This window comes from Papilio machaon, chromosome 4 (assembly GCF_912999745.1).
Source record: "Papilio machaon chromosome 4, ilPapMach1.1, whole genome shotgun sequence".
Taxonomy (NCBI): domain Eukaryota; kingdom Metazoa; phylum Arthropoda; class Insecta; order Lepidoptera; family Papilionidae; genus Papilio; species Papilio machaon.
In genome coordinates, this window is record NC_059989.1 from 5753955 (window position 1) to 5898133 (window position 144179).

The 144179-nt window shown below is 36.7% G+C and overlaps 1 protein-coding gene across 5 annotated transcripts; it reads left to right on the top strand.

Annotated features, from left to right (window-relative positions):
* The first annotated feature begins 6074 nt into the window (after positions 1–6074).
* LOC106720319 (ecdysone-inducible protein E75) lies at positions 6075–107016 on the top strand. Of its 5 annotated transcripts, none has more exons than XM_014514942.2 (5): positions 6075–6512; positions 94325–94413; positions 101360–101504; positions 104910–105145; positions 105251–107016. In XM_014514942.2, exons 1-5 carry the CDS (start codon positions 6257–6259, stop codon positions 106673–106675), a joined length of 2151 nt encoding a protein of 716 aa, XP_014370428.1. In that variant the 5' UTR covers positions 6075–6256; the 3' UTR covers positions 106676–107016. The 5 variants fall into 5 exon arrangements, with proteins under 5 accessions (XP_014370428.1, XP_014370429.1, XP_045542844.1 ...); XM_014514943.2 differs by lacking the exon at positions 6075–6512 and adding an exon at positions 48319–48472; XM_045686888.1 differs by lacking the exon at positions 6075–6512 and adding an exon at positions 55127–55184.
* The last annotated feature ends 37163 nt before the right edge of the window (positions 107017–144179 follow it).

Consider the following 144179-nt stretch of genomic DNA (forward strand, 5'->3'; position numbering starts at 1 on the left):
ATCGCCATTTACTTTTTGTTTAAACATTTAGTCTTAAAGATCCTATGTTAGTGTTTAACTTATTGATAACGGAAAGTATTCTTAAGTCAATTCAATCAAAATAATTACTTATAAACCTCCCGCAGACAAACTCCCTCTGCGAGGAATTAAAAAAAACATAATAAGTAGGCTATGTTTTCTTGCACACTGTGATCTACATCTATGTTAAATTTCATCGAGATCCGTTGAGCCGTTCTGGAGTTACCTTCAAACAAACATCCATCCATCCAAACATTCGTATTAATAATATTAGTAAGAATGTATGTAAATGTATTATATAAATAATAAGATAATAAATGAATAAGAATTAGTAAGATAATACAAGGATTTTGTCGGACAGTCAAATATTTGATACGTATCGTTTATCCTTGGTTCAGGAGACACGTATTGTATCCAGGGGAAGAAAATAAATGTCTCGCCGGTGCATATCGATCGGCTGGAGTCGCGACGGGCGATGGCTGCACTCACACCGCAAGTTATGCAACTTTTTCCAAGATCATTCACTTATAATAAAGGATGTTGCAGCTTTATACTTAATTATATCCAGTTTATTTCAGCATCTTTATTTATTTTGTTAACTGGTTATCTTATAAATATATTGTAAACTTAATTTAAGTACATTAGAGGAATTAAATTCGCTTCCAACTAAGAATCGAATATAATACAGAAAACGTACCATAAGAGCTTTAATTAAAAGGATTTATATGTTGTTGCTATGACAAGTTTTGGATCTAAATGTATTGTGAAACTCCTACACAAGACAACGTAAATCTTAGATACTTATATTGTACGGTTTCGTCGTGAGAAACGCGTTAGGTGCTCTCCGTACACATTGTTGAATCGTCGATGCGAGTCGTCTATTTGGTCAGTAGAGGAATAGCGACTATATGTCAACTTGCTTGTCAATTTGCTCCACCATCTTGAAAATCGCAGCGACTTTTCTCACGATGATCTTGAAAAACATGTTGCGAGCGACTGTCTATAGGCGATGACAGATAGAAATATCGGCGACGCGCGCTGTACCTCTATGATATTGTATTGCGTAAGTCGCTTAACAACTTAGATCGCCGGGTTTCGAAGATTTACGTTGCCTTAGGCGCGAAGGCGTTTTGGCTTAATGTCGTACGATATTTCGCCGAAACGTAAGGAAATCTTATTTCTTACTTACATTATAAATGCGAATGTGTAGATGGATGGATGGATGGATGTTTGTTGGAAGGTATCTCCAAAACGGCTCAACGGATCTCGGTGTAATTTGGCATAGATGTAGAGTATAGTCTGGAAGAACACATAGGCTACTAATTACGTTTTTGTTTAGTCCACGCGGACAGAGTCGCGGTTGACAGCTAGTATACATATAGATCTAAAAGACCTAGTGTTGTGTAACAACATATTTACCATGCCGAAACACTTGTAAAAAACAATTTCTTTTGTAAAAAAAAAACAGATATTATCAATAAGTATGATTATGGAAAATTCTTCAGACACATCATAATAAAATCAATTAACACAATACAAAAGGTAAAAAAATATGAGTATTATGTTCAATTTATATGAAATACGAAATTATTAATAACAACGGTGTTACAAACAATTAAAATAAAAATAAATTTATAGCACCTGTCGAATGAATAGACTCCTTTGACCGATGAAATACCGTGACCTCACAATATTACAAGAAATAATTTTTTTTTATTTATCTATGTATACCTGTTAGTTACCAGCGACATACGAGTATCAGAATAGTTATCTAAATACACACATTCTCTTTGCGTTTAATGACATTCTCTGGTGTTACCGACAGTTCATATCATGACTTAGGTAACATTGTCTCAACAACACAAAGATGTTAATGATGGAATGTTTCATACAATATCAGGTGAACCACTTATTTTGTTGCTTCTATTTAATCTGAGAATAAAAATTATTAACGAATGCAGTTTTATTTGACGTTCGGTGTGAGTGAGTGCTGTGTCCTGCTGCATAAGCGTGCAGGCGCGCATGCGTTCTACCGCCTCCTTGCACCCTCACCGGCCGCCGGCGCCCGCCGTGCCCCGGTGCCCTCGGCGCGCCATCAGACTTTCACTGCCGAACCGAGCCTCTATAAACTAATATCAATGACTACGCAATGCGTTTTAGTTTTACGGGAACTCTTTGACTTTGCTGATAGTACATAAATTAGGTAAATAACGTTTATGTTGGAAATTTAAATGTTGGACAAAGATCATAAATTACAAATTCAGACTTAACATTCCTCTCGCTTCTTTACTAAACAGCATATATGGAAAAATGTCCACAAGCATACATAAATATTTTGTAGGTTACTGGTATATCTGGTAAATTTCTTGTCACTATACTGGTCGACAAGTATTGCAACTTACTACTTACGTTAAGTTACTTAAGTTTGCTACATAAAGTTATAATGTTTTTCTTCACTTCTAAGTTTGTAATGCCCGAATACTGAAACGTCACTTAAATATCTCGTTTCGTAAGCATTGCTTACAATTTAACAGACGTCAAAATTTAAGTGGAATACACAAACGCAAATCAAGACATGTAAGCGCGTGATTCCGTAAGTAGACGTATTATTTTTACGTCATGGCAACATCCTTTGTTTTCGGTCAAAGAGTGTATAAAAAATACTTGTTCTCGATTACGTTTTCTTAAAATTCACTTTACGTATCCGTTTCACGCAGCATGGCTTGGACAACCTATAGTTGTAAGACGTGTTCATTCCTAAATAGTAAAGAAATTTAAAATAAAAATACTAAATAATCAAAAATCAAAGAAGGTTGTTAAAAAATATCCTTTCTGTTTAAAGTATTTTTAAATAAAAAAAAATTAAAAAATTTGACCATACTTTTGTAGAATGGAAAGCATCTGGCGTTATGTTTTGACAAGTTTAAATTAATAAAATTTTAATAAATCATAATATCATCAAGACACTTTTTAAGCAGTTTAAGCGGGCGCAGACAGATGTCGCTACAAACCTATTTGCGATTTCGATATATTCTCGTTCAGTCGGCATTTTTATATAAGTACTAGCTGTCGCCCGCGACTCCGTTCGTGCGCAGTTAAAAAAAACTTTATAGGGGTATGAATAATAGATTTTGGCCGATTCTCAGACCTACTGAATATGCTCACAAAATTTCATGAGAATCGGTCAAGCCATTTCGGAGGAATACGGGAACGAACATCGTGACATGAGAATTTTATTTGTCCGAATGCGATGATTATGATGAAGCAGACATGTTAACACCTTAGATTTTCACTTTTAAGATAGCCCGCGACCACTCTTAAATTTTTGGCGTACTTAAGTCGACATGACAGTTCTTTTGACAGCAAAATGTCGTTGAGTGACGATCCAGTATAAGAAATGTGATATTGAGTGGCCTTTAAGCATGGTACGACTTGAGTGGCATCAAAGTTGAGATGCGTCTTTAACTGACTTACGAAAATTCCATATTGGAGTTTAAGCGTGGTCTTATAATTTAAGACGCTCTTACATATTTAAGTGACGTTTCAGTATTCGGGCATAAGAGTCTTGTATATTTTGTGCTTTGCCTTTCATAAATGAAAAAGGGACATAGGTGTAATAATGGGTGACAGGAGTTTAATATGCTCGGATCAGAAATGTGTTAAATGTTTTTTTTTTTTACGCAAAATAATTAATGAATTTCTCCTCTGAAACAACAGAACAATTATAATAAAATCGTCAGTGTTTAAGAGAGGTCATAATTTCGATGTCGATTTTAGCAACTGAACAAAACTTTGTAACTCATTACTGTAATTTCATACATATATAGACACATATATAAAAGTGCTCATACTATCTGTCGAATGAAATTGACTACAATTCTGTTTCCACAATTCTATAACGTTTATAAATGTTATGAATATCTATTTTCATGTTGCTTAAGTCTTTAGAAAATTATTAAGTAAGTGTTCTGTTTAACAAAGGGTGTCTTTTACATGGAAGCATTGTTTGAAATTCATCTGGGTTGAAGTTAGGAGTTCATAGTAGGGTTCATCGGTGTCTGTCGCCAAAATAGACAGTCGGCGGTCGGCGGTCGGCGGTCGGCCGTGAGCTGGCGGTGCGATGGCAGTGGCAGTGACCCCGGCGCACCCTGCCACTGCACCGCCCGCCCCGCACACCCCGCTCACACCGCGCGCCCCACACGCCGCCGCTACCCGTCCGCGACCCCCTCCTACTCGCACCCGCCAACTTAAAAACTACCACCCATGGCTTTTAATATGTTCGCATATTATTAATTTCCACGTTATTAAAAAAAAAAAAATTAATGAGTCAACTCATTCACTTACTCATTACAACTATTTTAACAAACGTTATACATACATACAACATATAACTGAATTTGACTTGTTAATTCTGTCATAAACAAAGGGTAAAGGCTAAGTTGATAATTTCCTTACTAAATACTGCTAGTTATAGAAGTCATAAATCTAAATACGTGTATTATTAATTCTTAATCATAATGGCGTTCGAATTCAGAGAATAAAAATAAAATCCGTGTCATGAGACGTATTGGTCGTGAACATTCCGTGCGCTATCAAGCTTAATCAAGTTGTTCACTTTAGCACAGAGCAGATAGGGTAGCAGTAGCTGTGCTATCTGAGAGATGGTTATCAGCGGGTATCGACGCGCGTGCCCTGACGCCGGCCGACGCCCGCGGACAATCGATTGCACGCCCTCTATCGATGTCTTACGGAAGTGATAAGCCCTTTTACAAGGTATTATCGACATTGACCGAGTTTGAGGGGGTTGTTTTGATATTGTTTTCTTAATTTATAAAAATGTATGTCCGAGTATTTAATAATCTTACTACTCTTACTTATATTTTAAATACGAATGTTTAGATGAATGGATGGATGTATGTTACTAGGTGATTTCAGAACAGCAAAACGAATCTCGATGATATTTGGTATGATATTGATGTTGAACACAGTCCGGAAGAACGCATAGGCTACTTATAATCATAAAAATGCATACGGTTTCCATGCAATACGTTTTTTAACATTTTTGCTCGATAACACTGAATTTGGCACACATCTCAAATATCACATATTACCTACTGATCTTCCTGTTTATTTCATCTTTCTGATTTTCTCATTTGTTTTACTATTACTTAATAAAACGTTGTTAGTTCTTTGTTATACTAGATTAGATTAGATGAAATTTTGATATAGTGTAATACTCATTTTGTGCAAAACTCAATCTGTTACTATGATGTTGCAATTATTGTAATGTAGGTACACGTCATGGATTTTGTCACTTATCACGTAAGTGCGTGCGATGCTTTTCGGAAGTTAGCGGAGTGCACGGAGTCCGTGATTTATTGCGCACTAACAGCGGAAGACCGAGAACTGTGTGAAGGTTACGCATTACTGCACAATCATGTTATTCTCACTATTACGTTTGCCCGGTCAACTGTTACAGAACAAATGTTTAAATTATTCAAGGTTAAGCGAAAGAACGTGGAAATTGTCGTAAACTTAAACACGAATATAAATTAACGCTACGAGTTAAGGTAATTGTTCTCTTCGTTCAGTGCTAAGATATGGTAATAATATTCAGTTACCTAGTAAATTTAGGTCACGCAATATAAATCCATTTCAAATTTTTAATAACGAGTAACTTAATCATCGATCAATTGGACAAAGTAAAAAATATTTTAACTTAACCCTTTGTCGGTAAAATAAAGTTTATGAAAAAAATCGCTTAGTTTTTGAAAAATAAAAAATATTGTGAATTACATAAATTCCGTGTGGTTTTATGTATGTATATGAAATAGCTAAAAAATTTATCCAGGTACTGTAGAATCATTGCACTCCAGAGGTCATAGGGTAAGGTTAATATTGAGGGTCGGGTGCAGGCAGCGGTGTCGTCTGGGCGGGCGGCGACGGTGCACTACCTGAGGGCGCGCGGGGCGGATGCGGGGGCGCGCGGCCGGGGGCGGGGGCGCTGCAGATTCACTTTCGTCCGCCCGCGGCCGCCGCCACGCCAGTGAGAGAAAGTTGGCCGCGGCGAGCGAACGGTCCGCGAGTGGAGCGGCGCGCGCCGCACTGAAACACGCGCTCCAAAGACGTCCCGCCACTCTTTGCCGCCGCGTTATACCGAAATGTACTTTTAATGCGCGATTTGCAAATTGACTCAAGTGTTTGAACATTAGTTAAGATTGAGACTTGGTATAGAACTATGCAGTGTTACCCGAAGCTGTCGCCGAAGCGTGAGGCGGGCGAGATGGCGTACGAGGCCGAGCTGGTGAGCGCGCGTCGGCTGGAGCGGCTAGAGCTGCCGGCGCCACCAGGCAAGGAGTTTCGGGCGCCGGTGCTGATACCGGCGCCGGCGCCGCACTCCGTCATCCAGTGCATGCGGCCGCCGCCGCCCCCCGCGCCGCGCTTGCACAAGCCGCCTCCTTTCGAAGAACCAACTAGCTCCATTCCAGATTTAGGTTAGTCCGATTTATTAATTGTTTAAAATATGCTTTAAAACCAATATTAATTACTTATTGGAATGCTTAACCTAAGCTATTTTTTTATGTTGACATAAGGAATGTTTCTAATAAATGAAAGGTGTTAAAGTCATTGTTTACAAAATTTAACAACACTTTAATTAGAAGGGCTTGATAAATAAATTTAAAAAATTATATTTTATGAAATTACCCACTTATAGAAATCCACGTCTATTATAATTTTGCATGGTTTGTTGTTGTGGTGCGATGACCTTCGTGATGCGTTTGTCATAATTATAGCGCGATGTGGTGATTGAATACAATTTTACTTCACCTTGGCCGTCGTGGATTTATACTTCCTGCTTCGGAAAATTGTAACAGCAGCGTTTACAGTTACATAGCAATTTCCGGGTGATGGCGACGACGCCTTATGAAGGTCGTATTTGTTAACTAACGATACAAATTACTACGATCTCAAGTCCATTATAAAAAATTTAATGTAAACAAATATAACCCACACTAAAGAATTTTTCTACAGTTTTATCATAAAAAAGATATACGTATTCGTTTGTATTCTAGTTTAGTCTCAATATATTAAAATCATACTAATATTATAAATGCGAATGTTTAGATGGATGAATGGATGTTTGTTTGAAGGTATCTCTAGAACGCCTCAACAGATCTCGTTGAAATTTGGCATAGATGTAGATCATAGACTGGAAGAAAATATTTTTTAAACCGCGCGGACGGAGTCGCGAGCGACATCTAGTGATGTATAAAGCTAAATACGATGGACGGGACGGTTATCGATATTAGGTCATTGATGTATACAAATGTAAACATAGTCTATATCAACGTAAATAATACCGCGCAAAAAAAAAAACATCATGCAATCTGTGTATATTACGTAAAACATTATCTATACGTATTCGAATTGTTAATTTATAAATATAAAAAAATAAAAGAAATTCCACATACAAATGTATGTGGAATTTCTTTTATTTTTTTCATCCTTATGAGCATTAGCTGATCCTCGGAGCGAGTAGAATATTAGAAGACCGGTATTATAAAACATAATATATTTTTTCAATCATGTATCGCTTCAACGTATTTCCATTCAACTTATTCATCACCTTAACATATTCTGTCTTCACGAGGTAGTGTTTTTCAACCCAACAGTCGCGACCCATTGAAGAATCGCAGACCATTTGCAGTAGTCGTCCTCTAAGCAACAATGCCGTGAAAAGTCTGAGTAATAGCAAATGTCAGTTTGGAAAATACTGATTTCATTTAAATCCTTGTTCCAAGCGCGTATAATTAAAAGATGAGAAGATAACGGAAAAATTATAAACTGCGTAATATGTCATCAATATAGTACCCTGTATTTAATGATTTTGTGCTTTGTTTAATCTTGAAACAAAAAGCAAGGGAACACCTCTTAACGATCGGGATCCAAAAGACAGAATTAATCTTCACCAAACACCACTCATGATGACCCATGTGACTCGTGAAACAAATTCATAACATCATTATTGTTAAAATAGTTAAAATGAAAAATACTGATTCTAAGTTTTTTATTAGAAGTGTGAATAACCATAAAGTTTTCCTTACATTACGACTTAAACCCAATATCGTTATACTCGTAAACACACGAAAATATAAACGTGCTAACAAATTTTTCGCGCATTGTAGATTAGATAAATATCACAAGGTCAGTACGACGAACGCTTATGACGGCGCGTCATTCGATGTCATTAAGGTCACTGTGACATTGGACCGACAACAGTGACAAAATAATAGCACTATCTTATCTGGCAATGTGAGCGGCGCGGGCGCAGGTGTTCGCGACCCCTTGCACCCCGATTGCAGAGTCCAGGTCACGTTCCTCGACGATCCATCAAGTGACTCACATGATAACTTTGTTTACATTGAAAGAACAACACCGGGTACGCTTATATTTTATACACGCTGTACCAAAACAATTTAAATAAACAGGTTGGCGCGCTACTAATTTCGGTTATATTTACAACAAATATTAGATTAATCTAAGAATTTATTCCTATTAGCGTCAACTAAAGTAAAATAAAATTATAAGGGACCGGACTGTATTAATTTGCATAGAACAAAACTACTTAAGATCTGTTCGATCATGTCTTCTTTTTTTTTTATATCATAATCATAAACAGTTAAGTCGACTTGCGTCTTAAAAATAAAAGACCTCTGCAACTCTATGATATTACTCTGTTTAGAGGTCGAATCGCGATTTAATCTTCTCCATGATAAGATGCCAAACTGGTAACTAAGTACTTGTTCTCGTATTTGAGGAGTTAGTGTAAGTTAATTTGCGAAATGTAGAAAAATTTTACAAGAATCTTAATGTTTTTTTTTTTAATTTAGTGACTATTGCTCTCTCTGTCACTGTACAGCTATATATTTTGTCATAAAAGCTTTTACTTATTTATTTAAGGCGTAACAATGTACAGTACCTATGTGAGTATAAATTAATCCGCTTATATACTAAGTCAACTGTTGACTACAACGTGTTATCACTTTAACCTTCTGTAAGAGCAAATTACTTCCTGCTGATATTCATATATTACCCGATAGATATCTATATTGTGATAATGCATCTATAATGGCTTCAGTACATTTTTACGCGTTAAAATTTTAATAAATTTTGGATGAACGTTTTAATTAAATGGATCCACGCGGAATTAAAAAAAAACTTAATAAGTAGCCTATGTAAGCCTATGTGTTCTTCCACACTATGTTCTACGTCAGGGTCAAATTTCATTATGATCCCTTGAGTCGTTCCGGGGATATTTTCAAACAAACATCCATTCATCCATCTAAACTTTCGCATTACTAAGATTTATCAAGTACAACTATAAATTGAGAGAATCATAAAAATAAACAAAATCTTGAATGATAAAATTAAGCAGTTTTTTATCAATAAATTCACAAACAAGTAATCCTTTTTTTTGTGTTGTCATTAACATATCAGCATTATCTTAGAATAAATCGCTCGATACTCGTAGGACATATTCAGTGATAAAGAAGCGGTCAAATAAAAAAATAAAAGTCACCTTTTATTTAATAATTACTGAGTGGACAAGTAATTTATGTTAAGAATATATTTATAGTTATACAACAATAAATTTATTACAAAATATCCTGCAGATAGATAGTGTGATTGCTATTATTAACAATTCAGAAGATTTTTTCCAATTTTACTTCAACGTAAATTGTAGCTGCACAACGATCATCTTTCAAAGAATTTTCGTTTAAGGAAATTCTGCAAAGTTTTAACAAAATAATGTCTTATGTTTAGTTCATCCAAAGTAAAACATAAATTTAACATTAAGTGTTAAAAGAATCAATAAATTTAATAAATGTTAAATTGTTCGTTCCTCAGAGGGGTTCGCACAGAGGTGAAGAAACCGTTCCCGATTTTTCCATATCTACGCATGCGCACTCTTCTCTATATCCACCCTTAAGATGTCCCTTCTTTAATACATCACAAATCTAGTAGGGACGCATCCTCTAGGGTGCATACCACTCATTTTAAATATACAAAAATCAACAAAAATATAACTAGAACAACTATAACCATGGCTTTTGAAGTATAAACGGAAATTTGCGAATACATTTCCGTATAGCTTCCGCATACGTATAGTGATGTGGTGTACTCGTAACATAAACAGTGCAAATATATCTCTAGCAAGCACATAGCCGCGCTATAAGCGATTGAATACACAGGGAAGTGTCTACAGCAACCTTGCCAGAGGTCGCGGCGCGTCATTCGCAACGTTTGCTATGCTTAAACTGTTTCATAACAAGCAATTAACTCCTTTTATGACTACACACTTTGCTTGTTCGCAACTCTTCGCAATGGTCTATGCAAAACTCTAATATAATCAATCAAAAAATTAACTAAAGAAAAAATCCAAAATCCCCAATCAATGCTGCTATTCGCTCATCGATTCACACACGTTATTTACTTATTTACATATGAATAAGTCATTAGAAGACAAGTGTTTAAATAAAACAAAAAGTAATTGGTAGTTGTCTTGCCAGACTATTTAACGTCATGGACATAAAAAGTCTAAAACCTATCTTGCTTGTTTTCCTTTTATTTAGAATCCTAAAAAAAAATAAAAAAAAAATAATAAAAGCAAAAGACATAATAAAATTCGAATGCATTTTATACTTACTGAATATTAAATTTCGTTGTAGGTATAGCAACAATATTGATGTTGGCCGCGACCCTCTCCCCCGACGCAGCCCCGAGCTACCCTCGACTGTGACCGCGTAGAGGTCACGGACATTCGTAATTCAAAGCCAGATTCAGAGCTTGATTAAACCTATAACAATAACACGACAATCTTCCTACTAAGCCTTACATTAACAACACTTACCGCATTAAATTAAAACTATGTATATATAGCAATTACTATGTAGACTAATTAAATACGAGTTCAAAAATCCATTTTACATAATCCCACTGAAATTGAAATGTAAATAATATAAAATATATTCAACTGATTAACAATTTGGTTACAATAAAGATTGTATGGATATATTATTAATACAAAATATTTATTGCCATTGACCTGATATACCGCCCTACAAATATCCAAGGCTTGTTGCGCAGAAACGTCTTATTTTCGTAAATTGGTACCACACGCGAAGGCCCGCTAGGAATTACGTTTATTGATCTCACGGTCACACCGCATCATGTCACCTATCAAACACAATTCTCTCTGGCTTATTTATAGTCCGTGAAATTTATCTGGCTCGTTGGGAAAAGAAAAAATGACGTACAAAATAGCTCACAGGGATGTCAAAAAGTGCCAGAAGATTCCTTGTCGGATGTAGCTGCCTTGTCATGTCTTAGCTTGTAATTTTTTATGCCTAAGCAGATTGTTCACATTTTTTATATAAATAGCCACGATAGCAACGCCTCTCAAATAGATTTTTTTTTAAAGTTAGGGGTTAAAATATTACTTTAAAAACAACCGATTGTATTTGCATATTCGCCGCTAGAGTATTTTCTGAAGGTCATTGATAAGAAACCGTTCACTCATATATGGTTACGACACATAACTACGATCGTTAAAATATAGGCAAAATAAAAAAAAGTCGCCTTTTAAAACACAAAAATTGGTATTCATATTCAAACTAAAACATACTAAAGTAAACGTTAGTTTCGTGAGATGGAAATATGTATGTTCAGATTGTGCCAGTGAAAACCCACGGTAACAAACAATTTCGCAATCGATCTTTAAACACGAGCAATTTTCAGTTCACTCCAGGAAGAACAAATTGATTACGTACTCCGCTTACGAACGAGTAATATAAGTAATATGCACAGCTGGGCGTTAACTCGTTAATCCGTTAATCGTTAATTAACGAAGTTAACATTTTGCTTAACGGATTAACTTTTAAGTTAACTTCAAAAAGTGTTAACGCTTTTGTTAACTTCCGTTAAACTCAACTTCCGTTAATAAAAGTCCGTTAATCGTTAAATTAGAAACTTGGAGACGTGCTGTCGTTTTGTTTAAATTACGTGCCACGCCACGCTGGTAGGTTCAGCTATGTTGGGCGACTGTCGGCGACTCGAATGGTGAACGAAAGAGTTTATAATTGACATATGTGAAGTTCGCGTGCAAGTGTGATGCATCAGAGCGTCCGGGAAAAACATGACCAACAGGACAAAATCAAAAGAAGGTTCGAAATAGTATATTTCATTACGAGTATATAAAAGCACGAGTATGTAATAGCCCACATTCCGAACGCTCTTCGTCCTTGCAATACGCCATTTTTTGAGCAACTGTATTAAAACACTTTTTACTCGTGCTTTTTCTTTAGCTTTTCTAAACTCGTGCGTTCTCTTTCCCAACTGTCAATAAATCAACAAAATAATGTCTGTTAAAAAGAAAAACCAACCACGAAGTTTTTACAAAAAAAATCATTGAAGTTTTTATGATTCATGCAAATATTTCTAAAAAGAAGCTCCTAATTTGTTACAATATCAGATTTAATGATTTGATTCAATGAATTAGGTTAGTTTTCTTTTCATTTCATCTCATTAAATTTCATTTTCATTTCATATCAATAAAAATAATCTACTGAAGACTTGATTGTTTGGGCATGGTTCCCTTTGCCTACCCAGAATGGGTGAAGAAAACAAAAAAAAATCTCTGTATTCTTTTACGGTTGGTGCCATTTTCCAAACATTTTACTTAGTTGAGTTTATTGTGTTTTTATTATTCTATTAAATTGCTTCATTTTTTCGCAACTGTATCAAAAATAGTTGTTTAGTACAATGCGAAAATGTCATTACAACTTGTTCCAACTGTCAACCCTCACCTTCGGCTGCGCCTCGGCTCGGGTAGACGTCAGGCTTTCCGCACTCGTAATGAAATATACTATAATGCATTCATACTTGTCTCTAATACTAATGTGTACATTCTATAAATATATATGGATAGTCAAATTACTATTTTAAACAAGTGTCGCCACAATAAGTGTGAAATTAGTATGTATAATTTTGGTATGGTTAACTGTTAACGATTAACTTTAACTTGCGTTAAATTTTCGAGAATTTAACGCTTTAACGATTAACGAAGTTAACTTTTCGATTAACTGTGCCCACCTGTGGTAATATGTATACGGATTCTTCAGATTTATTTTATTCTTTATATACTAGAATAATAAGAGACTCTTTAAAATTAGTAGTAGACGACAATAAAATACGGATATTAGCTACAGTAATTTTAAATACAGATTACAAAACTTTATATGTTGCTTGTACAAAATCTGATTTAATTAATCCAAAGTCAAACAAATATAATGTAAATTGTATTTAAACAAATATAGAGCAAGCAGTTATATAGTACTGACGTAGTTGTGTATATTGTTCGGTATCGAGTGGTGCTGCGCGGCTGATCTCGGCCCTGACCCACGCACGGTGCGCGCGTTGCCATGGTCACGGCCGATCGATGCCGTACGGCCGGGAGCACCCGGGATGCACCCGGAACTGTCACGGCCGCCGCTGTTAATCCCCCCTCCGCCTTCCAGCCTTCCGCACTTTAAATTTAAAACTAGGTTTGTACAGAGAGATTTTCATAGAAAATTGATGTCAGTGTTATAATCTTTACTAATATAAATGAACCTAAGGTATTTAAATAATTTAACATTTCACATATAAATAGATAGGTATTAGACATGAAAGTGTAGTTATACGAATGGGTCGCCACTAATGAGAAACGACCACGCCCCGGCCTGGCAGACTACTGAAATTATTATATCCAACACTGCAATAACTGGAGGAAGGTAAATAACTTAAAAGACGGTTTAAAAATGCTGTTTTTATTTCTAGTAATGATAATCAATGGATTGCCTCTCGTTCCCACCCCACATAGAGTGCAAACAGGAACATTATGATGATGAAAAAGGCAAAAGCAAAAATGAAAAAGAATATTTTCAAAACATCTTTCTGTTCGAAACTACGAAGGACAAATTATTACTTATTGAATAGCAGGTTCATGCGTTTCTTTACTTTTTTTTGTTTTAGGGTAACGGAACGCGATGTCAATATATTAGTAAAAGTACGAACCAATAAGTACGCTTACCTGTTTCTATAAAAGAACTATTTATTTTTGTAGGTTTGTGCACCGATTTTTAAACGTGACATTTAGAAAATAAATGTTAACCTACTTAAATTGCAATGAGTATCAGATTTAACACGACTTCCTTGTTAATTATTAAACAATTACTATATTCTTTGTTATTTGTACAATATTCGAACACAGTCTCAAATATATTATTATATTCAATTATTAAAACTATAACAACATAGAAAGAAAAAAAGGGCTTTTAAAAATAATACGTAATTAATTAAAACGTAGTTAATTTGCTAACAAGCTAGGAAAATTCTGGAACTATTAGATCGAGTCGACTGCGTTTGTACAGTGGTTGTGTTAAGGTAACAAAATGTCAAAACAGTTAAAAGTACTCCTTGAAAAACTACAATTTAAGGACCAGAAAAGGGTTGTATAAGAGCGAACCTTTAATACCAGAGCAACAGAAGCTGTGAAGTGGTCTTGGTACTGTGACGCCTCAACGAGCGAACTGCGTCACGCCACTCATTGCACCGGCCATCGGGTCGTTAGTCGTTACACAGGATTAATGTCAAGAGTAAACATCAAAATCATCTCCGGTATAACACATCTCTAATTCTATTCGCTAATTTAAAATGTACATGTATTGATAAATAATATTCATTTTAATTTTCTTAATTTCTCTTTATATTTTCCCCTTTAAGAATTTCTGTTCTGTGATCAAAACATTAGAAAAGGATTTTATGTTATCTTAAACCTAACAATTAAATTATAAAATAATTGTACGCCGTTTTTTTGAATTTATCATTTATCGTAACGAGTTCACTACCACAAAGTTCGTGACCAATGAATATGTCCTCACTATAAATACACATGCAACAGACGTCACAGTCACTCATACTAACACATACACAAGGAGCATGCCGTCCCTTTTTTACATGAGAGTAAATTGTATTTCTGTCTAACTGCATGTGAATGCCAAGCACATTTTCTTTCGTGCAATCTCCTCGTTGGTTCAGCTCGCCTGGTAGATTTGTAGTGATATTACACACAGTTGACTTGTTTGTTGATCAAAGTCAAACCAAACTAATTACTCTCTACATACTATTTGTATGAGCGCTAATTTTTTAAAATACAAAAAATTATAATGATGTTTTATTAAAAACAAAACAGCGTTAATTGATATTTTCAGCCACGTTTATTTAAATTGATATATTAAATTACTAATTTTTTATTAATTTCGGTTTAACCAACCGAATTGTGCAAAGAATTCCATCATGAAGAGCTAAAAACATTCGACTGCATAGAATGCACTATAGTGCAATGAGGTACCAGGGCAGTATGTTAGCGGAGGTGGTACGATACGCAAGCGCATTTTGCAGTGTGAATTATCAGTCAGGACGTCATATGACTCGCTTTTGATTACATTTCGGAAAGGTCATTCAATAACATTTAGTTCTTTGCACTTCCCACGTTCAGATAATGAATGCACGTTGGTGACAATACAATATTTTAGTATACATATATTAATTTCTTTTGTTCGTACTCCAACTGTGCTCCATATATGATCAGATCAACATTTACTTTTTTAAATGTGTGTAACCATTTTATTTTAACATTTCCATAACAGTGGGAAACAGTAAACGATCCTTTGTTTTTTTTTATTTGTGCATTATTCTGGTCATGTTATTTCGTTAAGTACCATCTTGAAATGTTACTTTCATTATGATAACAAAATTAGAATATATTATAGTAAAGAAAGAAGTTTTGTAAACCACCGATCACTCTGAACTGCTGCTACATTGTCGGCCGCAAACATGCCATCACGACCCGAATTCATTCAGTCACAGCCGAAGTCATAACATGGCCTATATAAAAAAATATTATTCTTTAAGACAATAATATACAGTAGTAAAGCTATCATCACATATAGTCTCGTTGACGAAATGTTCAGTTATAAATTCGACAAATACAATTGTAGAACATTCATAAAAGTACCGAGAACTCGACACTCAATACCTTGTGAGTACATACATACCCTTGTCACGTTTCGGGCATAGTTAAGTAATAGGTTACTCAAATTAAAACATTGTCAAATTAATTATTATTGTCTACAATTTGGTTTTCCATTTCTAACTCATTTGTCATACAAATGGAGTCAGGTGATTTAGAAACGTGCTATCGTTATGCTCGCATTAGCAATTATGAAACTGCACTGAAAGTAGATAATGCTCTCGCTTTTACTTAGCACTAGTGGAGGCGGTTACGTGGTGCGACGACATACGTCGCTCTCGACGCAATAGTTGTTGCTTTCTAAGCAGTGAAGGTGAGGTGTACGATGGTCGGTGCACGGCGCAGGCGCACGGCGTAGGCCTGCAGTTCAAGTTTAGTGTTGCGCGCGGGCGACGATAATTGCAGAGATCGTTGCACTTCTAACGCCCTGCGTCGGGGCAACGAACGCGCGCAGCTGCCCGGGAAATAGATCCCGTCCCGACTATTTCAGAGCGGCCGCTTAGATACCAGTCGCATGTGCATCACTCGACGCACTAACGATCTACCTGTAACGTGATAACACAAAAAATATTAATACGAACTTGTACCACTACCGATGGAAAAATACGCTTTATGGGACTCGATCGAATAAAACTTGCTCGACGTTGAACAATGTCACATAAACGATACATACATAAGTGGATAATTTTTTTTGTTGTTTATTTTTATCGGGCATCATGTTACTGTGGCGAGATGAACTTGAACTTAAAGGTGAATGTGTTCCGACATTAGAAGATTGTCGATGCAATCATTAGATTTATATACTCGTATTTACACAGCTTATATACAGATGTAGAGCATGTGGTAGACACAATTAGTAGCGTGAAGTTCAACAGGACGTTGCACTTTAGATGCAATTCAAATGCGCGTGCGCATTCGTTGCGAAAGTGAATCATGATTGGTTCTAGACGTTTTCAACACTTAATTTGATCTCTTAAAGTATGTATGATACATAACTCTTTCTCTGTCTGTCTGTCGGTCTCGCTTTCACGCCAAAACTACTGAATCGATTTAAATGAAATTTGGTACCCAGTACTCTAGAGCTCGAGAAAGGACAATTGGGCTAATTTTTAACGCGAAAAAACAGCTGTAACGGGTTGAAAGTGGGGTCGAATTTTGTATGGAAGTATCGTCATTTTTACAGTTAGAAGCTTTGTAAGTTTAATATGTTTTTTTGTAATATTTTATAAATTTAAGTAAAATAAGTAGCCTAAGTCATTAAAAATGCTACATCAAGACAGTATTTCATGTGGACGAAGTCGCGGGCACAGTTGGCCTGAATTAAAACAAAGATACTGAGTAACGTGACCACTATCACTTTTTGAAAAGTTTGTCCCCTTACAGCAAAAAGTATCTATTAAGAAACGAAAACCTGACTTATTATGCGGAAAGAATTAGAAAACTGAAAAGTCGTTAGAAAAAGTGGACCGAGAATCGAAAGTTGGACCGATTTATTGTTGATCATATGATGTGTTCGATAATGTTGAAGAATCAAAATTTCGAATATTACAAAAAATCCATATTTGAAGGAATGTAACAATAAAATAAGGTCAACTACCTCTTTAGCATTTCGAACAAAAAGTGAAAATTAACAACTAACAATTAATAAAAAAAAAACTATGACGATACTAATCCTAACATTAATTAAACTTTTTATTATGAAAAAAATAATAATTTTGCGTTATTTTAAACACAGTACAAATTTACTCAAGTTTCTATAAACGTGTTATTGTAAGTTAATACATGTAAGAGTCGTTTGAACTCGACTCGGTGGGAATGTTGGCAATATAAAAAAAAAACTGCAGCGTTAGAAGTATCTAAGCAAGGTGAGTGCAGTGGCCGCGCAGTGCCACTGACCCGCAAGAGAACGTTCGTAGCGCGCCGCTACGAGACCGCTACGAAAGCGCACGATTTGGTCATAGAAATAGCTCGTTCACATGTCACTCAATTTTATTATGAATGTACCTACGTGTTTACACTCACAAAGTTTTTTTTTTTATTTATCTCTTTTGATAGTTCTATTTTATGTAAAAACTTATAACGTGTTTTCATACCATGTTATAATTAATCTATGACCTAGGTTTTACAAAATTAGCTCGATTGAATGGTTTTTTTATATTTGTCTAAACCAAAAACTACCTCTTACACTAAATTTCAAACAATAGTATGTTGTTAATAATTTGAAGCAACGCTTTTCATATGTTGCACATGGCTAAAGTGGATTTCCCTGAATTAATCTATTCGTAGCCAAAGCCATGACGTGTTCAGATCAATAGTTTCCGGGAATTCCTTACCCATCTTCTAAATTGAATAGCGCGACCTACATATATACTGTGAGTCATACGGAGGCTTTACTATGCAAAATACGATATGTTGGAAAAATCAATATGAGTTATGATTAATAATCATCTCTGATTTGATCGTTGTTAAACATAAAGGTTGTTAAGATGCTGTTCATTTTTTTAACACAGTGGTTGAGAACTCCTATTACTGGGTAAGAAGGTTCATATAGCATACCAGGAACACAGAAGCGAAGTGCAAAGAAAGCTAAAACGTGAGTTTATGTCTAGCCAAGCAATTGGTAAATGCAGCTTTAAGCTAACAGTTCCTAGCCCGTGATCATGTTTTCCGGAAGGCGTACCACTATGTTATTAACCATAAAACGATAATAACACGCCCAGTAAAATTACGAAGCGCGATTAATATCATACATCTTTCACTTACTTCCCTCACTGCAAGACTATTACTTATAATACCGTTCTTAGAAAACTTTCGATTCGTGTAACAATATAATTGCAAATGTTCTTCAAACATCTCAGGATGTTTAGATTAGAATTTCATATAATCTACTTAACCCAAATGTTTCTTTACGTCGATTTACATGCTTTAATCGTCAGGCTATGCAGTCGATTGCTATAATATCAAGAGCTTTTAGTGTGAGGATCTTTAATTTTTTTTTTATTATAAATTAGCTTAATAATAGTCGCAGTGGGGCTTAAGTGGTCACTGATCTCTGAAATGGTCGTTTCTAGAGCAACCAACAAAGAGTAAGGGATAATGGAATTGTCGTTATATTAATTCAGATTCAGCTGGTGCGGGCTTGCAAGATTTTTGCCGTTTGCTGGCCCCGCATACAGATGCGGAGTGCAGTCGAGCCGGGCGACGACCCGCGCGCGGCGCTTGACCCCGCCCCGCCACGTCGCACCCCGCGCCTGCCATTCCCAGCACCTCGGCCTTTACTTTCCACCTCCAGCAATGTCAAATCTTTATTGAAGGTTATTGGAAATTCGTATAACATCTTGATAAGATGAACTGCACCGGGATGAGCTCTGATGTAAGATTACTTAATATTCCGAAACCGGAATCGAGTATGACGCTATTATGTTCTTTGCTTAAAGATCTCGCTATACAAATAGTCAAAAAAAAAGTATGACGATTAAGATTTAGGTATAATTTTCAAAGTTTTAATAATCCTCAGACATATTTAGATGTCCTTAAAAGGTCGTTTGATGTTAGTATAGTTGTAATAATAATACATTATATGTAAGCAAGCAAAGTTTTTGGGTTTTCAACTATGAATTCTGCTTTTTAACTTTAACTATATTCAAGAAAGTTATGACCGTAGTTTCATCTACATTATGTAGAAGACTATGAGTAATTCAATATAGGTTGCACGGCGTCTACCTACATATGTAGGTCGGAGCCTATTTATTAAAGGAGCCAGTGAGTCACAGGAGAAGGGGGTTCGATGTTACCATATTTCAGAGGACGCCTGTACAGAACACGAGCGCCGACGAAGTATGCAATTGTTGAATAGATCTGCATTCTTAAGCAAACTAAAGCTTTTCAACTTTTCAAGCACAATATTTTGAAATTACGAAATATATAATTATACTAAGTAATGGACAGAGAAATAGGAATAGCAATGTTTACTCTTAACCAAGTTTTCACGTTACGTGTAGCGATTTAACTGATAACGACGTTTTTAGACACTGTTAATTTTTCTGAAATTCGTGACAATTAAGTCGTTACTTTCGTTGTCACTATACTTTTGTGATAAACATTTTATTAACTTTTATTATTTACTGATTATGTTTATTGTTAAAGTTTAGTATAAACCATGGGTTTTCACTCCCGAAACATCTGAACGCAAACATATAGTTATCTCTACTTTTTTCAAAAAGAATGACAGAGATAACAAAAGTATCGACAGTGGAATCTGGCATTAAAATAGACGAAAGCGTAGTAGTATTAATACTCAACTCCACACTGTTATTTTGTGTGCACGTGGTGCATTTAAAGTGGATCTAGCCAATTTACGCAACAACTAAAGTTATCTAACCCCTATTATCTTATATATAAAATTATCGTGTCACAATGTTCGTTCCCGTACTCCTCCGAAACGGCTTGACTGATTCTCATGAAATTTTGTGAGCATATTGAGTAGGTCTGAGAATCGGCCAACATCTATTTTTAATACCCCTATTAAGTTTTTTTTAACTGCGCGCAGACGGAGTCGCGGTCGACGGCTAGTTATATTATAAATATTCTTTATTTTTATCGCAATATCTGATATTTTTCTATAATGTGTCTATCGGAAAGGAACTATGACCTCAAAGTTTATCAATATAATTTTGCGTAGTTATTCGTCTCGTATCGATTTAATAGCGGGATGTGTACATTTCCAAGCTAATATGTTATTTTAATGTAGTTAACGAGATGTACCAGGGCCGCAGAAGTGGCAGGAGTCGACGGCCGCGCCCAAGGCCCGCGCGGTCAGGGACACGCTATCTAACTCGATTACAAATACAATATTATAATGAAGTCATTCTGTTTACTTAATCACAAGTAAACTTATTTAATTCCTTAGCTTGCTCATGGACTGTATTTGTTTTTTGTGACGTTTATTCAAAAGAAAGAGGGTCTATTCAGTAAAATATTCAAGGGACGCGAAAATCCTCCAGCTTTTTGTGGCAAGTTATTATTATTACTTATCAATACTATGTCTGTATTTGGGCTTTGGTTCCACAAAATGTATTAAGTACAAAATTTTTATAAAGACAGTTCAACCTCAGTAATAAAATAGCTCTCATCTTTTGTTCAAGTCGAGGTTCGACGAGCCACGATTGCTTGATAACAGTAACGTTCTTTTTTTTACATAAATTATTATAAGAAGTGCATTATGCTAAGGTGGCGTGTATGATTTAAAATAATTCCTCTAAACTTGATACAGCAATCTCAACCACTCTGTATTTCGCCTTACTTTACCATCTTAAACTTAAATAGTGTCATAGGCATATTTCATAATGTCCTGAAGGTCGCATTCAAAGACACTTTTTGAGATCAGCAAAATCTCTGTCTTTCCTACTTGAATAATAATGCAAGAGACTTTTCAGACATGTCAAAAGTTGTTTCCCTGATGGTGTCTTTGAAATGCGGAATAAGCACGCGACCGAGCTAAAGTTACTATTACATACGGCATTGTAAATTGCAATCACACCCCGCATGTAATGCACGTTTGTATTTATGTCTATTAGGACGTTGGTGCGGAAACGAGGTGCGTCGGGCTTCTCCCGTCTGGCCCCATACCATCACCCACCCTGTCTGCAAGTCCCCCCCGCCCCGTGCAACTTCCCCCCTATCTTCCCCACCTCCCCCAGTGTAATTCACTCTCACTAACCCACTGCAGCACAGTCGATCATGCATATCGCAAAGTCTATCTAATTCAAGGCGACGACTGCCTTCAAATAAAGGCGTGGTCTATCTAGTTATTATTTTTCGACTTTCTATTTATTTATCTGCCGGTATTAATTATCTATTGATTATAGAACACTTTGAGTCGTTTAAATAAATCATAAACCGTCTCTATTACCCATGCACAAACGAACATATGGTAATCGTTAAAATCAGTGTAGAGCAGTGTGCTCTAACCCTTCACAATACGTAGTTGATTTATTACAAAAGATATTTTTGTTAGATCAAATGTGGTAAAATAAATAAACGAACCATAATTTTAATCAACTATGGCTCATACGCATGCTATAACTTGCAATATACTCGTACAGGAGGTAGAAGTCGATATTTATTTCTAAACAGTTTCTAAAAGTCACCTTCAGGAGGTTTGTAGTAACACTGCTAACTCGAAAGCGTCGATGCATTTTATTTTTACAATGTCTGCAAGTGTTCGGTGAAAGCGGCGCGCGGGCGGGGTACGGGTCGGCGGGTGACAGGGGGAGGAGTTTGGGAAGTGCCCCCACGTCTAGACTGGGTCGGTAGTTTTCCGGGATTCAGTCGGCTTTGACTGCAGTACTCACCCACTCATTGCACTACATGTAGCTATATACATGAAAACGTCTGAGGACCCTCATCGTCCTCGTCGCATTAGACGCAGTTTTTGTATTACTTTTTTTTTTCTTTATGCATGCAGCTGTTACACTCACGTCAGAGGAATGAATACTCATATCTGAAAAGAATCTTTTAGGACCAAAGGAAAAATGAAGCGATCTCCAGCGAGTTGTAATGCTGTCATCCTTTTTTAACTAAGGAATATCGCCATTGTTAAACTTTAAGAGTAGGAAAGTTTAAGTTTTTCTTTAATCAATCCCTGATTCAACAAGACTTATTCAACTTCATTTACCTTAGTTACATTATATCTGTTTTACGATTACATCTGCTATTTTGTCAAGGTCTATTTTTGCTCATCTCTATCCTTCAACTCCAATACATTTACAAGATCCAAATAATTAAGCCTAATTTAATTTCTCTTGCATTTAACATAAAACTTAAACTTTTATACCCATGCAGCGGTTTCTATGAAATGTCTATCAGTTGGTGTTACACCTGACACCATTATACGGTAATACAGTTTCTTGTTCCGATCTAAACAATTCTATCGTAGTTCGCAAATAGGAACGTCCAGTGAACTACTAACAATAGGTGATTTCCTTGTAATAAGTCTTTGTTATGTTAGCTGTCTATCTATAAGGAAGTCTATGGATCGTAGTATACAAGTGCTAGAAAAAACCTATGTTTATAAAGTTTTTTTTGTGTAGATATCAATTATGTTTATGTTTATTTTTATAATGGATGAGTATAATTTGTTATATGATTATCTTAAATGAAAAAAAAACTTCCATCATTTCTGGTACTAATTGTTAATAAGCAGATGATTTACAAAAGGTGTCTCGTAAGCTCTTCGTTTTTCATTAATTATATTTGGATAATAATCCTAAAATGCGACACCATAAATAATTTATCTATCGATAAGGCTTTACTTGATATACACATATTTCAATTTGTATTACATCAAACATTTTAGAAATAACCGCACAGTAGATCAGTAAATAAAATTATGCAATTACGTAGTCGACAGTGTAGAGGAAATGCTTACAGTCTTAAAATAGTAGAGCTAATTGTGTTTCATAAGAGCGGACTGAAGGGTCGTGATGAAGGTATATTTATCTGGGCGATTACGGGGCGCGACGTGCAGGGAGGGGGGCTCACGCGGAAACGTAGGGCGGGCGGGAGAGCGGAGGGCGTTGACCGTGAACGTGGGGCGGCATCGATCCGGCCATACCCTCGCGCAACGGGAAAGTGTACGCCGCAGACTACGCCGACCGTACCGTACCGTGCGCGCCCGTGTACGGTGCATTCTGCCCCTGAGAGTGTCAGCTCACGTCATTGTTGACTATTGCGACTTAAACCAACGTTACTTTAAACGTTGATACTGCTAAATGTCTGGACATGTTATTAAACGAACAACTGTCATTAAAAATAAACAAATATAAATGCAACCGAATTTCTATAGCCTATACATTTCTGTTTTTTTTAGGATAATAAGAATTGTAATTAAGGATTTGACAATAAAAACTGATGTCATTATTATTCTTAGCAATTTATGTAAGGTATTATCAAAAGACTTTACTTGTAATGATGAGTACACACGTAAGAACTTGCTTGATAAACTAACTCATTTGGTACACTTAGAGCATTTGTTTTAAGACTTGCATGGTACACACATTCGTACTCGAGGTTGAGCAATTTTTATCGAGCATTTTCATATGTGTGTACTCACCATAAGAATCTATTGCAATTTTTAAGAATTTACAGATACGTTTTATAAATTATGTGACCATACATAAGTATTTATCCTATAAGTATGTACATGTAACCCTAAGAAGAAGATAACAAATGCATTTACTACATTTAGCAACGTTATTTGAATGAATAGTTATATACGGACAAAAATAGTCTCGGTTGTAAGTTCGAAAAAAACTAGTCAAAATTCCTATAAGACTGAGCATTTCCTTGCATTAAACATGAGACGCGTTGTACCAAATTCGAACCCTCTTGGCGTCCCTCGCCTCTAATAACGGAATTAAAGTTAGTAGGGTGGGAGATCCGAGGGTCGGCTGCACTGTAGATACGTGTTTACTCAATTATATCTTATACATTGCAAGGTTACGTTATTTGAATCTTTATATGCATAGAAATACTATAATTATATCAAAGTCTTGTATTATTATAAATATTTTATTTTTTTTATTAGAAAATTTAATTTATTCTGTACAGCAGTTTTCGATTATTGAATTAATAGTTGAAACCGTTTCTTTTTTATTTATTTATTGCAAACAAATGATTTCGCATTAGAATATGTAAATCAAAGCTAAGAATGTCCGATTCGATCTCAGTTTATTTCAAATGTAAACTCTAATTTCTTAAAAATAAAACCTATCTATCTATATATATATATATATATATAAAAGAAAGTCGTGTTAGTTACACTATTTATAACTCAAGATCGGTCGAACTGATTTGACAGAAAATTGGTGGGCAGGTAGCTTAGAACCAGGAAACGGACATAGGATAATTTTTACCCCATTTTCTATTTTTTATTCCGCGCGGACGGAGTCGCGGGTAAAAGCTAGTATGTTATATTTATGTTTGGAACGTAACATCAAACTTATTATTCATATTGCCTTGTACAGTTTTTTTAATATTAATAGTTACATAAAAAATTATACGTCGTTTTCAATTGCATCTCGTTTCAACTAAGGTAAAAATAAATATTTTGTCGTATCAAGTCAAAATCCGACAAAACACTTACCTTATTAAAGAAATATACATAAGTAACAGCAATATTAAAGTTTGTATTACCATAAAATGATATTGCATATTCTGCCTTCGCTTTCCCGTCGCGTCGTTCGGCGTCCCGTCTGTTCACGGGATAGGTTGCGTTGTGCAGCCGGGCGGGAGCACGGGGTGGGGGCCCGGGATGGGGGCACGGGGGGCGGTTGAATGTCGGGCAAGGGCGGCGTGAGTCACGGCCGCCTGGTCGATACTGCACTGTGGCTACGTGCCCCCCGACAGGACTGCGTGCTGCAGCCGCTTCCACACCGAGCCCGAATGTCGTTCGAAGGTTACACCCAGTCTACTTCTACGCAGTTACTGCGACTTCAGTTTCATAATGCACTGAAATTTCAGTTTAAATTACCATGAATTGTACTTATTTTTGTTAATTACAATTGTCTCGGGTGCACTAAAATGGTAAAATATAATGTGTTTGCTTGCACAACGACATCATTTGATACTCTTTTACAATCTTTGGCAAGGCAAAGCATTTAGTTTTCTAATCATAAAAGTAATTGTAGTCGGAGAAAAATATCTGGCCCGGTGAGAGAGAATATGTTAAACCGACATAGACACAGACAATGACATAAAAAGAAAAAAAATACAAGACGTTACGATATTGTGCCAATTTTTGACAATGGCAAGGGACGCTAGTGAGTTAAACTAAACAATGTAATGCTAGTAAAATAGACAAAATGTGTCGATACAAATATATGACATGCATGTGACATATCGAAAGTTATTGTCATTTCCATACATTTTTGACTTTTAGATTAGCGACTTCGCTTATCAAATGTTACTTTCTCTAGCCCCCCAGGTCAGATAAGTTTATCGGTCTATTAAAAAGTTTATTTATATGGACCAGTATCTCTGTACGTGTTCAATGCTGATACACCTATACGAATATAATTTAACATATATTCTATAGGGATAACAATATTACAAAAGTAAATATGTTTCGTAAAAGGGATCTCAATGTCATCTTTAACAACAGGGGGCCTATCACGAATATTTGCGATATAGTTTTCTTCGTCAACGACAAAATATGTCAAAATTTCATGCATTTTCAGATTTTTTGTTGTACTGTACGGTTGATGTGGATGCTGGAAAAACAAAATTTGTCGATGAATTTATGAATACTTTCTCGCAATTGTTCATGGCATTATCGTTTACCTAAGGTAATGTTTAATTTCAGATGGCTTTATATCGAAGTAAATTATTAATTAACTTTAATTCTGGTTAACAGACAAAAAATCAACATCTTATACAATTATTAAAAATTAAATAACTCTTTACCTGGTCTTTCTAAGTTAACACAAAACTCTACCATCCTAAACTACTGGCAGGTCAGTGTTTATTTTATAAAATTTCCACTACTACCTTTTGACTACATTACTTTATAATACCTTAAAGATTTAAATTCTCGAACAACAAAAACTATAAATCCAAAAGGTAGAATTGAAGTTTTTTTCCTATATCGTATTATATTAGCGAGGTAATGTAAATATCTTAGAGTACGGATATATTATGCCCACGTATCGTGCTACTATATTTGCGTGTATATAGTGGCATTGAGTACTAATAATAATAGGTGAACTTGACATTGAGAGCAGAGGCTCGTCAACGTAACGAGACTTGCTATCTCTATCGCACGACGCTACCTCGTTGAGGTAGGAAGGGGATAGATAATATATGTTTCTGTGTACGCGACTGTTTGTGGGTCAGTCGTGTATTTGTTCCGGACGATAGTCAGAAAGTCGACTGGAGGTTAGAAATACGCAGTTTATTATGTTCGGATTTGCTTTAATTTGACGAAGGTCTTCATACACCTGCATTTTTACAACTAACCTATGATAATTCCAGATTTGTCAGCATAATGTTATTTAATCTTATAAATAATAAGATATGATTGATTGGTTCAGTGTTTATATACAAAAATGTATGAAAATATCTCAGTGTTGACTATTACGTCAAACTTATCTACTAGATAAATTATAACATTATATTGGTTTGTTTAAATTCAATCTTATTTCTTGTTTATGGCTCCCATTAGCGGATTGTATGTCAAGAAATGACTACAAGCTTTTTATTTTATACTGTCAAAAATTTTTACGCTTTTTCTAGTAGTCACTTTTGTTTTGTCTAAACAAAGGTATAAAAAAGGTTAAATAACACTTAGGATATTAATTAACCATGCATACTATTGTTATTTGCAGATATTTACTTTTACATTTATCAAAATAAAAAATAAAAAGTTACGTCGTATTTTTAGAAAATTTAAAATGTCTTTTAAATTGAACATGCTAAATAATGGAATTCCCCCTTTGCATAAATAGCTTAATTCATTCATTGTCAATTTTCATATTTACGAAATTTATACAGCGGTATCTAGTTATTATTCGATGAAATTCCATATAACGTTCGTGCGCTGAAGCCTTCGTAGTTCAGGAAAATTCCGCTAGATGGCAGTAGTTACATTGATGCTTGATCACTTTCACGGTTCACTTGCAAGATGGAGCTACTTGCGGCTTAAGTGAAATAAGTTCTTTCTTGATTTTTTCATTGGAAGGAATTTTCTTTTGTAAATAATATGATCATTAATTATAAATCAGTTATAAATTTTCTTCCGGAAATCTTTCTTTACACCTTGAGATAACAAAATTATTTTCAGTTTTTAGCTTGCTTGTATATTTTTTTCATAATATGGATAAAAGAAAAAACTTAATTAAAAATGAACGGGATAGATTTTAAGAATTCTTAGGTACATTTTCTTCAATTTCGTTTATAAAGATTATTTTCCGTGGATAAAGTACATTTAGAATTTCCCACTAAGAAATCAGAAATTTTAAAATATTTACTTTATGTTTAAATAGTAGATTAGTTTAAATTTGGTTAATTTGTTTAATTTTAAAATTTACATTTATTAATTCTGAGTAGTGTGATATCATAACGCGTACTCATGAGTTAAGGAATTAGGTCGATTAACTTATTTTAATTCATTGATAGGTATGTACATTACTTTGTAATGGACTAAGCGAGCGTAAAATTGTTTTTACGTGAAACATTACGCAGGTGAGGTGCGGAGCCGAGAGCTCCGGCTGGCTGCAGCGAGGTGAGTGACGCACGCAATGCACACCGCACGGTCATCGCTCCCGTTACAGAAAAAAAATACGTTCTTGACTCAGTTTGTTTATTGCATACTTACCCACGCTTACGTCAGTCGGTATTTATGTTGCCGTGTGTAACTTTTTTCATTTTACCGTTTCACTTTAGTAAGTATTTTCATACATTTCACGGTTATTAAAGAGATTTTATTGGCAAATAATTTTTACTTGTCTTTTCTGAATTGGCTTGAAACCATTTTAAACTGCACCAAAAATGAAAGTCTCATCTTTTGGTTTTCCTACTCACCAACAGATGGCGCTATGCGTATTATTTTAAGAAAAAATAAAACCAAGTAACTTGTAATTTAAAACATTTGTATTTCATCTGATAAAAATAAGCAGATATAATGACGATCGACTGAAGTAAATAGGTAGTGAAACCTAAACTGTTGTTGACCATAGCAGCTACGAAAACCTATTATTCCTCGAATGCAACTTTTTAGAAGTACAGTTAGTTAATGGGGTACTTTTTATATTTACTTATTACATATTTTGTATTTCGATTCTTTCAAATCTTATGAATTTTATCTTTAGAACTTTACTAATAGATGCATACAGTTTTCCTTACGACTAATTGTCATGGAAAATTAATTTAAATGGATTTTTGTGGTTTCTTTGTTCTATTTGTTATAAAAAAAATATCCCGTCATTGCGACATTGCAAAATTATTCAAATAACTTTTAATGTTTGGTACAATATGAAATGAATATCCGTATCAGTAATAGTAACAACAACAATTGCCGGGACCTTCAACAGTAATATCGATGTGATAGCAACATAATAAAATAAAACAGTTTGTCGGAGAAGGGCGGGCGATATCGTAACTGTAGTTAACGATAGCGCAGCCGAGGCGCAACCTTGCAGAGTTTGTTGCTCCGCGCCCGGGGCCGCCCAGCCAGCCCGCGCTGACCCGCGCCCGCCACTACACGCCGCGTACACCGCCTCGCCTCGCTCCGATACTACGATAATTAATTGATCAAACAAAACTATACAAACATCATAAAATACAACTTGTCTTATAACCTTCTAATACCACAAATAAACTCTGAAAACATAACACATTTATTCCAGGAAAAATAAAGTAAGCCGTGACGCGTTTCTTGAAACACTTCAATGTAGATAAACAGAGCTAACAGTCAGCAGTTAAATAACTAACTTTATGATATAGTTATTTATCTCTTATCCACGCAGTTAGAACCCAATACTAACTTATTCGAAAATAAAACAGAAATTATTTTTTTAATTCCATAAAATTTATTACGGTTAAAATGTAATTAAAATCAGGTTTAATTACTAACACCAGGACATCTAATCTAAACTTGACTTATCAAAACTCATCGAGAAAACATTGACACATAGCTTCAACTTCGCCTGTTAGCAACGTACATATACTTTTATATGTTAAAAAGATATGCACTTTTATCATCAGTACGGGTCCTATGATAAGTGTGCTATCGAGAATTGGATGTTCTTGATGTAGTTTCTTGTGCCAGTTGCAGGTTGTTTACATCGTTGGAGTGCGACCGATGAGTCCTGCAAATACGATTCAACAATGATCAATGTAAATCGATGCTAGTTTTTACCAAGTACTTAACTATGTATGTCATTTAACTTCCGACTAAATTACCCACTTAACATACCTAGAATGTTATCCTCAATCATTAATTTTAAACTCTTACCAGCGTCACAACGTTATTACACACCCATTAATATGACAAAATCCAATAGATTCAATTAAATTTTGATATTTCAAAGTTGTAAAAAAAAAGTTGAATAGGATATGTCGATGACGTGAGATTAGGGTTGCCACCTCTACAGGTTTGATATTAATGTCTTCGGGTCAGAAGTATGTTCGTGTCGATTTTATGTTAAACAATAAGAACCAAAGAGTTGACAGATCCTAGATATTTTGTTTCGCCGCAAGTGTATATTTATTGAAATTTGGCAGCCCTATCCATAGAGTCAACGCAAGCGCTTTACTTTGTTCCCGTATTTGAATCTGATGTGACCTATATACTTATGTACCATTTCAACGGGATTATTTACGTGCCATCATATCTCCTTGTTATTGACATGAGTTGAAGAATGAGATATGAAAGTAGACTACGATTCTGTGAAATGTTTAAAAAAAAATACGTCGTGCTCTAAGAATTGGAATTATATTTTAATATTTAGAAAAAAAAAACACATTTTTATCTGTGAAATTTCAAACCTAATAAATTAAAACCGATTAAAATCACTATCTCTTTCATAAGTGAATCAGTAACACGATTATAATTTTCATATTTGTTCCTACCTCTAGTCTTGTCGATACTGGAGATATACAAAGTCTTTGTTTGCAAAAGGATGTGCATATAGCAAACGATTCATTTATATACAGGGATGATATAATGACATATTTGATGTAGATAAGTTGTAACGACAATATACATAGTTGGATCTCACGAGAGCGATAATTGCGAAGGTCGCGCCGCAGCTGGATCTAGGCGTCACACATCCAACTCCTCCGTTTCATATCAATACATAGTTAGCTTATGACGATATACTGGTCAATTACATAACATGCGAATATGAAATTAAAACACATGTAAATAAGGTACATTTCGGTGTAAACACTAGCGCGGTCGGTGGCCTTACCTCGTTAGAGTTCATGCACCCGCGCGAAACTGGGCCACGTACCTCGTGTTGCTCCCCCCACCTGCACTCCCCCCTCCGGCCCCTCGCCGCTCACCGCTCACCGGCCCGTTACCTACCACTACAATTTCAATGAAATGTTACTACAACTAGATTTAAAAATATAGTATTGCAATTTTTAACGCGAAAATAATATCGCATTTCAATGATAAACTACCTACGAGAATTTATCGCAACGTATGACGTTATCATGTTTTTTGTCGACTTGCGAATCAATAGAATTAGGGCACCAAGGGCAATTACGAAATAAATGTTACCTCTAAATGAGTTTACATACATTCTCATTCATTTGTCAATAAATAAATGAGTAAAAATAGATGATGGTTGACACGACAACCAATTTATAATATTATCTAGCAAATGACGTAACAGAATTGTCGACGAGTCGAAGAGAAATGCTGTCACCGAGCTCCGGGGACCTGAACCAGTATTGCGCTGCGCTGTTGCGCAAGCGCCGAGAAAGTGCGAGTAAAAGTTGACGCAACCCGCGTCACACACCCACACACCCACATCGTCGCGTCATACACACACATACACTGTATTCTAATGTATCTCGTATCAATGCAACATTGTAGATACTCATTAGATTTCAGCTCGTCGGAAAATTTATTTCCTAATCAACTTGCTAATTTCATGTTTATATGGATAACTGGAGTTTGCGTTCATTTGAATAAATACATATCGTTTAGTGGTGACTTTTTGTAAAAAAACAAAATCTGATTTTCCTCTTTTTGAACGTTGTTTACGTTCAACGATGTTTTTAATTTAATAGGAAAACATTGGGAAAGATTAATCTTTATCCATCACTGATAAAGTTGTAGCCCTGACGCACGCGGTGATATTATATTGACTTAAAGCGGAACTTTCAAGGCTGATTGCAAGCCTTTTACTAATAAATATAATTGGAACGATTTGAAATTGTTGCGCGGCGCACAGCATCCGTTAAAATAGTACCTTGATGCTTCTCACCTTCGAGCGCCACGACTCACACATAGGTCGCCAAACCCATCTGCGAGCAAACGGCGAACTGCAATAGCGCAGTTGTTTGTTTCTTGCTGATTACTAAGAAGACATCGACGGAGATTTGCGTGCGAGGTCAGCACTCGCCACAGACTAGGAATGTGTTTCAGCAACGCAATCAAATGCCACCTTCATTTTGTTGAAACAAAACGCAATCTGCATTCTTTCGCTGATTTACATTTGACTCATTTGACAAACGTTTTACTCCCTGCTTATAGATATCCCATTTCACACAATCCTCTCCTCCTTAGCTCAAAAGCTTACCATTGAAAAAGGTACCATAATACTATTGATTTTGTAAATTTTTAAGTTGATAAATTAAATGTACTTAATAATATAGAAGTATAATCCAAATTCGGTTTTATTTTGTTAAAGTAATTTCTGGAGTTAGTAAATTTCTAAGTAGTGGGTTATGGCGGGGGTTACGGTGAACGGCAGGGGAGGGGAGGGCGCTCTGTGGCGACAGAAATAGGGCGCAGAGGACAGAGCAAGGCTGCCCCGGTTGCCGTGCGTCGACCCGCACCCGTACCTAAGATACGTACCTACGTAGCCGAATAGCGGCCTGCGCTTGTGTGCGTAGAGACCCGCTACGGATCTACGCGTTGCGCCGCAAGCACAGTATGCACTCCGCTTACTAACTTTATTCACTCAATGAAAAAAATTATAAAACAAGAAAAGTATAAAAATGTTCTCTTGATTTATTGATATTTTTTTTTTATTTAATTAAATTTGTGAAATGAAATATACTTAAAAATAAAACATGAAAATTCATAGCGCCATCTGGCGCAGAGTAGTGTATACACGAGCGCTTACCGAGTCGCTTAGCTGGCAGCCACCTCCCGTCTCTCTACGCGATAAGGGCACGAGTTCGTTGCCCCGATAGAGGCTGACCTCAAAAACGAGGACACTGCAAAATTAGGACGCTGACAACGTAACGACTCGAGCGCCCGCGCGCTACAATACACTTTCAACTTTAACATTATACAATACGATCTAAATTTGCATATTAAATTAGATTGAACTACATATATTTGATCAATTAGGCAAATACGCTGACTCCGACAGCAGTGAGCTAGGTTGAAGTGTTTCACTTTATGATAATAATAGGTTCCAGTTTATTCTAGGAATACAAACGGCGGAGAAGACATGTATGGGCACCGTGGCTAATGCGAACGTAACAAAATATGTATTAGTTAATATTTGATCAAACTTTAACCTTTGTTGATTAACATTAATATACCTCTATGTTAAGATGACGCATCATCCTTTATTAACGTTCATTGTAACCTTCAGTAACTGTGGCGGACATTTAAATAAGCTTTAGTTAACTTTTAAAACAATATTCTATATTATTATTGAATGATTGTAAATTATTATTGATGAAAAATGATTGTTTCTGTCTAATTTATTTCAAGCAACAGGACCATTTTTACTGTTTATTGGAGACTTGTGTCTAAAAAGATTTGATTTTGTTGTTGTTGAATGAAGATGTTTAAAAACACTGGAATTTAAAGTTTAAAAAAATTTTTTTTTTTTTTGAAAATGAACTATTGTTAACTTTTTTTAATCTTGTGTGAGTTTTGTCCAGTGTTGGATAAAAAAAAATAATTTATTAAAAAGTAATTTTTTGCCGTATCATTTGAGTCCATTTACTTATATGCATGTCTTAATTTTTCACAAAAAAAATCATATACAAGTTTTGTCAGGACATTTATTTTACAACTTTATTATTAATAATTTTTCATCTTTTGTTTCAGGTAAATATTGCATCGTCACGACTAATTTATGTGAGATATATTACAATTGTTATTTTTAACTTTTATTATAAAATATTGAATTGAAAGGATTTGATGAACAAAATTACACAATTAAACGTATGTTTCCACTGCAGTTTTCAGATTCCACACTCAAATAGAAGATATTGTCTGTATGTTTTTTAAAGTGGAATGCTTCGTTTACATAGAATACACAAAGTTTAATGTTTTACAATACATTCATAGAGTTGTATAGGTACTACATTTGGTTTGCGTATTTTAATTTTCCTCTCCTAAAAGTTATTTATGACCAAACGAAAATATAGGTAGTGGAAAAATACTGAGACGTGTATATTTTTGCTCATTATCATTACGTCAAATGTCTTTTAAAATAATCTGTTTATATGTACGAGTATATATGTATGTAAATATTCAGATAAAGGTAATTATTTACATAATACGGTGATAACTTTCATTTTAATATAATATATTTATGAACATAGATATTAAGTTTATGTTATAATTGAAGCATAACCTATACCAACATAGTATACTTTATTCAAGATCAAATATGACGGTGACTAATGTTTTCTTTTTATATTGTGCTTGTTGCCTGACAGGTGGGTAATATTTTTTCGCATATATTTACGTTCTATTGTTACCCCTATACGGATAGTCTGTACCAGAGATTCTCAGCTCGTTTTTTTATATAATATTTAATTTACAAATATTGAAGCATAACCTACACCAACATACCATTACGTTATTCAACGTCTACTACATATACACTAAGGACAACAATTAATGATCATTTATCGAGTATGAGTGCTGCCGATGAATGTTTTCCTGCCTTAGTTGCCGTTTAAGATTTCCTTTTGATTAGTTGGATTATTGTGTTATGTGGATGCATCCAGATAACGAATGCAGTGCAATAAGTGCAGGATGCAGTTCGGTCGCCGGGTGCCGGGTGAGGACGGGGGTCGGGGGGCGCCGGGCTAAATATACCGCGGTCGACGAACTGCAACTGGGTCGCTCCCTGTTCGGCACCGCCACCCCCGTCCCAACTGCGTCCTCCACAATAAATATTAGGTCCTTACATATGAAATTGGCGTTTTGTATGGGAGGAACAAAAAGTCGAATATTTTTTAATATAATATATTTAATTAATCAAAATATGAACCATTATTTTCTATACACTTTTGCCATCTCATAGGTAGTTCATTGATCCCTTTACTAAAAAAACCAGTCGGACGGGAATCAATAAAATCTTTGAAAGCGATTTGGACTGCCCCATCGGAGTTGAATTTTTTCCCTTGCAAGAAGTTATCCAAATTTCGAAAAAAATGGTAATCTGTTGGAGCAAGGTCCGGGGAGTACGGAGGATGTCTTAAACTTTCCAATTGAAGCTCTTCTAATTTAGTAGCCGTCTGTTGCGCAGTGTGTGGTCTAGCGTTGTCGTGAAGCAGCAGTGGCGTGGAGCGATTGACCAGCCTAGGTTGCTTAGCCGCTAGCTTTTCCATCATGGTTTGCAATTGCTGACAATAGACATCAGCCGTAATAGTCTGGCCATATTTGAGAAAACTGTACTGAACAATACCGGCACTAGTCCACCAAACGCTTACAAGTAACTTTTTTGGGGTTAATTTTCGCTTGGGGCAGGATTTGGCTGGTTGGCCAGGATCCAACCATTGCGCTGAGCGCTTCCGATTATCGTAAAGAACCCATTTTTCATCACAGGTAATGATTCGGTTTAAAATACCTTCATTATTGTGCCGGTTTAGTAATGTAACGCAACAGTCGACGCGCGTTTGCCGGTTTGCTTCAGTCAATTCGTGAGGTACCCACCTTTCAAGCTTTTTAATCTTCCCAATTTGCTTCAAATGAATTAAAACAGTTTTATCACTAACATCGCAGCCTGCAGCTAACCCGGACGTGGTTTGCGATGGATTCGCTTCCACAATAGCCTTCAACTCTTCATTATCAACTTGAGTCTCAGGCCATCCATGGGGCTTGTTCTGCAGATCGAAATTTCCAGAACGAAAACGTTGGAACCAAAAACGAACTGTGTTTTCTTTTGCAACACGACCGCCATACACATCATTCACCCTTCGAGTCGTTTCCGCAGCACTAGTGCCACGGCGGAACTCGTACTCGTAAATAATGCGATATTTTAAGTTTTCCATTTTGTAAAATGAGTGACGCAAACAGAAAAAAACAGAAGAAAAAAAACAAATGAATGACGGTCATCGAACCACAAATACATGAGTCTATAGCTGTACAAATTTGAATTTGGTATTCTTTACCAAAGGGGAGAAATTCGTGATTAAAGTGGCCAGTACGAAAAACGCCAATTTCATATGTAAGGACCTAATATATATGTTTTAAACCCAATGCTCTATTTATAGAGAATATTTTGGGTATTTCCAGAAGCGTTTGAATGCAGTTGTTATGTAGTTATGTTATGTATTGTTTTTTATGCACAAAAATACATTTTAAATACAAAGATAGTTAAATTTTTTGGTGGACCTATACCTACTTACGACTCACTTTCGGTTTAGACCCCTATAATTCTTGTGGAATTAAATATCTTGTCAATTAAAAATACGATTAGGACAAATTACTTTTTAACAAACCCATTCGGTATTACTATAGAAATGTAAGACTATATATATAATGTCATGTACACTTCTAAAAACAAATAAAGGTAAAGCTCACCCAAGTTTGTAATTGTATTCACGTTAAGTAGCCAATTTAAGGTGAATACAGGGGTAGGCTTTATAACAAGTGCTCAGGTATCAATGCACAATATTAAACATTTATCTTAAATTGAATAGGTAACAAACAGTTTTGTACACATTTATAGTATAACTAATCTTACAAATCTATAACCGCGATTCGACAAGATAACGGCAAGGTGGCGACCTCATTGCGTTAAAAAATTGGGTCATTTAGCGAGGAGCGAAGAGCTCTCCCTATGTCGCACTGATTGGTCGTTAAGAAACGTCGCGGAAGAATTCAGTTACAACACGAATTGTGTGCGTTCCCGTTTTAAATTAGTTTCATGTTTATAAAAGGCTTGTTGTTGGGACACGTCATGTGCGTGGGTGTTGTTGTTTTCCCTATGGTAGGCGCGGGGAGGTGAGGTGCGGCGCGGGGCAGAGAGGGGGAGGTGAGCGCGGCGAGGGCGCGGGGCGGTGCGGGACGGGCGGGTGTCGCAAGGCGGGTGCACGGCCGGCCGTCGGCACCGCGCCGACCCTGACTGACTTATCTCGCGAACGTGAGTCGCGCGCAAATTCGCATTCTAATGCCGCTGAATTTAACGAACCTCGCGATTATTTGCACGGCCGCCTTTAGCGCGCCATCGGCTGCGACACGCTGATACGTTCACTTTACTAGGCTAACTCGTGAGCTCTAATCACCTGTAAATGGCTGAACAGTAGTGAGCGGTAGCTTTAACTGCCATTAGAACCATTCATTTGTTATTTTGTATTAAAGTTCAATCGTTACTCATATTTCTTGCTCTTGTTTACTTAAATAATATGTATAAGATTATAACGAATATAGTTAAACCAACACCATAATTGTAATCTTGTAAATCGCTGTACGCTAACTATCTTGTACCTATTATTGTTATTATATTATTGTTATTTTTTAGCTGTAAGTCCATGTTAAAAATAAATAAACAAGTGCTTCTGAATGCTTGAGCCTAGCTGGTTACTGGTAGTTATGGCGATGCCAAGGGTCAAATTTCAGGAGAAGCAAAAAATCTTTTTCTTTTACATTTTCCCTTGTTTTTTGAAACAATTATTCCTATGTATTGACGCAATTTCTCAGCAAAATATATCGCTAGAAAAATTTACAACTTGCCTTTTTTATAATAATTACAAAATGGAAGTTGTATAATTTCGATGCGAATTTTTAATATTTAAAGGATCGGCAAATAGAGTATTGCGTCGTCATGTAAATAGGTCGCAGCATCTCAAAGACTAAACGTTTCCACCGGTCCCCGCTGACCCCGATTTCTCGACTACAGGATTTCCACAGTATGACGGAGAAAATCATTATCGTGATGGCCGCTCTCTGTAAATACTGGGCCGAAATTAAAATAACTTTGCTTCGATTGACGTAGCTTTGTATTATCCCGAAATAGATTCTTAAGAAATCAATGGAATTCTTGAAAATTAAAACGAGCATTTAACGTGAAGTATTTTAAAATAATTCGTGATTGATATATAAAAATAAAAAACTACAGTACCAGGCTCAAAGGGTTTTGGCAATCCTTACAGATCTGGCACGATGTGTAAGCTTTCTTTAAGCCAATACCTACTACAGAATGGTTCTAGAGTTATTATGAAAATTCAATTTATGTAATTCATAAATATATTAATGTTAATTCAACCCATGGTATACGATATCATGACTTGAATTTACAGCGATTGCGAGTTTTTACGGAACGGTTGTTCAAAATAACGAATTTCGTAATAAGTATTCTCAATTAAATATTTAAAATGAACATTTGAATGTTTGGTATTTTGTGCTTCAAGTACTTTACACTTAATTAAGTACATTTTAAAGTATAATATTACTAAGTTTACTTTTATTTTCTTAGTACATATCGAGACAAATATAAAACTTGAACTAGCGTTGACAAAGCCCGTAAAGATGGCTGCAGAATAAATGTTTCTCGCGCTCAAACTGTTTGCAGGTCATAAATAAGTTGTAGGCTTATTCACCTTGATGTAATAAGTTACAGACAGGCTGTAGGTATGGTGAGGTAAGAGGCTAGGCTGGATCTCGACAACAAGAGTGGTAGGGAGCGGCCGCGGCCGAGTCGGACTTTGTAATACATTCGGCCTAGTCAGCGTTCGTTGCCCCGCGCGCTCGAGGCCGCGCGCCGACCGACCAATGCGCCCGAACCACCACAAAACGTTCGCTAGCACCGCTTTTTTATAATTTGACTCTTTTAAAAACAAGGTAATATAACGACAAAGATTATATGTATGTGCAAATCATGCTTTGACTCAAAATTTAAAATATGTTTTAATATGTTTTATTCTAAATAAAGAAAGTTACTTGCTAAAGTGTGCATCTGCATAGTTTTATTTGTCTATAATCAATATGGTACCGTTAAACTGAAAAGTTATTTGATCCATTTTTAGTTTAGAAAGCTAATACATAAAAGCTTGATCGTATCAATTAACTGTAATAATCAGGGTGTTAATAATAACGAAATAGGAAATGTAGGCATGAAGTGACCTTACAAACATTATATGAAGAAGAAGCCTTGAAACCATATGTTTTTAAATACATATTTACAATCTCATTGCCTTTAAAACAATTAAGTTTTCATCGAGACCTTACAGCTCACAAGGCTGCCTTATATAAACAAACGGATCATGTAGATTGTGCAGGTACATACGCGTTCCCGCTATATCCACTTATATACAACATCTGTTATTTATATAGACTGACGCATTATCTAGCAGATCAAACTTTAAGTGCAACCTAAATCTATTCTTTAATATGAATCACAGAAAAAACATGCTGTATCATCATTGAATAAGTAAGTGATTCTAAAATAAATATATGGCAAGTATATAAACACTTTTCACATCAAAAGCAAAAGTGAAAGGTTGCGTAAGAGCCGTAAGAGAGAGCCCGCGAGTCCGTTTGAAGCAATGCTGTGAATTCCACCGACCGACTTGCCGCGTCGCACTCATTAGTATGAGGACAGGTCGCATTACTTTCTCTCTCGGTGAGCGTTGCGCAACACTCGCCGAGCCACTCTCTACTCGCTCCTCACTCCTCGCTGTCTCCGCGGCATCCCGACCGATCCGGGTCTCCTACTCTCTCACAACACTAGCACGACAACTCACCGACACGCTAAATACATCCTCGATCCTAATCACGGACTCGTAAGAAATGAAAGTGTTTCGGTAAGTAGTAGGTCAGCGGAGTAGGGCAGCCGGGGTCGACGCCCGCGCAGCCTCGCTAGGTGAAAGTGTACCCCCTCTCGCCCCGCCGAGCCAGTCGGCAAGTTACCTGCGCACGCGCCTGGTTTTTTTTTGCAACACGGCCATGGGTCCTATTACGATAACTGCGAATCGACGCTCCAGCTGCGAATTTAAACGTATGGCCTCAACTGTCAATCACTCGGCACCGTGCTGAATTGTAAAGCAAGTAAATCGACAAAGATTTAACATCTTCTGAGATATGTAATTTATTTAAAGAACACTCTGTCTTTACTAGAATATTTGTTGATCAATTTTTATTTTTATCATTATATTTATTGATTAATAGGTGTCGCACGCGACTCTAATCTGTTCTCTGTTCGTTATTTGTTCTTCCAGACTATGCTCTACATCAGGGATCCCCAAACTTTTGGAAACGTGACCCCCTTTTCCAAAATGAACCGTTACTACAGACCCCCGTGGCCAAATTACCTACTTTTAAGATCAATTGTTTTTATTATTACTCATTCTCACTTAGGTCAATAGAAGCAGACAGAGTGAGAATTAGCAATGCTTTAAGTGCGACATCGACCCCAAGGGGTCGATATTGACCCCTTTGGGAATCCCTGCTCTACATCTATGTCAAATTTCAGCAAGATCCGTAGAGCAGTTCAGGAGACCTCCAAACATCCAATCATCCATCTAAACACTCGCATTTATAATATTACTAAGATAACGGTTGTAATAAATAACTTAAAATTTTGCAGAATGTACAACATAACAAACAGTTTAAGAAATTTGTACTTCTGAAGTTTTTCGTTTGAAAAAATGTTGTAGAATAATCGATTGCGATTCAATATGTGTAATTCAATACTCTCTTTTGTATACGTGTCTAGAGTAGGTTAGATATAGACAGACAGAACAGCCGAGCTCTGCCTTTCATAACATTATATTAGCCACGGTTTTCCACTGCCAACGCATTCATATATGTATCTAAACGTATCCTTCTCTGAAAAATCTGAACAAACAATTTTGCATAAATATTAACATTGTATGCAGTAGTGGAGTCACACGATGAAAAAGTGAAAAAGAATAGTTCGCGCGTTCGTGTTTGGCTTACGCAATCAGCAAACGACAGCGATTCAATAGACTCATCTTACGTAAATATAACGTAGGTACTAGTCCACATAATTGTTTGCGTTATATAAACCTAAGCTATGGACATTCTGATGCTTTTACAAATTGAACGCACGATCTACTAAGCTCTGTTTACATTACCATCTTGAAAGACATAAAGCAATACTTACATTATTTGCACATCGCAAAAAATATGTATTCATAGTTATAGTATTTATTATAATAGGTATTGATCTTTTTCTAAACATGCGGTGCGGATACTGAAATGTAAAAAAGGTACAACCACGATTTTTATTACTCTAGTTTCCGACGAGTTAGGATTTTTTTTGTAATCGGTCATATCAAAGCTTGAAAAATTAATCATTGTAACATGGTGTACTCACTCGAATGATGATCGAAGGCATGAAACTGTATAATAAGGCAAAATAGTTTATTTTGGTCTGGACACATTTACACGTTTTGGACCGCTACTGTAAAATTATTACAAACTAGCTGTCGCCCGCGACTCCGAATTAAAAAAGAAAACATAATAAGTAGCCCGTGTGTTCTTCCACACTATCATCTACATCTGTGCCAAATTTCATCATGATCTGTTGAGCCATTCTGGAGATATCTTCATACAAACATCCATCCATCCAAACATTCGCATTTATAATATATTTTAACTATGTTATTATTTTAGTTGACATTAAATTCATTATGAGAAATTAAAAGCTATTTAAGGATGTGTGTATTCATAATTATTATATTTTATTCTTAATTTTAACATACCATATAAATATTTCATTACCTTATATTGAGGTCTGTCAGCAACTTGCCAAAATTCATGAACACTACCTTACCTTCTGGGTCATGGGCGTAATGCTTTTATTTATGTACCTTCGTAAAAATGAGTGTACATGTAAAAATATTTTAGTTATTGATGCAATATAAATAAGTATAAAATTTAATTGTAACTATGGTTCCCGTAATTTTTTTCTAAATCTAATCTTACTAACAATTACAAATGCTAAGTTTAGATGGATGGATGTTTGTTTGAAGGTATCTCCGAAACGGATCTTGATGTAATATAGAACATCGTCTGGAAGAACACATAGGCTACTTATTATTTTTTTATAACTCCGCGCAGACGGAGTCGCGGGCGACAGCTAGTTTGATAATATATCAAAGCTCTTTTTATGTTAAGCTAAGTAGATACATAGGGATTTGCTATTCTTTTTTATCTTAGCCTTTTCCCAGAATTTTGTACTACATATTAAATATTTAATTATAGGTAATTATCTTTATATACGTGCGTCATTGTATATAATTTTGATTTGTAATAATTATATCTATTCGGGTAAAGAAACGGTAAATTAAATTAGTTGCGTGATAATGTCGTGTAGTCGTATAGTTTAGGTATGGCATTTTATATGAGTTGCGAGTTAGATGGGTGAACGCTTGATAAAGCGATTCGAGGTTGAATTGGGAGGCGGGTTGCGAGTTGCGACAGGCGAACAAAGAAAGCGGCAGCGGCCTGGCCTTGGGGAGTTCGTCGACCGACTTTTGCACGTCGCAAGGTTTCGCCAATCGGACTTCTCGCGGCTCCAGGATATTGCCAATTTTATTCAGCGATCTCAAGGCTACGCCGTCCGGGCTATGTAGGCCGTTACTTTTCCCTCAACGATGTCGGGAAAACTATGAGCATTATTTTAGACACAACATGCGCAATTTAATTAGTCAGCATTATCTCTACAATGTATAATATGCACTTGGAATAACAAAATATTCATAGGACATCCCAGCGAGTTACGTGTAATAAGAATTAATGGTGTATTACAAACAATATTATTTGCATATTGCATATTATTCACATGTTCGCTTGATTGTTTTACAGCAATATATTTGTAGGCAATCGCTTACATTAATTTTAATTCAGTTCAGTTCACTATTACAATAGACATGTTTAAAAGTCATTCCTAGTCTATTCTAAAAATGTAATCTTCATAAAGGCGTTTCAAGTTTTCGAATACGAACCGACGAACATAGTTGAAATGAAATTGCCAAATACTTAACCAATGGTATATGATAGGCAAAATAAAATGGTAACAAGCGGCGTGCTCGTGCCCTCGTTACATTTTGACATACTTTTCTACTTACATTTTATGCATAACTACAAAATTACGCACTCGAAACCTAGATCCCGACACGACGACGACACACTTACGTTTTATCTGATACGATTGCTTCGAGGGGTGGCTCGAACTGGGACGTTCAACTCACATACATCGCTAACACGGTTTAACAAACTTTTAACTTATTCGACATTTTATTATAAATTCAATTTCTTTTAATCACAAGGTCACACGGGTCAAGATACGACCGCAAGCGATTGTTTCACGCACGCACTGAAACTTGAAAAAAAATAATTACATAAAATTACGGTTTTTAATTAAATGAAATTATTTTTTTTATTCCAGTCCTTTTAAAATAATATATTTGTGGTCGTTATTAAGTTCAACACAAAACATTTCGTGATATAGGTACTTGACATTTACACGAAGAAAAAATAATCTAAAAAGTTCAAAGTCAGTATAGTAGAGTGGTTAGCCAGTTCGCCTCGAAATGTATTGACCCTGGATCGAATCCCAGGCGATGCTATTTGACGGTCGTTGAGTCAATCAATTGACATCGACAAGTTATGTTCCGTGTTTCAGTAAAAGTAAACAGTAATTTATATTCACTGTTTTTTACTACTATCTTTTTGACACAAAATTAAATTTTAAATGTAAGACAAAATATGTAATCGTTAAAGTTGTGGCAATAATAAACCAAAAAAAAAAAGTGAATTGTTGTGTATCTTAAAACTTTTAAATTAACATAGAATAATCCGTAATTATGTTCTCTCGTAGAACTTAATATTAATTGTAAATTAACTTTAAATTACACTCAATAATTACGATAAATATTTAAAAAAAAAACATATGTGAAATATATCGATGTACGTTAAAACACTATAAACAAACGCATTGCACGCGAACGTAAGTCGTAAATTACACAAATCGAGGCTCACAAACTATTAAAATTTTATGATGGACTATCCGACTTGACCCTGAAGCCTGAACAAATGCGTCCCGTTACCAAACAACGGCCCTGGTACAATTATACAAGACGTAAAATTACATTCCGGTTCCCACTGACTAAAAACATTTACAAAAACATCGCTATTAAACTTTTTTCAAACTGAATGAAAAGGATCACACTACGTAAAGTTACACGAGACGCATTTTCTACATTTATATTTGATTTTTACGTTAGACTAGACTATAAGAAATTCTCATTTACATTGAATGGCTAATAGTAATTGATCTGCAATTACGTGAATATTTTGTTCAATTTAAATAACAGAGTATATCATTATTTCTAACTTAAATTTATACCCACTTATTCAAGTTTGAAATCAGCCTAAATAGATTACAATCTTTTAGCATCTTCATCTACATGTGTAGTAAAAAATTATTTCTGTTATAATGGGTCATGAAACATTTTTTTTACAATTAATTCAACAAAAAGTCCAATCCATCAAAGTGAGTGCTACAAACGTCATCAAAGCTTCTGTCATGGGAGTGATGTTTAAGGTATATTAAGAAATAAAAACGTTGACTTTACAAAGTAATACTTAGTAAATAAACGTAGCTTTTCCAATTGGCCTGTGTTTTTGTATGTTTTGTACAATGTTTTGTTTGATCCAAAAATGATTACAGTAATCTTTTTACCGTTAAATCCTGATCCAAAACTCTTGTATTAAAACATATTACTGTCTCCCTTTTCATAGATAATGAAAAGAACATTGAAAATTGTAAGAACTAAAAAATTTAATAAGTATAAGATTTCTACGCACTAAGATTCTAGTGCGCGTCACCTTGAGACCTATATTGGTACATGGTACGAGTATATTGGTACTACGTCACACACTAAAAACCAGAATATAGTTACGTTTATTAGCAATGGATTAGCAATTAAAACAGTAGTTGATTCATTTCACGTTCAGAAAATTTTACGATGCAAACTTGACGCTTGAATTTAAAGCTATAATTTAGTATAAATAGCTCATTCGAATAATAATAACATAGTGTGTTCTTTACGGCAATAGTAAAATAGAGGCTTCGACCATACAATGGTTATTTGTTAAATAATTTATCTTAATTCGTATAATAATTGAAATGTATAATTGTCTTTCTACCAAGTTAGAATTCTGCAATAGAAATCTGGCGAGGCATCAATTTAAAATCAGTCGTGGCAATTTAAAATACACGTGCAGTGTTCGTCATATGTTTTTTAATTAAAATTGCTATTTATTCCTATCTTCACAGCCTTAATAACTTTATAACAGCAGCATATTTACACCGATTTAACTTTTAGCACGTTCAGAAAAAAAATACTCACGAGCCCAGAATTAAACGCAAAGCATATTTATATGTACAGCTTTATATAAAGTTTAAGTGTATCTAGCAAATGTAACTAAAATTTGAAAAAAATATGAAAATGGTTCAGTGATTCAAATTCCACTGGAGTTTTACTTATAGTTTTTCTAGGGCTTTATTAAGGCAATTCAAATTACAGATGTCCTTATAAAGACGATACTCGTAGATCGTATATGAATTAGCGAGACGTTCACTGATTGACATGTCGCCGATCTCATTAGCTGCCTCTGAATAGAACAACGAGCGGTCTCGAAAGTGGAGCGAGTAGGTGTTTGACAGGCATTACTTGGTCTCTCGCCTATTACAATGCAATTAGAAAGCGAATTGCACAAGTGGTACTTGAGCGGCGTCGCTATCGAAAGAAAGCGCGTCCAATAGCGCAGGAAAGTCTTGACTGGAGGGGGCAGTGGAGGGGCGGCTGCGCGCACGCACCACCATAAGTGGTACACTTTCGATCTTGGCTCGCGTTAGTGAGAGTTGCGCGAAAATGAAAGTGGTGTGCCATTATGGTCCACTTTCCATTACGAGGTCAAGAACCTCGTGGAGTTGTGTTCTAAACGACTACAACTTAATTTATCATTCAACGAGCTTCGAGCGTCAGCTTTATGTTACGCGGCAAGTAAACAATGTTGAAAACAGACGTAAGAGATTGTTGAACCGGCCGCACGAGCCCGCCTGCCTCACGACGTTGCAGCGGTCGTCATAACATTTGTAAGACGTATCGTAAACATTACATGTAACTACTTTTACCGTTACGTTGATTCCGTTATTTAGATTCTTTATTTTTAGCTTGAATGTTCGAGAAAGTAAGCATTACTCTTTTTCTAAATATGTACTTTAAATTAGTTGTTTAGGTATTAAGTGGAAGGGATTTTTAACGTTTTAATTTATGTTAAACGTACAGGGATATAATTACAAAATACATAATGCTTTCCGATATTTCTGTAAAGGTCTAGCATTTATAGAATAACGTCTAATTATGTTCAACATTGGATAGTCATGGACATAAATAAAGGCAAATATAATCATTGTTAGAATGGAACAAAAATGAAAGAGAACATTTCATAGAACATTCTGATTGAAAACTGTTATATTTTATATCTATACTATATTACATATTTTGCTCTTTTCTATTCAAAGTCGAAACAAATGGAGCCTTTGTCGATGCATAGTTTAAAATCATTGGTGCATGAATATGGAACAAGGGTTGCGGAGGCAGCTGGGACGGGGGTGCAGCGGGTGCGAGGTGAACGACCTGCGATGACGTCAGCACGACCTGATGCTGCCCGGCTTCAGCTTAACCCGAACTATGACCTCCGCAGACCCGTATTGTTCATATACAGAGCAAGTATCATTGTCCATGAGATGTGTTTTTCTATGCGAGATATAGAAATAAAGCTTGTAGAATTGTACCTCAATAAAGTAGAATTAAAACAATTTGTCATTTTGTTATTATTTCAGCCAATGAGCTGGTTGTAAACTGAACGTCATTTCGATAGATGGCTGCGTGTATATTTTTTTCAACATTCAATTCGGGAGAGTTTGTCAGTGATTGGTAGTTTGTAAAAGTGAGTATAACCTACTGATGATTTTTAATAACTATGTAGGTAATAGATACTTAGTAATGTTATATGGAATCCGAAAGGGTACGCTACAAATAATTCCTTATAAATCGTTCACACAGCTAACTTTTTTTTATATTTCACTCAACTCAATAAAACCTTTTCGCTCCTCGGTATTGTTGCGCCTATTTTTTAATAATAAATATTTTAATAGATGGTAATTAATCAAGTAATACCAAAGTATCATAACATCACGGTAGTATATAGGCGGTTAGCAACAGCTATTTGCAAAATTATGTCGATAAATAATCCGTTACATTTACGGCATTGGTACGGCCAAACTCTTCGCGGCAAATTAGTCGCCTTGGCCTATAATCTCGGCTAACCGCTCACTGATTCGCCAATTCTAGATTTAGGTTTTCAGTTCAGTGGGTTGAGCTGGACGCTTCCGATCTGCGCTCGTGATACTTTCGACACCCGACATTATTATTAAATGATTCAACAAAAAAGATAACATTAAGTCGAGGACAGTTGCGTGCCTAGAAATGCCTTGATGACGTACATATGAGAATATTTTTATTTGTACACGATGTTCTAGATTAAGTAATGATTCATAAACATATTATGTACGAAAGTACCTAAAGATTACAAAACTTTTCTTAAGAGTTAAAAGTTTTTGGTTTGACTTTTAAATAATAAATGACAAATGAGTAATTTTTCCTCCTTTCTAATTAATTACAAAGAATAAACGCAAAGCGAATAACTATAATTATTGCTTCGATACTTTAAGTATATTTAAAAATGAAAATGGTTTAAAAAAAATAGAAAAATGTCTAAAACTATTTTTGTTTCTTTTGCCATAGATTTATAAATTATTAGAAAATAGTTGTGTGAATTACCTAATATGAATATTTCTCATTAAAACTACAAGATTTTCTTTAAAGATGAGACACAAATAAAATAATTTACATATAGTATCAAAGACTCGTAATATTTCTCCAAAGTCTCGTCTCAAAGCTTTTGACAAAAAGCTAACTTGGTAGACACACAGCTAACTGAGTTATCCAATCACGCCAATTCTCATCATAATTAGGGCCGGAACATCCCCGTAGCGATTCCGTAGCTCGAAGCCCGTTGTTATCCCGCGGTGCAAGGGTGCCAGTAGGGGCGGGCGGCGCGTAGCGTCTGCTACGGCGCGTAGTATGGCGTAGCGGGTGTAGAGCGCGGCGGGCGCCATTCGTGTCGTTGCCGCCGCCGCCGCCGCCGGTCGCACGCGCCTCTCGAGCGGCTCATGCGCCTCCCCAACATGACGGTGACCGAGTGCCCGCACCGCCCTCAGCCCCCGCACGCCCCACGCACCGATGCTGCGGACGCCGACGCCGATGTCCTGCTTGGCAGAGTCCTAGCAGGTGAGCATGATACTGTCATCTGTCAACGCTTTGTTTACGCGACTATTGTTTTTTTTCAGTGCACATGTTACTTCTGAAATGTCATGTTTTGTATCGTCGATGTTTTGATAAACCGTACACTTCAAGTCAGTGATGTAACCAGTCATTCTTAGATGTTATACAACGATTAAATATTACTGAAGTAGTACATACAATTAGGTCCTTTTCACTTTCCTGCGAGGCGGGTAAGGCGCGCGGTGCGGGCGGCGGAGGGACTCGCGGATCTAGGTCGAGCGGAGTTCGTTGCCCTCGGCCTTCCCGGCTATATTCGACGTCGCTCGCTAATCACCGCTCCTCCCCCCCGCCTCGTGCCCCTCGAGCCCCTGCATCACTCGCAACATAGGCACGATCGCACAACATCATTATTAAATATTTTTCCTTTTAACATCATATTTCATAGCTACTCTCATATTAGTAAGAATTGTAAATCTCTTAAATTTTACAACATTCAATCAAGATATAAGTAGCATTTATCAAAAAATTTTGTATTTTAAATCATTTAGGCAATTTTCAATTTGAATGAAAAATTTTTTTAATCGATAAAATATGTAAATTATTGTAAAAGAGCTCAATTTATTCAATGTAAAAATTCTTTAAATATACATGAAGTTACATCTATAATTGACAAATCTATTTATAGATCGTATAAAATTTGAACAGAAATATAAAGATATATTAACAGCAATAACGAGATCAGTATTGTTGGTTGCATTGCACTATTTGCGAAGAGAGTGAGTTTGCAACTCGCCGCGCCGCGCCGTTTCGCAAGTGGATCCATCGCCGAATGCCATTTAGTTTGGAGGCCGCGCAGTCGAGGGCCCGCGGTCATCGGCCCCGCGGTATCTGGGTCGCCTCAGAATAACCTAGCGCCGATACTCTAATAATATCCACACGAAGCCTTGCTCCATACTGTCGTCCCACTCTCACTCGCGACGCTACCGCTGCGACATTCGTTTCGCAATGCACTTACTACGATTGACTATCTCTTTCCCGCTTAAGAACGTCACTTAGCAATAAGTACGGTTAAATATTAATTACTAGTAGTACTAAGCTTACTACAATTTTAGAGAAGTCAGATTTATTTTATTTTAAGAGGAATTATAGTTAAGTTTTCATAAATTAATCCTCATCTTTTCTTAATGCAAACAAATATAAGAAATAAATTTAATTTACGTTTGCATTGCAGTTGCTAATAATTAAAATATTGTTTATTTTCTAAAAAAGATCACACATACATTCTTTTGTTTAAAAATGAGGTAATTATAAATTTGATTTGAAAAGGAAAAATATTTACAATATTTTAATCTTTATGTCACATAATAAATGATTATATTAATAGAAATATTAATATTAATGTGATAAAAATAGTTACTTTCATAAATTAAATCCTTTTCAATAAGAATTTTAAGACAAAATTCAATTGAATAATTCAAATAAACAAAAATATTAAAAAAAAATTATACAAGAGATAGAAACAATGAGTAGTGTGACGTGAGCGGGGCCTGCCGGGGGAGGTGGTGGCGGCGGGCGGCGGGGCGCGAGCGGCGAGGCTCAGAATTGCGATCAAGGCCCCGGGTTCGTTCACCCGCTCACAATTGGGTCACGCTCGCCCCGCGCAACACACACAAATAACTGTTCCAACTCGCACCGACTCACTAAATCCGTCCCTGTAGTGTCACAACGCAAACCAATGTTCACAATTATTGTGTTAATTACACAGATTTTGAAACGAGTTACAAGGTTCGATATAACCGTTTACGTCGAACGCGGAATTTTGTAAATTGTTTTAGTAAATCGTTCAAAGTTGTTTTGTATTGAAAACAATTACATCAATTTATTTAAAGCGCACCTTATTAGTCTGTGTTAAGCCAAATTGACAATAAAATGAGTTAATTACGTTCATTAATTAAATTTATCATGTTTATGAGTTAACTGTTAATTAAAATGAATGTAAAACTTTAGATAAATATGAAATTTTTTACTATTATCATTATTTACTTATTATAACTTGACCCTTAAACATGCAATAAAATATTTGTTTAAATGTCTTGAAAGCTAAGAAAGCGCAGATTTAAAACAATATACAACAATGTTAGGGGATGCTTATTTAAACTGCGTACTGGGGTGACTATAGTGGTCACAAATTTTGTACCGAAAATGGGACAAGCACACATTTTTTCTATGTTGGTTTGTATTCTGATAGGATATAGTCTATTAAAATAGGATATATTTAGTATTGTTATTAGTCATGCATGACATTTAGTCCTTTCGTATTCAAGGAAACATAAGTCGAAACTAACATAGTATACTTACGTCGTGAGTATCGCGTAGCGCGCGCTCCGTTCACGCAACGTTGAATCGTCGACGCGAGTCTCTATCCGGTCAGTACAGGCTGACATGAATTCACGAAATGTTCACTGAATAGATTTATTCTGCCATCTTGAAAATCGCGGCAACTTTTGTAGCTACGATCTTCACAAACATCTAGGACTTTGTATTGCTTAAGTCGCTTAGAGATTAAAATCGCTGGGTATCGATCGATATTGGAAGAAAATTAAATATTACTGTAAATTACATTTCCGGGTTGAAATTTGAATTAGTAAATATCAAATATTAAACTTGAAACAATTCTTTATAGCCACACATTATTATTGTGTTCCGTAAAATTAATAAAGTACAATTTTCGTTAAATTTAATTCGAATTAATTTTCACTATAAAAACGTATCTATAAAAGTAAACCTTTGAATAGGTTTTGAGAATTACTATAGGCAAATCCTGGACAGTCCTCCGATATGCAAAGTGATGGTGTCAGTATTGTCGAGTGTGTGATGTTGGGGCGAGGTAGTGCGGGGCGGGGCGGGAGCGAGAGGCTGCGGGTCGACGGCCGCGCCGCCCTGACCCCAATCCGCGGCCGGCGGCCCACTGCGCGGACCTCACCACCACACACAGCGGAAAAAACCCATTCAACGCTTCTTTCTGCATTCAAAAATAAACTACAAAAGCCTTTGCAATAATTACCAATATTAAAATATTTACTTTAACCAATAACTCTATAAATAAAAATAAAAAAACTTTACAAATATTTAAAACATTTCCTAATTTTCATTTCTCAAAAAATACGATAAAATTTTATAAATAACAATCGTAATGAATAAGTTAATTTTATAAAAATCAAATACATGATCATCAATTATAGTGGAGCTTATTTCAGAATTCGTTTGTTCTTTACTTATTTCTATGTAATTGGTTAAAATTCAACAAATTACGAAATGGAAAAGTAGAGCATGGGGTTGCAGCAACTTATTCATCATCAGAGACACCACAAAAGTGTTACGATGACGTCACGCGGTGAATAATAGCCGCCATCTTTATTTTTTCATTCCGCGTAATATTTTCCTCTTAACCCGCTAACCTGACCACGTTCCTCTACACGAAATATCTGGCAACAATTTGAGAGCGGCTTACAAATGTTGCCTCATTTTTTATACGTTGAGGATCAATTTATGTTCAAACAGTGTCGAGATATTGCAGCGTTCTTGGAATTATTTCGTATAGACCACTTTCGCATAGATAACACGTAAAAGTGGGTTGCCAAGTGCAATACAAAGACTGAGTATTTTTAGTACACAATATCTTTTAAAATAACAGACTGAGGTTATTTTTATTATGTATTATTTTAGCTTATAGCTTATAAACTAAATATCTATAAGAAAAGTAGTTGTATTTTAGTTTATTTGTTAAACTGATTTGCGCATAGGATACGCAACAAAACGTCACAGAGTGCAAGCTACGTTACATAACGCGACTCGTGCAGTCGTCGCTCATATTTTGCTCGCTCTGGCCACAATTAATCATTATCCTGTGTATTAACAAACCGTTTCTTTATTGATTGAGCGCAACGAACTTTAATTAGGTCATTAGTAACGAGTTAAATTAGTTGTTAACTGTTGAGGATTAACCACAATGATGACGTGACATAATCTATGAATATATGTCAGGAAAATATGTTTTTTGCCGGTAAAATCCCATACTATAGGTATTTTTAACATAATACAAATGAACAAAAAGTATATGTTGTTGACTGTTTTTTTAAAATGAACAAAACAACTTTCTAACACAAACAAAAAAAGTAAAACATATAAAAAGGATTAAGCTAATTCTCTTCTTCGTTTAAAAATCCGTTTCTTAAAATTTTGATTCATTTTATACATTTAATTCAGAACGAGATTTTCAAATTGATTTATTCCAAATAAGTACATCATCTTGTACAAACAGCTCAGAAACGAAAGTAAAAGTTACGCGTTGTAAATATTCATATGTTACTGCTACAGAAACTTACAAATATATCCTTTAAATTATATGTAAAAATACTTGGACTAACGCTGAGCCTGTGTAATTCTGAAAACAAAATAAAGCATACTTTTTAAATCTTACCTAAAGTACGTAATTAAATACGTATATGGTTTAAATACGATTTTATTTAAATCGTTATGAAAAATTAAGGGTAGGAAAAATCAAAATAAAAAGTATTAACATGAAAAATATGAAGAGGGCACGCAATTATGGGGTTGAAGTTGATGATTATGGTAGGCGATGCAACACTGCCAGCGCAAGCCTACTTGCTCTAAATATTGCTGGAGTGGGCTAGGGAGCGAGGTCGACGACCCCGCTCGCCCTACCCTCAACTAAGTTTCCGGGCCATTTGAATGTCACTTATACACTTCCTCAGGAAATCGGATTACATGTCCTCTTTTTATTTTTTACTTTTTTTCTTCTAATTCTTTAACAAATACAGGGGTCTCGGCTCCGAATATGAATTTGTCCCATTCGGTGTCGAGACCCTTGGTCCGTGGGGTCCTAGCGCTAAAAGTCTTTTTAAGGAAACATCAAAAAGGTTAGTCGACATCACAGGAGACCGAAGAGCTGGCAGCTACCTCGGACAAAGAATAAGTCTTGCCATTCAAAGGGGGAACGCTGCCAGTATCTTCGGAACCTTGCCTAAAGGGACACCTTTTAATGATATATTTTAGTTTTTATGTATTATATTTAATCTAATATTTTAATTTATTGTATATAAATTTTTGATTCAAATAATAAAACAACACAATGTAATTCTGATGTCTCTTTCTATAATGCTCTGTCTTAAGATTTCGTTAAATTTAAAACTCCATGTACATTTTGTTTATGAATTTGTCTTTGATCTTTTATTGGTTGCTTGATTACTTCTTATCCATTTACAAAAAATATTTTCTTTTGCCCTTCAGTAGAAAAGAATATTTTTATCCATATCTAGCCGATGCGATTGAAATGCAACAAATTATTTAAAAATAATTGTAATATCACTAAACAATATAACAATCGAATAAAAATATGTTATCAGTGACAAAATTTTAAATGAAGAGTAGAATGGCAAACAGCGCCATCTGGTGCTGAGTAGATTGTTACTGATAATTTCGATAGATGTCGCTCGAAGACCAAACACGTGCCTGCTTTGTAACACAGTGTCCAAGAAACACGTAAATAATCGTGAATAGAAATAAATTAAATAGTAAAACTTCTCATTTATGTTAGTTTTCTAATTAAATAATAAAAGACACAATCTTTAAATTTTACAATGGAATGAACTATGAACTCATTATTATAGATATAACTTCAGTATGAAATAAGGAATTCTTTTCTTCAAAATTTCCCTAAAAATATTTAACTTTAAATCTACGTAATTTTAAAATGTTACAAAAAATAACAGCCCTCTTGCTTCCATCAAAAGTGTTAAGATTCAAACAAGGACTATGAGTCCTACGACAAAAGATATCATAATAGTATAAAAGTCATTATATTTTCCGCTAGACATTGATGTCACATTAACGCACTGTTTTTTAAGTTAATATTATTGTTTTATACTAATTTATCAGAATGGTAGTTATAGTTAATTACGGAAATTCTGATATTAAAACGCCAACAACTAAAAATAGCTTCCCGGTTTAGCTGAGCGGGCGGCTGCAGGGGTGAGCAGAGGGCGGCGACCGTGAACTCGGCCGACCCCTGCCTCCCTGCAACCCCACACTTACACCTACACAAATAACTCGTGAGGGTGCTTGCCACCCCGCGCTCGCAGTCTACCCGCTCTTTCCAGATGCCGTTTGAACAAATACCAAATTGTTAACCATTCACTGTCCGAAAGGACCGAAAAAAATCTGTCTTTATCACTAATTGGACCCTTTCCTTTGAGATATCTACTTTGTTACACATATCTACAGTCGAACCTGGATAAGCGAGAGTCCAAGGGACCGCGATATTTTTCTCGGTTATAGCTGTTTTTCTCTTACCCGAGTTTCTCCCTTATGGAGGTCGTTAGTACCGAACAATGACTTTCGCTAATGCATGTTTCTTGATTATCCACTTCTCGTTTATCCAGGTTCGACTGTATTGTACTTTCTTGCTATTTCATCTGTTCATGAATATTTCATGTTAAAAAGTCGTTATTGTGGTGCTAATTATAAATTAAGATTGGATATGGTATGGGGTGAGTTAGGACGCATGCGCGTGACTCGCCCACGCTGCCAGCACGCCGACCTCGGCTTTCGCGCCAAACCGCCCCCGAACGCGCTCGTGCCCGAACTTACTCCGATATGGAACTTACTCGTGACAGTTTACAGCCGCCAAAAGAAACAGGTAAGTAACTAAATCATAACATTTAAATGATATGACGTCATATCTCAGAGTTCATTGACCTCGCACTGGTAATAATCGATAAGTTTTGTAGGTGTTATTTCATAATGATATCTTGGTACACGTGAATTTTAATTTATATTAGTTTTTTTAATTTTTGGTACAATGCAAAACAATAAAAACTTTTATTAGAACATAATTATATGTTATTACTCGTAGTAATAATTTCAATTTACGATTTAGCGATCTTTAGTTTGATTCACAATACATTTTTTGTTAATTTATTCATTATTTTATTTTTTAGTGGCGCGAAAGAGAACTACTAACGCATCGATGTATTCAAATTCTGACTTAATAGTTAGTGAAACTTTCAATTTATTTTTTTTAAGCTAACGTTTTTGAGAAAATTTCATTGTTGAATAGTGAATAGGTATATATCGCAAAAAGGTTTTAAGTGATTCAATGAATGAAATAACTTCATATTTTTAAACAAATGAAGTTCATTTCAAATTGACAATTCATGCATTTATCCCTTACTGTCTACTTAATTTATAATAACTACGTCACGAGTCACTTCTTATGACGTGATAGTGGCTGCATCTAGACCGGAACAGCTCGGCCAGGAGCGAGCGTCGGCCGTCGGTCACATCGCTCTATTGCACTCCATGCATATTCCATTGTAGTGCAACATCCGTTCCACTTTCACACGTATCCGCCAACACGATCAATCAAACTACGTCTATGACAATCCTCAATCACACCGTAACGTCGGGACTCACCGCCCCTCACTCCACCAAGCGTATCTTGTTGCTTTCGTTCGATGTTTCAAAGTTTTTTTTCTTTCTTTACGGCTCTTACTTTCATTCACTATCACTTTGTTTCTTAGTGGATTTTTATATGCTGTGAGCAATTTTAAGTTAATTTAATTATGGAAGAAGTTTTGAGGATTCGAAAAATACGCATCTGTTTTACATTGGCATGCTTTTGTTCTCTTTTGTATGTTTTGGGTATTATATTTGATTTAATACATACGTAATCGAACACATCGGATGTATTGCAATTCTATTAATGTCTGGTTTACATTAGTATCTGATGTTTTATATTCTGTTCACAACAAAACATAGATATAGTTGATGTTCGCGCTGCGTAAACAAAGTATTGAAACTGTTTTCTTTTTTTAATAAATAAAAGTTTATTTATTAAGGCTATTTTCTTATGATACGCTGCCTCACATTATATTCAAACATGCTGTACGATCGAAGGATTACACATTGCAGGCCCGCCGCCGCCAATACTAAGTAAATATTAAAGCCACGCTGGATTCATTCAATCCAGACGGGGATTTTTTTTCTCAGTCGAATGCTTGTTTTTTCAAACCTGAAAGAGCCGGCATGTTTTATTGTACAGGACGGTATTTCAATCTCCTTCAGCGTTGAAAGTCCTTTCAAGAAATTGTAAAGCGAGACTCGACGACGCCCTACACAGCTGCATAAGGAAAAAAATAGGTGTGTGGCTGAGTGTGCGTCTAGTGCGCGACGTCTATGTACTTAGAGTGCATCGCTCCCGGCGCCGTGTCGTCGCACTGCATATAGGCCAGTGCACGCGAATGCCCGAGCCCCCCGCGCCCGTCGCCTGCGCCCACCGCCCCCCGCCCGCGCCCTGCACCCGGCGCACGGCCCTGCTGCACCTCGCGATTTTCCATTTCCACCGCGATGCTCGCTCGCTAATTCCAGCACTTCACAGATGGCGTAATGCGGAGAAATTTCTCTGGCTTTTCTCCGACCGCGAGGCCGCCTTCCGGTAAAGGGCTATTACATGACGGCTTCATTGAACTCCAATGAACTGAGAAAGTGATGTTTCATTTTATAACATCGTTACGACACTAACATTGTCTAATAACTTCGAGCTATGAAATTTGTAAACAATAATTAAATCGATTCATGTAGAATTGAGAATCGATAATTACAAATTAAATGATACATTTGGTTCATTAAGTCTACGTGATAAAGCAGACTTACGATGCGGGCCATAAAATCACTGATGTTCTATTTTAAAATGAACTCATTAATTATATGTAAGGTTTATCGGTGGAGCGAAGAGCGCGTGTGTGCCGGGCTCGGGTTCAATCGGTCGGCGAGGTGACGGCGGGCGCGTTTGCGGGCGGTTGCGACTTGCGACGTTGTGGAGCTCGTACCGCGGATGTAGTTACAAGTTCCCGCGGTCGTTGCCCGCCCGATGCGAGCTGCGAGCGGCAACCGGCGAGAGGCGAGCGACGACTCCCCTATATCGGCTGGCTAACTGTGGCGCGGAAACTAATTCTCACTCGAGTCGTGCCCGAGCCGCCCGCGCCCCTTAACCATTAACCTCTACGAAATGGCGCGCACATAAAAAAACCATCCAACTTTATAAGAAAAAAAAAATTAAACGGTAAAAGAGTTTTCCAGAGAACCAACGATTTCATAAAAAAACAAAATATCCTTAAATCCAAGGTGCATATTTGTATGTAATTGTTAACAAAAAGTGTAGCTAGTTTGTTTTGTGTATACAATATACATGTAGAGCATACTAGAAAAACTTCATTCGTAAAGTGTCCGTACTTTCTCCAGACAGTTGTGCGAAGCTCATTAGGGGCGCCGGAGTCAAACTCGGTTATTACGAAGTCATCAAAAATTAATAAGTAATAACAATGCGGAGCGAATGTGTGAACGAGGAAATGGTTGCGTGCCGTTAGATAACTGTACAAGTCTAGTCTAGAACAATCCTGTGCGGCCTTACCGATAGGATCGCCGACTCGTCCTGAATTGATGAGCATTCTTATACCATAGATTCTAGCAATCCGTTGGTTATTTTTAATTTAATCCATAAACAATAGATATCTTAATGTCCATATTGATTCCCTAAATAGGTAACTACATGAAAAGTTTCGCACCAGAACTTTGAAATGTCCCTATTGATTTAGCTCCGCTATTAAAATAGGGACAGTGGTGGGATAAAATTTGCTAAGTTATTTTCGTAGTACATAACTTAGCAAATTTTCGTCGTCGTCGTGAGCATATCTATGAGGGGGTGGGTCTTGTGAGACCGGTGGGGTGCGGGTGGGGTGGCGGCGCGTCGTGGCGAGTAGCGCGGAGTGAACGACCTCGCTCATTGCATTGTCATTTGTCGTGCAAGTGCACGCTCGCTTCACGAGTGACACTTCTCTTCAGCGTCACCGTGCGTTGTCACTACGTCATTTGTGTTCAGCTTTCCCCATTCAAATCATATTATATAAATCTTGTACTAAAGGATCATTTTTGTTTGCATTACCTTATTAGATCATCCGGTATCATCGACCTGTAAATCGGCAGCCAGTCATTCCATCTTTCGTTACTTACGCACACAACGAGTAAAGACGTTCTTTGTGTAATATTGAATTATGAACTCTCGGTGTACTGTATAAGGGCAAGATTGCCTTAATTGAGTATTTCCACTCGTCTATTACCCCCGGTGACGTAAATGCCGTCCTTGAAGCGAATCTACAAACACAATTGTGCAAATAACAGCACGGAGGTTCGTTCACCCGAGCTATCGCTCTAATCTGGATAAGATAAATAGAAAGCTGAGATATATTATTAGAACATTATATTTTTATAGTTACATAGAACAATACACGATTAATTAAAATGACAGAATCAGTTTTAGAACTAAGCTTTTCTGTAAAAGCACTTGCTACAACTTGATACAACTTTACAAAACTTATGGGAAAGTCTTCTGATAGCGTAAGCTATAACTTAACTAGAGTAACGAAGTTCAAGTAGATATTCCAAATGACGTTATTCTTCGTTTGATAATTCTTAAACTAAGTGCATTTAATTTTGGATTGTGGAAACCAAGAAACATAGATGTAATTCTAACTTAAAACCTTGAATGAAATATTCCGATAAATAATTTATTTATATTAATAGGGTGGTATACCTACCAGTTGATGTCGGGTCGGTAGTGTCCGATGCCGCTATTCGCGGGTAATAATAATAATAATAATAATAATAATTCATTTATTTGCCATAAATAGGGTACAGTTATTAAGGTGTTACAGAATCTTTGAGTGCGGCCTATTTGTTAATATAATATTAACATGCAAAAATTTATAATAATATTAGGTACAGAAAAAATAGTGAATACATAATTATAGGATTTCATAATCATTTAAAGTAATCAATGTCGCTTAATTTATTATTAGTAAAGGTCAAAATTTATTTATTGAATAAAATTGTTTACTAGTCAAATATATAGAAACAAAAAAGAAAACATAGATATAAACTCCATGAGAAAACAATTTCCAAAAATGATCAGAGAAATGCATAAAATTTAGTCAAGGACTTGTATTAGACATTGCTAGTATTTGTATTTAAGAATTCGTCAATTGAATAAAATAAATTTTCCATTAGCCAAGTTCTCAGGGTGGCGCTGAACTTATTTTCAGATACATTTTTTATGGAGTCTGGCAGCTTGTTATAAATTGTTCTACACATTGCATAGCAATTTTTTTGAAAACGAGCGCTTTTAGGCACTACCTCAAGTAGGAGTTTATCAGGGTATCTAAGAGTTCTGTCTCTAAAGTCTTTTGCCTGTTTAAATAAATTGATATTGAATTTCACAAATTTGCAAACCTCAAATATGTAAAGGCAAGGTAGTGGCAGTATATGTAAAGTCTTAAAATGTGGGCGACATGACTCATGCGGCGCTATACCTATAATAGAGCGTATACATCTTTTCTGTGCAACAAATGCTTTATCTTTGTCAGTACTATTGCCCCATAAGAGTAAGCCATATCTTAGTACCGAATCAACATAGGCGAAGTATGCAGTGATAGCAGTTTTTTTATTTGCAACTTTTCTTAATTTATACAAGGCATAAGAAAATCTATTTACTTTATCGCATACTTTTTTAATTTGTTCTTTCCAAGAAAATTGAGAATCCACTATTAAGCCTAAGAAAGTAGTACTTGAAATATCGTTTATAATTTGGTCATCAAAATGAATAGAAATTTTTTCATTGGGTAAGTTATTGAAGTTTATAATGTGAGTCTTGTCTAAGTTTATTTTAAGATTGTTTTCGTTTAGCCATTTTGTTACCATTGTTAATGTTGTAGTTATATCTAATAGATGATTATTTCTTGTACTTTTTTTGTCAGTAGTGACTATTACAGATACATCATCAGCAAACATTATGGTTCTGAATTTCACTTTGTCTGGTAGATCATTAATGTATATTAGAAACAGTAGTGGGCCCAGGACACTACCCTGCGGAACGCCAGATGTATTTATTATATTCTCGGAATAGTAGGTTTGTGTCTCAAATTGTGAGTTAAGTTGGTTTATTTCTACACTTTGATTCCTATTTGAAAGATATGAGTTTACCCAGTTTAATGCTGGGCCTCGGATTCCGTAGGCCTCTAGTTTACTTAAAAGAAGTTTATGTGAGACGAAATCGAAAGCCTTGGACATATCAAGAAATATTACTGAAGTGTAAAGGTTCTCATTGACATTGTGTAGTATATCTTTGACTAGGTGAAATGATGCGTGCGTGGTCGATTTCTTTTTTTGGAAACCAAATTGGCATGATTTTAAGATATGATATTTTTTGAAAAATGACATGAATTTTTCATGGATGACCTTTTCAAATATTTTAGATATAATTGGAATTAAGGTAATGGGCCTGTAGTTACCTATATCTAATTTATTCCCTTTTTTATGGAGAGGCTTAATGATTGATTGTTTTAATTTTTCGGGAAATGTTCCGGTTTCTAAAGATAAGTTTATTAAGTAAGTCAATATAGGGCTTAAAATTTCTTTACACTCATTTATAACTTTAGTTGTTATTGAATCATAACCTTCTGTGTTTGTCTTTTTCAAATTTTTGATAATATTTTCTATATATTTTTCATTTACTGGTGTCAGGAAGATAGAATTATAGTTAGTATTTTGTATGTCAGGTGTATTTTTAGTTGTTTGGTTTATATTATTAGTTAAATTTATGAAGTACTTATTGATTATATTCGCTATGTCCAAGGGGTCTGTTATTTCTCTTTGATCAGATACTATTTTATTTATTAGGTTATTTCTGTTTATTCCCCCTGTTTCATTTTTTATCACTGTCCAAGTGGCTTTAGTAATATTTTTACTACCACTCACAAATTTTGCATTCATGTTTTTCTTTGCTAGGGCAATACATTTTTTAAGGCGTTTATTATAGTTCCTATATTTACATCGATTTGTGTTTGATTTATTTGTGTAGTATTTATAACGTAGTGTTCTATTTGTTAAGCAACTCTTTTTCAGGCCTTTTGTTATCCAATTAAACTTGTTGTGTACACCATTAGTAATTTTGATTCTAATAACTGGAAAGCATAGTTTGTAAAGCAAGCAAAAGTCATCATAGAATTTGTTAAATACTGTGTTAAGATCCGATTGTAAAAAATATTTTTTTGTTGTACAGAAGGTGGAAAGATATTTTTTGAATATACCTAAGTTTTTTTTACTGTAGTCTCTTTTAAAAATGTAATAAAAATCATTTGATTTAGATTTTTTTTCCTGGATGTTGAATTTAAGTACTTGTGCTGTGTCATGGTCTGAAAGCCAGAGTTGTAATACAGATCCAACAGCATCTGCAATGCTACTTATGATTAGATCTAAACAATTGTTTCCCCTTGTTGGTTGTCTTATATGTGCGTGGAGGTTATATTTCTTTATAATATCTTCAAGTTGTATTGTTACTTGATTAGATTCTAAAATATTAATATTCATGTCACCAGCAATAATAATTTTACATTTTTGATATTTTATTAAACATTTATGTAAAAATAAGTCTAATTTATTTAAGAAAATGTCAATATTTAATTTTGATTTGGAGGGAATCCTGTATATGCAAGCAATTATTACTCTATAATCAGTCAGATTTATTGTGCAGCATTCAAAATGATGTAATGTAGCCAGATCATCTAAATAGGATAGTTTTGTATATTTTAAACCTTTTTTTACCAGGATACAAGTTCCCCCTCTTTTTATTGACCTAGAATAATTTGTGGCCAGTTCATAATTTTCAAGATTAATATTTTTTTCCTGACCAGATTTAACGAAGGTTTCCGTGAGGCAGAGGATGTCTGGGTCGATACTATCTTTTATCTCATCTAGGGTTATTTCTAGTATTTCTTTCTTAGATAATATGCCGTGTATATTTTGATGTAGGAGCGTGACTGGTTTACTCATATTAGGAACGAAAAAGATCTTTTTTGGGAACGATAGTAGGCGAGGTATCAGTGGATGTCTGTTTATCCATTACGATTAGATCTGTTTGTGTGGCTTGTAATTGATTTGCTGTTAATACTTTTTTTAGTTGCTGCAGTATATTTATTAGTCCCATTCTGTTTAATTTTCCGGTCCTAGGCGCGAACATGTCTAGTGTCAGTGTTTCATTGGAGTCAAGTACATAAGCGTAATTATATGTTTTAGCGTCTAGATATAATAGCGTGTTGAAAAATTCTACTCGGCAATTAAAAATCTCTGTACCGCATGTATATGTTGGTAATAATATTAGGATATTTGTGTTTTTTATACTTTTAAGTACGTCGCGAGTGTAATAGACTAGATCTAGATAGTTTATAGATGTTTCAAAATCAGAGTCACCTATAACAACTACACAATAATCACTAAGAGTGAGCTTTTCAGTTCTCTTGGAAAAATCATGAAGAAGTTGTTTCAGTCCTACATTTGGTGTAACAAAATGACAATAATCATATTTGAGATCAAAGTCGAGTCTTTTTAAATTTTCAATCATAGAATTATGGTTATTTGTACTCAATATATGTAGTTTCGGTTTTTCAATCTTAGGCTTAGGTTTGGGTTTGGGAGGTTCTTCTTGACGCCGGAAAACCGTACGTTGACTTTTTGCAGGACCATTGCTACAAGACTTTTCTCTTCGTTCTTCAATCCGTCGTGTATGGCTAATTGGGGTTGTTTGTAGGCGTTGACTTCTGTTTATTGGTGTCTCGTTATTGTTTCCGGGTTTTATTTTATTTAAATTTTTCCGTTTAGGTGTTTTACATATGGATGTAAGAGTCGATATTTTCTTGTTTAGTTTCTCAATTTCCTTTTTTAGGGTAAAGTTTTCAGATAGTAGTTTGTCAACTTCTTTCTCTGATTTGAGTAAATTTATCTGTAAATTTTTATTAACTTCTAGTAACTCAATGTAATTTTGCTCTGTATTTTTTAGGTCTGGACAACTCTTATTTAGATTTAGAATTTCTGTTTCAGATACAGTAGATTCCTCATATTCCGTACACAATGATTCAAATGAGTTATGGGTCGAAACATTAACTACAGCTTTTTTACGTTTTGTAATGTTATTTTCTTCTGATCCTAGCGTAATTGGCAGGACCGGACGCGTTGATAATGGTGTGCTGTGGATATTTAATGGTGTAAGGTTGCACTGGCATAGGTAGCATTTCCATTTGACTTTCGTTTCAGTAGTCATAAGATAGAATCTTTTTTCAGAGACGCTTGTACATTTAAGATGAAAAGTTTTCGTACATTCACTGCATATCAGCAGTTGTCTGTTGGTGATTAAATCATTACACTTGCAACAGATTTTATCCATTTCCTTAGTTTATTATTACCTTTTTTTTTTGTTTGAGATATACAACAAGTCGAGAAAAACGTAGCGGAAAGCGTTGTCAAATATCAGCAAGTAACGATTGTTAATCTATGTTAAATTTCCGAACGTACTTAATTTGTTAATCTGTGCTTGTCAATGTCATAGTTAAATAGAATCAGCTGTTCTATGAGTGGTCAAAAATTACACATTCATATACATTTTTCAAATTTGTTTGACCAATAGTTTCAAAAGTTTTTATGTGTGTGATATATTTTCAAAATAACAGTGATCTTGCAAATTGCTTTCAATGTATTAATATAATTATTAGTAATGTTACCTTCAAGTTCTGTAGCAGATTCATGATTTAGAGGTTATGCCAGTCTTTTTTACATTACCAGTAACATCGCTGAGCCGGTGAGTCAGGCGCCGGAGGTACATTGACACAGGCATATGGGGTCTGAAAGGCCACGCACGCACGTGGTCAACATAATCCAATCAACCGGTGACTATTAGTCAACGTGCCACGCACATTATTATTTGATAATCTATTTGTTACATCGTTGTCTATGATTACTTACAAAATTATCAGTTATTATCTAGATATGTAAAATAAAATCCCGCACATTGATGATGGACAATAGAATTAGAAAAAAACAAAGTAAATTATGCTATTTTATATTTCAACTTATTTATAATTTACACAAAATATTATTCAACTCAGTATAGTAATGAATTAAACGTCGAATAAATTTTTTGTAAGGTTTAATCGAGTTTACAATGCGATAAACGAGATAACTATCGCATTGTAATACCAAATAAATTCTCTGTATCTATTGCATTATCATTGAATCGAGAAGAACATTATTTCGACATCATCTCGAGGCATTGCCCGCTTAAGTAAACATCTCCGCTCGATCGACGATAAAAGTGTGTACATGTTAAAATTCTCTCACCTATTTCCATGTTAACGCGGGTCCCACTTTCTTGGGGACGCTCGCTTTGTTTCATACAAACATCGTGTTGGAGACGGCTGCATTATCAGTGACATACAAAGCCTGCTCGATAACTGCGTGCCGATAAGCTGAACATAACACCGCCTCGGTACATTGACCCACTGTTATATAAAAACTTCTCGATTGTGATAACGTTATGACAATGACATTTCGTGTTGACCACGCTCCGAGCGGGTGGCGGAATGTTGCGAGGAGCGATCGATCCTTAATGCTGATATAATGCTATTCAAGTTCGATAAATTTTGCGCCATTATTCATGATAGATGTATGATGAGGTAGTGGTATAAATCTAATCTATCTGAAGTAAGATTGCTTTGATATTTCCAATAGTATAAGTGCAGTTTGTATCTCTTCACCAGATTTTGTAGAAGAGTATGGAATCATAAAAATACTAAAAGTGTTCACGACAATATCTAGGTGACTTGGCCACATGCTAAGACACCTTCGCCTTTTATTCCGATTTATGTCAATGTGTCTACGCATCACTCGTGACTAGCTTCAGGGATCATATACGGACATCCTATTCGCTGGCGCGCAACGATGTTGATGCATTAAGACCACTACGGGGCGCCACTACATCTAATACTTAACTACCATTCTTAACACTTAACGTTTTTTGGTCATTACAAAAATTTGTTAAAATTTTAATTACACGCAAATAAGCTATCCGAAGAAGTTTCATTTCAAATCCAAACATAAATTTGGTCCTTCGAGCCGGATGCATCAAAAGGAATCGTCGCGACCAGCATAAATCGGACGCTCGATACCAGCAGCATCATCATCATCACCAGGCCTTGCATCAAACGGTCAGGTCAGTCATTCTTTCTAATCCTTCATATTTCCTAGTATTCAGTGCTTCATTTGTGTTAATAATATGTGTGTGATCATTAAATCGTAAAGCAATTTAGATAATAACAAGTCGCATTATTATCGGTTACCCTCAATATATGTTAAAGTACGTTGTAAGTATTTGCCTCTGTCTTCCATAAACTCATAATGGCTAAGAATAGCGATGATATCGTTAGGGAATTAAACAAAAAAAGGGGAATTGTTCGGGGTAAATTAACACTATTCATAAAATATGTAGATTCTGTAGAAAGGTCGTTCAGTGAATTAGTTGCGATGGAATTAGAAACTCGTTTGCAAAAGGCCGAGTCCTTGTTGCAGCAATATTCAGACATTCAGGATGAAATCGACTTAAAAACTCCAGAAAGTCTGATGGAAAAAGAGTCACTTGAGAGGGAATCTTTTGAAAGCCAGTATTACGCTTACGTTGCTAAATCTAAATGCCTTATAAACTCAAATAGTGTTCAAAATGTGCCCAAAGTTTCTACTAATGTAAAATTACCCATTATCTCATTACCTTCCTTTGACGGGTCATATGATCAGTGGTTGGAGTACCGCGATACTTATCTTTCTCTTATCCACAATTCTACAGAAATAGACAACGTACAAAAATTCCACTATCTACGGTCATCTCTCTCTGGTAGTGCATTATTGGTAATTAAATCATTGGCACTCTCGTCTGTGAACTACAACGTAGCATGGGAGTTATTAGAAAATAGATATAATAACAATCGTTTGCTCGTGCAAAACCACGTAAAGGCTTTGTTTTCTATTACGTCACTCAATAAAGAATCATCTGCTCACATTAGAAAATTAATAGATAACGTACTTAAAAATATGCGTTCCCTTAAAAACCTCGGTGAACCAACCGAGTATTGGGACACTTTAATAATTTATTTAATGACATCTAAACTTGATCCATCAACCGAGAGAGAATGGGAGACACATAAGAGTACAATTATTCATAGCCAAACCCCACCTACCAATCGATTATCGCTCGATGATTTGATTACTTTTCTTAAATATAGGGCTGACGTATTGGAAACTATTAATTTAGCACACAGTAAATCGATAAATACATCTGACGGTAGTGCGAAAAAATCACACAGCTTAGTATCGACACAAAATAAACAACATAATTATAATAATAGTGTTAAGTCTAAACGTTCTCGTAATTGCATTATGTGTCACGCTAATCACCCGTTATATTCGTGTGATTCATTTTTGAATTTATCTATAAAGGATAGAATAAAATTCATTGATGAAAATAAATTGTGTCGTAATTGTTTACGCGCGAACCATTCACTTAATGAATGTTGGTTCGGTCCTTGTAGGTTATGCAATAAGAAACATAACAGTTTAATTCACGACTCAAATGACGGTGCGCAAACATCGGCAACTGTTGTGTATGATTCGCGAGCAACGCCACAGGACGCAACTAGTTATAAATCCACAAACACAACAACATTACATTCTGCTTCACACACAACGCATCAAAGTACAACTCATTCATTATTAGAGACTGTACTGCTATCCACAGCTTTAGTGGAGGTTGCAGATAAGAATAATCGATTCCACACTACACGCGCTTTATTAGATAATGGTAGTCAACATTGCTTTATTGCAGAGCCTTTATGTAAAAAACTTAATCTTAATTTAATACAGTCCTCTGTTCAAGTGTCCGGAGTAGGTAACTCTGTCACTAATTCCACACAGTCATGTGAAATCAACTTGAGATCTAAGACTTCCCAATATAATACGCGCCTTAATTGTCTAGTTTTGTCTCAGATCACAGCTCAATTGCCATGTTTAGGTTCAAAATCACTCATAAATATCCCTGACAATATACAGTTAGCGGATCCCGATTTTTATTCGCCGTCAGAAATTGAAATACTAATCGGAGCGGATAAATTCTGGGAATTATTAAACGACGGCTTAATTAGACTAAGTAGTGGTCCATATTTGCAGAACACTAAGTTGGGTTGGCTAATTTCTGGTTCTTTGTTACACGTAAAAACTTCACGCATTAATCGAGTTCAATGTAATTATTCGCAGGGACTAGAAAAACAACTTAGGCAATTCTGGGAATTGGAAGAAATAGTTCCACAACAAAAATACACAAAAGACGAATCCTTATGCGAAACACTGTTCGTGCAAAGTACATATCGCGACAGTACGGGACGGTTTTTTGTGCGCATTCCATTAGCGGAGCCTAGTGACACACTGGGTGATACTTATGCACTCGCATTAAATAGATTTCTCGCATTAGAACGAAAATTAGATAGGTGCTCGCCTGAATACAAAACATTATATTGTGATTTTATGAATGAATATTTAAGTTTAGGACACATGAGTCGAGTCTCTCAGTATTCGTCGCCATATTATTTCCTACCGCATCACGGTGTTTTACGAGAGCACAGTAGTACCACTAAACTTAGGGTGGTTTTCGATGGAAGCGCAAAATCCACATCTGGAAAATCTCTTAATGACATCCAGTTTATCGGTCCTAGTTTACACAATGACGTTTTCTCAATATTATTACGTTTTCGTCAATTTAGATTTGTTGCATGCGCTGATGTCGAAAAAATGTATCGACAAATTAATATTCAACCCGATCAAAGAAATCTACAATTAATTCTGTGGCGTGAAAATAAATCGGACGATCTCGGTGTATACCAACTTAATACCGTGACGTACGGTACCGCGTCCGCTCCTTATCTAAGCATTCGATGCATAAAACAGATGGCGTCCGAGTGCAACGATGACGTAATAAAGCAGATAATAGATGAAGATTTTTTTGTAGACGATTTGATAACAGGACATGATAACAAACAAGTTTTATTAGACATTTGTACCAAAGTTAGTGACGTTTTAAAATCAGGTTGCTTTAATTTGAGAAAATGGATGTTTAATTCGGAAAATTCAGACACAGCTCAAACAAAAGAACTATTGTTAGGTGAGAATTGTTTAACTAAAACTTTAGGTATTGGTTGGCAAAATAACTTAGATTTATTATATTTCACTACAAAGATCGAGCATAACGTGACTCATGTCACTAAGCGCGTTATTTTATCTGTTATTTCTCAGGTTTACGATCCTTTAGGATTGTTAGCACCTTCAATTATAATCGCAAAAATACTATTACAAAAATTGTGGCTTTGTAAATTAAGTTGGGATGAGCCGGTACCTAACAATATTCTGTTAATATGGCAACGTTTTATTCATACGCTTCAATATTTACAAAATATAAAAATTCCTCGCCATGTAAGAGGATTAGATGTAACATACACAGATTTACATATATTCACGGATGCGTCACAAGATGCATACGGTGCATGCGCATACATTAGCACGTATAGCGACAATATACCGGTGACAGTAAGACTGCTTTGTGCGAAGAGTAAGGTAGCACCAATTAAACCAGTTACTATCCCGCGACTTGAGTTATGCGGCGCTTTAGTTGGCGCCAAATTATACCAAAAAATAAGTAAGTCATTAAGATTAACATTTGACAATGTATACTTTTGGTCTGACTCAACTATTGTCATAAATTGGATTAAAATTTCACCTAATTTATTAAAACCGTTCGTTCAAAACAGAGTAGTACAGATTAATGAGTTGACTGGTGAATTGCCGTGGTTACATGTTGCTGGTAAAGACAACCCGGCTGACCTTTTATCACGTGGAGTCACGCTTGATATACTCCAGCATTCGGATATTTGGTGGCACGGGCCAGCATTTTTAACTGATAATAAATCAAATTTTACTTGCAATAACAACGAAATTATTGATTTACAAAATTTACCAGAAATAAAATCAAACATTAATTCATTATTTACACAATCAAGTGAGACTAGTATTTTTAATTTTGAACGTTTTTCTAATTTTAGTCGAATGAGACGTGCCGCAGCTTATTTGTTACGATTCATTCATAATTCGCGCCTTAGTGATGAGTCACAGCGTAACTTCGGCCCGCTCACGTCTGATGAATTAAATAAAGCAACTTTAGTTTTGGTTCGCATAACACAACAGATGTCGTTTCCGGATATTATCAATGCGTTAGATAAAAACTTAGAAATTAAGTCTATGAGAAACATATCTAGTCTTAATCCATTTCTAGATTCCGATCGCATTATTAGAGTAGGAGGTAGATTAGTGAACTCGGAAACATTTTCTTATAATAAAAAACATCCGATATTGTTATGTTCTAAACACACATTTACCCGCCTGTTATTTGAATTTGAACATAAACGTCTACTCCATGCTGGTCCTCAGTTGCTTTTGGCTACAGTAAGGGATAATTGGTGGCCACTCAAGGGTCGTGACTTAGCCAAGCAGACAGTGCATAAGTGCGTTACATGTACTCGTCAGAGAGGAAAGCCCTTATCAATAAAAATGGGTAACTTACCAATCGAAAGATTAGAGCCGGGGTATCCATTTATACGTTGCGGTGTGGATTACGCAGGACCTATGGTCATATTGAATCGTAAGGGAAGAGGTTCGAAACTCGAAAAATGCTATATTTGTCTATTTATATGTTTCACAACTCGGGCAGTGCACTTAGAGTTAGTTACGAGTCTTAGCTCTGAGGCGTACTTAATGGCTTTAAAAAGGTTCTTATCTCGTCGTGGTAAACCTGCGCAGATCTTCTCAGATAACGGAAAAACATTTGTAGGCGCATCAAACGAATTTTCAAATTTTTTAACTACATGTGAAAAAGATATTTTAAATTTCGCTTCAAATGAAAACATTAAGTTTAGTTTTATTCCTCCATATTCACCACACTTTGGTGGTTTATGGGAGGCAGGGGTCAAGTCGGTCAAATACCATCTTCGACGTGTAGGGAATGTAAACCTTATTTATGAGGAATTTTCTACATTATTAACACAAATTGAAGCCATCCTAAACTCCAGACCCATGTATCCCATGTCTTCTGACCCAAACGACCTACTTCCTCTCACACCAGCCCATTTCCTGATTGGCCGACCGCTCGTTGCACCTGCAAGCGAAGATCTCACAGCTGCAAACACTTCACGCCTGGTCCGATACGAGCGCATCGAGCAACTACGTCAGAACTTCTGGAAACGCTGGTCGCAGGAGTACATTGCTGAGCTCCAGACTAGGACTAAATGGCAGAACAACACCGACACCATAGTACCCAACACTTTGGTACTCATCAAAGATGAAAATGCGCCACCACTCAAATGGCGCCTTGGACGAGTCATACGCACTTTCCCTGGAAAGGATGGACTGGCACGCATAGCTGACATTCGAACAGCTAACGGAGTGATACAAAGATCGTACCCCAGGATATGTCCACTTTTTAAGGAGGAGTATGAATCATAACTTCTCATTCTTCTTCTTTCATCATCGTTGGAGGCATTTGCTCCAAGGCGGGGGGCATGTCTACGCATCACTCGTGACTAGCTTCAGGGATCATATACGGACATCCTATTCGCTGGCGCGCAACGATGTTGATGCATTAAGACCACTACGGGGCGCCACTACATCTAATACTTAACTACCATTCTTAACACTTAACGTTTTTTGGTCATTACAAAAATTTGTTAAAATTTTAATTACACGCAAATAAGCTATCCGAAGAAGTTTCATTTCAAATCCAAACACAATGTATTAACCATTTTCAGATTGTAACCTGAATATTTTTTATCATATACAGAACATGAATGTTGTTATTTGATATTTGTTGTTATCGACAACAAAATTGTTGTCTTATTATTTCCAAGTTGTTGTTTTAGTATTTTGTGTATATTTTTACTGTTTTATTTCTTCCTAACGGTCGTTTTGAAACGATTACTAATGACATTGGTAAACTTCAGCGCATTCCACGACTGTCACCATGCAATCCACATCGTATTTGTTTCCTCGTATGACTAACATTGGCAACGCGTGGCGTTTTAGTCTGAATATACATCGCTGTAAGTAAAATCCCCGTTCAGTTGATGCGCCGATACAGACGTCGAGGGCATTGACTCGTCTGAAATCTTAACACCACCGCGTCGTCGGTGATGAAAATAAATTTGTATTAGAGTGATTTAATGGTTTCTGTGGTGCATCGTACGTAGATACGGCACGAAAGCACCGGCGCAACAGCACGGCTTATGTCAACTTTCACGCGGTTACGTAACACCGCGCCCGCGCTCAGAGATGTACTAGAACGTTCGGAGTCATCGACCACGCCGCTTACGACACCCGCTAGAGTACACCCGGACGTTATTTCGAGAATTTACATATCGAATGTTATCTTAATTCCGCTCAATTTCTTTTTTCTTTCATTCGTTGCACTAGCTTTGTTTTGCTTACAAAGATTAATCGAACTTCCAACTGGAAGTAGTTGTTTACATTTTTATCAACTATTATGTACTTTTCTTTTACTGACAACATTGAAATTAAAATAAACACAGATACAGAACCCACTCAGTCAATTCACGATCAGGTAGGTACGGATCAGAGACTCACAGAGACTTTCAAAAAGATAAATCTTTTTTACATTAGACTCGACCACGCTCACACAATTTCCTTCACCACATGTTTTCGTGATATTTGGTCATTAGTCTATGGTCTATAGTCTGAGGACAATAATAATTTTAATTATATTATACTAAGTATATATATTTTTTTGTTAAACCTTGAATAATATTAGCAGTTGAGTTGTTCTTTGTTAGTCTGTTAGTATGGATTTTTGAGGTGACGTCTTCAGTCCTAGGCTTACGAGTGCGAGTCGATCATTTGGAATCCGCGAGGGGCGCTGGCGCTGGCGCTGGGTCGTCGTTCGCGCGCGAGGTCATCGCCGCGACTCCACTCTACAGCTCGACAGCTCGACACGCACTCGACTTTTCAAATTTCATGCCTCACTACCACCGTTTTTGAACTTCATTGCACAGATTTTATCTCATGTACACATTGTATTGATTAACTTAATACTAACATTAGTTGATTTTGCTAATGCATTTTCGTATGCCAGCACATGCATTACAATTAGTAAGTAAACTTATTTTAAACAGTTATGTTAGTTTCTAACAGTTCCTATTTTATGTTAATTTCCAGTGCACACTACGTGCAGTCAATCGTGTGACTTTGGCCCTGATGTATTCGCAATATTTGTTTGGTATTCTACAAGATCTTTATCAATAGATCTTTATTTTTTAGAAACATGTCTTATATTCTATTACTCTACTTATCGTCTAAGATAAAACTTTGGTTCCGAAATATTAAAATATTAAAAGAAATGTTTAAACCATTATTTGGTACATTAGTTTAAACAGATATTTAAAATAATGTAGAGTGAAAACGTCTCATCGACTACGACGAAGTAACTCAAAACACTGGCTGAAAAGTTATAGAAATTCAACTGGTTGACTTTAATAAGCCGCTGTATATTTGATGAGTTATTATTGTAAAGAGGTCAATATCAAAACAATTTTAGTATTTATTTTGTATATGAATTATTTATCGAGCGCTACTGTTTACTTTCATCGCTATCGGCTTTGTAGGTTAGTAGACGAGTAAATATTTGGGCGTCGCCTGCCCTTTCTTAACTATCATTGTATTGTCTTCGAGCCCAATAATTGGAACTTTTCCTTCGCATTGTGTGTTGCGGTGACGTGGTGCAGCTAATAGTCGCTTGGTATTAATTATCGTGGAATGCTTAGACGCGAGTCGACTAATGACTTAGAGTTACGCACCGGATACGTGATGGGAATCGTCAAGATCAGCGCGGAGTCGGCGAGTGAAGGGGCGTAGGTACGATCGTGACACACCGCCAATTATAAGTATGGAGGCGTCATTGAACCCGTGTTATTGCGAAACAACGGAAACCAGTCCACAGCCGCTCCTCCTCCCCGCCGCCGCCTCGCGCCTCCCCCGCACCTGCTGCGAATTTGTAAAATCCTAGATTATAGTTGACATGCGGTCAGCTCGCAGCCAACGTGACTGGAATCTCAAGACAATCGGTTACATCATTATGCTATGTAGTTCGCAAAAACAACGCGCAAAAAACTTTGTTAACCAAACATTTTTCTTCTTTTTAAAAAATATATCCATAGTAATGTACTTGTTTTCGACGGCAAGTTTTTTATTACGGAGTAACAGTTCAGAATTAGTTGTTGTTATAAAATTGTAACACATATTGGATATAACGTAACTGATATGTTAGCATAACAATATTGCGCTGACAACATAAATTATATGAATGAAAAAATTATTAACAACTAGCGTTATTTGTTGACGGTACTGCGAGTGCGACCTAAAAAGTGACGTGTCCGATAGTGGTACAGTCAGGGACAACGGCCACGTCGCCTCATTCGCAGGAATTGCAGGTAGGCTAAGGGGTTAAAGAACTCCAGTGCACTATATCAAATACCATTGAACTGCGTGCGTCCCGCTCGCTCGCCTCGCCGCCGCCGCCGCCGCCGCCCGACGCCGCCGCACGGTGCATCGCCTGCACTCATCCTCGTGCGAATCCTGTACGATTACGCGACGCGCATGCGTATCGCATTATCTTTGCGATCTATGGCACACGTAACACCGTACGCGACTGTTGCTATACTGACAACTGCCAACACTGCACTATTTATAAGCTTCTTTGCAAATTCTTAGAGGATACAGGTAAATTTGTATGTTTATTTTATACATTGGTAGTTGAGTTGATGATGACAGAGATAAATAAAGAAGGCACACATATTTTGGATTATTGACTGATCAAGCCGAATAAATTAAGAAAGTTGAAGTGAACTTGTCCAGCTACACGTTTTCTCTTTAAAGCAAGCATTCCTTAATTTATATTAATAACTTGAATGAAAAATAGTTTTCACAATATTCAATAATTTTTTCCTTATGTCTATGGTATGGTAGTTGCATAGTTTAACATTGAAGGTAGTGCGAGGGCCGATGCGAGCGCGGTGCATTCCACTCGTTTAGAAACCCCGGCGGCTGGTTACGTAACATTGTTTACCCAAGCCGGCGAGCAGCAGCCATGTATCAATAATCAAGTTTAACAAGTGGAAAGTTCAGCGAGGGCGTCGACACCGCGCCGCTGGCTCTGCACTTTGCCGGCGGCGCACCGCTAGCTACTAAAACCCCATTAATTTGCGACACCCGATCTCTTCAGGTATGACATCTCGGTGAACCAGGAAGACCTGGCCTAGGTATTAAGTTACCCTACCCTCACGGTCTTGATCAACTTTCCTAGCAAGAGGTTCATCGGCCAATTATTTCCAATTAAATCGGCCAGGTGCACACATGCCACGCCATAATCTATGACGTCATCCTCTTGAAAGTGCCTTTTGTTTTAATCCTTACTAATATTATAAATGTGAAAGTAACTCTGTCTGTCTGTCTGTCTGTCTGTCTGTCTGTCTCGCTTTCACGCCAAAACTACTGAACCGATCTAAATGAAATTTGGTACACAGATAGTCTAGAGCCTGAGGATGAACATAGGCTACTTTTTAACGTGAAAACAGGGTTGTAAGGGGTTAAAAGTGGGGGTGGTAATTTGTATGGAAGTATTGTCATTTTAACAGTTAGAAGCTTGAAATTTCTTTCTAAGGCTGCTAATTTGATAGAAATAAGTATGAAAGAAAATTTTTGTAAAAATGTTACCCTCAAGGGTGCTAAATAACTATAGGGGATGAAATTTTGTTTGGGAATATTTTAGACTTTGGTGAATGTTTTGTTTAGTATGTTTTGCTGTTACCCTTACCAATATGTAGTCTAGGGCCTCAGAAAGAACATAGTCTATTTTTTAACGCGAAAAAAGGGTTGTAAGGGGTTGAAAGTAGGGGTGGTAATTTGTATGGAACTATCGTCATTTTTACAGTTAGAAGCATGAAACTTCTGTCTAAGGCTGCTAATTTGATATAAATAAATATGAAATTCAATTTCTGTAAAAATTTTACCCTGAAGGGTGCTAAATAACAATAGGGGATGAAAATTTGTTTGGGAATATGTGAGGTTTAGGTGAATGTTTTATTTAATATGTTTTGCTGTTACCCTTACTGATATTTAGTTTAGAGCCCGAGAAAGAACAAAGACTACTTTTTAACGCGAAAAAAGAGTTGTAAGGGGTTGAATGTGGGGGTGGTAATTTATATGGAAGTATCGTAATTTTAACAGTAAGAAGCTTGAAACTTCTATCTAATGCTGCTAATTTGATATAAATAAGTAAGAATTTCGATTTTTGTAAAAATTTTACCCGTAAGGGTGCTAAATAACAATAAGGGATGAAAATTTGTTTCACAATATGTGAGGTTTTAATGAATGTTTTGTTTAATATGTTTTACTATTATACATACTGATATTTAGCTTAGAGCCTGAGAAAGGACAAAGATTAATTTTTAACGTGAAAGAGGGTTTGTAAGGGGGTAAAAGTAGGGGTGGAAATTTGTATGGACGTATCGTCATTTTTACAGTTAGAATAAGCTTCTAACTTCTAACTTTTTTTAGGCTGCTAATTTGATATTAATAAATATGTCATTTATATTTTGTAAAAGTTTTACCCTTAATGTTGCAATATAATAAGGGAATAGGGGATGAAAATTTGCATAGGAGTAAATGAATATTTTGTAAGTTCCATTTGTTTTGTTGTAATTTTTTATAAGTTTAAATAAAATACCTCAACAATAACAACTTAATTCACGCCCATAACCCAGAGGGATAGGTAGAGACCAAACACCTATATTTGGTGCGGTCGTGGCACACCTATCTCTATGTCTACATCCATACATCAAGCATAGCACGTCGGTTAAGTAAAATAATAATCCTTAAAAAAAATGCTTAACGAAAACAGTATTTCACGCGGACGAAGTCGCGGGCACAGCTAGTAATATACCTAAAACGCAGCTAACATCGCGAAAATTTCGGCAGACAACGTGATAACTTCAAGGTAAAACGATAAAGTGTCAATGAACTTGATAATAATAAATTTGTTTGCATGTAAAGTAGCAGCGCATTTACAAAATGTTCCACATTATTGAACAAACAGATTTGATTATTTAAAAACACTTATTATACTAAATGTCTATCTTATTTGACTAAATATGTTATTGTAAACAATGACGATAATAACGAAATAGAACATTTAATACAGACAACATAAATTAAATTAAAAAGTAGAATTAATTTCCTTCGTCCCAAATAACACAATGTTTCTGTGACCTCGTAACTCGTTGGTCTCCTTCCCCGAATTGCCATGATCGCTCGCATTGCCCACAGACCTCGTAACAGTAGAGCCTCCCCAATCCTCCTCCCCTCTCCCACTACACGCCTGCCACGTAGCAGTTACACAAGCTGCTACGTTGCTGCGTAGCCCTTTTAATAATGTTCCAAGGATTCGTACAAGTTTATTAACTCAGTCATATTTGATTGCAAATTTACATTTATATAATTTCCCCTTAGTTTTCGTTTCTATATGTTATCTTGGTAATATGTATTATGGATACAGATAATAAAATCTATACAAACATATAAAAAACAACTGAAAAATAAACAAATGAGTATTTTAGAGAGATAATTAAAACCATGTAAATTTTTTGCTTTTTTGTCCGACGTGTATCGAATAAAAACTATACATAACTGTTAGATAACCAATGAAGAAAGTAAATGGCCTTAATATATCTATATGCTGGTGAAAGTTAATGTAACAAGTATATACCTACTTGTGGATAGGAAGCGTTGCGGAAATTGCCAAATATAATATTCAACCAGCGTACAATTGATCATGGCTGTTTTTCAAACTGCCTGCGTATTAGCAACGGCTCATTTACATAAGATATCGAACTTTTGACGGCCCGTGCTGATTCTCATTCAAGGTTCCACGCTCCTTATTGCGTCTTTTATATACACCAGCGATTGGAATATAAAAATATTTACAGGGCCTTGAATTATACTCGTTTTTTTTGCTTTACCCTTTTCCTAAAAATTTTTATTCATTCGTGTGCCACATAAAATTTGACAATTCTGTTTTGATTTTTTTGATTTTATCGGACTTTTTATTTATTATTATTATTATTTTTATCTTCATATGCACTTACATTTATGAAATACTGAGCAAATTATAGATCTAAAAAGCCTTTTTTTGGCACACTCTGCCAAATGAGGTTTTATAGTTACGTTTTTCATAAACATATTCAAATAGAATCAAATATTTCAACAATTAGATAAAAGTGACAGAAACAGCAAACAAATTCGCCATCGCATGCGAACATTGTTCAATTCACACGTAGTCGGTTCGCGTTGAATTTCGGCAGCGTGGCGTCACATGTTTACCGCGAGCGCGCGAGCAGACCTTGAGATTCGGCAGCGGTCAGTGGCCGAGGCCCGCGGCTCCGACACTTTTAATATTGTACATTTGTTCATTTTATTACTATCGACCTCGATGCTTGCTTAGCTGGCAAACGCATTTTTATTAAAATACGTTTTGCCATTTATGACACAATCAAGTCACGTACTTTTAATTTTGACCACCTATCTGGATAAACTATTTTTTTTTTGAAGGAATGAGAGAATAGAATAAAATTATAACCGTGTAACCTAGTGATTTATTACCACGCATGGTAAAAATAAAAATACCACATTTTAAAAATTAAATCGGATGATAATTCTATCTAATTTTGGTAAGATTAAATGCCCCTATTATTGTACAAGTGAGTTGAGGAACTATTTTGTTAACGATTTGCTCTTACACTGTCGACGTTTGTGTGTAATTTTGAAGTAACTGAAGGCGGTTTTTCGCACGTTTGTGTGCTGTGTTAATACGGCTGAGCGCTTTCTCGCTTGTGTCGGTGATTGGCAATTTTGGTGGCGGTTTCAAGGACAACCGGCTCGAGTTCAGAAGCCAATTCGACAGTGAACAGTGAACGACACCATTTCGTGCGTTGACCCTATACATTTCCTGTGCCACGACGAAACAGTCTTATACACTCGACACGTTGCATGTTAAAAAAATTATCAACTTAGCAACATACTTACAAGGTTCAAAATTTATTAAATTGCGATTTTTTTGTTCCTTACAATGTGTTGACAGTTAAAACAATTCGACTTAAAAATTTAACCATTTTTTAATTTAGCGTTAAATATATTTATTTTCAATGCCTGTTATAATGTGTATCAGACGGTAATGATTTTAATTACCTATCCGTATTTGCAGACATTTGTCTTACAATATTCTTTTGTTTGTTCCAGGTAAGTGATTGGATTCGAGCATCTTTTCCTGTTGGTATCGGTAAATTCGAGGCGAAGAATTATGATCGTACGTAATGCGTTCTCGTTAGAGCACAATGCACCAGGCTGCAGTGGTGGAGTCAGTCACCCCGTCCTAACGGGGCTCGCCCTACGCCGCCGTCACCATCATTGTCGTGCAATCGCGCAATGCAACGCGTCTAGTGCATACGTAACATCACTACGCAAATTACACGCCTCTATTGTTGTCGATTACAAACACAAATAATATTTAAGAAAAATTTATGTCTAAAATCTAACGATTAACAATTGTAAAGAGATCCAAATTGAATATCCCGTCGAGCTACCCAAATCGACCGCAAAAACTTGTTGATTGTGGTCATTGTTATCGTACTATTTAATTGAGTGTGGCTATCCCTGCATTCAAAATACACAATGATGTAATAAAAACTGGACTAAGGCTCTTTTATGTACCTACAATAAAAAATATCGGTCATTAACATTAAGTATAAGATTATTGTCTCAATTTTAACTTTGGCCTTTACGTTTTTTATTTAACTTTAAAAGGAAATCGTGCCTATGACCGGCGGTACTAGGGTTGTGAAAATAAAAAAAAACTTAAAATCAGTCAAATATTATACCAAGAACTATTTTATGCCAAAGTCGTAAATGAACAAAAAGATAGTTCTATTAATGTCCATTCATCAAACGTGTAATTTTACGTTTTATGTCAACCTCCAAATAAATAAGTAAATTATGTGAATACTATATTGTGAAAATATTGCGTGGCATCCCGCTGCCATTTTATCATTAGATTTCTAAGAGCAGAGCCGGGGCGATATCGTTTAGTGCAGATACAATGCGTCGACGATCTGGGAACGTCGGTTATAAACCCGCCAACAAAAGGATGTTAAAAAACTCATATTTGAAAAGTTCAATTTTATTTTTTTGGCTCCGAAAAGGTCTCCGATCAGACGATTATTTAGTTTTTTGTCGGCAGAAGAGTTGGATATCGCGAAACTTGCACAAAGATGCAACTCGCGACGGGCAAAAAGTTAAAGTTTACCTGTTCGTGAAATCCGAGATGAAAAGAAAGGGTAGCGTTTTTAGAATTTCGATTTTTTAACAATAGTTCGACCTTACCTGCAATTTTTTTACAAAAAAAAACTGAAATTTGGAATCTTAAAAACTTTGAAATTGAAAGGAAGTCGGATCAAGGGTTAGTTGCATTTTCTAAAGTTCCTTTGTTCATTTGCACATGGCATCGAATTCATTCGTCGGTTTCTGATTCGATGACAATATAGGTCACAATCAAAAAAGTATACCGATGAATCACAAGCCACCAAATTCATATTACAATAGTCGTGTCCATATTTTAAATAGTATTGTTTACCATTATTGATACAAAGCACGTGGTAAACAAATTACATCTAATTTTTTATATAGATTCTTTGCAAAGAATGCCACATTATATCCATATTGAACTTCTTCGAACTCAGTCTAAAAACGCTGAGTCATGTCGATTCCCTTAATAATGTTCACAACACTATTTTCTTTTAAATACGATTAGTGACAGTTGTGGTAAGGATCGCACCATAACTAAAACAATACTTTTAAGACCTTTTTGGTTTTTTTTGTTGATTCTATAATAGTGTTCGCTTAGCGTCAGATCATCGCTCAAAATAATTAACATTCTAATTTGTTATAAATAGAGATAGTTATGAAGAATAGTATTAAAGACGATGGCATATTTATCAAAGTAATTGCAAAGTGGTTCAAGAGTAGGCACCGTTACGAGTGGTCGCGAGTTGAGTGCACGAGCAGTGCGGTCGCCGACACCGCCGACACCGCGCCGGCTCATTCTATCCAATCCCCTCGACAAATATCGATGTTACTAATCAGCTAATCAGTCATCGAAATGTCTTTTGTAACGCTTTCAAAAATAGTAGCATGTCTTCTTAATTTGAAAAACATTTACAAATAAGAACAACAAAGCTGCCTTTATTTTTATATCGAGGAAATTGGTTCCGTATGTAGTAGAGAAAGTTAAAGTACATTATAGTTGACGTGAATGAAAGTAAACAGAAGGTTGCGCTATAGGATTACGGAGATCGGATATATAATTAAAGGTCTGATGCAACCACGAGGAGCACGCGTCGCTGCGTGAAGCGGGTACGCGTGCGCCCTCTTCCTCCTTAAAAAATACACCACAAAAGAACCGAAAAAACTAAATGACGTCTGCCTATGCACATTTAATACGAGATGCCGTCTGTCGCGTTTCACCGCCAGCTGTGGCAGCAGCATAAGGAAGTGCACACTCCGCCAACCGACACCTATAATTATCGATTGCCAAAAAATCCAAACCGCCTCGATAACACTCATCGTTATATTATATTCGTTTAATCTGAAGTTGAACGACTGCTTTATTGTTAATACTTTTTCGTCGTTTTCATTTATATTTTTGACTATAATAGGTCTTAACTGGTGCAATTAAAGTCTTATTTTGTATGCATCTACTTTTACATCTGATTATTACGGCCTTATTATACTTTAATACCAAAAATGGTAACCAAGTCTGATATAACGTTAAAAGTGATATTATCAGTTATAAATTTCATATTGACTAAAATTTGCATCACAATTTTTTTTAGGAATTCAGTTAATCAATCATCAATATACATGATAAGAGATTTTTCATGTTTTACAACAAACATAGCGCTGTATTTAATACTAACTGTCGTACGCGACTCCGTCCGCGCGGGGTAAAAAAACCTAATAAGCAGCCTATGTGATCTTCCGGACTATGTTCTACATCTGTGCCAAATTTCATCCAGATCCGTTAAGTCGTTCCGGAGATACCTTCTAATAAACATCCACCTGTCCATTCGTTTAAACTTTCGCATTTACAATATTAGTAAGATTATTGAAGTATGTAATCTTCAACTTTAAATTGAAACTTTCTCTTTAACTAAACAAATCTGTTAGTATTTTATAAGATTATTGAGAGTTATCCTCTACATTAGTTGGGTATGTCTTTTATTTTAAATTGATTAAATAATCTGTTATTTTTAATGACATATTACATGATCGCTTATAACTATGCAATGGAAATATATGATCAGAACCTGTTTGTGATGAAATGAAAGTTGGCTATGGTTAATAAATTACTTTCTCCGTCTGCAAATGGCGGCCGAACCTTGGTCTAATATATATTTCAATGCATTCTCTCACTTCGATAAAAAGTAAAGAAGAACGTTGTGACAATTTTTGGACAATGTTAGGGGGAGGTGATCATTATCTGTTATAATTTAGTGTCATGTATGTCCACCGGATCAAATAAGTTTGTCGGGCACATTGTCAAAAAAATTCAGACAAATTCAGTTAATAATCACTCTATCAAATCACAAAACTTTAAACTCAACATAAGTATTGAAATAAGTACTTTGATCAGATGTTTTTATTAGCCTGTGTTGTTTACGATGTTCTCCCAAAATTACGATACATTTGAAACACAAAGAGCTCATAGACTTTCAACACATAGAAATATGTTTATTTAAATGGTAAGCCAAAGAAGATGATTTAAATAAAGTCAAGGATCATTTGCGTCGCAAACAACGACCACGGGGTCAGTAGACTCGCAACCGCCGAAATTATCGGCGCGGCGTACACGCGCCGCGCGGTTAACGCACCCGCCAAGGCCATGCGTGCCCCCCTAGCCCCCTGGCCGCCCAGCCGCCTAGCCGCCTAGCCGCCTAGCCTACCCACCTAACCACATAGCTCAACTGACAAACAGCATTGTGTATTTACTTTTTAACAAAACCTTTCAAACCTTATAGAAGTCAATTAACAGAAACAAAATCTTTAGAAAACAATAGAAAAAAGATTTGAATACCTATCTATTAAAATTTTTTGTCAGAGGTTATTTAACACAAATAACATTTATTTTGGTTATAACAGGATTTCAAGATTTTGATTTACTTTCCGAGATCTTCACCGTTTCTTTCGTTTGTTATGATTTCATCTATTCAAGTCAATTAGTTTGAACTACAACAGATATGTAGTTAAATTACAACAGCGTTAACCGTTTTTACCCTGTAAAATAGGGTAGATAAAATGTCAAAGTTGGACACATTACAACGTACTTAAAACTAGCTGGACCCGTGATGGAGGTTATACAGAGTTGGCAATAAATGTCGGATGGGGCTTATCAGTGTGGGCGCGAGAGCGCGGCTGGCGGGGCAGGGGGCTGCGCGGGCTCCGGGGCGGCAGGTGGTGGCGTCAATGTGCGGCCGTGAACTTTCTTCCGACACGTTTTCAGGAGCGAATGCTGCGCAATATTCCGCCGAAGCCCCGCCGCCCGCGGCCTGTACAGTCCCCTCTCCCGCGATCGCAATCGCTACATTACCACAATTATGACCAGTGATCTCACACCTGTAATATCAAGACCGCCCGAACGACACCAATATAATTACCTATTTTTTTTGTTTATACGGAAACTTCTCCTTGTCACTTGTCGATGCGCTAATCAAAATGTATTCAGTTCGAGTTCAAGTCGATCTGTGATTTTCGCGCGAACGGGCTTCGACGGGTGTCGCATGAAATGGGGGCGCATCTGTATAATGTGACGTTAGCTAGAAATTCGACATATTGGGGACATGATTCGGGAAACACTGTATTGTCGTCAATACTTAATATTCAATTAGGTTAATGAAATTGATAAGAAATTATGGAAAAAGTGATCACACCTCGTTATCGGTGGTTAATGAGGCCGAGTAAATGTAACACTAGGAAATCAATACGGAGTTCTTTCTTGTATCGACGTGCGAGTGCGACGTGTGTGTGCGGCGTGCGTCAACGTGCAGGGTGTTTGTTTGCTTGGCGGGTGTCGACACGTAACGTAGGCACGCACACACGGCCGCGCAACAGATTATACAACGAGGTGCATCATCAGCGGGGATTCGTTCGCGCCGCTCTGATTAGCGCACGCCGTACTCCTCGCCTGCTGCCTCACTACAACACGCTTATATTCACACCTCTGGATCTTTGCGCCAATACCGGATTTCAATGCTCCAGTTGGCTTGTTCGCGTTCAATTTTGTTTCGGTTCGTAGATAGTAGACTGTAATCCGTTTATACTCTTACTAATCTAAATCGTATTTTTCACGACTCCGCGTGTCTTCGTAAATGGTGAGCTGTCTAGAGCGTCGACGTCGGTGTAGATAGTTCGCGGTCGTCCTTTGTCGGGAGCAGGAAGTCTCCTTATAGTATAAATATCAAGGCGAGTTGGAGTGCTAACCGATTGGCACTTCGATTGTGAAAGACATTTGTAACGGATATATATTCGCCATTGCACGATATCGCATTTGATTATTATGATAGAGGTGATGATTTGTCGATATTCTTAAATAACGAGTTGCAAAATTAATGTTATTCTGATTGTGTTCAAATTAGATTTAATGTTTAGAATAAATCTAATATTTTAATAAATAAAGACTTAGGTTTCCCCGCGTCGTAGTTAGTTGCCTTGACGGCTGTGACATTGCGGTTAATTCGGTACCATTTGGCATTGACACGTACCGACACAAACGAGGAAATGCTCCTACACTGGCTGCTGATGGGGCCGCTCGTTCGTCAGCTCAACGTTTATTCAAATTCGTGATATATATAGCTTCATTTAGAATTCACTTCCGGGCAGACGTTAACTTGTTCTTGTAAATTGTACATCGTAGGTCGTGTACTAATTAATAAATTATATATTTCTGCTTTAACAGGAAACAGTGCCATAAATTTTGGGTCAACAAAAAATAGAATATTTTGAATTGTTGTCAACTTGTTCTGCAAATAAATTCATTGGTATCTTTAAAGTATTGTCTTATTCTAACCTAGTGGGAATAGAAGAGAATATTTTTCTCTTTTAATAAATATTATTGTGCGCAATCTTTTACCGATTTTATGAATCAATCCTTTGTCACTTATACAAAGCATCTTCTTATATTCTCTTGAATTTCGCACTTCAATAGAAAAATACGGAAATGGTATATCGATCGAGGAGTAATATCTGTTTGTGGCAACCCTAGCCGTGGAGCTATTAATTGAGCGCACCCGTCCAATTGGCCTTGGCCTTGGCACGGGTTGCCGAATCAGACGAGGTCGGGGCGATTCAGCGCGTCCGGATCACACGGCCCCAGTGACTCGGTCGCTTATTCACTAATAGACCATAGGCACAAGCTGACACACGGCCTAGGCACAAATACATACATTACTATAGGCACCAACAAGCAACAACCGGCTAAGTGTCCTAATTCTGTGTCGTATTACGTAATTAATTAAACCGTGGCTGAGAGAAGAAGTCCTGAAAGACTGGTTTGCTAGAGCAACGTTGTAGGTACCTATTTCGTATAAATTTTTCGGCAGTCACCATTATATTTTAGAAACATAACAACAACAGATTAAACGTTAATTGATCCAATTAAACGTCTTAAATTAAATATGTAAATATTTTATAATCTGGAAAACCTTCATTGACGTAATGATTACACGTCTTTGTTATTATGTATAGTGCGCAATAACATGAAACCTAAGCACAATGATGTCATCACGGTGAGGTTTTCGTACAGAGTACAAAAAGTTTATTGATTATTTTATAATATTTGTCATTGTGTTTTTATATATTTGCCTCACAAGTAAAGTCATAAGATAGCATAAACAATTTCTATATTTTAGTGTTCCTTATTCAAATTTCGGTCAGGTAAGATGGATTTTTGTAAGTGACCAGTATGTGTTCACTGAATTATAGTTTTAAAAAAAAACAAAGCCAAATTTTGTTGTTCGTGGCATGTGTTCGAGCAACGTGCTTGTCGGAGGCGAGGCGGTGTCGCAGCCCGCGGGGTAATTGACTCGAGCTGACCTCACTCCGATGCGAATCTTGCCGCTCTTCGCTCCCCTGTCATCGGATTTAGTTGAAAAACCGCCTGAAATATCATCAACAATTTGTTATTTGTCAAGCCATTCGGTACACATTTCGTATTCTTTTCAATGCTTCGTACTTTACAATATTTAAATTTTTTATCTTGCAATCATCAAATTCGTCTTCACCAATCGTCGTCGTATTAAAGATAGATTGTTGACAGCATTTCCTACGGAACCAGAGATATCTATATATATAAAAGAAAGTCGTGTTAGTTACACTATTTATAACTCAAGAACGGCTGAATCGATTTGACTGAAAATTGGTGGGCAGGTAGCTTAGAACCAGGAAACGGACATAGAATAATTTTTACCCCGTTTACTATTTTTTATTCCGCGCGGACGGAGTCGCGGGTAAAAGCTAGTCGACAATATTGTTGTTACCTTCATTCTATTATTTAAATATACGTACCCTAACCATGGTGTTTAATGTTTATTCAATATCTTAAAACATTTTCGTATTTAACACATTTGTATAGAAAATAAATACAAAATAAAAAGATTTTTATGTAGAGTATTAGCCACCTTTTAGCCAATATAACATATTAGGTAAATATCACATATATAAGGTAAATAGGCGCCTAATACCTAATAGTAAATACTCCTACCATGCTTCGGTATCAAAGTAAAATAATTTATATAAGATAAACTTGGTTTTAATAAAGCGTCATAAAATCACATGTAGTAATTGTATGTAAGTAACTACACACAATTACAACAGTGTATTGTAAGGCTCGGGTATTATGTTTTGCGCATCACAACCGGCTCCGAGCGGGACCTTGACCGCGCCGCGAACATTCGGCGTCCGACTGAATTGCCCGCTGCCCACTGCCCACGGCGACGCGAGCCACTTCTGCGAAATTGCCAACTCTGTTATTGCGGATTTTTTTGTTCCAACTTTGATAATCATCGCTAACCGTGTACTCGCACTGTCTTAAATAATAATATTATGTATCTCGCTTTTTCGGTTTTGTAAATGTTTCGGCGATGCGAATAATTTAAATGGAAATCAACGGTTATTCACGTTTTTGCGGTGCCTCAAACGCAATATAGGTATTACTATTTTCACATATCTTGGCAGCTCTTAATTTCGCGTAGAACACAATTTTAGGTGTGGCCAATAGCCTTAGGCCGCCAAGATATTTGAAAAGAGTTATACACTTAATTTAACGTAACTACATAATGGTTATCAATTTATGTTATATGTTAATGTAATATTTATATACAACAATTATAAGTATCACAATCACAAATGTAGGTGTAAATTTAATTTTGCAAGTTTGTTGTAAAATTCTTTTAGGTTAGAATTACTTGGACAGGTAATTTACAAACGTAACAATATCCAGTTTCGTCAACAACCTCGACCTACATTCCAGGTTTTTACCTACAAACGTTGGACGTACAAAGTGTGACCTAATTCCTTTTTTTTTTCAATGTGTTAACTTCCTTGCGGTTGGCAGTCGTAAAAACGTGCCTTGACCACATTCTGTGAATGGTGGTGTTGTAAAATTAATTTATGGTATGGATAATGGATAGTTCGAAGTACAGTGTTACATCGCTTGTAGAATTGGGTACGGGTACACTCGCCCCCATTGTCCTTCGATTGGGAAGGACGTCGGGCCCCTTCATTATTTTTGTTATATTGTTACAAAAGTCGTTTTGAGCGGTTGTTAACGACTATACAATATTTTAGAGGTCATAATCGTAGTTATTCATATAAACGTTTGTATTAAGTTATTTCAATGTAATACGATCTGTCATGAAGTAAACGGTCAGTTAGTGGTTATTGTTGGATAGAAAAAAAAGAAAAAAAAATGATTTAGAATACTGTGGTATGGTTTAGATACTTATAAATTAAGAAGTATATCAACTAATCACTCGCTTGGAAAGAATTTTTGACAGAAAAGTATAGGGTTTATAAAGCGGAAAGGAAAAAAATAAAAGTCTGACGCAATTTGGCATAACATAAAAGCGATAGTTTAATCCGGACGTGGAAAAAACGAAGCCTCCTAAATTGCAAACAGTATGGCCTTAAGTGTACACTTTTTGATACGGACAAAAAAACTAGGTGCTATCGATCGAGATCATCAACAGTGAGGCGATCCCTTTAGTTGTGGTCACAGGGAACAATACGAAAATACATGTGGCCACCGGCTGACGACTTTCGCTACGTTTCGAAATATACGCAAGCAAATATCAACCTTATACCGATAGCTTAGATTCGTTTATCGCATGACATTTGAAACAAACAACCGTGTAATTTGATATTCGCACAGTTTAAAAAAGATAGAGCAGCGGAAGGAAGTAAAAAAAAATTGAGTTCATACTTTTACCTAACATTCAGTTAAAACATATGCCAACGTAATTTATTATTGTTCAATTTTTGCGAAATTAATACGTGAACATAATGATTCATGAATCATTTTGAACAAAATTTTATAAATTCTCCAATTTTGTGTAAAGATAATAATTTTTTTAAGTCTTCTTACAAAAGTGTAAAAAAGTAATTTACGACATTTTTAAACACATACTATTTTTGTTATGCTCTTATAAAATAATATTTAGAAGTATTCAATTAAAATACTAGTGATATAGATTAATAACATATATCTAATACGGAGTACAAGTAAGACAATAAAACTTTTATTTTATAAATAGGTTTTATATTTACCTACCATTCCTACCATAGGTTTCATATCTATGGCTAGGAATGTGTCTTATCCACACATAACAGCTCTTGTAGCTTATTTTATAATAATAATAAAAAAACAGTTATATAAATAAATCTACGTATTAACAACATGGTTGTCTAGATAATCAATCAAATAAATCAAAAACATCATTTATTACTATTATAAGGAAATAATAGAAAAAAGTGACAATAACGTAATGGTTTCGGATACGAAAGGTCGAAGTTCAATATACCATTATGCCGCTGTGAATTACTCTTTTACGATAAAAGATTTATAATCAGTAGCTTTTTAAGTTTGGTTTTTTTTCTCGAACGTAAATGTTTTTAATAAGACTGAATGCAAAAGTTTACTCATTCTTGTAAAAACAAGCATAAGAAGTAGGAAGGACTTTGACTTTTTTCTTAATTTTGCTGACACTTGGAGGATATTTGCGAAGCCCTTTTAAAAACTTCCTTTAACAATAAAAAGGGAAAGCGTTGGAATTTAAGCAAAAAAAGAAGGAAACTAAAAACCAATGAACACCTTTCAACTGTCAACAAATGTCGAAGCCTTCTGGATGTTTTTTAAACATCAGTAAAAGGGTTACAGGCAATTAAATATTATTATCCGTGTAAAAAATTGGTAAGTGTACAAAACATATGTAGGTTTCTTTTTAAAAATCCTTCTTACTCTTTGTACATACATACTTACATACCTACTTTATTTACAAATGTAGGGTTTTTATTAATTATTAATCATGTATTCAAAATATAATTTTAAATTAACTGATGAAAATACATTCCAACTATCTCGAAGTTGTACTTATTGATAATATTTTTAACACTTTACTCAATTTCATGCATACCTAATACTGTGCTAATAAAAGGCATTCTTTGACACAACTTTTGATATTATGTAAAATAATAAATCAAAATTAGTGGAATATATTAAGAGTAGAGTGGAGTGGAGTGGCGCAGAACGGCCGGTGGCCTTGACCGTCCTGCGCCAAAATTTCCAGGTCATTCACCCGCTTCGACGCCCACCGCCCGCCCGGCTTTATCTCGTATAAATAACTCTCGCTGCAAACGAACTTCGACTCTACTGTATAAAGTTTTAGATAAAAATTTCAATGATATATTAAGCTGGGATGTTATATAAAATTAAATCATTTGTGTTTATAGCTATCCACCTATAAGTATAAAGACCTTGTTTATCAATAAGTCTATACACGTAGAGAGAGGATGTGGGGTGCTATTATTGCATCATCATAAGTATAGTAATTGGGTCGCCTGAATTTTTATTAGGTAATGGTATATAGCTCTAAACGTAATTAAATATACATGATATAAGAGCTATAGGTGTAAATAAGTACTATAAAATAAATTGCTATTAATAGGACTGATTTATTTATTGGCTTCTACCAAATTAACAGTTACATGCCATTGTAATGAAGCAATAATGTTGCAACTGTTTTAGAAGTTTAGAGGAAATTGTGTGTAAACATTTTGTGTGTGATATCCCGGAAGTGTACGGCAGCGGCGACGGCAGGAGGGAATCGGGCAAGCGGGCAAGCGGGCTGCGGGTCACTCCGTAACGCAGCGACGACCTACACAGCGCTCGCCATCCATTAGCTCAATTTCGTGTTCAAGTTCACTCGCGTTCCATCACCAAAAATATTTTGGTGGTGTGACGCAACGCGCGCACGGCTGCGTCCTGCTCGGGCGCGCGGCGGGCTCTCGCTCGGCGCCGCTCTCTCACGACCTTGGCCGCGAGCGCTCGCAAGGTTCGGGTCTTCGAACTCGAGCGAGCGGTGTGGAGCGGGCGCGGGACGCGGGTCGCCGATTCTCCAATGGCTCGCCGCGCTCGTCCGCGCGCCTCTCTCATTGGTCCCTCGCGGGCGCGGCAATGACCTCGGGGACCGGAGTTCGAAGCGCGCCGAGGCTCGCGCTCAAGCTCAGACCGTCGGGCTTCGCGAGCGCATAAAGGCGATATTCGCTCGAAGTCTGCCGCGTCGTTGCCGAAGCGATCGTATCGCGCGGAGCTGTGATCTTTTTGCAGACTTTCACTCTTAAGGGGAGGCTCGCGTTGCCGCGATCGCGAGTGCGCGCGGCAAGAGCTCAGTTCGTCGATCGAGCTCGAACGAAGTGCACGCGGCGCGTGCGGCGATAAACGCTACACGAGCGACCTTCATCCTCGGCGAGTTGCGGGCGCGCGCCTCCTCAGCCCATGCACTCCTGTCCTATATTCGGTAGAAGATCGCGCAGGACGCCCGTGTCTCCGAGCCCACCGGCTCGAATGTGGCTTACGTGTTGTGAAGTGGATAAGAGGATTGTTTAGTTTTAGATTATTTTGACTCAAGTGATGTCTCCGGACAGCAATTACGGGCGTTACGAAACGCCAACACCTACGGACAATATGATGGGTCCGGTACACACCGAGAGGGAACCAGAACTTCATATAGGTATGCTCCTTTTCCCTCCCTCGCTCTAGCCCACCAGTGCAACAAGCCAATGTAAACAAACAGTTTTATAGATATGAATTTTTAAAGTATACTACGCTACGACTCGCGACACACATTTGGTTAGGAAAGATAAACAATAAACAATATTTTGTTTACAATTTTTAGTTATCATATCTATGGTGAATTGATTGCGCTTAAATTAGACTTTCATTTGAAACTATGTAACTTTTAGCTTTTACTGTCGGTATTGTTATATGTATGGTTTTTAACTTATTTTCATAAAGAATTTATATTTTTTTTTCATTTTTTTTTGATCAACCGTCGATGTTTTTGAAATATTTTCAAGAATTTTATATCATGTTTGTTAAATAACGGTAGTTTTTGTGCAATGTTAAAATAGACTAAGTAAATTATATAATTTTTTATTACTTTTATTTGAGATTTCTTATCGTTGATTACGTAGGTTAAAATAACCTACGTTATAAAAGTGATAAGAATTAATTAAATATCCAGTAATTTTTCTAAGATTTATAATTAATAATTTAAAATTAAATACACAATTAAAAATCGTAACTTCGTGATTGATTATTTTGAAACTTTGTGTTGAATTTAACTATCAATATTACTAAAAAAGAGCAAAGAAAGTTTTCATTTATTGTTCAAGCTTGTATGGTGTTCAACAATCATTAATATTGTACGACAAATGATTCTGTTAAGCGATACCATTGAAGGGTTTAGTTAATTGTTACAGTCGAATTGAATTCGTCTGCAGAACAAATCGGTGATGTATGTGTGGAAGGGTTTGGCGGAAAACAATTAAAAACGCTTTGTACGAAATTCGTTGTACAATTAATGATGTAAGTAACGTACGGTGAGAATGGGGTGACTTCTGTCCATGGGGAACTTATTGATTTCACTAATGATCTTATCGTATTATTGATTATTTTCACTCGGAATTCTTACCTTTTTTTATTGATAACAACAAAAGAGTTGACGGTTATGCTTTACGTATTTGTTTGAGCGTGTTATTGTTGATGTTTGTTGGTGTCGTTGGGGCTGGGGGGAGGTGGGGGGGCGTGCGGGGGCTAGTGACGCGTAACCAGCTGTCTCGCCGCAACCACTTTTACTTTTCTCTCGTGGCTCGTTTCACCAGTTCGCTCACGACACTTCGTGTTTAGACAATACTCATTTTCTTTTCTCAATATACACGAACCATTTATAAAGTTATTTACTTTGTAATATGTACTATACTATTTAACTTGATATTCAAATCAGTCTACATACACATCCTCTCGTATTCAAGATTTTATAATGCTAGGCTTCTAAATGAAAGAGATTCAAGGGCAAGAGATCAAGGCGTTTTATGCAGTTCAATAGGACCCATTTATTGACATCATTTTTGCAAATTTTCCAAATGTTGTGATATTCTGTTTGTAAACACCCGTTATTAATTATTTTTTTCGTTTTGTAAATTATAAATAACAATCATGTTTAATGATTTTATATTTATAACAAGGCAGAGTAATTTCTTGACTACTACGTCACAATGTGCAAAAGAAAGGTTGCCAATAACGTAAAACGAGGCTGCGACTTGGCAGAGAAACTTGTTATGTTATTATTATAGAAATAAGCACGAGCGGACGTGCTCGTTGACTAGGAAACAATATTAGAACGTGATTACGTATATTTTAAATATGTGAATAGTAGCTAATAACTTATTATTTACAAACTTGGTTCACCGTGACACAGTTCGGGCGGGCGAAGCGACGTGCCGTGTCGTGTTGTTACGTGGATACTTTCTCGCGCACTTTCCTCGCCTCTTAATTGACGTAACTAACGAGCGGCTCTCGCACGCTTCGATCAGAGAAAAAATAAGTCGTGTTGCATCACACGAGGAGAAATGGCTGCACGCCACCGATTCTTTGCAATTGCACTAGTTACGTCTCGCAACGCTTTCCCTGCTTCATTGTGTGCCCCGCCAACGCCTGCTCGTCCCCCGCCGGCCGTCCTGTGCGCACGCGCAGCGAGCTATCGAGATGAGCCCCCGGCCATATGATGCATCTGAAAAAAGAAAGTAACACCATAGAAAGCGACCGCGGCGGCGAGCGTCGACCCGCCGCCAGTGGTGCGCGCCAGAAATAGAAAGTACTATCCGAAAGGCCGCGCTCGATCCCTTAACAAATAAACAAACGCAAGGGGAAAGTGAGAGCGGCCGGGGAGCGCACGAACCCGTTTCCTGGTCGACTTCTCCTCCCCCGCTCTCACCCGTCCGCGTCCCGCGCGCTCCCAGACCCGGACCATTACATGGCCAGACGTGACACCTGTGGTGACCGAGGCCCTATCTATCACTGACCTACTAACCAAATCGCTTTAACACTTAAATATTCTTTTTTTAAGCTGAAACACTCATTAATGACTCCATTAATGTAGCCGATGCGCTGCGTTAATTTATTATTCTATTATGAATGCGATAGGCAACACATTTATCTCGGTATGCTCGCGTCAACTCTCGTTGCGAACTAGAATTTTCATGACTTATATAATCGTATGTGTAAAAGTTCATCGACATCGTATAAGTGGAATGAAGACGCGCTTTCTAAAATCTCTATCTAGTGTCACTTCAGCAACGAAATGCGATTACGTCACGATCGCGACTCGAGTGCACCCGATGCGTTAGCAATGAACGGGACTCGAGCACTTTGCAGGTTTATAATGTGTTTTATAAACAAACCATAAGTGATTGTGTAACACTTAACTTGACTGTAAACTTGCTGTATCGCGAAAGTGTTAATCAGTTTGAAACTGAGCGATAAATCACGAAACCGAGGAGTCTGCGACGACGGCACGTGCAACTGCAATAAATGCGTGATCGAAGTCGCCTGCCATTTCTTAGGAACGATATAAACTAAGATAATAAATATATATTTCACTTATTAAAATTTTCGCAATAGGAGACTTCAATAACAAACGGTCACTTGGACATTGACGCACAAAAGTTATTAAGGTTTTTAGAGTATATCAGTTGAATGTACGACGGTGACGTAAGGTCAGGGTGTTATCGGCGCGGTCACGTGCACCGCAGCTCGTTTGTTATACATACCTGGCTCCTAACTGAGGATGTTTGGACGCGCCAAGGGCAGCCGCAATGTGTGCAGAATTGTGCAAACATTCGTCACCATCGTACACCTGTAACTAATCTCTTGTTCGATACGCTAACACAGACTATAAAACGTACATACTTTTACTCTAATTACAATAACTTGGTACTGAATTTTTTTCTCTCTAGTTATAGCAAACATTTGACAATTTTTTGGCACAAGTATACATATTAATAAGCCGTTGTTTTGTTTTGTTTCAGAATTTGATGGCACCACAGTGCTGTGCCGCGTGTGTGGTGATAAGGCCAGTGGTTTCCACTACGGAGTCCACTCCTGTGAGGGCTGCAAGGTGAATATACAAACTTATACTAATATTTTATTATTTAATTGTTTCCGTTGCATCCAGCAAGCTCACCAGCACTAGAGGTAGAAAGCCATAAATCGATTCTAAGCGACGAAAAGAGTTACATCTCTTAAGGATTCCTTAAGAGATGTAACTCTTACTATCACATGGGTCGAAATGTTCGCTGCACTAACCGACTGCGTCGTAAAGCATATCATACTTATGACTCAAACCGTTTTGAGATAATTATTTATAGAGCATGAATAGGAATATTATACGTCAAACGTATCGCGATTATTCCATTAGGTATTATAAAGTGGGAAGTTCAGAGTTTTGGTGACCGCTCACCTTTCTCTGTCTCTGTTGCATACTGCCATCAACTCATGCCAATTGGACCCGGTAAACACACCCACATCCTGATTCCAACCTACGCGCGACTCGCATCCCTACAACGTATACAATACAGCACAAAACTGTGTGCACGATTTCGGCGAACATTGTAATTGGAAGTGTTCTGGGTGTCCTAGAGTATCAGCAAGGCCGCGATACACGGAAGACAATCTCTGTAATAACGACCGGCGAACGGGACACTTAAATTTAAAAATAACTATTTACAGACGTTATCACCTTGTATGTTTTACTAGCGACCTACCTCAGTTTCGCAGGTCTTAATTTTGTATTTAATTACTTTTTTTAGTGTAGTAATCTCGTAACAATGTATTACCATTTCTACACCAAACATCGCCATATTTCAGTAAACTATTCTTATATAAAATATGGCAACTAAAAACGACTTAAATCGTTTAAAACTGTAAGCAAATTCATACAGTAATTTGTTTTCAGCGTTCGTTAGTTTACGTCGTTTTATGTATATAATATGTTCGAAGCGGTCGTGTGAACGACTGGGGCCGGTACCTGTCGACCTCGGCCGGTCAGTCCCTTGCCCCGATTTCGATAAACTTATGTTATTTTTTTCGTAGATACCTGTTGAGGAACAATCACACGGGAAACGGTCGCCGATCTCGTTTTATAAAGCATTAAGGAAATATCCATTGTTCATGTGTAGGGTCAGTGTGAATGGTATAAGGTTAAAAGGTATACATTATGAGAAATATTTTGTAAATTAATGGGAATGTAATATGCATGGGAAAATATTTGATTCCATTTAACGTTTTAGCTTGAAATTCATACTTTTTCATACTTACGCAACTCGAATCCGGACGTGCCCATGTCAATGTCAGCACCTAAGTCTTATTAAAATTGTTTCATCATTTTGTTTAATAATCTAATTGGGATGAAATCAAAATTTTATATAGTATACATATATATTGATCAAAACATATTATATTTCGTCTCTCAATAGTCTAGCCAGTGTGACCAAATATGGGGAAAAAGAATACACAAAACTAAAAACAGGTCGGCCATGGTGATCCCAAATAAAAAATAAGGAGCGAAGGTCGTCCACAAGTTGGAGAGCGGGGAGCTACGTCTGGCCGCAGCGTTGCCAACCACATTGTTACAACGTTATTTTTATTGCTATTCGTTGATTTGTATTTTGTATACACAATGTTGCTAACACGACATTTATGTAATCATCGTAACTGAAAGTTGATAACTGCTGTTTACATTATGTACGACTTTAATAGACGAGTCTTTTAATGGCATACTTATCAGAAAACACCATAAGAAGTGATAAAGTAAAACAGTTATAAGAAAGTATATAGACGTCAATTTGTCATTTTAGTATAATAATAATCCGCTACAATATTTCTTGAATGAAGTCTTGTATGTGTTTATTTTCGTATGTTTTTTCTAAATTCGACCCAAAAACTCAGAAATGTAATTAATGTATGCAAATACATATTAACCTTGTGTTGATATTCCCTCAATATGCAAAACTAGAAGGTTGCCAACAAAAACATCAATAATACGTGCTCAGATCTATACCAATGATTGGCATTGATTTACTTCCTCATAACCTCGTGAAAATATACATTTTCATTGTATAATTTTAAATCAAATAATGAGTAAGATTGCATTATCCATATATTAAACAATCGCTCCATTCAAAGCAAAGTTTAATAAATATATAATGTCAGTAACCGAATCAAGACTTGACAAAGGTCGGATTGAGCGTGAAAGCGGTGCAAGGAAGTAGACGGAGTAGTGCAAGTGTACAAGTGAACTGGTTTGAGCAACAACTTGCCCGCCGGAGACCCAGACAAAGCACATCCTTCTGGCCGTCTGGCTCATTGTATGTCGACGAAAGGGAGAACATGCCCGGCGGGAAGAGATTAATTGCTCAAAATTTCCATTATCATAAATAAAATTCGTAACAAAGTATACAAATAAAATTAATTGTCATGTATATCACAAAAATAATACAACGAAACATATTAATTTAGAAAGTAAATTTTAATCAGTTCTCGAAAACATGAATATAACATTACGTCTAGCGACAGCTATCGGCGTTGAAAGTAAACATCGAATCGTTAGTTTCGCTGCTCGCCACCAGATGGCGCTGTACCTCGGCTGTGGTCGCTCGCGCTGTTCTATCGCGAACGGTACATGTTGAATGAATGGTGAGCGGGCTTGTTTTTACGGCTCACTACGAGGCGCGTGGCGTACGCACCGATGTCAACGAACCCGTGTTTATTACGGCACGTTCTTACATTATAAAGCAAAGCAACAATTAGAGCTCGCCGTTTCGAGAACTTCACGATCGCTTCTGATTAGGGCTGATACATTTACATACTAGAACTTAACTTTGTTATCTGAAGGTGGTTGATGCAAGGCCACGCGCTCTTTGTTCGCTAATTCAGAAATAACTCAGATATATATTTTTGTTAGCAAGAATATTTTAAATTAGATACTTATTAAATAAAGTTATTAAAAAAAAAATTGCGAGACTAATAATTATTATTTTTAAATTCAGAAAAACGCTGATTTTTTATTTTGTTAGCATTGAATATTTTAGAGTTTTATTTGTTAACAATCTTTTTTTTTTCAAATATAAGATACATTCTTTTATGCCAAAGATTGCACGCACAGCTACAATATAGTGGAATTAATCTGCATTCAAGCATATTGTTCCATCACTTTCAGTTATCAATACGATGGTAATTATTACTGATTATGTAACGAGTCCCTTGGTCTGTAAACAAACATACAGGTAATCAGTGGGGCTAGAGGGAGGAGGAGGCAGAGTTCGGGTCTCTTTGTTCTCAGTGACCGACATACAGCGCGCGCTTTGGGTCGCTCACAATTTCGGCACCGATCCGCACCGCAGGGCGCGAGGTCGTTGCTCCCGCGCGGGTCCGCGGCACCTCTCCTCTCCTACAGCCTCTCCTTGCCGTAACAACTTTTACGGTCAACGAATGTATGTACGCAACGAGAGCGTAACCCACATTATTTTTTTTAACTGTCAGCTTAAAAGTTCACCGACCCCTCGACGCTTGTGTTTATTGAGAGCGTCCCACGACACCCGCGCCTCCCCGCGCTCCGCTCCCGCCTTTACGATTTCCTGTGTGGCCACACTGCATGTCACCGATCTGTCTTTGTTACATTATACACATGAATTATTTATATAAAATATCTATTTGCGTTCTACTATAACACCTATTTTTATTTCAGTTTTAAACGATACAATTCAATATATTTTTTAGAATAAATTATAATATATTTTTAAAATTGATTATAATTTAAAATCAATTTATTACTATTTTAAATTTAAGTAGATATTAATCTTTGTTCAATGTATGTATAATGTATATGTTTTAGTAAACATTTTTTTAAACATAAAAAACATTACATTTTCGGATTGACTCACTGTTAGTTTTGAATATCAAACATATTTTGTATAAATCATCATTACAAGTTTGTTGGATTCTGTTGGAAATTATTGCATTATCTTACTTCAACAAAGAAGGTCGGGGTGAATGACTAGATTACCTTTAATACTTGGCAATGTCTATCCTAGTACAAATATGTCCGTCACGTAACACTCGAGTCGTAAAATGATACGTGATAAGTGAACGGCATATATGAATCAGATGCCCGATATGAATCAGTTGCTTTGTGTGTTATCAAGTAAACATCTGCGAAGCGACGGTTAGACGATGAGGTCGGTCGCTGTTCCCCGGTCGCCGGTCGTTTCCTCGGAAACCGAGCGATGCGTCAGCATGTTTTGCAACGGGCCCCGGCGTCTGAGTCGTCGTCCGCGACACCGTTAGCCGCACCGCCGATACTAGAACCTTCCTAATCGCAACGAACCGAAAGTAACTCGGTCACCGCTCCACACGACCATAAACTCAAAATATAAATTATAAAAATTTCCTTATTTGTGCAATAGTCGACGACAATCGACAATAAACGTTGAATTGTGTCAATGTAACGTTAGAGCGGGCGGCGGGCGAGCGCCGCGTCGTGTCGAAAAGTCTAGATGCGAGAGCGACGGCGCGACCCAAATCGCAGCGCTGTCGAAACTCCTCGAGGCCACATCATAAGCGTTTCCTCAGATACCAACACTTGCTCTACTCTTTATGTACCGAACTAAAATCTGGCCTCGATAAATATTCACAATTAACTAATGAAAATCTTTGATTAGTTTTAGGTTGTTAATTTATAATTATTATCACTACTAAACCAAGTAAAATAAATAACAATAATGAAGGTGGTAAGGTATGAAAAAATTATAATAAACTATATTTTTTCACTCATCTTATTGCCAAACTGCTACAATTGCCATTCTTTCACATAACAAACATGTCATTGAATGAATCACTAGATAGATACATAAATTTAAATTATATAAAAACTGAATCTAGTTCAGAGAACTAAATTATTTTTAGTTAAATATTGAGTTATTCGCCAATATAAAATAATTAATATGGGGCGTTGATGATTCAGAATATGAGTAGTATTGTGCCGTTAGTCAGTGGCCAATCAAATCGTGTCATCTCTGCGTAGTGTCCGCGCAACAATCTCTCTCAACAAATATACATTTTAGCTCAAAATTTATAAAAAAAATTAACTTACTGTATAAAATAAACTAATTCCGTTGGGTTGCTATTAGCAAATAGCGACAATATAATACATACGTATTTAAGGCAAAAACTTAGATAAATAAATTAGGTCTATAAGTAGAACACCAGTTGTTAATGTGTTGATAAATCATGCAAATGATAGAAATAATGAAATAGTACAAACCAAGAGTGTATTCTTACATTTAAAAATTATGAAATGTTTATTAGTTCTCGTTACACAACTCTCTGACTCACGCATACTAGAAAATTTAATAGGAATATGTATTGTATATATTAGTTTGAGTAAAATTATTGTAGTAAAGTCCGCGTACGATCGTAACGTGACCTAGTAATATATGAATCACATGCAATTGAATTTGGCCTGCAGATAATACTCGAGTACCGGCCACAAAATAAACTGAATACTTTTTAGAACTCAAAACGATGTAACCGTGTTATTTATTTAACGGCCGTTGACCTTATAAAATCATTCTACTAATTGACAAACCAAATAAACAAGTCATTAAATTATAATTAAGCTTGCATTTTGATTATTTATTAAAGTCCTGTGAATTATTGTATATATTATATATAGGTCACAAAATTCATTTTTCAATATTAAATGACAAAGTATTTTATTTTCTTGTCATAAAATGTATTTCGTAATAAACATATGGATAAGCTAGATACATATCTACGACATATCTATCGATAGTCATGATCGTAATAGCGAAGAAGTGCGGCGGAGTGGGGGAGGGGGATAAGGTTTTGTTTTCGCATCGGCGGTCGTCGACCGCTCGGCCGGTCACTGCCCGCGGTGGCCAATTATGGGCCACTCGTACAGCGCACAATGGATCGATGGCAGCACGGAATTGGGCCACCGAGCCGAACTGCCCCGCGCCGCGCCGCCCGCACTCCACGCTCGCCCCGAACCGAACGCGCGCAGCCTCCGCGCCGCTTCACCTCCTCCGGCTAGATTCACTCGCAATCACAATCAAATAAATTGACATCTATCTACGATCATGCGAGGCGCTCGATGTTTACAGTGCATAAAAAAACTAACTTAGCAACAACTTACGCTCTCATGAATAATAAAGAAGTAATGCGAATGCGAGTAATTAATTGTGGGTTTTAGTAATCAAGTGTGGTCTTATAATAAAATCACGCTAGCGGCGATAAAAACAATCGGCAGTAGTAAAGGCGCGTTTAATTGAATCAATAATGAAATTGGATCAATGCACCCCTAGCTAGGAGCGCGCGCGCATTGAGGTAGGCCGTGACGCGGCTGACGTCACCGGGCGCGGTCGTCGGCCCCGGGGCTCGCGCGGCTCCCGGGCACAGGGCGCGGGGGGAGTGCGCGGGCCGCGGGGCGCGCTCCGCAGTTGTGCAATCGAGCGGTCGTCGACCCGGGGTGAACGGCCTCGCGCCGCGACGCCCGCCGGGATGCGCCCGGCCTATATCCGGCGCACCGGTGCAGCGGCGGCGGCGCATTCTAGAGCGACGTGGACCGTTAGGAGCGCGAACGCGGGGGAAGCGCGGCGCGGCGGGTGGAGGGCGCGCGGTGAGGTACGGCGCGGGGCGAGGGGCACTCTCACTTTCTCGGTTGGGTCGGCGGCCGGCAAGTAGGTCGCGTCGGAAGGCGAGCGCCGCGAGGCGCAGCGGCGGCGCACAGTCAGCCGTCGGCCCCCGTTCGTGTCGGTGCAGTGCGCAGAATAGTGCTCAGCTCGTAGCTCCGGTCGGTCGGTGTGTGCAGTGAGAGAGCAAAGAGTAGTGCAGTGCGCGGCATGGCTTGCGGCGCGGAGTTGCGCGAGAGGCACTCGGTGCTCGTGAGCATGCTGGAGGCGCGCCGCGAGTCCAGCGACTCGGGCTGCTCCAGCGACGAGAGTTCGGACCCTGAGCGGGAAACTAACTGCAGCTGTGATTCCCAGGGGTTCTTCCGCCGCTCCATACAACAGAAGATACAGTATCGGCCGTGCACCAAGAACCAGCAATGTTCCATCCTAAGAATCAACAGAAACCGGTGCCAGTACTGCCGACTTAAGAAGTGTATCGCCGTCGGCATGAGCAGAGATGGTGAGTTTCTAATTATTTATCAACTTTATGTTAGAATTATTGATTATAAAAGCTATGATTATTTTTAATTATTATCAGTTTTAATTCTTTAAATAATAATTTAATTTAAAAATATTAATAAATTTTATTTCATTGAAACGCATTTCTGAAAGTCCATAAATTAATTTTGTGTTAGAATTAGATTTAATTTCAACTGATTGAAATGACAAAAACATATTTCTTTACTATAATAGTTTTTAAAAAGTAAACCTATATTTGGATATCTAGTTTGTAAATGTATTATGCGCGTAAATTGACTCACACTTGGCGTACAAAATTATGCAACGATGTGAGGTGTTGGCGGTGTATGGATGTGTGTGTATGTCGCAGCTCACGGGGCCGCACGCATACGCAATTAGCATGGGAAGGTCGTGCGCGCAATCCACCGTGGACGGTAGATAGGTGGTGGTCTCGTCAGGCAAGTGGGACGCGCGGCGCGGCGCGTGCCGGACAGATCCTATTTCGCCGTGCGCGCATTGCTGCAGGGCGGAGCGCGCGGGTCGCGGGTCGCGGGGGGGTGTGGGTTATGCAAGCGCGGGTGAGCGCACGCTAAGCGGGTCGACGGCCGCGGCCGCTCGGTGGCCGCTCGCCGCTCGCTACTCCGCGATTCGGGAGTTGCAACACCGCACGCCGCGAGCCGCGCGCTGCTCGCGGCCGTTCACGCAACGTGAAAGCGGAGAAAGGTGCATTTCGTAAGCGCGAGAGTGAAATTTATATTTTCACTTTCATAATGCAGTTCAACGCTCCACGATGAAGTAGTTTCGCCAGATTCATTATCTACGTAACTTGTAGCAATACAAAACGTATTAGTTGTCTTCTTAACCTCATTAAACGTTTTAATTCGATATTACGCATACGATCGGTACTTAGATATTAATATTACGAGTCAGGCATCGTAAATCTTCTTATCGGCAAAATTTCTGTTTTTCGGTAAAATAAAAAAAATGAATTACACTAAAATTGTTTTAATATTAATTTGTTAAGTTTTTTACTGCGCACGTAAAAGAATATTTATAAAGTTAACCAAGATATTTTCGCCGCTCGATAACAGATGGCGCTCTCTGTATGTTTTATTCAGCGCCACACGCTGATGTGCGGAGTTTAGTTGAACTAACGTCGATTCATTTTTCGTCAAATTAAACATGCAACGGTATACAATACTCATTAGCGTCTGTAATCATATGTCAACGTAATGTAAAAAAAAAAAAACTAATAGAAGGCAAATATTAATTGTTTTCCGGATCGGAACCTTACGGTAGATAAGATTTTTATGGTTCAAATTATTTTGCACTGTGAGAATTTCACTGGAAAATAATAACTATTATAAAGATGTACTTATTAATATCTCGTTAAATGTAATCTATCATTCGCGCGATGCATATATTACATTTTATTTTTATATTCTTTATAAATCAAGTTAATTTAAGCATTTTAAAAACATCGTTATTTTCATATCATTTAATATTGTGAATACAAGTTATAAAGTAATTTAAAGCGGCAGAATAAAACACTTCTCGAAAAATTTAAAGGCACAACTTTTATATTTTCGTTTTCGATATACATACTTAAATCGTGATAAAATACATAAATCGTGACACATGTGCACAATTAATAATATTATATTATTTAAATAGAATTGTGTCCTTGTATTTGAAGATGTCTAAATTTGGCAATAGGCATGGAATGGAAATTGCGAATGGTAGGAACCTGTGATCGCGGGTCATAAGGTAGGGCGAGCGGAGCCGGCGGGCGCGGGGGGGGGGGGGGGGGGGCAGGGGGATCTGCGCCGAGTTTATTGACGGCGCCCCCCTCCCCGGCTCCCCACCACCCGCTCGCGTCAAGTTCAAGGTTGTGTCGGCGCGCGCCGCGGCGCAGTGCGAGGGAGTCCGGCCCGCGCACCGGTCGTCAGCCCTCATCGCAATAGCTATGTCAGTGCGTCGTTCGCCAGTCCGCCACGAGAACTCGAGCGTCGCTCACTCTCCGCTCTCGCTGCTAGCAACTCGCTGACTTCGATTCAAACATTGGATTACCTCAACTACAATAACGGATTACAGTGTTTGTGTTTAAAAATAAATAAATTAACTTGTGCTATGTGACACTTATTAAAACTGACTACAACATAAAGTTACCAATTTAGTTATCAGTGGCCATTGGCTGTGAATTCCTAGTTATTAGTGTAAAACAAATATGGTCTCAGATATGGGAGAAGATTTACCAATTCTTAAGGGGATCCTCAACGGAGTTGTGAAATATCACAATGCTCGTATGTATTATTTATATTTGTTTCAACTTATCATGTATTCATTACATAGCGATTAACGATTAATAAGTTAACAATTTATATTTAACTGTCTTTTAACGTAAACAAACTTATTTTACGTAAAGTTTAAACATAGTATTACGTAGTACTCATTTTCTAAATGAAATAAATCAAGAACATGGACTAATGCTATTTTTGAACTAAATTTTGAATAAACAATAGGAAAACAAATTATTTTAATAAGTTTAATTTTTACACACTTTTATTAAAATGTTTCATATTTAAATTCGCACATTTTTTGAATTAGTAATAGATTATATTATAGTATTAAATAAATAAAACGGAATGATAGGAAACTTGAATTTAGTTAATATTAATTATCTACATCAATTTGTTGTTAACCCAGCGGTCAGTATTTTGAAATAAAATGTAGTAAAGTATAAGCGATGTATAATATTAATAAAGCGTTTTGAAACAATGTCAATGAGACAAAGTGAAACAGTTTCGATCGGGCGATAGCGAACAATAGGTGGAACATCTGGTGCGGCCCACATCGGCCAGGGAAAGTCAGGAGAAATGGAGAGAGGGCGCTCGCGCTCTCCGCTTTCGTTTTCAATCGTGCGTCGGCCGCGAACACTTTCACCAGCGCTCGCGCACCCCGCGCCGCCCCGCGCCGCCCCGCCAAGCGCCGAGCGCGAGAAAGTCGTAACACTTTTTATATGACCTCGCAACTCGCGCTTTGTCACTCTTCATTCGAATTAGTTCACTGAATCGCGACGCTTTCGGCTTTGTGCTGCGTGCTCGCCGAAAGAGGGGTCGTTGCGACGGCCGATGAACTCTACCCCGCGCGTCAGCTGCGCGTGACCGAGCACCCGCATACGTTCATGTCGGCCCGCAGCTGCCGTTTCAACTATAGAGCCGCGACCTTGCCCAACACGCCCTCCCTTAGTCCCGTATACACTTTATAACAAGCGAAGATGGTCACAGGGGGGGGAACGAAATGCACTTTTAACGGTTGGCCCATATTGTTTCATAGTAATATTGTTCTAATATTATGTAGTTAAAATTTGGACATGTTTTTGAACTTGTGTTTTGTTTTGTCGTAGCCGTGCGATTCGGACGCGTACCGAAGCGCGAGAAGGCGCGCATTCTGGCCGCCATGCAGCAGTCGTCATCGTCGCGCGCGCACGAGCAGGCCGCGGCCGCCGAGCTGGAGGACGCACCGCGGCTGCTGGCTCGTGTAGTGCGCGCACATCTAGACACCTGCGAGTTTACACGCGACCGCGTTGCTGCCATGCGCGCGCGCGCTCGTGACTGTCCCACCTATTCACAACCCACTTTGGTAAGTTTACACACGCTTTTTTTATATAAATATATCTACTGACTAGGTACTCTCTATATCGCATAATCGATATTTTTGACTAACAAAATGTTTTGTTTGTTGCAGGCGTGTCCGCTGAACCCAGCACCTGAGTTGCAATCTGAGAAAGAGTTTTCTCAGCGGTTCGCCCACGTGATCCGCGGCGTGATCGACTTCGCCGGCCTCATCCCAGGCTTTCAGTTGCTCACGCAGGACGACAAGTTCACGTTGCTAAAAAGTGGTCTCTTTGACGCTCTGTTTGTGCGACTCATTTGTATGTTTGATGCGCCGCTCAATAGCATCATCTGTCTCAATGGACAGCTAATGAAACGGGACTCTATTCAGAGCGGTGCTAATGCGCGGTTTCTCGTTGATTCCACATTTAAGTTCGCGGAACGCATGAACTCCATGAACCTTACAGATGCCGAAATCGGACTCTTCTGCGCCATAGTTCTAATCACCCCCGACAGGCCGGGCCTCCGCAATGTCGACTTGGTAGAGCGCATGCACGCCAGGTTAAAAGCTTGCCTGCAGACCGTCGTCACACAGAACAGGCCCGACAGGCCCGGCTTCCTCCGCGAGCTGATGGACACGTTGCCTGATCTACGCACCTTGAGCACGCTCCACACAGAGAAGCTGGTGGTGTTCCGCACCGAACACAAAGAATTGCTAAGGCAACAGATGTGGGGTGAGGAGGAAGGTTGTTCCTGGGCGGACTCCGGACCTGAGGAGTCTGCACGCAGTCCGATCGGCTCCGTGTCAAGCAGTGAGTCCGGGGAGGTAGGCGGCGAGTGCGGTACGCCGCTGCTGGCCGCCACGCTTGCCGGCCGCCGGCGACTCGATTCGCGCAGTTCCGTCGACGAGGAGGCGCTAGGTGTGGCGCACCTGGCACATAACGGCCTTACCGTTACGCCCGTGCGGCCGCCGCCGCGCTACCGCAAGCTCGACTCCCCCACGGACTCTGGCATCGAATCCGGCAATGAGAAGCATGAGCGAATCGTGGGCCCGGGGTCAGGCTGCTCGAGCCCGAGATCGTCGCTGGAGGAGCACGCGGAAGACAGACGACCGACGCCCGCCGACGACATGCCCGTGCTAAAACGAGTGCTGCAGGCGCCACCGCTGTACGATGCGCCACTGCTTATGGACGAGGCGTATAAGCCGCACAAGAAGTTCCGCGCGATGCGGCGCGACACAGGCGAAGCGGAGGCGCGACCGGTGCCCTCGCCGCAGCCACCGCCGCGCGCCTCTTTGTCGGCCACGCACACGGAGCTGGCGCGCAGCCTGCGCGAGTGTCCGCGCATGACGCCAGAGCAGCTGAAGCGTACCGACCTCATCACGCAATACATGCGGCGCGGCGAGGCGTGTGAACCATGCGCGCCGGCGCCGTTGGCCCCGTTGGCGCCAGCGCCCGTGCTCGCGCTGCAAGTGGACGTGGCGGACGCGCCGCTTAACCTTTCCAAGAAGTCTCCATCGCCGCCGCGCGCCTATATGCCGCGCATGCTGGAGGCGTGAGACCGGCCCGCGGAGCCGCATGTCTCCGCTACCCCCCACCCCGATCTACTATAAATTCAATAAACTATGTAGTTAATGATCGTTCGCAAATCGGTTTAATATAATATGTGATAATTCGGTTAAGACGCGTGCGTGCGTGCGTGGCCGGTGCGGGACGAGGAGAGCGCAATAGACTGAAACATAATTTAAGACTATATAAGTATAATTTATAATGCAATGCAGCGCCGGTCGCGGTGTGTTTGTGTGTGTATTGTATGTGCGTATGTGAGCGTGCTCAGTCATTTGTTTGTTAATATAATGACAGGTTGTCGAATTAAAATAAAACAAACTTGTAAAAATTTCCTATGACTTTGATTCCATTCCTTTAGGTATATAATAATTATTCTTCATTAGTTTATACGTTAAATAATGCAACCCTCAACCTGGAGGCGTGGCCTTGGTTGAATCGTGGTTAAATCATCATTACTTGATTACAGAGTGATCTAGTAGAATCAATTTAATTCACATCACCTGAATATGCATAAATCCTTTAGTCAAAGTATCAAAAATCAAATGAACGGCTCGAAATACACATAATATCGATCCCAACCAACAGAAGTGTTACATCTCTTAATCTTAAGAGCTCTTAGTTTTACTCAAGAAATTGATAGAGGCCATATTAATTAACTACGACCACAAACATTAAAGTGACCTTAGACATCACAAAGCGTTGACATATCTCTTATGGTAAAAGTTGTTAACTCTAAAAAGATCGACATCGGCAACAATTCAAAGACAAAGCAGAGATGTGACGTCTAAAGACGACATCGGTCGTCGACACTCAACACAGCAACCGCACTTCCGTGCGCCGCGCCGATGACCCCGCGCCTACACTGACACTTCCGTGTTCCGGCCGCGCGGCGCGCGGTCGCACGATCTTTTCCTGACTTTTCAATGCTAAAATCAAATTTAAATACTTAATATACAAGCTACCAAAAATGATTGCGGAAATAATAGAAACATGATCGAAAATTAACATTTTCATGTTTCAATATCGCAACTGCAATAAATGGATGTTTGTTAGAAGGCATCTCTGGAGCAGCTTAACGGATCTTGATGAAATGTAGACAAATATAGAATATAGTCTGGAAGAACACATTTCTTACTTACTAATCTTTTTTTAATTCTGCGTGGCCGTAGTCACCTACGACAGCTAGTTTCTAATAAAAGTAAAAAATCATTCTAAACTACCAATATCGAAAGTTTGCTTTTCCACAAGGTCTGAGGTTTCAGTTTAGTTTCTAATGCAACAGTATATCACGCTCTTAACCAGGCGGTAGCCTGAACCTAAGGGGTACCTTAAATACAGAAGGTACATTTAGCAAGATAGGAATTCTTCTCATTATATTTCACATCCCTAATTTAAATTGATTTGGTTATACTTTGATAGTGACAGTCAATCACATTCAATTAAAAAAAAAAACTTAATAAGTAATCTATGTGTTCTTCTAAACTATGTTCTACACCTGTGCCAAATTTCATCAAGATCCGTTGAGCCATTCCGTTACCGGTAGTTATTACTAACTTCAAACAAACATCCATCCATCTAAACATTCGCATTTATAATATTACCTATATATATATTATATAGGTATATATATCCTACATGAGAATTTCCATATTTTGCATGTTCCCTACATTAAGAGATCTGTGACAAAACCAAAAAAATGCGATTTCGGGCGGCTGGCAGCACGTTTCGTTGTGGCGGGTGCAAAGGATAGCGGACGAGTGTATTGACCGGCGCGACGCGACGGCGCGGCGGCGCTGCACTCGTCGGCCCTGCACTTGACTCGTGCCGCTGTCGGTGCATCGCCCTACACCCGCCCGCACCCGGCGCCTCCCGCGCACATCCCGTACACCCCACACCCACGTACAACACCCTCCATCCAGATCCTTGCACATACCATCTGCTCCCTCCTAAACAAAATGTCAGGGTTCAAACCCCCTGACATTATTGCACGTGTTGTTTATTAAGTTCCTCTATAACTAGAACTAGATGCTGATGCTAATAAAAACTAGATGCTGTTTGCGGCTTTGTCAGCTTTTCGTGCGATGTCTTAGCTTTTAAGTGTCGAAAAAAATCTTACAGTGACTTAGACGGTGCATTTCCCATCTTACTGCTTGCTTACTAGAAATCAGGTAAATATCACGTTTCTGTCTTCAAAAGACCTATAATTAGGTATCTCTATTGTATACCTGCAGTCATATTAGAGGACATAGTATAAAACATGAAAACGTAAAAACATGTTTATTTTGAATTGACAAAGTTTGTATATCTTATATACCTTAATTGCAACTTAATGTGCATTGTGCATATTTTTCTCCGAACGTTTGAATATCAACTCAAGAGCACATTATTATTACATCTCAGAGATAAATTTTAGTATCTGTTGATAGCATTTAACACCTAGCCATGTTGCTAGTTGTTTCGGGACGATTACTTAATTTTCTTTCCACGCGGAATGTAGGTACTACAATAGTAGATAGTAGATAAAATAGTAGATTATTTGAAATTTACTAATATTTGTCTGAACCATTTCAGTTAAGGTCTAGGCTAGTAAGGGCTACAAATTCTGATAAATCCCGCCATTTCGGACCCACGGCCACTTTGTCGGAAGTTCCTAACTTAGGGTATTGGCCATTAGACAATTTTCGCTCCAATGACTAACGAACGTTTACTTCAGTTGATTCAACGTCTTAAATTTAATACTGACAATTCGAATCCTTTTCTAACCGTACTGACGTTCAGACAAATTATGTTATTCAATGATTCTGCCGTGTTACTTCAGAAAAGAATGAATGGTTTAATTTAATAGGGTTTATTAATTTACATGTTATGTGTCGGGTGGAGTGACGGTATGTAGACATGGTGTAAATACACAAGACCTCCGGGCGACGTCGAAAGCCCCGAACTGGCCACGACCCGCGACCTTACCGCGCGAGGTCACGCCCGCTCCCGCGAACGGCGCGGCGGTTCACGCGGAAACAGGATGCCACATCATATTTAATAACACAACATAATTTTGACTTATTTGACATTTTAAATGAATAAAATGAAACAAAAGTAATTATTCTAACTAACCTTTATCGCTAAATATGTTTCTATTTTTTTCCACATATCACATTGATTTTTTCCATAGTTCTATTGACTCACAAACTGTTCAGTTACCTCATCTAATGAAAATGCAATTGTGGAGACTATGTTTCTCACAAAAATGGCTCGCGGTATAGATGATAAGATTTTTGCTAACATCAAATTTATTGAATTTACGTTATTACCAATGATATTAAATTTGCACAAGATGTAGGCGGAAAACGAGTGGGTCGGGGGTGGCGGGAGGGCACGTGGGCGCGGGGTGCGCAGCGGCCGGGGGTTATGCGGGGCGAGAGCGGGGCGGGGCGGCCGGCTCCAAGGTCGCAGAGTCACAGCCGGGCAAGGTCGGCGTGCCCGCGCGTGCCCGCTCCCGCCCCCGCCCCGCACCGCCCGCACTTCACACCCGATCACTCCCTAGATTTGCGTGGGACGTGACCTTTATCCACGCTCTGGAGCAATAATTGTATATATACATAAGTACTCAATGTTTTAGGCTTACATAACAGTCACACTAGACATGAAGATCAGTATTCGGATAGTGTGTCATTCAAACAATTTGATTGATTAGGAATATTACTAGATAAGAAAAATGGCAAAGTTATTATACGAGTGGTTACAAAAATGTTAAGTCCTGTAAGGTTGGTTGTATGTTGCATGTAATTCACACATTTTTTCTTTTTTATTTATCACCTTTTTTATATGTAGTTGAATCCGACATGCGTTGCAATGCCAAAATCTAAATAATGTTAAAGCCTAGAAGATCATCAAAAGAAATCGTCATCAAATATTATTGACACAGCAAGCAAAACAATTCATTAAAAAATAAACATGTTTTAGGGTATAAACCTTCTCTGGCTTCAGCAGAATATCCTAACAGTGTCAGTGTCAAGTTCTGTTCAACGAACTTACAAAAATATTGTAAACTATAAAATATTGAACATCTAAAATAAAAGAAAAGATAAATTGACACAATCTTTATGTCGCTCACAGTAAAAGATTAAAGTCTGTATGTGTTTGTGTGGTTATACAACAGGTTGCGATATGAAAACGGGCGCGGAAGCCGTGGGAAGAATCGATCGATAAGAGGACCTTTAGGAAGCAACGACGACGCGAGCCCAGTACCTGCTTCTGACCTTTTGACCTTATTTATAGTTTATTTTTATTGTAATTGATTATTCATGTAGAATATTAATATAACGGAATGTTAATAACATAAAGGAAAACAAAACACATACACACCCAATGTGTGGTGGCGATTTTGGAAGACACTAGGCAAGGTCTAATAGTTTGATGACGTAGGCTCTAAAAAAGGTGATTAATCGATGTAGACCACTTAATTGTAATTACTGGATAAGTGTAAACTAGTAGTATCTGTTATAAATCTTCTTTATTCCGTTGTTAAATACGCTACATATTTCCAATAAATTACAAGAGCACAATCACTTTCGTTGTTATTCCAATCCTATCACATCTTGCACTCTTTTCCCACTTAAATCCATCGTTGTTACTTTTTTTTATTTTCTTTATCACTTGATTAGGTGAAGGTGTTCTCGGTAGCCAGTTATTATATTCAGCATATTAAATATCCTAATAATTATGTTTTTATATACTATGTTGTTATAAATTAATTCTACTTTTAAATAAATAATATATGAATATAAAATAGCCTGCGCCTGTTTTGCAAGCGCCATCTGTCGATCGCATTGTTGACTGACCAATTACATTATTATTTATTTATTTATTTATTTATAATACAGTGTTAACCTTGGAAATACAACTACGTCCCAAAAAATTATTAAAAATAATTAGACTGCAGGATTAAAAATCATTGTCTCTTTAAAATATATAAAATGTTAATTAATAAAGCCGAAAAAACACTTACTGTTAGTAAGTAGGCGTTTAAACAAAATATTTTTAAATGATTATCATACTTATTTGTACAATCAGCTATTAGAAGTAAAGGTATTTATATATTTCCGAGTTCCCCTTAACGAAGAGCGGAGAGGTGGCGCAGGATCAACCCCCTTTGACCTTACCCGACCTTTCAACTCTTACCTAAAGCTTTTTTATTAAACTAAATAGAGTACTTTTAACTTGATGATGTCAAGCGTTCAGGTCACTATGATCATATGAAGATTTCTTTCACCAAATGTTTACTTTTACAAGTCTATCTGTCTATAGGCAAGTCCGTTATATATTGAAGGGGGATAATCAATATGGGAAAACTATTGTTGCCCTAGATTCATAGACAAATAGTGTTGTATGCTTAGTTATGGCTTTAATTGGTAGTACAATTTTTTTACTTGTTACAACTTATAACATTGTTAAAACAGTGGCCTTGATGTCAGGTATTTGGGAGCAAGAATGTAGGTCAGCTGGGGAGGATCTCACAGAATAGACTATGAAAATGAGGACACTCGTAGGTTTATATCAGATTTATAAAACATGTACATAAAAGTTTATTTAATTACTTTCTTATATAATCTATTACTCGGAACAAACACGAATTTGAAGACACACAAAAATATTTTTTTGTTAATAGAGGTAAAATAAAAGAGATAATTTTAAGAGGCCAGTATTTTTAAATCAAAACAAACAACTGTACTTAATCTAACTAGTATTATAAATGCCAAAGTTTAAATGAATGGATGGATGTTTATTACTACGCATCTTTAGAACGGCTATACATATCGTGCTGAAATTTGGATTAAATGAAGAACATAGTCTGGAAGAAAACAGAACATAGTTTTTTTTATTCTGCGCGGAGTCACGGGCGAAAACTAGTTCTGAATATAAGCTGTGCTAAAAACGCATTTCAAATAATTACAAGTAAAATAACAAATAAAATTTTTATTATCTTATGGGTTTATACAACTTTCTTTGTTTCGAAGATGCGTGATACATAAAGAATAATCTCTCGCCTTGCTTCAGATACTGCTACAAATATTAATATGAATATTTTATAACTTATACAATTGTTATATATTTTTATTCAAGAGAAATTCAAACACGAAAAGTTACTCAGCTTAAATCAAAGAATCTAAATTGTAGATAAGGGAATAGAATCGGGTGTTCTGAGAGGGCCGACTTATGTCGGTTGCATAACTTATAGTGTTGTGGGAGGCTGTAAGACTGAGAGCTCGGGAGTGTTCTGGAGTGAGGGTGTGTGAGGTGCGGGGCGGAGGGCAGGCGGGGTGTCGAGGTCGCGGCAAGGTCGCACGACCGCTACTTCCAGAGGTATCACCCCTAGACCTGCGCGCCGCGCCGCGCCGGGGCAAACTTCCAATCTTACCATATACAGCATACGTGTCTACAATTAATGTTATCTTACATTACGGAAAATGAGTAGTTTTTTTAAAACCATTATCACCTCTTTATCTTATTCTTGTGTAATGTTGCAAACTCAAGGTTGTTCCACGTCTGTAGGTAGTTATACGAAACGATTCGAGCTCTCTGTATTTAGTTTGACTTGTATGACTTAATATGATATGAAAACCAGCAAGATAGTTCCTTACTTTATTTCCTAGAACATGACTAACATAATATAATCATTTCGCTAGGTGAAAAACATTTAACTTCAGAAGTATAAAGGGATAGACGTAGTTACCTACGTGTTTTAGGAAATCTCATTAATTGTACCCTTGCACGTGTGGCTGTTGCATAAAGTATAATAAAATAAAATCTTACTATTATTATAAATGCCAATGTTAGTATGTATGGATGCGATGGATCTTTGTTAGAAGGTATATGCAGACCGGTTCAACGGATTTCCAGAAAATTTGGTATACACATAGGCTATTAATTTAGTTTTTTTCAATTCCGCGCGAACGGATTTGGGGCGACAATTAGTTGATACATAACTTCATCGGTGAGCTTTGAGTATTTTACACCAACGAAATTCTATAGAACTTCGACGTATATCGCTAAAACCTGAATGTGATAAAATCGTAATATTATTTTTCCTTCGCTTGTTCGTCTTTTGTTTTAAGTCGTTGCACACGGGGTGTTTAAATTATTAATTACTAGCAGTTGCGGAGATACCATCAAACAAAAATCCATCCATCCATCTAAACATTCACTGAATGAAAACCACATGGAAAAAAACGGAGACCTATATTATTTGAATAGACATACAATATTTTTCCCACAGATTTGATATATTCTTAATATATTAGTTTAAGTCCTTTAAAGGACCTTAGCATATTTTGTTAACTACAGATATATTTATGACGTTAGTTTAATTAAATCGTAGCGTACTTAGGAAAAAATTTATGTTACTTTAACTTTATTTTCCCCGAAAGTACATTGACTGTTATAATAGTTGCCCTACATAATATATCAAATTTATAAAAAGTAGAGTAAAAAGTAAAAATTTGTTTTATAAACTTGATAACTAATTACTATCACAGTTTAGGATGTCAATAAAAAACCCGTGACCGTAAAACACGCGGTTCACCTTACAGTCGACTGGTAGTATACAGTTGGGGCTTGTGCCAAAGGGCTGGCGGGTGGCACGACCTTGCTGGCCGACATTACCGAACATGTAGGTCAGTGAGACCATTCGCCCTTGACCTACGATAAAGGCGCGCCCTTAGTGCGCCCCGACTCCCCTTTACAATAGTCACTGTTTCACAAGACCAACAAGAAAGGTCATTCTTGAAGAACATACGATACGTTAAATATAATGCTTATTCAACTCGTATCAAGTATAACCCCAGTATCTGTTATGCGATAATTCTTAAAATATCACGCGTCGATCAATGCGCTCTCTTCAAACGTGTAAGTAAATATATTACGTAGTTTCAAATGTATTGATATTTGATAACCTCAATGACATTGCGCCGTAAAAATTGCTCGATTGTTGTCGACAGCTGTTTTCGAAAGAAACTCTAGAAAGTTGCAATTGGCACTCGCGTAATGATTCCACTACTGTGGCAGAAATAATCAGTGAAACTAACTTGTAAACAAGTGATACGCCATATTACGGATATGGCACAACAGCTGAAATGGGAAAAGAAGTATCCCCTTTTCTTTACCATAACCTCAACCATTAACATACCACACGTGGCAATGAAATAGGAAGGGATGACGTAAGAAACTGTGCGATTTTAAAATAGCGACTCGACTTTACCATGACCTTGCGCACAAATACTATTATCGACATCGCTGCTACACCTCGTACAAAGGAAAATCGCATGTTTTCACGAATAATTTCGCGCAGAATATCGTGTTTTCGCGAATTATTCCGGGAAGCGGAGATAGAGGCGAGTAACGGGTTGGCTGCGATTATTCAGATATCGCGGGAGCAGATCGCTGGTGCGCGTGTGTGAGTTTGCGCGTTGCGCGTGTGTGTTGCCGTGACATTGAACTTCACTCTTCGCGCGGCGGCGCACGAGTTGCGTAACCGCACGTTGAGATACAGATAAAATAAACTATACGCATGCCTACCCAGCGCCGTCTGTTTTCATTGCCTTATTATTGAAAAAAAAACCTAATATACAAATATAATATTTTCGATTATGTAACACACTATAATAAGTTTTTTGTAGTATTTGTAAATCTATTAAATGAATATTAAATATCTACTACTTGGATGATATTAAGTATAATATTTCTATTTAAAAAGTGAGTATGTAATCAATACGGAAAGAATAAAGGCAGGGAAGGACATTGGACGCGTTGGTTGTGCACGTGGTACGAATCAAGTTTACTGATTTGGACAATGACATTGACATTGGTTGCCGGTTGCCGGCTGCTGGTGACTGCGCGACTGGACGCGACGACGCTATCGGCCGGCTTTATATTTTTAATGCTGTTTAAAGCCCACTTATAGACTTGGAGACAAAATCAAATACATCACGAAACTAACCAGAATTGTTTTTTTACAATGTAATCTATGCATTTATTTTTATCTTTTTTCAATTAAAACGAGTCTATGTTGAAAAAAAATATTTTCATCTTTTGTCGTAACATTTTGTAACAATTATTTTTCTCTTTATGTTTGTTTTAAAACATGTATGTAAAACAAATCAAACATTAGTTTGTTGTATACTATATCACCTTGAAGAATAATCAGGAAGACACAGCGTATATACAGTTAATAAAACTTTTATACATAATAGTATATAAGTTGTTACAATGATTACATTTAAGGGGACATAATATGCATGTTATTCAGTATTGTTTCCTGTAATTATTTTCAATGTGCAATGCTTGCATTACTTCTATGATATAAACTAAAAACAAAAACATTTAATCAATTATCTTTAATATTTATAATACTTTGTGCAATTCTATGCAAAACTCTACTAATACCTTTTGATGATAAAAAAATCCGTCTTCCAAAAATTTTACATTTAGGTGACGGCACTAATTGAATATTCTAAGTTTATTTGTGTGAATTTTAAATATAATGACGTTTTATAAGACCACTTCAATTCGCCAATATAGCGAAATGACCGCTGCCCATACACATCCGCATTTGCAGATACGTTGCCTATCTCTAAACAACACAGGAGAGAGCACGGAAAGTTTTAATTGTTTTTGAAAGTAAATACTCTTTATGTATAAAAATGGAATTATTATATTGCGGAAATGTTCGTTTTATATTTATACATATAATCCGATGTAGAGATAATATTTTGTCACGCTATTATATCGCACACGACGACCTTGTGACGTAGCGCGGAAGAGTTGCCTCGCAAATAGGTATCTATGAAAAAACATAGCAACTCCAAAGAACTGATAGCCTTTATTCATAGTATTGCAAAGTAATATTATGTAACACTTCAAGACTGTCATAACGTTAATGTGTAGGAATCAAATTAATTTCGAAATGTACAAACACTTGCAGTGTTGCAACATACTGTGTGACAATACATCAGTTTTTCATAATTTCTTTCTATTTCATTGTTCATTGATTTAACTCGATACATTAATATTATATCGATTTGTAAGTTTTGATATAAAAACCATTAAAGTAATTAGTTATAGTTAGTTTTATATAAAAATGAAAATACACATAAGACAAATATTAATAAATGACATTAAATAATCTGGAATACTTAAGAAGGAAAAATTGAAAGCAGTGAATGATCAAGAAGCAAACCGGGCGGCCTCCGCAAATAATAGCATCATAGTAGCAGGTCCGGGTGCGGCGCGAGCGGTGCGAAGCTGGGGCGGGCGCGGGCACGCGGGCGGCGGTCTAATCTGACTGTACAAATAGCGGCAACCTTGAGATTCGGCGCGAGCGACAAGGTCACCGCGCAAATCGTTATCAGCGTGACGTCAGCGCGTGACCTCCGACGGACCTTCGCCGAGGTGCCCGCGCGATAACGCGGCCAGATACCGATGGCGACCGATAGCGCGCTCGTCGCGCTCCTCGCGCCGCCGTCCCGCACCGCGCACCTCGCGCCGCGCACTTCCGCATCATATTCGCAACAATTAAATCGCTTCTTACCTGCCTCTACAAAATAACGTCTAAAATCATAGTTTTATTTTAAAGGTTCACCTCCGCACCACGACTGTTCAGTCCACAAACAGCTAATAAAATCGAATTCACCTTTAAGATGAGCACGTTTTTTATGCTTGTTATTTTTTAATATACCTACAAGAAATTTCATAATCAGGTAAACGTTAATATTATTTGAGCATTATTCAAAGGAAGAATATTTAAGAAAAATAATGAAACATTGTATGACAAATTGTCTAATTATTCATATAGGACGAAAAATAGACAAGATTAAAATTTCAAACGTATGAAGATGGCTTGGAGTAAAGCCAGAGGTGTATCACATCAGTCGATTGGAATCACTTTCTACCATGTTTATCGGCGTCGCTCGCAAAAATAAACGTCCGACCTTGAGTATTCATGGCCGCGCAAAAATATCGACTTGACATTCTAAACGATTTCCCTATCTTCGAGTGGCTAACCAGGAAGCAACGGCCGCGCCTCGCGCCTCGAGGTCACGCTAAAATTTAGATAATGTGTTATTTGTCACATGTAATTATTGTTACATGTTCTTCGACAGGTCACCTCTGCGAATATAATGGCATTGAGATATTCGTATGTATTTTTTTACATAATTATGCTGTTGCAAATAATGTAAATTAATAATTATAAAAATTACAATTTGAGATACATAAACAAACTTTGTACAAACATATTTCTAAATAGTGTATAACTATAAGTAGGTACCATATAACCGTACACGAGTGAGGCTAAATATCCAGTTTTGGATAATATAAGCTGTTCTTTTATATTTTGGTTTTATCTTCTAAACTTCGAGAAGCGAGCATAATATTTTCTGCATCCGCCGTTCCTCTGGTGTTGCATTACCATGGGTGTAGTTGATCACCTAGGTGTTCCCGTCGCTCGTTTGCCCTCTTCACTTATTAAAAAAACTTCCTAAAATATTCGAAATTAATTTTGATATTATTTTCTACAAGTACCTTACTATCATAATAAAAATAATACACATAATTAATTGTGGCAATCATAATTTACGGATTTGTGTTTGATTGTGTTTGTGTGTGTGTTTGTGTTATGAAAAACAACATGTTTACGTGAAACAATTCAGTACACATAATTGCTGTTTCAAAAGCTATTTTCATTGTGGATTGACATTGGTAATGCTGCGTAGTTGTAAATGTTTATCACTGTACGACCTATTCCAATGTTTCAGTAGACGTTTTGTGAAATTAGAAAATAAATGATATAGTTGTGTATCGAATGACATGATCAAAATGTCGTTTTATGGTTAAATATTTCTCTTTTTTTATGTCACTAATAAGATTGATGCTTTTGAATAATAAATGTAATTCCCACAATCACAGTTAGTTGACATCTATAAGACTCTACGTATCTTGATGGTTTGTACTCTCATAGGCATCTTGTGGTCGACGTTCATAAGACCTATCGGCACGTGCCAGCATCTACCCGTTGTGTAGCCAGCATATTGTTACAATGACAAGACGGACTAGAAAGTGTCTAATGAGCGATGACTTTTAAATCCCATTTATACCGCTCTTACAGTGAATATGAATCAAACACTAACTAAAAATAAACCGATCAAATACTTAGTTTTTAACCTATTCATACATCTGAAATAATATTTCCTTATCTATTTCCACAATGGTAAGGACGAGAAACACATAAAATCGTAATAAAACTCTGGCACGATTCATTTTTATTGGCGAGATAAGAGAGCTGTATAGGTTTTACACGTGTTCGCCTCTGGAAACATTACGATACCATATTGGAAGCCTTGAATTGCGACATTGAAGTTCCTAGGCATTATTAAAGAAATAACGACGGCACCTACGAATATTGTCGTAAGACGAAAACTGTAATATTTTAGGACCTAAATATTACAGTTTTCGTTTTACGACAATAATCCTAAAATTTATGATATCGACATGTCCTAATTACACATATGTTTATATGATATATTTAAAATTTTGTGATTTATCAAACATATTAAAATTTTGATTTCAGGAATATGAAAATTTTTTTCAGCAATGTTCGAGAAGTTCGAAACTCAATTATTTCAAAAACGAGTTACCTTCTTTTGCGTAAGAACTGTCTTATCGACGTTCCCTAAAGCCTTCGGATGCTTTGCCTTGATTTCAATCATGCGACTCGAGAGCGAGGCCTGGACTTTTTCTGATTTAATTTCTTACAGTAGTCAGAAACATTATACACGTTTTTTTACTGCTTACGTACAATACTTTAATACAATTTCTTGTATTAATGTATATTACCAAAGGATGAAAAATATTATTAATTTATATGGTTTTTACATATTTAATATATATTGTATATCTATATATATAAAAGAAAGTGGTGTTAGTTACACCATTTATAACTCAAGAACGGCTGAATCGATTTGACTGAAAATTGGTGGGCAGGTAGCTTAGGACCAGGAAAAGGACATAGGATAATTTTTACCCCGTTTTCTATTTTTTATTCCGCGCGGACGGAGTCGCGGGTAAAAGCTAGTTTAATATATAATTTAAAGATTTATACATCATAGGTAATATTTCCTTCCTGTTGTTTCTACATACAAAGCTACTTTTACCCTACGAATTTTACTCGAGATTATTATTATTTTTATTAGATGATAACTAAATTCAATAATACATAACTAAATACATCATAAGTATATGATTAAATTATAAATTAATGTTCTATTTCATTATGTATATTCTGTAGATATGTGTTAATCTATTTGGATAGTAACGTTTGTAAAATATAGGTACCTAACATCGCTCCTTCATATATGTAACTAAGTATGTGCTTGAGAATTACTTGAACATTTATTTTGCCGTAAAATTAATCTTAGTTATAATAAAACCTACAATTATATTTAAATTGTTTTTATTCTTATCCTTCTGTTGTTTTCATTTAAAATGTTACTTAAAAACATTTAAGAAAACTTTACCCTTTAATTATCTATTGTTTGTATATGGTGAAAGCAAATGCTGTATTATCATACATCAATACAAATAATAAGTAATTATTAAACGTAAGAATTCACAAATAACATATTGCAATTTGAATAGTCAATAAATCATTTTATTCTTACACGAAATTAGCGTGCAATTGTTTGTGCATAAGCGAGGCGGTGTTGGTTCGTGGCGCGGGCGCGGGCGCGGCATGACCCGAATTCGAATACGGACACGCGAGAGAAATCTTTGTCGGCCGCCGAGAGAGAAAGGACCTCGTCCTTAATGATGCTACTGTATCGAGCTTTTAGACTAACGTCTATTGTATACGAAAATTATATTTCCTCATGGCATCATTTTTATGTTTAAAAATAATTAAAACCAAAGGAAATGAATAGACAAATAAAATTTAAGTAGCCCTGGTTAGATGCTGAGAAGCTTTCTATTGGTGTTAGAATTTTTAAAACTGTTGGTAGTTTAGAACATGATAAACTTTGATAAAAAGTGAAATTATTTGGTTACAAAATATTACATTGGACCCGTTTCTTATACATAATAAATTTATTTTTAAATTGATAATTTTTAAAGTTTAAATGGGCATATGTCGATTTTTAGTAGAGTTATATGTAAATTAAATTTGTACCAATGAAATCTAGTTCATATAAGAAAATTGTAAAACGAATTTTGGCTTAGTTACTAAAAATAGGAACCACAGTATGACTAGCAATCTCTAACTTACATTACCTGACTACGATAACATCACTTGGTTAAGTGGATTGCGAGCAGTAGTTAGTTGGCCACTAGGGCAGAGATCTCATGAGGCCGTATCATAAGAGATATCGCCTCAATTTCTCTGCACATTGGGCGAAGACGCGGGGATGGGCGTCGCGTCGGCCTTATAGATGCTGTCATCGCAATACAGACTCGACTGACTTACGACTTGTAAAATCTACATACAATCATCAATATGTATGTCAGGGCAGTGGGCCGGGCTGTTGATGCTGGCCCAAAAAGTAAAGCTTTGTCGTACAAAGATTATATAAATTATATGTTTCGTAATTATGTATGTCATGTGAATTTTTTTTCTTTTAGTTCTGAATGTATGTATCTTTGTTACTTTTTATTTTATTGTACATAACAACACACAGGATAAACAAATTCAACAACACCTGCTACAATACATTTTATACTGCGGGCATGTTATGTATTAAAAGTAATTTAATGTGATACTTAAGTCTATATTAAGTAAGTCGCAACAGCTAACAATTAAAATGATTTCATTTTTAAAATCTACATCTAAGTAAGTACCATATTTTTATGTCAGTTTTAATAAAACTACCAAGTAAAATATACGTGTTACTTAAATAACATTGTGGTGGTAATTTATAAGTTAAAAGGACCAAATAAGCTCGAACCCTTCTAGTACAAATTCTATTATCTAAAAAAAATTTCAACCAGTCGCTTATTTTGCCAACTGAAACTATTAAAATAGAAAAGTCTAGATTAAGTTAAGGAGCATATACAAAATTTATTAGCCAATAGAGTTGATGTTTTAAAGAAGAGAAAGCGAAGCAATGTTAGCGCGCGGCCGCTGCGCTGCGCTGGCGCCCGCGACACACTTCCCTGCTCTTATTTACATTCTCGTGTAACAAACTGCCCAATTTCTCGTATTTCAGCGCGATACGAAACAACGACGAGCCGTATCCGATGGTCAGTGACCTGCATTACTTGCTGACGTGACAACACATTTTTTACGATTCATCGTTTACTCGGATGTTGCTTTTTTATTTTGCCACTGAACCGTGTGACAAATGGGACCGAGTGAACGCTGAGCGCAACGACCGTTCTTACAAGCTTGTAGACACTCGAAATAAACTTTACAAAGTACAGATTATAAATCATGGCAATATTTCAAGTCGTTATTAATGGCCCGTTTTTAATTATAAGTCGAGATATTTGCCTCGAGATTATAAAACACAAGTTCAAGAGTTTATTTTAGACTTTCGCTTAGCCGTGTTTAATTAGTCATTCAAATTATAAAACAGATATTTAAACGTTGCTTTCACTAGTTGCGAATAATTATGCTATGAATTGTTATAGATTATTGTTTTTTTTTATTTTTTTTTCACTCCATAAACGTCTAATAAACTTACCAGTTTACGAGTACCTAAACTGCTGAAATAAAATAGGGGCTATTAATGATGTCTTGAGCACGTGAGGTTGGTGCGTGAGACAGCTAGCTCCGCCTAACGTGACTGCCGAAACGCCACACAATACGCCTGACAAAGTAATGTATGCCCGATTTACATTCGGTGACAGCGAAAGTGAATTTGACAGTTTATAAATGTCCAGGTCAGGAGTACATGTATTTGTATAAAATGAATTATACACAAATAGGTGTGCGATCTGGGTTACCAGGTATGTTCAGTTTGCTGTTATTATATTATTTAGTGATCCCCGCATACAATAAACAATAATTAATATAGACTATACATTTTACCTTCTTGTCTTCTAAAACCTGCTATCTTTTGAGCAAGCCTTGCTAGACTAGACTAGATTGGAGTGGTGCACTTCTATGATTTTTTTGGAAATTATGTTGGTTATCGTTGCATTATCGTTGTACTCGTATATGATAATATTGATATAACATATTTTGTAACGCGTTAATTTTTTTGTTTAAATATATTGCATTTCGTATCCTTCACGACACGCAAATAGTTCGTTTATTTTTTGCAAATTTTTCACGAGCAAATAGTACAATTAATGTTCGTGCAACAATTTTGGCACGGTAACATTGACCGTCTTCATTTTCAAATTTCAACAAGGTTGTTAATATTGGCCAGGCACTCTTTTTTTTAAACTACGACTTTTCAAACTGAGTGGGCAGTTTGTTTACAGCCGACCGTTTGATTTACGACTTCAAACAAACGTCGAATGCACAGTCGGAGAGTCCGGGGCAAGGCCGTGACGTGTTTTAGCACAAACTAGTGTAATAATTAAACACTGGTATTGGCGTAGCCGCCGCTAACATTAGTTGCACAGCGGAAAACTTCTTGAGATTTCAATGACATTCATATACGTATGTATGTATTACAATGAAAATACAATAAAACTGTTTGCAGCTGGAAATGATAAGGTAAATCGTGATTACATGCATCATGCCGATGCCATGTCGATGCGTTCATTGAACAAGATTTTTGCAATAACTTGAAACAGTCAGGCAATGATTATGAAATTAGGAATTTTGATACAGTTGCTATTTTCACAAATTATACATTTGTAAATGCCATTTTTATTCGAGTAGTTAATAGAGATAGTCAAGGAGAGAGGTTGCCCCCCCCCCTCAGGAATGAGTAATAGATGCAAAGAGAGTGATTGCAAAGCATAACAAACATTTCAGTAAGTAGAATATATTCTTTGACGACATATTTATTTTGTCTGAATCCAGCGTTAGTTCAATTTTTGACGTTGAAAAAGTATTATTATTGGAAGCATGCGGCGAACTGTGACGTAGTACAACTGCGCTGTTCAGTGTACAGTTATATGCCATTCACTCGTATTATTTACGTAGCGAACAAAGTCAACGGTTAAGACCTTGCTGTATGCCTACTAGGAAGTGTTGAATTCAATTCTAAGTCCTAAGCTTACGTAGCATTAATGATATAATAACGGATGTCAGCGCTGTTACAATGGCACTAGACTAGAGTCAATAAAGGATTATTCCAAATAAGGCTGTGACAAGTACAGGATTACGCTTACTTTAAATAACACTTCTAAAAAACATCAAATTGTTGCGAAATACTGACTCCCCAAGGTAGGCGTGCGAAATGTCAACCGAATTTCAAACGCCTACTGTGTATTTTCGTCCTTATAAGGAGGGTAATTTGGAGCCGGGGGCCGAGCCGGGGGACGCGGGGACTCGGGTGGCCTTGCGGCAGCATTATGCGATATTTTCGCTCTCGACGTTAATGCGGAAGACTATTTCAAGAGTCAGGGTCGTCAGTCGATGGCCGCGGCGCCCGTCACCCGCTCTTCTCACTCACGCGTAGTGTCAGGTTTCCGGAAGGCTGCGTCGCTCCACCACCCCTCTTTGTCCTTTTTAATTGTCATTTAAAATTACTTTGTAAAAGTTTATGTACGTCAAATTTGAAGACCTTCGTCCAACCTTGAGTCGGTAATCTTTGGTCTTGCTTCTCTTGTTATGCTATTCGTTGATATAGTATCTTTAGGATTCGTAACAATATGACAACTTATGAATTATGTTTTTACTTTGCTTAAAACTGCACACTTCGATTTAATTAAATGATTTCTGTTTATATGAGAATGATGCAGGAATGATGCACATTTAAATTTTTCGGAATTTTCGTTCACCATTTTTATCCGTCTGTTTCCTGATATTACATCATTGTAAAGCTAAAATCCATTAGATGAATGATAAACAAGTAAACTCATTCGTAGTAATTTTAATACGTCCCACAACTTGGCACGAGATTCAACAAACAGTATACGTCTATCAAGCTGTTACTTGACGGATCAGGGGATTCACCCTTTGGTCCAATATTTTATTTCTAACTGTGCAAAATTTACATCTAACCTAACGAAACGCATTAAGTAAATATTAACATTTTTTATTTGCATTAGAAGTCGTTCATTAACACCAAGTACCTATATCACACTATATCATTAATTTATTCGGTCGTAAAATATGAAATATTTATTGGAATAAGAATTTATGATTCCAGTGCCTAATTAAAATAAATTAACCATTTATAATAATAAGGAAATGATCTTTCCAGCGCATTGAGAATGTTTTTCAATGGAAGACAATCTCTGTTCTCGTAGCCGTAGTGTTCTGTTGACCTTAACCCGTTTGTATGAAGGCAGTCCATAGTCATGTAAATGAACAGAACCCGCACAATAGTAGGAGTCCAGGCCGCAAACAATCCTAGATTTATTGTGCTTATATTTGGAATTTCTCTTGGATTTACAAAACCCGTAAAATCCAGTTATAGATATTGATATCGCTGAGATATCTATAGGTATATACTTTTAAGTGGCTATGTATTACAATTGCAATTATGGGCTAAAAAAGCAAACTTAAGATACATTAAGCAGTCATCTTAGAGTTCAAAATAGTCTTACATAGATCTAAATGAATATCTTACTACAACCAAAACTGAAATGCCACTGAAAACCTTCTATAGGTTACCTTTTAAAGGAATCAGTAACGAATAACTCTTGGATTAACAGTTATAAAAGATAAGTAACAAATTGACTTCTAAAATGTGACATTGTTACTCAATCTATATACATATACATTTAATATTAAATTGGATTGTCTGTATGTAAATTCGAAAAAAAAAACATATTGCGAATACAATGTACATGTTTGCGTTGCTTACAACCATAATCCCATTTTTTTATTTTCGTCTGTCTGTCCTATGCAAATCCTTATTTATACCGAATAAACTCCGAAACAGCTGACCCAATTTTGACTGACTTTGACTAGAAAGCAGATGCATGCAGGCATACGAGTATAATAGGCCCCTTTTGCACGACCAAGTTCGAACGATTGCTAGTCGCCAAATAATATTTAACGACATCAAGAATAAGTGTGAAATTATTGTATAAAAAATTTCGTATTAACACTAGGTATATTGTACCAAGTCTGTAATATATTTTCAATAGTCAATTCATTTAAAATAAATACACAGTTGCAAGGTAGTGTTGTACAGTGTTGCGCCCATGACCCAAAATATAATTACTTATTATTATTTTGCATCACGTTTAGGTCACACTGACACAGATTATACTATCAATGAAATAATATAACTATTTATTTATAAAAAAAACATACATATAATGGACAAAATTTTGGGAAGTCCTTGACTTTATTGTGATCTACATATTGAATCCGTAACAACAAATACGTTTACGTAAATCCCGATTTAGCATTACAAAAGCGTTATGATTTAAATATATAAGTAGTATGAAGCCACCTTTGGAAGTCGAACAGTACAAGGTAATCGCTAACGTCTCGGTCGACCTTCGCCTCTTTCCTGAAACTATTTGCAAAACAAAAATCAAAAAAATTTAGGATAAGATCAGATATAACTCATACATGTATTGATTTTACAGACGTTAAGCAACTTCATCAGCGCAGAAAAGAGAGAACCTATTAAATATATATATCCTCCATATATATCCTGGTGACAGCTTATCGCTGAACAGAATACAGGATACTTTGCTACCTTTCATAAAAGGTCCCGTCAAGATTGGTACGGCTATTCCGGAGATTACTCGGTATAAACGCTGACTTGCGGACAGACAGACCCACAGCTCACAATTTAAAAAATCAGTTTTTCGTTATATGTAACGCGCGACGTCATTTTTTTACGATATCATACAAAGGACCTACTCCAATTTCATTAGATAATGGTATCGGTGATTCTTTTAGGTTCGTTAATTTTCACACTTTTTTTTAATTTGAATGTTGTATCACTATAAGGAGCCGATTTTAATAGTCTGGGTCCATTGTCGCCATATCAAAAAAAAAATCCTTAGTTATTTTGAAATTACCTTTAAATACGGTCAATTACTCAATTGCGATCACCTTGTGCAACATCCTGTATAAAAAATTGACCATGCATATGGCGTCGCAAAAAAATTAAATAAGGTCAGCAACATCGCGGATGGTAACGTGCAATTATAATGAATTGAGCAGCTCAGATTCCGAAACACCTGGAAGCAGTACGGCAGGCGGCGCGCAAGTGAAATGCTTCGAGGGCTTCTGCAGGTGTGCCGGACATCTGGCGACTGGTACACTTACACTGCATGTAGGTGCTTTAGTTCAAAGATTTGAAAGTTTTGCTTTGTTTGCAAGTCACATTACATTATTAGCACACAGTGTATATTTACTAATGTTTAGTGAAGACTTATTTTACACACTTGTCAAATTGGAATTTATTTTTATGTTATTTAGCATTTATTCTAAACAAACTAACATATTATAAAAGACAGTATGCAAATTTGATTCATTTTTACATGCTTTTGTAACAAGCAGATAAAGAAAGGAACAATAGAAGGAAATGTGAAAGTGTTTTATCTATATGGAAACGCTTTATTAACAACGATTTAAAAGCAACAATGATAGCTGTATTTTTGCAAATTAGTGTAATAATTTACTTTGTTCATCGGATTAAAGTAACAATAAAAATGTATACGACTGCGTTGCCTGTGTAATGGAAGTAAAAAAGAAAATAGATATTAAATAGTTTGTAATACGAAACGAAAATTGCAATGTGTCAGTAATATTCTTATAAGCAAGTCACATCTAACTTTTAAAATAGAGCTAAAGCTAAAAAATAAGTAGTGACTAATATTGACTGGTTGGTAACTTTGGATTGTTGAATGTTATTTGACATTATTAAACACATTTTGTGATTTAGCCGGCTTTAGTTTCAAGGTTTATGTACCGGAAATACAAGAACGTACGACTATCAAATATGTACGTTTTGTTTCTTTGGATGTTTGTAGTTACAAAGAATAAAATTTATCATAAGTATAAAAACAGAGTAAACAAAAATATTCGAAAAGTTAAATTTAAGCTTAAATCGACTAGTTTTAAAAAGTGAACACTCATGACATCTTTCAAACACAATACATATTTATACTGTGCACATATTGATAAGAATTTATGTGATTTTAATTGTAGTAAGATTTAATCGTATTAATAATTTCTCATATTTATTTAAATTAAAGTTACCGGTTGCAAAGGCGTTGTCCTTACGTGCGAGGAGGCCCCGGGTCACGCGGCGCTCACGAAGTGTCCTCGGGGAAACCTCCGCATGGAAAGTACATTGTTCCGCAGTTGTAGTTAGCCGGGGCCTTGAACTTTGCGAGCGCTGTAAACATGTTTGCGCAGTCGCCGGTCGCCGCTGCGCACTCGATATTACTATGACGTCGCAAATCGCCCCGCGACTGCCCGGCCTGCCCTCTACACACAAGCTAACACTCCACTCCTCGGTTTATTCCACACTATACACGTGTTTCTAATAATATTGTTTCTGTAAACACTTAAATTAACAATCTCTATCAATCATACCTTAATAATTAATTTATAAGAGCGAAAACAATAACATAGTCATTGTGGTTCAATTTAAAGTCATAAATCATTTAATGTAATCCAAATTATGTTAATTCCAAAATTAGTAACGTTACAATTAACGATGACTACTTCCTGGTTTATGTTTGTCGCAATTAAAAACGAGAAACAATGATCAAGGAAAATATTGTCGTTTGTGATCAGGGCTTGATATAACAGTCCTTTGTGACGTACGTCCGCCATGGTGACCGAGGCTCAAGGCTCGAGGCTCAAGCGGCAGATAATGCGCACTCCGAGGTCGACGCGTGCTAATTGCGATCGCCGTGAGTGGACATTCTTTGTTCCAATAATGATTAATGCCGGTCGCGAGTGTCGAGGAGTATCGCAAATGAGATAACAGGAAGCGTCCGTGCCCGCCAATGTCACCGTGCAAGGTCGCCTCTCGCCGCACGCCCCGCGTCCCGCGCCCCTTGCCGGCTGTATCGCTACGCGTGTGTGACATTGCGATTAAACTGCCTATTGTTTTATTCCTACATGGACAGCTTCAGCTGCTGACACCATGAGGTCACGTCATTAGCTGACAAATTATTCTAATTTTCCTATATAGAGCGTTTTCGTTGAGTTGGGGGCGAATATCCTGATCTTATACTTAATTTCTTGTACTATTTTCGTAAGCATAACAATTTAACTTTGACGTAAATGTCTCGACTGGAACAAATCGGTGTTGTTTCAAGCTATATTATATTTGGCATTTTGCCAAATTCATTAAATTTCATAAACTATTAAGTACTATTCCTAATAGTAACTCTTTATAGCCATGCCGCATACCCGGCTGTTAATTGTAACCTCGCTGAGACCACAAATCAGTTGACTTACAGTTATAGTTTTTCAAACTCTTGTAAATATTCTTGTGTATTTTTACTCAATTCAATATGAACTCTATTGAACTGGAAAAAGTGCTAAATTGTTTTGTATATTACTATGCTTATCGCTTTAATTCTAATCAGAAAAGCGGCATAACCTTGGAGCTGGCCTTGAATATATTTATCCGGATATTTCGCGAAATACGCAATTACTTATAATACGAGTATATCGATATGAAAAGTACGTATACAAGCGGCCTAAGAGAAAATCAGATAAACAATGTTTCATATTGATTTAAAAATCGAATTATTGAGGAAATAAACAGCAAAAAGTTTTCATCAACGGTCTTTGAACATTCTGAAACTAGTTTCAGCCGTCACCGAAGGCGGGCGGCGGCGCGGCGGCGCAGGGGTCGCAACGAGGCCGGCTGTGTCCGATCTAGGAAGTTAAGAGATTCGACCTCGACCTTGCGTGTGTGAAAAAAATTTGGGCAGCGACTGACGACTCCTCCCCCTGCCCCCGCGTCTTCCTCTCCCCGTTAGCTCAGACCAGACGTCCTCCACTTTAGTGCCATTTAACTAAGTACGTGTTTCTGGATGCAATTGGTGTTAGTGACGCACACGCAACTTATCTTTATGAATATTACAATGGGTTAGCGGAAATCTTACTCATTGCATTATATTTGTATCAAGTGATGCCAGACAGGAAAAATAAAATCTTATTCCTTTTAATAAGTTTGTGATGTCAACTTTCATTAAGTATTCTAGCGAGCTGATACCTTACTTTTGTAGACCCTAAAGATATCTGAACAAGTGTAATACATTATTTTAAAGATGAACGGTCGTTTACATACATCGCGGAAGATTAAATAAAGGTCGAATAAATTTTGCGGACACATAACCGGTTTATAAACCACTAGTTTAAGAATAATAATGTCGTTCTTTGATACTATGGGTGCTGTTACGTACATATACATTGTATGTAGGTGTAGGTATTACACAACAGCAGCAGGTTGAGAGGCGCGTGATGTGGCCTGCGCGCTGATTGACCGCGGACTCATCGGCGTACACTTTGACTCATACCTCGCAAACCAAACTTTATTACATTTTATTATAAGCATAAATAAACGCTTCCTGTCTCGTTGTTTAGGTAAGCGACAAACGGCAATTAACAAGCGTTGCGTTGCACCGCATTTCCTTAGCTAGAGTTATATCATACTAATGTTATAAATGCGAATGTTTAGAATTTAGATGGATGGATGGATGTTTGTTTAAGGTATCTCCAGAACGGCTCAACGGATGTCAAATTTAGCACAGATGTAGAACATAGTCTGGAAGAACACATAGGATACTTATGAAGTTTTTTTTCTGCTACAACAGCTAGTACTAAATCAAAAGGATCTCATTCAGTCCTTATATTAGGTTTTTATTATTTTAATTTTTTATTTATTTTACATTAATACAATCAGCAGTAGTTAAGTAGTGACATAAATATAAATTAATGTCGGGTATTTATTTTTTTACACACGGACTTAAATTCACGATAAAATGCAGGAAATGCAGATTCATTATTTGTTGCCTTCGATTAAATCGAACGTTCGACTGAACTAGCTTTAGCGAGCTATGGAATTATAATTTTGTTGTATTTAATTTATTCTCACGCAAATTTATATTTCCTATTTTAATAAAAATTAGCTGTCGCCCGCGACTCTGTCCGCGCGGCATTAAAAAAATCTTAATAAGTAACCCATGTGTTCTTGCAGACTATGTTCTACATCTGTTCCAGATTTCATTAAGATCCGTTGGACCTTTCCGGAGATACCTTCAAACAAACATCCATCCAACCATCCATCCATCCATCTAACATTAAGGATTTTAATTCAAATGTTAATGAAAATATATTAGGTAGTCAATGCAGCTCGAGTTTCAAAGAATGCTTCTCATAAAGCTAACCTCTGATCTACATTGTGACGTGTAATATAAGAATGCATTGGTGTATGGGTAACAAGAATGTCGGCGTATCACATCGGCGGCGAGCGGCGGCCGTCGCAGCTGATGTTATGGCAACATCCCTCCGCCCACGGCATTGTTCTCGTTTTGTTGCGCAACCTTGTTTTGCAAACATACCAGAAACACTCCCTGATTGTTGCCGTTCACTGTGCAAACACTACATCCACAACGACGACTCAATTGCAGTAAATGCATTTCCGACTGAATTTTGATCGAACAAAATCGGAAAAAACGTCTCCACTAACTCCTCTTCAAAACTTTATCACGATGTAAATGTTTAAAATATCAAGTTCATGCTAGTTATTAACTTACAATAACATAACTACAAAAACATAGGACAATACCACTGTCAAAACAAGTTGAGTATCGAGTATCGTCGATGTCTTATTATTTATTGATTTTGTTTATAGGCCACGTCTCAATCACAGGATCCTAAAGGAAATCGGAAATCCTACCCTTGACTAGATTATATGATGTATTCTTTCCTAATGCGCTATAACCACTGCAATGAGAACTGCATGTATATACGCAGTTAATAAAAACATCAGATACTTTGTTATAATTAACAAAGCGTTTAAATATAGCGTGATATTATCTTAATGAAGGAAAAAGCCCTGTAAATGTTACTGAGTTAATATTGTGCGAACGGCGCCAACGCTCGTGTTGACCGGCCGTTTGTAAATACTCGTTGAACGTTCGAGACCCGAGGCCCGATGCTCGCGGCACCGTTTAGTGGCGACCTTAATCTTGACTGATAGAGCGGCGGAGCAGCGCCCTTGCCTTATCAACACTTGTTGCCTTTTAACTCACACGAACATGCACACATGCGCCATCGCACACACATATATAGCATTACTAAACAAAACAATCAGGATCTGCTTACATATTAAGTAAATATTTTGCAAAAACTATCTGGAAGCATACTCTGACGATATAAAGGAAAGATTTTTGATGTTAATGTTATAAATAAATATAAAATAATATATAATTGTTAAAAGAAAGAATTATTTTTTATAAATATAGTAATTTTTTTAATTTTATTAGGACGCCGACGGACATAGATATAATGTGTAAACAGTATAGCCTGTGTTCACCACGCGTCCCCACCTTAACCATATCTTTCATGATTCAATAAGTACGATCACAAGCGTCATGACATCTCCGAGCAACGTAAATGCCATTGTCTGTAGCACCCGTGTGACATCTGCCAAGTACATTGTGATGCACTAGTCGTCGATGATAGCCACAAAATGGCCTTGCAGCTATCGACGGACTTTTAAAAATATCTGTCCAAATTATGAATATTCCTTGCATTTATTATTAAACCTAAATGAATAGCTTCATTACTGTTTTAATAATATTTATATAAAATAGGATTATAAGAACTTCTTTACTATTTTGCGTCGCTGAATTTTGTACAAACTGAAAATAATACAATAACGTACTTATTCGCCCATTTCAGAAATGTCTTAACATTTAATCAAGTAAATATATTTTCATTAGTATTGTTATTTTTAAACAAAGGACACAATTTGGCAGAAAGCAACCAATGTTAATGCCAAATCGTTAGACGAAAACAAATAAATTTCTTCATTATTTCGTTGACTTTGACCGCAAACTTTAGGTGCAATCATGTCATATAATTTATTTTGTTGGAACCGAAATTACCGATTACTTGTTCGAAATACAAATATTGATACAATATGACGAATTATTTATTATTGAGCTGTAACAACTAATTATTAAAACCACATTAAGGACGTTCAATGGTTGCTTCTTTACTTTCATAGAATTATAACAACGTAAGTAAATAAAGACAGTATTGTACGTTTACAAACATTCTAGGAACATATTCTATAAGGCCATTGTTACAATGTTGATTGCTGGGAATTGTCATGCTTTTATCATAAACGAAGTGACGCCTGTGCAGATAAAAGGTCCCTTATATTAGGGTTGATAATGGCAGTTATAGACCGACTTCGAGGTAACCGCAACTGTTTTGTATATGTATTGCATTTTATCTCAGTTTCAATATTTCAACAACAAATTTTACTTCGACAACATTAATGAGAATATTGACCAGGTATAGAAAGGACATGTGATAAATAAAATTATTATTTTTATTACTCATATCTATTTATCAGTAACAAACAATGTAACGTACACTCAAATATGTCAATGTCATTGAGTCATTCAGTGCGTCATAAACTACCACAAAAAAAAACAACATTCAATTCCCTCGATAGATGGACCATTCTCCAGTCCAAAAGCAAAAATAAAAGACCATTCCTTTTTGCAATGAAATATTTCAATAAATAAAATCGCGGAATATCCTAGGACTTCCTTGTTCGTCGTTATGAACAAATCGCACAAAGAAAAAATGTATAATAAATATACAATTTACCATCAAGGTTACACTGACCTTGTTTACTAGGAACCGATGTGTCAGTATTTAAATACATTTATGTATGACCATCGTTGTTCGTTTGCGTTTAAAGATTTTGCCACACCAGTGTGTCGTCATTACAAAGTTTTTTTTATCAATTCATCTGTTCTTATCCGTAATTTAAACGAATCCTTGTAGGTAAGAAAACGTAGACAATATTTCTGCGACCTTCAAACGTTACAAACAGGTATTATAATAATTTATACCTGCATCAAATAACCTCTACAAGTTTATACGCGCTATGATAAAAATAAAACATAAGTTGATCATTGAACCCCAGGATGAAGCTTCTTTACTCGTACACAAACAGTAAGCAGATTTAGACACATTTCTAGTAAGATAAATAAAAGCGGAAGCCATTGCAGCCTTGATCCAAAACAATCGACAGAACAAGCTTTCACAATTTTTACGGTCTCGAATCTTATTCTCACTGCATATTCTTTGTTGATTGAGAAAAATGAGTAGGTACCTACTTACTATAAAAATTTAGCAACGATACATATTTAGGCCACAAAATAATATAATGTTATATTAATTATATTTTAACAACAATAGAAGAATTGGACAACATAAATATTATAAAAACATTTCAATTAATTATTGAATTAAATATAGCTTACAAAACCCTACCATCCACGACAATTCAGAAAAAGGCACACAAAAGTAAGGTCGTACGTGCGTCCGACATTATTCTCGTTCAATGCTACATCTATAAGTTAAAACAGTCATATCGCTGTAATCAACAAAAATGCCGATAGACATTGAATAGTGTTGTACGAATGTGTGTCAAGAGTGTACGCTACGCATCTGCGGCCGCACGGGGGCGTTATTGTAGCCGACCGTTCGGCCAAACTTAATCGGTCCGACCTAGCTCATAAAAGCGTTGTAAAAAGTGTGAAGGTCTGGCGGAGGTAAGGACTTGACGGAAAGAGGTCAAGTGTAATGCTCCGCGTTCTACTGACCTCATTTGGGAGCAGAACGCCGCCGCGCCGCGGCCGTGCGCCTCTCTGTTCGCCTTTCCTATGAGTACGTGTCGATTGCGCCGCCACTGGGCCATCTTCGCTACTTGTTCTGTTGTAGATTTTGTCTTATTTTTTAAATGCTGGAAGTATTAATTTGCAGCCTTTCATTAAACTGCTTTACTTCAATGTTAAATGTTAAAAGAATATTATTAATAAACATTTATCCATCCGTGACACTTATACAGTTCTACGAAATACCATGGAGCTGATAAACAATCTAACTCCAAAGAAGATGATACATCACTCTAAATTGTCAAATATGAATAATATACAAAACAAAAAAAATCCCACAAAATAGAATATAACAAAGAATAAGTCGTAAAAAAATAATTGATACAGCGTGACAAATTAAAACGCACAAAAAGTCCGGAAGACGCTTGGGATGGCCGGCCTCAGTCCGTCGATTAGTCGAAGGAACCTTCAGCCGTTATTATTAAAGTTTCGGCCGCGAAATCGGAGCGCTGACACACATTGTAGCCCAGTAACACCATACAATCCATAATTCATACAGACCTTGGCCTCGTTGTCTAGAGTTCCGAACAAACAGACACAGGAAGGGGCACGTGCTGTAATGACACCGAGCGACGTTCTCTTGAACATCACGTTTTTTTTATCCAGATATATTGTTCTGCATAAAGTACACTTTAAGCACATTTTATACTAAATATGTTAACAAAAACACTTTTTAAACTAAATTATTTTCAGTCAACATTAAATTAATTATTCGTTTTATTAAAAAAAAACAATTATTTTTTTCTTTAACTACAATATATTCTCACAGTGTTGTCATGAGCCCTTGAATACCAACTTTTATCTCATGAAATGACAACAGCCTCAGATTTCTTCCTGTAGTAAAAAAAGAAAGATTGATGCTGGACACTGGACGCAACAAAATGAAATAAAAATTGTGATAAATGAATGCTGCTTTTTTAAAATGTAATATGTGTAAAATATGTTTTAATATGAATTTATAAGTAGATATATGTTTTTAAAAAATATAAGAATAAAACTTGAACAAATTCTTCAAGACTAAAAAAAGTAATGTGATTTATTGTGAAGTGTCATATAACCATTTAGACTTGTATAATCTTTTAGAAACTACAACTTTTAGGATCTACAACAGCGTTATTCCAATTTTTATTCAATTTGCATATTAAGAGAGTTAATCTACTGGTGGATACACACTATGTACGTCATGCTGGATAAACTTCCTCGATCACGAACAAGTTCGAACGTGTTTACCATGAATTTTGGTTATGTTCGTTCATTGGCCTGGAGACTTGTATGGTACCCACGTTCTTACTTGCTCGAGAGCAAGTTTATCGAGCATGCACATATAGAAATACCATAAGAAATTATTTCTCCTTAGTGCTGGTTTAGCTTATATTTCAGTTTATTAGTCATTAGGCTGACATAAATATCTAATGGCGAGTACCTAAACGAAGTTTGATTTACACGTTTACTTCTTTATCATTAAACATTTGAGAACTTTATCATTACATAGTCATCATCATCAACCTGCCCTTATCCCTATGGAGGGTCGGCACAGTATGTATCTCCTCATGTACTCCTCCATATATCTCTATCAGCCGTCATAGTCAGAATTGTAAACTATTTATTAAATATCTCATATGTATATGTAAATATGTAATAAATAATAACTAAATAAACTTGATTAAAATTATTACAGGTCATATCAATTCGTCTGACACGTCATTGTCAAGCCAATGTCAATTAAAAGAAGATTGTTTTATAAATACTATCCGTACTAAGAAATTAAGTAAGCGTCTTAATGTTATTATTAACCAATGATGGTGTTAAACTTTTATATATTTCAAGCACATAAAAATCAGTACCTTGTATTATGTAGTTTGATATCGAAAGAATTTATGTTGCGCTGATCTTAGTTACATACTTGAAGGCTAACCTATTTTAAAATAAAAGCGAGAGTGTCTGCACCTCGGTAATGCGTCTCAATTTTCGTTTTTTTTATCGCAGCATTTGAGATCTATGATCCAGACCAAGGTAAAGCAATACATTTGTTCAATACACTTCCACTTATACGACCTTTAACAATGGACAGTGATTGTTTTTTTTTTTTCATTCAAAATCCTTGTGCATAATGAACGGCGCTGTCCTTACACAACTTAACATTTGTATAAACAAAGAATTGAATTGTAAACTCATTTCAGAATGACAATAACATTTATCTTTTCCCTCCGAATCCAGACGGGAAATGAATTTTATATGTTAGTGCAAATAAACATCGATATATTGAATTTGGTTAATATATTATTATAATATCTACATTTATCGAAATACACAAAAACCAAATAACTGGACCTAGGCACCAAAAATTTTATACTTAAATCAATTACTTCACTCGTTCTTAGTTGTATATAAGAAAAGGGCGAAACATTAGATTTCTATACAAATACCTTATCGTTGAATCTAATGCAATATAATTCAACGGATGCCTCTGAAGTAGCTGGCATCTTTAGAATTATTGAATTATTCGGAGTCGAAAGATAGTTCGTCATTAATAGATTTGTCAATCAGGGATTGGACCACAGTCACCTTATTTTTTTAGAGGTAAGTTTGGTAACCCATAGTTAGGGTTGCCAGGTCGCCAAACCTACTAACCGGACAGACCAGCCAGTTTGGCCGGATTTGGGTAGAAAGGTCGGACACTCTATATTATTTAGAATTTTGTCTCAGGATTAATAGGTACACTCTCATTTGGGAAATGTAAAAAGCCTAACAAAAGCCTGACAACTCGGAAACCGTTTATTTTGGCCGGACACGCAATCAAAAAGCCTGCCTATGTCCGGCTTTATCCGGACGCCTGGCAACACTACCCATAGTCAATACATGGTCCACGATCAGTATCTAAGGTGATTCTGACCTTGAATTATATCTGGAGACGTTGTGGAAACTGATTTATGTTTTACTTTTAACGTTTCTACATCAATACATTTTATATTTCAACACTTTTGTACATTTACTTCTTACATAATCTTAAGATTATATCATCATTAGCGGAGTTGATATTTGGCACAACCCATTTTTATCACTGTCAAGGTCAAAGGTAATAATTATTTACAATTGCATAAGCACATGTTTCTTTAATTTGTGACTTAATTAACAAAATAAGAGATATTAAATTCTTCGATATACCTAACCTAATATGTATCTGGCAATGTGTAATTGCACTATATATGAGATGTTTTATAAAATTTTATTCTACGTGTATGACTAGTAAGAGTTTAAAGTAGGCGTATCTTATTGACTCTTTACATGATTTAATTATGGATGCATCAAGTGCAGTTTAATAAGTTATCATACCTAACAATTTTGCAACTTTCCAATTAAATGTCACAAAATGCAACATGCAATGTCGAAATGACAAAGGTCCCATATCAATTCGACTTTCATACGGGAGAGGTCGGATAATATTACTTCAAGGTCTATTTGACGGGCCGACCTCGGCATATCGGTCGCGGAGGACAGACGGTCGCAAATATTTGCGCGCGAGCGGTGCTGGGTGCGGGGCGGCAGGGAGGGCGGGTGACCTTGCCGAGCGTCTGCCGCGCGACCTTGATCTTGAGACGACCGCGCGCCCGCCCTCACTGCGTCGTACAAACGACACCTATCGCCCGCTCGCCGCTGCTCAGTCGCTAACTGCTATTGTGTGCTCGACCATTACACGTTTCGAAGAAATGCACACTACTCCCTTGATAATCTGTGACACTCGAACCGTGACAATCACTGCTTCATAAAGAAGCGGTTGCTTTTACTACCTTGCGAATCCCCAACAGTTTGGTCTCTTGTGACCTTACCTCCTAGATTACCGGCGTAAGTAATAGGAAACCTTTCTACACCTTTTATAATACGATTAAAATAAAATGTGACAAGATGACAAACGTTAATTTACTTGTAATATTAATTCACGAGGTGATTGCAATTGGATACATCGTATGCAAGTTCGTATTACTGAAGCGCATACCTTCATGTTACACTATTGTTACCTCGGTTAAACATTTACACGCTCAATCGCTTTTAAGTTTACTGTGGTTGGTTTACATTATAAATATTGATACATGGAATTATAAATCTTAAATTGAAATCAACGCTGGTTGCTTTGTCCCCTACGCGTTATTAACGACTGGACAGATTTTCGGGATATTATGCTAGGCTGTTTTGGAAAGGCCCTAAAAATTATAGTAAAAATGAGAAACTTTCTATACTTGACATTATGTATTTTAATTTTTACAACATTGGCAATTTGCAACGTTTGCTGGGTGAACTAGTTATGACATAAACTATTTAAAAAATTAAATTATCTAAGTAAATATTTTAGTCAACTCCGATAATAACAAGTTCTTTTATATAAATTTTAATTTGACGAAAACCAAAAAAGATATAAATTTTATTATTTTTTTGTGATTTGTCATTGCGATGGTAAGGTGTCCGTCCTTAAACGTCCTTAACCTTCCACGAAAACATTACGACGCGACGCAACGCGACGCTACCGACGATGATGATTAGCAATTATAATCAAGGAAAACGTCGCAATTCATTGCAACATTATTTATTACATTTATTACACTCGTATAAGACCATATCCCTCTCATACTCATTAAATAATAAAGAAAATACTACGTTTTAATACGGCAGTAGAATCATATCATACTTCCTGATGCTTATGGATAGAGATTTATCACTTTCTTAATAGTTATAACAATTGGACTGGGAGCGTCTTCAAGTCTAACATTTACTATAAATAATTACGTACGAGCTAATTTTTAAAATAACTTGCTTATTGGTTAGATATTTAGGTACAATTGGGAAAAATAGCGGTATTCCACCTTAAAAGCGACAATCGTTTGAACATTTCGTATTAATTGAGACGACGACACGGAACAATTACCAATAGGACGCAGCTTTTGATTTGTGTATGAAAAAAGATCTGTCAGTTGTACACGACTAATTGCTTTTTACGATTATGCCGTCGTTTGCGCAACTCACTGCTACCTAATCACATATTTTCCTATAAAAGTCTAAGTAGAACACTGCGAAATTCACGAACTGTACTTAAAGATGGAGTGTTTCATACTAGTTTCACGTTTAATTCTAAGACAATTTTCGAAATGCGTACCAGTTTAATGATTTTTTTCAACATTCGAGAAAATGTAATGTATAAAAATTTAAAGTACAAATACTCGATTTACTTTTTAAGACATAACTGCAGAAATCTACCACAAAAAATTTAAAACCTTAAAATATTAACCTCATAGATAAAACAATAAAATGTACAATTTGTGTTTATTTCTACAGAAAAATAAAAATAAAACTATGTAGGGTTTAACCACGAGATTTTAAAATGTGTACCACATACAGGAAGATGCAAACATGGCACAAAAGTGACCGACGATTTCCCAAAGTTTGTGGGAGTTCCCTGAATATGAACTGTAAGCGACCGATCTTTGTGTCGATTTTTGAGCAGGCCGATTATTCGGTTAATCCATGCAAAGCTCCTACCGTAAAACATTAAAATTGAAAATATTTATGGAAGTACTACTATCGTCAACAATGTCTTCTTTAATGTCACTTAACATACACGTGTAATTAATTAATATTAAGTCGAGTCGACGTTTTTAATTATTACCATTGCACAGAAAGAAACCTAGTCCTAATTCCTTCTAATACATAATGTATCAATAATGCGAAATGAGGTATAACTTTTAAATATACGCAATAGTAAAATTAGTATTTTTTTATATTATAAGATTGCGATCAAGCAAGCGGCCACCTGAATTCACTGAATATCCGCAATTGCAGATATGTAGCCTACCTTTAATCAATGGAGGAGGAGACGAACATAAAGAGGATATTTTCCCTTACTATGTCCTCTGTGTAGTCGTGGTATTGCACCGGACGAGCCAGCCCATTCGTGTAACAAGTGTTGTTGTTGCTGGCGTCCACCACTTTTGAACTTCAATGTAAGTAACATTTTCATAATTCGAAATAATAGCTTTAATATTGTTTTTCTGCGTAATGATCATATACGTTCAGATTACGCACATATAGTGCTTTGTGAGTTGTAATTGTAAGACGTGGCTTAACAAGCATGGAGAGTGGTCAACAGCACGTGGACGCTGCCTTGCGATAAGCTACATCCGCTGATAAGGCGCGCGTTATTACGCTCGCGCATTTCTCCGCCGAACGCCCCTCTCGCACTAAACCCCTCTTTCCCGACAAGGTCACGCGTGCATCTAAACGCGTAATAAACTTACACGTGGAAAATCCGATGCATTTGTAAAACATGCGTTTCAACATTAGGAAAACTATAAAGCGTTACATTGTTATGCGAGTTACAACAGCTTACGTACAATTGATTTGCATTTATTATCCAGGAAATGGCACATTTAATTAAAAGCATGCTACGACTAGCCATCGTGAACTCGAAGTATTGACTACTGATGCATACCGCATTGCAAGGAGTTGTTTTCCTATCTCGTTCATTGACAGTATATAAATATATATTTTTCTAATCGTTGTTAGTTCTATTTGCAGCTAAATATGCCCAATGTTATTTTTGTAATGTTACTTTTTATTCAAACTGTAGGTGTCGCACAAATCCTGCTAGGCAGGTCTTCCTAGTCATAATTTATAAAACAATAATAAACTTAACATAATGTCTACATTTTGTATTAGGTATAGTATATATCAAACGAGAAATATAACTTATATATCATATAAATATACTTTTACATAATCAATTTAAACGTCACAAACAGACGAGGCATAAGCGAGGCGACACATCGATTTGCTTCATATCATATCCAAACCATACACGACCTTGACATCATATTAATAACGTAATGACGTACTGCGCCATTCGACATTCAAGTGTCTCATTCTGACTCATCATATACAAGGACGTTTGTGTTTAGGGGACACCGAAATAACCTCTAATTTTGATAATAAATAATTAATTTGTTATTTTGTTCAATTCTTTATCTCACGTTATTATTTCACTTCTATTATTAGTTTAACACAACCATATCCAAAATAATAAACCTAATTAATAACCATCATTCATCTACCTAATATAAATTCTAACTCAGTAGTGCAAGCTAAATATCCGGTCACAGATTCATAAACTGACTTCGGATTACAAAATTATTTCTTTAAAATTATTTTTTTTTTACAATTTTTTTTATAGTCTTCGCCAGAATTCTACATGCCTTTTGATATGTAATCGCAGAACCTATACGAATTCTTCGTGTCCTTTAAAGTTTTTACCGACGTAAAGAAAGATTGAAACCTAGAAAAGTAATCAATTAAAACTTCCGTCGTTAATTGTTTCTAATTCAAAGACTCATAAAATTTTTTTTAAAATTTTAACTGGAAAACTTCATGAAGTTAATTGAAAAATTTGAAAGAAAACAACTTTTATGGTTTCTGTTTTAATTTGAAATCGTTTTTAATTGCATTTTATATAACGTAACCGTATAATTCCACTGTATTGATACTTATTGTATTCAAAGAGAATGAAAGGGTTGACAATATATAAGTATTAAAGCAAGTATCACGGCACCAGGACTGTGCATCTAGAAATACCTTATAAAGGTAAACACTGTGAGTGGCTTGTACAAGTACTGTCGCAGAGAAACCCAATCGAATTATAAACGGTTTTGAAGAAGCAAAAATATGATACTGGGCAATACGTGGAACTTACATAGGGTTCCCTAATAGTGCTTGACGATTTAAAATATCTTTAATTCGTGTCATCAAGTTTCATTAAAACAATGTCTACGAAAAAGTAACTAATATTTTTTAAATAAATGTAATAAAGTTAAACAAACGACAAAAACAACAGAACAAATATACATGACGTATGAGTTAGCGTATTATTTAAGTAGGTACCTCGGTTGGTTAGGTAATCTATATACTACGCAGTTGTTATTTAAAATTCGGGCATATCAAAATGACCGGACTAACACAGGTAGGTCGCCGTGTCAGCGTTGATGCGGGGGGCGGCGCGGTGCGGCGAGGGGCGGGCGATGACAGCCGAGGGGCGAAGCGCCGGTCGTCTCGTCCCTTCGAGAAGGGGGTGACATTAAGCGACCGCTACGATTATTTTTCTAAACAAATGTTTTATGATGTTCTGACGTCAGCCGTCTGCCGCCTCGCCCGCAACAACTTCAAGGTTGTATTCCAGTGTTATTGCGTTGCGCCGCATTTGCGTCACAATGTTTGGACAATTATTTAATCACACTTGTTAAAAATATTTAGTCGAGTAGAATCGATCGCCATTTTTTACAAAACTACATCAAACCATTTTAGTTTAGTTACAATACGAATTTAAAGCACAATGCAAATGGCTTTGCCTAACTACTTTGGTATTTTTGATAAGCCTTAGACACCAGTTTTAGGTTAAGAATAAAATAAGAGCTCACTTCAATGCGTAGATTTAATTATTGTTTAAACTTTCGTGAGAGGCATTATTTTAAAGTGATAAAACACTGTTAAACTCACGGATAGTTAAATGAGTAGAGTTGCATATTAAATTGCAATTCGATGTTTTGTGGCATTACAGAGCAAAGATATAAAATTTTAACAATTTTTTTAATTCATTGAAAGAAAGGTCATACTCGTACACTATTTAAAGAAGGAATTGCTCAAATAACAAAGCTGCAAGCATTGGGCATCTTTGTTATTTATGCAATACGACAATTGTATTTTTTATTAATAACGTAGTTAAGGTATTTGTTACTGATTATCTATATCATTACACATATTAGGAATATTGTAATGTTATTAGTCATTCCATATCTGTTGTAGTTATTGTTAGTCATTCTATAACTGTACGCTTATCGTGCATTTTCCTGTCCCGCACTGCACCACACTGCCTTCGTATGAAATCAATATTCGATGGTGGTATTCCCAGAATGATGCTACTACTTTAAGACCTAAGCACTTCTACTTCTCAGAAGATAGGCAAAAAATTACAAACACTTGAAATTAAATGGATAATTTCTTTTATTTCGGCGCTAATACTTTATGTATTAAATTATAGAAGCTAAGGGATGTATAAACTGTTACAATAATGAAATCATTTAGATTTATTTCATCCCATTTTTATTCCCATTGTAAAACCTTATTTTGTTTTTCACTCGCGTTTTCTTGGTTCAGCCAATAATATTATTTGAATAGCACATTAAGATCACTGCAGCCGATATTCAATTGGGATACAGAATCGCGAAGTCGTCTGCAAGGCCAATTTACAGCTGTAGTTGACGACGAGTGCCTCACAATGGAGTCCCTGACAGATATCACTTGTATGTGCCGCAAACAATAGCACTCGCCTCGTCCGGAGGTGTCATGCCACTTGTGACCAAAGTCACTCGTATTGAAACAAATTATGTCTTGAAAGTATTAGTATCTGGATATGAAAAGACAGGCACAGAATTA

What these genes read in the sequence shown, in the direction of transcription:
- LOC106720319 (XM_014514942.2), top strand. Translation starts at nt 6,257, where the DNA reads ATGCAGTGTTACCCGAAGCTGTCGCCGAAGCGTGAGGCGGGCGAGATG. An exon ending in TAGCTCCATTCCAGATTTAG is followed by an intron (nt 6,513 to 94,324) that starts GTTAGTCCGATT and finishes GTTTTGTTTCAG; the next exon opens with AATTTGATGGCACCACAGTG. An exon ending in CGTCGGCATGAGCAGAGATG is followed by an intron (nt 101,505 to 104,909) that starts GTGAGTTTCTAA and finishes GTTTTGTCGTAG; the next exon opens with CCGTGCGATTCGGACGCGTA.